The sequence below is a fragment of the Ornithodoros turicata genome, chromosome 1 (assembly GCF_037126465.1).
Source record: "Ornithodoros turicata isolate Travis chromosome 1, ASM3712646v1, whole genome shotgun sequence".
Classification (NCBI taxonomy): domain Eukaryota; kingdom Metazoa; phylum Arthropoda; class Arachnida; order Ixodida; family Argasidae; genus Ornithodoros; species Ornithodoros turicata.
The window spans coordinates 184,975,350-185,119,528 of NC_088201.1; the positions used below are offsets into that span (position 1 = coordinate 184,975,350).

The following is a 144,179-nucleotide window of genomic DNA, read 5'->3' on the forward strand; positions in this document are numbered from 1 at the left end:
TTTCTAGATGGGATACAATATTTCTGCTGCCCCAGGTGCCAGTGGAGAACATTCAGCCTGTTATATCTACTTCGACACTTCCATACTTCCCATGCACATGAAGGCAACGAGATTTGTGGATTGAACTGCATGAAATCCTTCTCCCGGTACTATGCATATCGAAGCCACGTTGCACAGGAACACCGTAGCCTACTTGAGGAGGAGACAACAGCAACTGAGCCGTGTTCCCCAACGGACTTTCCAGCCACAACGAGTGCTTCCACACCAGAAATCAGCAGTTTTGAAGAACCTCAGCACGACGCTGAAGCTCTGAGTCCAGACAATGTGAAACAGCTGGCTCTCCTGCTCAAGTGGAAAGAGGGAATACGTGGGCCTAACTCAGCACTCAATGAGATTGCAAATGACATTACCTTGTACATCCAAGGTTTAGCTGAACAGGGACCAGCTGAAGATTTGCACGAGAGATTGACATCTCTTGTGGAAGGAGGCCTAGAACAACTTAAGACAAGACATGGCCGTGAATCTTACTGGAGATTGTTTCTCCCATTCATTGAACCTCAAGCTGTTGCCCTTGGGCTAAATGAACAGGAGAAGACAGTTGAGTTCCACTATGTCCCTGTATGTGATGTCCTGAAGCATGTGTTGCAGGAATATGTGAAAGCTTGCACCAATCAACTGCGCAAAGTGGTTACCTTTCATCAGTCTTTGATGGGGTGGCATTTCATGAGCACCCATACTTTTCTGGTGACATATCGAAAATATGCACTTAACTCTACAGTGACGAGTTTGAAGTCTGCGACCCTCTAGGAAGCAAGACGGGAAAACATAAATTGATGGCAGTCTACTTTCCATTTTTACGGTGCCACAAAAAACACGGTCATGTCTCTCAAATATTCATCTGGCCATCCTTGCCAAAGACAAGCATTTAGCAATTTATGGAAATTTATGGAAATACTTGCTCCATTTCTGAAAGACATTAAACGCCTTCAAACAGAAGGAATTGATGTTGACAAGCAAATGGTCAAAGGAAGTGTGTTTATTGTTACTGGACACAATTTGTCGTCGCATCGGACTGGAGAATTCAAGTGTAGCTTCACTTATGGCCGAATATGCAGGTACTGTTTGGTCATTCGTAGGGAAATTGACTTGAATTGATTGAAGCACAATGAACGAGAGTTCGTCCTCCGAACACCTAGTGGTCACCAACATCACTTAGCTATGTTAAGTGCTGGCGTCTCCACAGAGTCCCTTTACGGTGTAAAGGAGCCATGTGCTTTCACATTTGCAGGATTTGATCCAACTCAGCATCTGCCCCGAGATATCATGCATGATATTCATGAAGGTGTCGTTCCATAAACAGTGAGGCACATAGTCGCAAGTCTTGTATCCTCGAGGTTTTTCTCACTTGATGACCTGAACAGTGAAATTGTTCACTTTGTTTATTCCCCCCTTGATCAAAGAAATAAGCCTGAACAGCTTTCTCGAGAGTTTGTTTACAAGAAAGCAAACATGAAAGGCAATGCAAGCCAAGTGTTTTGCTTCTTTCGACATTTCAGTTTGTATGTGGGGAATCGTGTGCCTTCTGACAGTGCTATTTGGAAGTTGTACACATTGCTCAGAGAGGTCGTCGACCTTATTATGATGAGGAACATACCTGTAACCCATGTACAATACCTTCAGCGCCTTATTAATATGTTCCTTGAGGAGTTCCATGACCTTTTCCCATCTGCAGCGGTTCCATGCAAGATGCATTATCTAGTCCACTACGCGGTATACATGTACAAGTTCGGTCCTCTCATTAATCTCTGGGCCATGCGGTTTGAAGCTAAACACCAATATTTCAAAGACATTTCACGGAAGATCAGAAAGTTCAAAAGCATCACCCTAAGTCTGGCTACAAGACACCAGTATTTGCAGATGTTCACATTCTCACAGGGCTACACTGAAAGACACCTCACCACAGCAGGCAGCAACCCATGCCTCTTTGAGTACCTTCCAGATGTTTTACAGTCCGCCCCCGGGTGGGCCGTGTCTTTGACTGGTACGGCCTATAAAAAGGTCGACGGTACAGTACTGCTTGCGGTGCTGTTTCGGGAAAGAAGTTTTCTTTTACAGTCCTACATCATTGCTGAGAACATTGTGAAAACAGTGCCGTGTTGAAATCGGTAACTGTTGATGGCACTCTATACTCATCGGGCTGCGTGCTTGTGCTTGAGGTCAGTGGGGATGAGCATCCTGTGTTTTTACAGCTAAGTGACATTTATGCTGTGAACCGAGTCATCCTTGGGGTTGCACAAGTACTAACCACAGTGGAATGTTTGACAGTCATTTTCATTTTTTTGTGGTTAATTTTACTTCACAATATAGACTTGTCAGCAATCTTCAGGATCTCCCAAATGAGCCGCTCTTTATTCAAAGGCAGGGAAACCGACATGTTATTAATCCACGTCATGCAATATGATAATGGGAAGCATCAATATGCTTTATTTGTGTGAACTGTGCAATTTTGGTACTTGCACAACTATGCCATTTGCATGATGGTGTAAAATTCATAATGTGTAACTCTCTTCATAATCCTACATGTTAGGTGGCTTTGTGATGCACTCTACATAGTGATGTAATTGTGTGATCTCTCACACTGTTCTTTCAAACTTTGTACTTTATTTCTTCTTTCCTCTATAATTGTTGAATATTCTTTATACCACTTTTTTTTATCATTGTTGACTATGTGCATGTGATATAAAGACTTGCACGCTTACATTCTTACATTGTTAGTCCCATTTTTATTTCACGGCACCACCATATACAACTTTTACATCAAACAGCATCTTTGAACTGTACATAATTGAAGTGAACAGTCTGGTTACTTAACCTCATCTAGAATTTTGTGTCATGTAGAGATGATAAAATATCGGGTATACTCCTAAACCACAATTAGTGCACATGGAATGGTGGCAATACTACAAGGAAGAGGTAGAAATGGTAATAAATGTGGGCATATGTCGCGAGGCGGCTCAAATCAGAGCGAAATAAAGTTATGTGGGGTACATGTCTATTTGTTGGTCCCCTTATTTGGGACAGGGGCCGCTGAGATCTCTTCATCCTCGCATGCCAAACAGTTTCTTTTTTCTTACATATTTTTTTTTCAACTTTTCAGGTTGTTTTCATATAGCACACATACATGAATCTGGTCATCCTATTTCATGATGTAACCTTCCTCACAAATCCCTGCACTTCAGGTCGGTTAGAGGGACCACCATATCAACACATTTCCTGTCCAATATAGGGCAACAAAGATATTCAAATATATGTTTTTTAAATGTTGGGCTTTATTATTTGTTTTAGGATACTGCTCAATCGGTCATAATTTCTATATGAAATGCTAATCAACAATGTACAACTAACCTGCATATCGTTTAAGGTTAAAAACACAATTTATGATCTCAGTTCATAGGAATGAGTATACCTGGGTATAATGGCAGTGTCAAGTGAGAGTATTTGCATTATACACCCCCTTACACCAACACGGGAGCTCAAGTGTTTGACATAGGGGGTAATGTGAGTGTGACCTGGGTGTGAACGTCTCTTACACCCACTGAACACTGATATAGGTGGTTCGTTCTTTAGCACAGGGTGTAATACAAGTCTGAACTGGGTGTAGTTTTACAACACACCCTATTTACACCCTACTGGTGTAAAAAAAATAGTCTGTATCGAGTCGCGACCCCCGCTTTTCGACTGTAGACCATACATAGTAATACAAAAGACCGGCGCTGAAATTTAATTTTACAGTTAATATCGTCGCAGGTAGTAAGTGGGTATGGACACTATCGGCAGACAGAAAAATGTGTGAGCTTTACTGAGAGTGTCGACCTTGTATAATCAGCTACCACTAGGTTGATTGGATCGCAGAACAGTGGGCAGATCATGTGTCCTTTATAGTTTCTCAGCCTATTCCCGACCCCCCGCTTTATCTGCCACGACCTCCCTCAGGGTCGCGACCCACAGTTTGGGAAGCACTGGTCTAAGCTGATGGACTGGCTAAGTGTGTCTTCTCCCCAAATGTGATATCGGGCACCAAATGAAACGTTCCGATATTGGAGAAAATCGTGTCGAAAGTAATTGGAAAAGTAAGTCTTCTACGAGTACAAGGTATTCGAAAAAGTAATTAGACATTGACACGTGTCTGCCTCAGTCAGACATAAAGATTACCTCTCTGTAGTGTGAAACGTGGGAACTTAAGTTAAATACGTCAAAGTGTAAACATATGCGGATGGCACGCGCAGCATGGTGTACTCCTCATTATAATCTTGATGGTGTCGTTCTCGAATCTTTTGAGTCATACAAGTACCCACATCGTTTACATTGTCAAAAACGCAAACCAGATGTTGGGATACCTGAAACGTAATTTCCATTCTTCCCCGTCGAACATAAAACTTATCCGTTACAAAACGCTCCTTCGCCCACAATTAAGGTATGCTTCGGCAATGTGGGATCCTGGCACTGACGTTATTACTAAAGGCCCGTTCCGACATACAGCGCTTTGCTCCAGAGCACTGAAAAACAGCGCTGTTTTTCCCTCCTCTCCCGGCTGCGACTCGATGGAAAACAGCGCTTGGCGAAGTTCAGCTTCGGTGAACTTTCCCATCGCTGTCTCCCAGCGATAGGCTCCCTGAACCAATGAGAACGCGCGCGCCGTGTTCACGTGACGGTACGATCACGTACGATCACGTGAGATCACAAAGTACAGCGCTGGGACAAGCGCTGCAAGTGCGAACCCCGCAGTGGAAATAGAGCGCTGTTTTGCAGTGTTGTGGTACAGCGCTGTGGAGCAAAGCGCTGTATGTCGGAATGGGCCTTAACCAGCTTGAAATAGCGCAGAGGAAGACAGCACGTTTCATAACCTCCGATTACATGACGTGTGTCAACCATGAAACATAACCCGGACTCAGTGGAGGACCTAGGGGCGGAAGGGGGCAATGTTGGGCGGTTGTCCCCCAAACCGTCAGTTTACACATTGGGTTCCCATTCTCTCTTCCCTACCTCACTACACTCTAAAAAATATATTAGAAGAAAAAACAGAGAGATTACACCAAATGTTGGTGTGACGGAAGTGAGCACGAAAGACGTATATTGGCGGTTATGGCTGCCTGTTGTGATCTTTGGACGAGGGCTGTTCCAGTGTAAAGAACTGTAAGTACGCCTCTCACCCTCTGCAAAGTCATTTGAGTAGTCACGTAGTGCATTGCAGCTTATGTAGAGCGCTTCGCTGTGTGTACATAATGCGTGAGACGCTCATCGAGCGGCATTTCTGTTTGTGTGCAATGTCGGTTTTTGTCGTTGTAGCTAAGCCTAACGTTTGCTACCGGGTAAGTTCGTGCGTATTTCTAACGTTTGTTTCCGCCAGATTTGTGCAATTCCATTAGATCAGGTTAGGCCAGATTTCAATTTTTGCACGTCGCTGGTTCTGTTTCGTCGGGTCAGTGCATAAGTCATCAGTGCAAGTATTAAACTATATTCCAAACATTTTCTTGGCAATATCGGACTTCGACAATCATATCGCAAGTACTTACTAACGTCATGCTCATCGCAGAGTCTTTATTGGACAGAGTTTGCGCTGCTTATATGTTCGCTCCTCCAATAAAGAGTGGTCCCGGCTTCTATGCAGATACAACACATTAACGTTAGTATCTTATTATGCTCAAGTGCCAACAATTTTTCCTCCATTTAATGCTTCTGAATTGCGTTGGGTGGGGAGGAATTATCTTTTTAATTTCGTGAAACTGATTCTCGGTCACGTTACGACGTTTCGTTTTTTCTTTATCATGATCCGCTGTTGCCTGAAAAAGGAGTAACGGTCATCGCATGTAACCTAGTGCTATTTAGTTCACTTTTTGAGTTGCTGAATGCTTCCTGAACGTCATCGATTTCTCATTGTTCGATGGTCTGAGTCTGTGGATCTGCCTTCTGTCTTCACATGCACGATGTACCAGTGTCATCAATGTGCAGCATCAATGGCTTCACGAATGAGTTACGTGCGGCATCAAAAGCAACACCTTAACATCAGCAACTATCGTTTCCCGTGCTTCTCCACCAAATGCAATGCAACATTTTCGTCATATGCAGCCTTTTCCTATCACTGCAAACAGTAGCATGCTGGGGGGACATCACAGCCATTTGTGGACTGTGGACCACACCTCTGGGCCACAGGACACTGTGTCTTATTAAGTGCAGGCACCGTTCTGTGGCAACTCTTGTGGTCTGCGCGAGATTTTTAATCATCTACGAGATCATGTATGACGTGGGCAATCTGCTTCTTGTCCCTACGCGGAGTGCAGCAAGCGAAGTGTCATGAAGACGAAAAATGCTGTTTCAGTACACGCTTCAAGGTTCCATCGCCAACTCGAGGTCTCATGTCCGGTGGAAATCAGAAGTGCTGTGGATGAAAATAACCTACCAGGAGTTTCCTGTGATACTGTGTTGACGTGCGGCGATCATGACGAAGCAAGTGACACAGGAGAAGATAGTGATTGTGGTGAAATTGATGAGGATGAAGTAATTGCACGGCTTCTTTTAAAGGCAACGTCCAAGTTGCATGTTCCTTTAAGCACAATGACGGCTATTCTCGGTGACCTTGCTGCAATTGTTGACATCCAACTGGCTCAGTGCACAAAAAAATATCAGCTCAATTTGATCAACTGCAGCCTGCATCAAACAAGGTTGACCTGACAGGCTTGAAGGAAGATGTCATTTCCGGTGTGTTCAACTGCAAGCCATTTCGTTCATGTGCTGAGGGTTGAATCTTGTCATCACAATACCTCCAAATGAGTTTTTTTAAAGAAAGATTTGGCTTTTTGGAACCCACTGCAATTCGCCTGGGTGGTGTTGGAAGTGTTGACTGTGGGACATTTCATTACATCTCAGTAACAGCTGCACTTCAGCGCTTGCTACGAGATCCCTCTGTCGTGCTGCAGTTAAACGAATTTGACTCGAGGGTATCTGCCGACAGTTTCTATGGGGACTTTACTGATCGAAGCTTTTTCAAAAGCTTCAATGCACCGACAACTCAGAATGTTCTTCATCTCATTTTTTACCAAGACTCATTTTAGGTTGTTAACCCTCTGGTCTCTTGAAAGCAGAAGCATAAGATGTTGGGTGTGTATTTCACGTTGGGAAACCTCAAACAATACTGTCGTTCCAAAGTGGACCAGCTACAGCTCTCACTATTTTGCACAGAAAAATCGTTAAAAAGTTCGAACAAGATCAGGTGTTTGGGAAGTCGGTCTCAGAGATTAATGAGCTGGTGACAACTGGAATTGTTGTTGGTGGCAAAGTTTATACAGTGAAGTTGGCCTGCACTCTTGGTGATAATCTAGTTCACACCAAATCGGAGGCTTGCTCGAATCATTTACTGCTGGGTCATTCCACGCCAAATGATCCAAAGGTCCTGCTTGACCCCCCGCACTTCTCGACCAAAAAATTATCGTGGATACCCTATGGTATTAATAGACATTTCCCAAAGTTTTACTGGTGAATATTGAGCCCATGACATTTTACGCGGGGTCCAAGTTTTCGGTAAGCACGAAAACGATAGTATGCTTGAAATAATTGGGCGAGTGCATCGCTCGCGTTATACGCATAATTATGGTGCTGAAACAGACGACTGGGTTCGAAAAATGTGCTGAAGGAGAAATTTTGGGGAAATATCAACTTTGAGCACCCTAAAACGCCTCGGCTATCGGCGCTTTTTCTGGCGACTTTGCGAGTTTTTAAATATACTTTACGTAACAGCTGGAATCCTTGAAAACATTGCGGCCGTTCACGAGGACCCATTCTACAAGCCAGCTGGTTTTCAAAGCCGTCAATGCAGTAGTTTTCGCCACAGCACACCTTAAACCTGGCGATTTTCACAGAGTTTGACGTTTTTACGGCCAATTTTGAAAAGGAAGCGGTAGTCATACAACAGTCATTTGGTATACATTTGGTAACGGAAATCCTCAGCCAAAACATACAAAAAAACTAAAGAGGTACTTTTTGATAAGCGCGAGAAAATATTTTTTTCCCTGAACGTACTATGCGGAGGCGCACGCACTCTCCGGTGGAGGGAGAGCGTTGGTGAGCATCGCGGGCCAGGCGCGCTGCAACGCGACAGCTCAGATACGCCGCTGCTTATCGTACGATGCCAAAAACGATAATTTTGACTTGTGGGCACCGGTCTAGTGCATGCACAACCTACTGCCAATGTCGCGACAGGTAAGGAAACTGCCTCCACCAGTATATAGCAACGCGAGTCGATATTTTGCATTACAAACCCGGTCGAAATATATAGCCTCATGAAAGGACTTTTACTTACACCTTCCTCTTATCATTTTCATACGTGTTGTACAAAAGCAAAACGTCTGCAATAAAAATAAATGGTCCCGCTCAGTACTCCAGTATGCACAAGGAACCCAAGATGAGGTCCCAGAGTTGCGTGCATCATATATGTAGTCTACAAAGTTGAAAATTTATCAATGGAAAAGGGTTATTATCCTGGTCCTCCATTGACAGTTGCCTGCTTTTGGAGACAGTAGCCTGCGGTGCAGGTGGAAGCATGCCACAGGCTCTACACGTTAGTCAGCTTTGCATATGCCGCCAGTTTATTGCGCTTGTGAAAAGCAAAGATATAGTAAGATGGGAACCTTTTGGAGATAGCGTTTCTAGAGAAGATACAAATCTCCTCTCTGGGATGCAAATCCCAACATACGTGTAATACGCTTTAATGCTGTCCTCTGTGGCTGACAGAAAAGTCCCTGTTCGGACGACTTTGTCGATCACTTGACGCATAAATTGGAATCACTTAAATACCACCACTGGCGCGGCAAAGCAACAATCAGAGTTCCTTCGGAATCTATAAGATTCGCTCCCTCCTGAAGAAGGTGTCATCCTAATAGATTTTTCTAAAAACTACAGCTTTATCCTACAGTACACTCCGCAATCTTTCTATTGGGATCAAGGACAGGCCACCATTCATTCGATGGTATTTTACAACCGCTTCCCTGGTGATATGAACTTGCGTCACCGTACATTCGTTGTGATATCAGATTGCTTACGGCACGATAATGCCGTGGTCTGTACCTTTCAGACAGAGCTCACACGCAGAATAAGGGCAGACTATCCCCATGTCAATAAACTTCACTACTACACGGACGGCGCAGGTTCGCAATGCAAAAACAAAAAATGTTTCGTCAACCTCTGTCACCACTACTCGGATTTCAGCATAAGTGCATCATGGCACTTCTATGCGACCTCACGTGGGAAAGGGCCTTGCGATGAAGCTGGGACTCTGAAGAGGCTTGCTGCTAAAGCCAGCATTCAGAGGCCCTTAGAAGGTCACATACTGACATCCGTGGATCTGTACAGCTGGGCAGAGGGAAATCTCGACGCCATTACATCCATCTGGGTGCTGGAGGAACAGGTAATGCGGCAGCAAGGGGCGTTGAAGAACCGCTCCGACAGCGCAAGGGCCGTGCCTGAAACAAAGGAGGTATCGCTGCTTCGAACCCGTTAGCCGCACTGAAATCACCGTGAAGACAACATCCATTGCCAACAGCATCTGGTATTCCGGGTGCTCAAAAACATGCTAGAAACGCGGAGCCGCCTTCTACTGCATCTACTACTGGACATAATCTTGAGCGCATTCACTCTGCTAGTGTGCTGAGCACAACCATTCATTTGTGTTACAGACGTTTGTTTTTGTACAACTCGTATGAAAACGATAAGAGGAAGGTGTAAGTAAAAGTGATTTTACGTGGCTATACGTTTCGGTCGGGTTTGTAATGCAAATTATCCACTCGCGTTGCTATACTGGTGGAGACAGTTTCCTTACCTGTCGCGACATTGGCAGTACGTTGTGCATGCACTAGACCGGTGCCCACAAGTCCAAATTATTGTTTTTGGCAGCGTGTGACAAGCAGCAGCGTATCTGAGCTGTCGCGTTGCAGCGCGCCTGGTCCGCGATGCTCACCAACGCTCTCCCTCCACCGGAGAGTGCGTGCGCCTCCGCGTAGTACGTTCAGCGAAAAAAAAATTTTCTCGCGCTTATCAAAAAGTACCTCTTTAGTTTTTTTATGTGTTTTGGCTGAGGATTTCCGTTACCAAATGTATATCAAATGACTGTTCTATGACGACTCCTTCCTTTTCAAAATTGGCCGTAAAAACGTCAAAGTTTGCGAAAATCGCCAGGTTTAAGGTGTACTATGGCAAAAACTACTGCATTGACGGCTTTGAAAACCAGCAGGCTTGTTGAATGGGTCCTCGTGGACGGCCACAAAGTTTTCAAGAATTCCAGCTGTTTTGTAAAGTATATTTTAAAAAACGCAAAGTCGCAAGAAAAAGCGCAGATAGCCGGGGAGTTTTAGGGCACTAAAAGTTGAAATTTCCCAAAAATTTCTCCTTCAGCACATTTTCCGAACCCAGACGTCTGTTTCAGCACCATAATTATGCGTGTAACGCGAGCGATGAACCCGTCCGATTATTTCACGCATACTATGGTTCTTGTGCTTACCGAAAACTTTGACCCCTCGTAAAATCACAGGGGCTCAATATTTCCATGTAAAACTTTGGGAAATGTCTATTAATACCATAGGGTATCTACGATATTTTTTTGGTCCAGAAGTGCGGGGGGTCGAGCAGGACCTTTGGATCATTTGGCGTGGAATGACCCACTGAATACTTCTGCCGCTTCTGTTTGATAACAAGGCAGCCATTCCACAACTGTGCGACAGCTTTTGGTGACATGCGAACAGTAGTTAACTACAGTGAGTGCGTCAAAGAACTGAATGACACGAGCGTCTCCCATCACAAAGGCATGAAATGCGACTCTGTGTTTAACCAGGTTCCTGGATTTCACGTTTGTACATGGCTGCCACCATGTGTGGGTCATGACGTTCTGGAAGGAGTTATTAATTATGATGTGCCACTTTTTTTTGCCTTACTTCCAGAAGGAAGGTTGATTTTCGTTACAACTGCTCAGCTTCAGCTTAAAAAAGCTGTGTTTGCAAGGTCATGATGCTGCAGACAAGCTACCAGAGCTCAAGGAAGGGCTGAAATACCTAGGGGTCATGCTGCGCAAAACTGGCTTCTCCTAGGTTCGTGCCAGTTCTCGCAGATGTGGCTGTGCCACGCAATGCTGTATGGCAGCTTCTCCTTCTGCGGAACATTGTGGAGTTTGTCTGTGCCCGTAAAATTTCACTCGCACAGGTGGCATATCTTAAAGGGTCTCTGACCAGAACCTGGTCAATGTCTTTGTTTGTATGGATAACGAACCTACATGGTGCCTCCAAGTTACAACTGAAACGTTTCGTCTCTGCGGAGCCGCCAACTATTCCAAACAAGGAGCCGAAAAGCGGTTTCGATTTCTGCCCTCAACTCGTGCGATCAGCGCAAAACTCTAGCTATTATGCAGTGGTTTTCCCATGTGTATGACGTCAAACGCCCGCGACGTTTATTGGTGGAAAGTCCACACCGGAAGTTCGGGGGGTTTCCGCAACTTCCGTATTGCTGGGTGCTTTTTCAATATGGACGCGGAAGCACAGTGGAGTCGACAAGCCAGCTTTTCAGCTACCTTTCAGCAGCTGAGAGGCACCAGTTACGTGCAGCAGAGTTTGGAGGCCTTACTTTTGAAATGTTGAGCGGCGAATCGACTTCAGCATGAAGAAAAAGTTCCAACGACAGACTGTTAGATGAGCTTTGAGCATCCATCACGATGAAGCACATGAACAGTTTGTGTAAATTTCTTGTTTGACGGAGCCGTGTAAGGGGGCCGGAGTGGTTCATTGCATAATAATGCCGAAAGAAGTCGAGTGCTTATGTTGGAAGGAGCTGCTCTTAAAGTAGCATATATAGAACTTCGAGGGCCGCACGAACCTAGCGCTCATATTCACAAGTAAGAAGCGTACGTGTCTCATGCACAATCATGCTGGTTGGTTTCAATACAAAATAGTTTTTCTGAACTTTTCGTTATTGTTCGTCACTTATTCAGAAAGAGTGCAGCTGAATTAATACTCGGCGTCCTACTAGCTTTAGCTTTGTTCAAAGTTTGCGTGTCTCATACAGGAAATAGATACGTACACTACATACCAACAGTTCCTGAGATGGATGTTGCACAAACTTGAAAAAAAACAACAAGAGAATCGTTATACCAGTCTGCGCGGTGAACAGGATACGGAAAGCCTTTCCCATAGTAACTACTACATGCTTTAAATACCCAAGATACTAGGTGGAAGTACCCCCTACAGGGGGTGCCCTTGCATCATTAGTCTACAGCTGAAATTGCAACTATTATAATTACCCATTCAGTCAATGTCGTAAGTGTTGTTCGAACTCTTACTGTCTGATAGCACGCAAATAGTATTTGTTAAGCACCTCAAGTATTTTAATGATCGTTATGTGGAAGTAAGTCAGACTGTTATGCAGGTTACCCTGTGTGTGACCTCGGTTCCTGCTCTCAGTCCTCCAGAAGTGCTCACTACACAAGTTGACTATCGAAAACCTCAATCTTCCATGCATGATGTAAAACACCAGTTCGCTTGCTACCTAGCCATTTTTTCATTCTCAATCTTCCTTTTGTGTGCAAAGGGCACACCCAGTTCGAGCAGGATGTAGACCTTGAGGAACCAAGCTTTGTATCTTGGGCTGCTCGAATACTCAAATAGGCATGTTTTAGTCAAAGATGATGTAACATGAAATGTGGTTCATATAGTTTATTGTGGCACTCAGATAATATCTTCATAATATGTCTGCAGAGATTGCTCCAAAATAGCATATGTGATGTAGCGTTATACATTATTGGGCTTCTGGGGGAAAATCATGATTCACCCGATACAGACGGCAGCCTTTGTAACGGTGTCTGACACATTGTTAGTAGCCACTGTTTTAAAATATGCATTAAAAATGCTCCAATTATGAAAGTATCACGAAGTTCTTCATTTCATTTGTTTACTTAAAGACCCTTGTGAAGGGATTTACATAAATGCGGGAGGTTTTTATCCAAAAAAGACAAATACCAAAATGATGTACACAAAATTCGTTCACTCAACACAAAGAAATTCATTCGATCTGAAAACGACCATAGCACTTGGAAATAAATGACGATACATTTTGTTCTGATGCTATGTGGGCAGGAAGGTCATTCCAGTTTGACACCATCAGCTGGTGCGGAGAGTAGAGGAATTTTTTTGTTTGTGTAGGTGGAGCAAGTACTTTGTGCGAGTCGTCAAGTCTTGGAAGTAACTTGTGAGAGGATTGACAGTAAGTGGGGTGGGGAGGAGTGTGACTGTAATATAACTTATGAAAGAATGCCAGGCCTGATACCTTTCATCTGGTAATCAAAGGAGTAAGAAAGAGTTTGGCTTTAATGGCTGGGAATCATAAGTGATTCACTGTATGGCAGCACAAGTCCGTCTCTCAAATAGATATAGTGTCACGCGCGAAAATGTCACTGACCTTTTATAGCATACACCCTGTATTCTGCATGTGTTTAAGGAGCTGAGGGGCTGGATGGATGCATTGTAGTGGCACCCCTGGTGGGCCTCTTTGCAATGAGGGTCCAGCACATTGCACCCGTAGAAATGGTTGTCGTACACCAGGCTTTCTTTCTTTTTTTTTTTTTTTTGTGCACTGAAATTTTCTCGTAGTTCCCCTCTGTCGTGTTTCCCCAGGTTAGACAACAATAGTACAGCATTGGGTAAACTAAGGATTTCAACTGCGTTGGTTTAGAATCCAGAACCCTTCTTTACTATGTGCAGTATGCTGCATATTATAAGGAAAACAAATAGAAGAAAACTTGTACCTGATCCCTGCCTTGTATTTCCAACAATTGGTTCCACATCTTGTCCAAGGAAGTCATGAACTACATTGGTGCACTCTGCTGTGACAATTATAATGTTACATCTAGATGCGGAATACACAGCTTCATTTTACGTACTGTGAATGTTGCTTACTGCATGGCTGCATACTGCTATACTGCATGAATGTTGCAATTGGCATGGCTGCATTCAACAACACTCGGAATTGTACAGTAATCTTTTGATTTAGTGCGTAAACTTCAATTTTCTTTAATCCGTATTTTGCTTTGTTGCGTAAATGGTCTCATAACATCTGCATGCCACAACGTAATTCTCACAAGGAGAGTAATCACTGTATAAATTATACAGAAGACACTAACCTCGTCACGTCCAGATGCAACAGTCTTGGAAGACAGATTCAGACTGCTGATGCGGACTGCTGTAGGCGGAGGTTCTTTGTACTCAAACTGAGGGGTCCGTCTCATAGTCTGCATTCTTCAAATACGATTGGCAAAATCCGCTGCAGACCATACCTGCCGCTGCGGTTGAACGCGCAGTATCGTACGGAACTGAATGCCCGCCGAATAATCTCGCTTTGAAGACAAACCGAGGCACGTCAAATGAAGTAAGGGCTGTACCTCGATAAATTGATCGTTGTTCCAAAAGATATAACTAAAGAAAACTTGGAAATACACACACTACGCTAACGCAGTGAAATAGCGCGCTGGATCCCGAAAGTCGTCGTAGCTCGCAGCCTCGTGGCTCATCTTTCCACGGAAGTCGCTAATTGAATTATCGCAGTCGTAGATTTCGAAGTATATACATACTTTTTATTTCCAGACATTGTGACAACAGTATATCGGCGTAAAAATGTTGGTTCTTGCTGAAAGCTGTTGTAGTGCTCGATCACGTGACGGCATTCTGCGCGCTGATTGCATGGGCGATTGACGTCATCCCAGTGGGATGACCAGATGAGTTTTCTATATATGCGTACGTTTTCTTGGTTTGACACTAGGTGTGCCAGCGTCGAGTTTACGAAAACTACGAGGTGTTGAGGCATGAATTTTCGTATATGAAGTTGCTTTTGTGTATTCTATCGGTAGCCACTGCGGAAAAGGCTCTCCAGCTTCTGGTCAGAGACCCTTTAAAGAGCTCATTGAACTATACCTGGAACAGATTAAGGACCTCTTCCCAGAGCCTTTGCTGAAGCCGAAGCACCACTTCCTACAGCATTACCCTGGACCTAATAATGAAGTACGGGCCTCTCGTGTGGCTGTGGACGCTATGCTTTGAGTCAAAGCACTCTTATTCGAAGCAAGCAGCCAGGGTGTCCAACAATTTCAAGAATCTGACATATACGCTGGCTGTGAAGCATGAACTTCTACAGTGTTATTTGTCTACGGGATCTGTGTTTGCAAGTGATGTAGTGGCAGCATCAACTAATGTGTTGAAAAATGGCGATCTTCCCTCTGAGCTACTCACACTCTGTGAGAATGAATTGCGGTGTTTCCAACTGTTCAGCAGTGTTGAGGTCCGGGAGACAAAGTACAGCCGAGGTCTCCATGTTGCATGGTGGCGAGAGGAAGGCACTGTGATATTTGGCAGATCAAATGCAGTTGCAATATCAGGTGACCAAGATGTGTTTCTCCTTCTCACAGCAATGCACGCGGAGTTTCTCCAAGACTTGGGTGTTTATCCTGTTTCTGATTTTCCTGACGCAGCAACGTCTTGTGTTAGGATTACTGACCTGCTCGACTACTACCCATTACCCGAATACAGACTGGGCTCAAATGTGATAGTGCTCAAGCATAGTATATTTGATGATTTGGTGTGCTCGTCATAACTTTGACCGGAACTATTTTGCGCAAAAGTACAGATATCTCAACCATATTTCAGACAATGTGTGATCTCCCAGAAGCGGTTGTGAGAACAGTCAGTGAAGTACTTCTGGACCTCACGGTCAAGGAAACGTCGTAACTCCATCTGTGCCTTTGAGACCTAGGGGTGCGTGCGGTCTCCGACCTAGGGTATGTGCAGGCCACGAAACTGGCTGGAGTGCTGAACCCCATTAGAAGTCGGAAGCTTTTACATCTATGGAAGGAATGTAAGTACCGTTCGTACTGTCCTCTTACCTGCGTAGTACCCAATGTGTGCAAATGCTTCTAAGGCTACTCCTAAAAATGCGAAGGTAATGTCATTACTTTGCATCGTTTTCTCACTGCCATGTCATTACAAGAAAATAGCATGTAGTAGCATGTTCCCCATGATTTGTCAGAAAACTCTGCAATTTTTTCTGATACAAATGCATCGCACCCTGAAGGAGATCCACCGTCCTGTTCAACCTCCTCCGCAACAGCCTCAGGCAGCGAGCATTCAAGTATGCCACACCAGTGACTCAGACATGATTGGATTGAAAAATTTGCATACCGTTTGATCGTGCACATGAAACCTATCAAGATGACTTGCAAAATGAAAGTGTTCGAAGAAAGAAGCATCTTTTGGAATTTGGGCGCCGAGTTGCAAACGATATCCACAAAGTTTGTCAAAGACCTGGACGTGCAGTGCTTGCGCAGACTGCAAAAAGAATTGTGGATGCATATCCGAAGTCTTTGTCAGATTCCCTTGGAGGAGTCGTGATTGGGACAGGATATGATTCACTGCGGGTGAAACTAGAAAATCGAATTGACAATTTAAACCGAGATGCAACTACATCTGCGTGACCTTGTGCAACGCAGAAAAGAATTTCACCGAAAGAAAGGGACACCTATGGGTGCGTGGAATGGCGCTGTAGTCTTCGAGCAGGTGAAACTGGAGACAGCCAGGAAGAGAAGAGAATTCATCTTGCTGAACTGTCTCACCAACAGGATGTGAACCAAAATGACGTCAGAGCACTGATGCAGCAAACTTATTTTTTGCAACGAGAACATATCAACGAAGGACTTTCAATGATGGAGATCGAAGACAAGTGGCCTTGGCTACTAACTATGGAGTACGTGCTCAATCACTTTGAGAGACTGACTGGAGTAAGTGGAGGGCTATTCTGCAGTATTTTTCAACTAGCTCCAAAGAAAAGGTTCAAGTCATCGTTGAGCGTTGCCAGGGAAGCTTCCGTTCCCCTGGGACGAGGTACGGGGATCCTGTCGCACTTGTGCTTGGGACGATTGCAACCATGCAAGAAGAAGAAGCATTTCTCATTGTGGAGCTGAAGGTATGTTGTAGGTAGTTCAGCAGTGCATGCTCTATTTCTGGTTTTGCACTGACTGACCTGAGAAGCCAGGTGAATTTAACAAACTTTGGAACTCGGGGGTGACAGAATGTATAGTATTTAATAAAGCAGAATAAAATACTTCGGGAACCAAAAGCACCAAGTGAACAAATATTTACCAAACAAAAACGCTGCAAAAGGGCAGACAGCTGCATGCAATTTAACTTCTTACTTGATGTGATTTTGTTTAACGAAGTAAAAATTACGAAAATGAGAACAGTAAGAAAAATATTAAAATTAATTCAAGGAACTTATTAGTTTTTATTACTCTTTAGATGTACAGTATCATCCAAGATGTACCTCTCCCCTCGACACCTGTGATACTATCTTCTGGTAAGCCTTTGGAGGACTTAGAGGAGAATGAACACTATCACAACAGTTTTATTTGTGCGCCTCAGGGGCCGTTCCTCTGTAAGTCTTTCATGATTGCAGCGGACCAGCAAGTTATCATAGAAGGAGTTCCAGATATGTCTGCTGCACTCAGCTGCCTCATGGCAGTGTAGTTCGTTTTTAACGTAGCCTATCCTCAACAAGTGGAAGCCACACTCGAGTTTTTTCAGCGGTAAGAGTGCATCACATGATTTCCAGAATATGTTACTTTTGCAAAGCAGTGTTCACGGATGTGCTTGCTTACGTTCACCTTTTCTTTGCTCATTATAACGATTCTATGTTTTATTAGTGCCCAAGAACAGCAACATTGGCATTAGTATTGGTGCACTCCTCGCTATATACAATGCTGCATATACCTCGACATATACGGTGTGTCATCGTCACGTCACACACACAAAGTATACGTTAACAAAGTGCCCTCTATATATGCTTAAAAAATGAGGAATGAAGCCATATTACCTCATGCTACTATCGTTTAATTTGTCTTCTTTTTATAAGGAATGAGTACCATCTCAGTAAATTGCTTCCCTCTGCATTTACAGGTGCTTACTGCAGATAAACCCACCCTCTGGAACAAAGTCCAAACGTAAAAGGCATGGTCCTGGTACAGTCTCTGAAAAAGTACTCTCATTTGTGGATGCAGTGAAACGTTACCAGGCACGCACCTGGTAAATTGCATAGTCCTTTGGTACAACGGACAGTGATTTTGTGCAACTCTTCCATGTGTAGTGACATCTTTTTACTTCAGCCTTTCAAACAGTGATTAGGAAATCCTGTATTTTTGTGTAAAGAGCACACGCATTCCAAACTTCCCAGATAATTTTGATGCCATTAGAGTTTTAACTAACGGCTTTAACACTGCAGTTGATACAGCGCAGCTGCCACAGGAATCGTAGGTTGTGGCACACAGAGGATGAGTGGTACCTGGAGACAGTTGTTTTCCAGTGGATTTATATTTCCAGAGTTGTTTTTCACTGGGGTAATGTCTGTTTGTTTAGTAATAACACAGCAGAGAGTCTCGATACACAGTAACCTGTAGCATTAACAGTGGAACCTGTCGCTACAGAGGAAGTGCCGTAAACCGCATCAAACGCGTTGTATTAACCGTCAAACCGGTTATAAAAACCGGGCCCCGTAATCCGATGAAAACGGATACCCGTATATTTTCAACAGGTTTTCCGCATTATTTTTTTCCCACTACTTTCCTGTTAAAACAACGGAGAAATTTCTTAGAGTGTACGCGCTTCGGCAGCTGAACCCCGCTACCCCCCAAACCCAGGGTCTGGATACACACATGCCGAGCCCTAATATCTCTTGAATCGCGCCGCCCAATTGCTCGCTTATGTCCGTTCTACAAGATCTTTCACCTCGGAACGTGGCATGATCAACTCATCATTCCACCACCTTACGTATCATAACGGTTGCACAACATACATAAAGTTGGCAGAGTTAGATTCAAAACCAAAACCTTCGCAGATTCCTTTGTACCACGAACATCCAAGAAATAGAACGACCTTCCCTCTTCTCTCGCCAAAGGTTATTTGTTTGTCACCACAATTTAACTTTGGGGTGAAGGAAAAGCGGGTCTCCGAAGATGCGCAATGAACAAAAGAAAGAAAAAGAAAACGTGTCCCTTCACGATTTTTTTGCGGACGATCTACCGAACGCATTTTTGGTCTGAAAGCGGCTACGATATCAGGTCACTGAAGGGAACAGATTGGGACAACTTCATAGCTTTTATAACTAAAAAGTTAATTAACGATTTTCAGGCAATTATTCATTTGACGGTCGAGCAACATATGGCCAAGAACGTCTGCCGGCCCAGAGATGATAGAAATGAAAACAGCATGTCTCTAGCCCTTAGTTTTTTTTATGAAAAATCTGTATCGAGAAAGCCAAACACCCTGTATGTCTCCTGTCCATGAACAGCACAAGAATCTGTAACGGTCACCTTAGAATGCTACATGAGTCTGGTGCGCACACCAGGTATCCGCATGTTCTTCATCAGCCAGCATCCCTTATTCTCTTCGCTTCAGCTCTAACCCACGCTCACAGCCTGCAATGCATTTCATGAAACTGAGAGGATATAGAAACGGGCACGACGGAGACAATCTCGCCACAGCCAACGCCCCCTATAGCCATGTTGAAGCTGAGACCGGCGCCTCGATCTTGGGTGTTTTAGCAGAACCTTATCGTATGCTTACTTGTCGATCGTAAGGATGACTCGGTAAATTATACAATGACACAAAATGTCCTCAACTGGAATATGGAATCATCTCTGTGAAACTCGCCCAAGAAGTACTCTGAACGTAAAATATAAGCTGGCGAGGCCACGTAGGCCAGACCAGACCAGAGCTGATGGTACATTGCGTCATAATAAATCTTATCGGTTCAACACGATTTCACACCGGCTGTTGAAGCATTACGGCTAAGCATGGAAGGTAACATGGTTCGCGAAAACCGTCCAGACTATCTATAATCACAAGATAAAGATACAGCTCGTCGCTTCCCAGCAGTCACCATCAACTAAACGTCATCTAACCATAGTCATTTAGGAACAGCTTTCTGCCATTCTCTCTGTCAGTGTTAAGTAGAGACGCAGCACACTGTTTTTAGGCTGTGCCAATACCGCGGACTCAAGTTATGTACAGGAAGCATTTGGAGACCACTTACCCGGACTTGTATGCGTAAGTCGATGGACGTAGACACACGCAGCACAACGCAGCACCACGCACACACAACACCACACATGTTCTCATGTCCTAAGAGCACTTGTACCACGTATATTCAACCTATAGAATCCTTGTTCTCATCCGGAAGATGTGCTATTGAGACTTTTCTTGCCAGGGCTCTGAAAAACACAGAGGTAATACATGTTAAACCGCAGTTCTGCCGAACAAATATGAAAAGCATGCTAAGATAGGGAAGACTAACATATACTATGTGGCCCAGAGGCTCTTCACTTAACACGTAATTACGGCTTTGCAGAATCTCGTACCTTTCGTATGTATGATAATATACTACGACAAGCGCCAAACATGAACTTCCATGAAAATAGGGTAATAGTAACAAACGAGTACGTCGGAAAGGGGGACAAAAAAAAAAGAAACACTGTCAAGGAGCCCGTGAAGAGGGAATCACACACGTAACATGAAAAATGGTTTTTCATGTTACGTGTGTAACAAACGAGTACGAAGATGTAGCGGTGTGGGTTAAAAGATAAGGGCATTGTCAGTGTTCGTCTGCCTCAATGACAATTGTTGCTTATCAGTACTATCATCTTGCCTATGAATTCACTTCAATTAGCGAGGAAATTAAAATAACTACAGTTGATGACAAGACAAAGTGACAAACAAAAACGCTACTCAGTACATTATACTGCTGACATATGGCAATGAAGTAGCGAGACGACTACCAATACCACAACCCAAGCAGCACAATGTGCTGAAAGTCGAGTGCAATAGGGGTGGGCGGGTAGGTGAAAGGCCTTGAACAGACTCGTGAAACTAAAGAACATTGATAAGACACATACCGTCCACCCCTATTGCACTCAACTTTCGGTACATTCTGCTGCTTGGGAATCTTCAAATACCGATGACTCAGGGATGAGTCATCTAGTAGTCACGATAAAGCTCCAAGGTACTCCCAGCTCTAACTGACATCATCACCAGATATGGCTCAGCAATTGTCAAACGCTAACAATGAAATCACATTCAGGGTCCTTAATGTGGACTGTCGACCTGCGGTTTACAAACTGGCAGTTCTTTTAAGACGGTACAGGGTCGGACACACATAAGCGTATCGCGGGAGCGCATGACCTGCAAGTATGCCAGCGCCGCGCAACGGATGCTCCTGGGTTTGAGACCTCGTGCCTAGCGAACATTCGCCACCTCTCGGTTGGGTCCGTCATTGCTCTCGTGGCGCCGGCGGGCGGGGAGACCCACCTGCTGTTGCTATTCAATCTCTGCTGACGATGTTTTGATGAGTGCGTGGCGCGGTGTAATATTTTACGACATCAGCGTCTTATCGGGATCAAGAAGGAAAGTGAAACAGACGGACGTGATGACATACGATGCATCCTTCGCAAACGAACAGATAACTATACATTACAATAAATGCAAGTATGCAACGACATGCGCCTGTTTCACTTTTCTTCTCAATTCCGATAAGACAAAGATTACGTCGCGCCACGCACTGATCAAAACATCGTCAGCAGAGATTGAATAGCAACAGCAAGTGGGTCGGCGCCCGCCGGCGTCACAAGAGCAATGACGGACCCAACCGAGAGGTGGCGAATGTTCGCTAGGCGCGAGGTCTCAAACCCAGGAGGATCCGTTGCGCGGCGCTGGCATACTTGCAGGTCATGCGCTCCCGCGATACGCTTATGTGTGTCCGACCCTGTACGAGCCAGGCTTCGAAAACCCGAGCTTGCGAGACAAGGATAAGGACAAGACACAGATACGAGCACACATGTGGCTCCATAATAAAGTTTCCTTGCTTTGGTGCTGGTCATTTCTGTTTTGTGTTTCTGTGGTGGCAAATGTCAGAAAATGCCAATCGCGAAAAAACACAAACAGACGCGCATTACCATCGCAATGCGAGATGCAGAGACATTTCAAGTGGAGACATAAGCTGGTGACTAGCTAGCGGTGGTGGTCGATGAAGGCAAGTAAAGCTATCGGAATGTCACAAGGGCTACCAAACCCCCGCGAGACTGGTGCAGTCTCAACAGTCCATTCGTAACATAAAACTCGAAAACTAAGCTTAATTCCATTTCGGTATGTTATTAAACAATAATCAAGAACACGTCAAGCGCTTCCAACTAAAACATGCAATGAAGTCGGCAATACACGGGAAATCATGTTCACAATTGCGTACCTGTAATAATGCATAGACGATGGTCATCCGCGCTGCACGTAACCCATAGACAAAAGGAGGTTTTCGCGCCAACGCCACGACACTTTATAGCCACGCCCACTCCCTCTAGCGGTGAAGTTTTGCAATCTATAGAAGGAAATTTTCAAAAATGTACGTAGCTATTGCTAATTGCAGTTCCTAATAAATATATCACCAATAATTAAATGAATAAAAAATGAATATATTTATCTTAATTATTTTTGTCTTATATCATATTATTCTACTGTTTGTTCAAATCCCTCCTTGAAATGTGAGGATGACTCACGGAATCCATCAGTGGAGAGGAGGACGTGAATAAACAAATATAACAGTGGTAATTGTACCGATTTTGAAGTAAGTACGATGACAGGAAAATTTACTTAATTTTATACACTTTATTTTGTACATATCCGAAAATATCGAGATCTGCCCTGAGCAGACGTGGCGATATCGCTTTGCATGCTTGTGTGTGTGCATCCGACAAAAGTAAGATGGACGTCATCGCGAACCCACGGCATATGTACTCCTAAGTGAAACGACGTAGGACCACACAAACAGTGGAGATGTCACACTTTCAACCACTGTTTAATGCGTACCTGAAATATGACAAGATAATAATAAACTCCCAACGTTAGTGACGTTGTGGAAGTTTTTGTCTGGCGTGTAGTTTGGTCGCTCGCTCACCAACCCGACCTAGCTGCCTCCTCTTCCCTCGGCAAGCAACGTGCCTTTATATACAGTGGCGCGCACGTTTGCCTCGAACAGCGGAGCGCGTGTCATCGGGCGCTGATAGACAGCTGGAAACGAGATGGAGATGATCCACTATCCCGTTGAAGGGGTGTTTGTACGGACAATGGACGCGTCAGCTAAACCCCAAGCAGCACAATGTACTGAAAGTCGAGTGCAATAGGGGTGGAGGGGTAGGCGGAAGACCTTGAACGAACTGGTGAAACTAAAGAACATGATAAGACACATACCGTCCACCCCTATTGCACTCGACTTTCGGTACATTGTGCTGCTTGGGACAGTGCGGTGCGGCGAACGCATGCGTTGTGCGTACCAAGCCTCCCTTCAAGAGAATAGTGGATCATCCCAATCTCGTTTCCAGCTGTCTATCAGCGCCCGATGACACGCGCTCCCCTGTTCGAGGCAAATCTGCGCTCCACTGTAGTAAGTTTTCTTCTTCTTCTTTTTTTTTTTTTTTGTCAACAACACTAAACCAGTAATGTAGAATTGATGCTGGGAACTGTACTCGAACGATACCGTTACGTGCTATTTAAAATTGCAACGGTTTTTGGAAATCCCTTTATGAAATCAATATCCCGGTTTCATTCCTAAGCCTTGAAGGTTTATGGGCATCCTACTGACTACATTGCAAGAGAGAATACCATACATCGGTACAGCGTACATAAACAAAAAATTTTAAGGTCTATTATGATCGATTAGCTTCCTGTAACTCAATGATCTAACAAAAAATGTGAAGTTGCAATATCCGCACCTACCTCTTCGCTCATGCATATCCGACTCACAAGCACAGGCTACAAGAACGAGCTGCTTGCCAGCCACACTAGTCAACTAGTGTCTTGCATCGGATTGGCGTTGCCCGCAGCTTGCTCATACAGCACATATCAGATACCCCATGGAGACAACAGCTCCCGTGGCTCAGTGGTTTGCGTGCTGGCCATGTCACGTCGAGACTGGGAGGTACCCGGGTTCGAATCCCGGTGCCGGCTGTGCTGTCTGGGGTTTTTCCTGGGTTTTCCTCAGACGCTTTCAGACATATGTCGGCACAGTTCCCTTAGAAGTCGGCCCAGGACGCACATTCCCCCAGGGCGTGAGTCGTGACGTTGCCCACATACGTGAGGCCGACAACGGCAAGCCCTATCACCACCACCACCACAGGTCTTATCAACCAGAAATTGTGCAGGTGATACCAAACATGAACTGCAGTTCTGGTAGGGACAACGTGCCACAAGCCGCTAATTGAAAGACGGCAGTACAACAAAAGAGGGAAACAGGAAATGAAATATTGGGCCATTTTCTGGTGTAGTTCGTTTTTCTTTGAAGGACGGCACGTAAGAGGCACACGGCAATGCCGCCTGTGGAAGCTCAGGACATGAGACTTGGTACGAATACGATAATGTGAACAGCTCACGATTACAAAAAGTGAATGCGAAAAGGTGTAAGTGGCTCTCCACAGATTTGACGCGAGCATGTACAGGTCCCGACAAAAGTTTACGGAACACGCGAGCGGTGTATTTTCTCCTCGGTACGAAACCCTAGCGGCAAGCGGAAGCTGGCGAAATCAGGCCAGTTCACTGCCTCAGAGGGGTGGACGACTGCGCTTTTAGCGACACACAGCGGTAGTTTCGCTATGATTACTGTTGTATGTACCCTCCAAGTGAGTTGGATTTAATTGTTGTGCTCGTCAACAACTTGTGACTCGCGTCAGTTGTTTATCAATCAATCAATTATCAATGTCAGCGTCAATTGTTTATCAGCTCGTCACGCGTCGTCCATAATAAAGCAGCTGTTTACAAGATACCTTTCTTTCTCTTGTCTACGTGTCATGGCTTTCCAATTAAAGCGATGATAGCGGCGAGCTCCCTGTCTCAACAATCGTTGAATCACGTGTTGTTGGCGAGCACAAAAGTGAAATACAACTCACTTTGCGGGCACATACAACAGTAGTCATACCGAAACTACCGCTGTGTGTCGCTAAGAGCGCAGTCGTCCACCCCTCTGAGATAGTGAACTGGCCTGATTTCGCCAGCTTCCGCTTGCCGCTAGGGTGTCGTACCGAGGAGAAAATACACCGCTCGCGTGTTCCGTAAACTTTGTCGGGACCTGTACCACTCAAGGGTTTACGTCGCCAGACAACTGAGGTCAAGGTAAGTGTTGGGGCAACTGATTCCAAGCAACTCGTTACGACAGCTAGTTTTTCGGGTTTTTTTTTGTGTGTTTTTGTTTGTGGTGATTTGATACTTTACCCTATACTTCGTAGTCGTCCCACTTTTAAGCGACTTCCAAGCCCGGGGTATGTTGAAAGATTCTTATATCCTTTCATCAGGGAGACGAGACGACAGTCATCTGCACGGTGCATCATTGTACTCTTCGAGATGTCTTTTTTTTCTCCCTCTGCTTGCTTTATATTTTGAACTATTAGAAAACGTGTTACAGCCCCCCTCCCCCCTCCCACACACGGTGATGTAATGATCTAAACCGAATCTCCCAAATTCATGTCCTGAATATAGTAACCAATGGGGCAGAAATAAATATCACCAGTCCCAGTATTTGTTAAGTTTTGTGGTTCACGTGTCATGCCATCGGCGCACTACCCGGCGTGTTGGACCATGTAGCTACAGCTAGTATGAAGTTATTCTTTCGCTTTTATTCATTTCATTTTATTCAGTTTACTTATTTATCTTTGTTGTTGTTGTTTATAGGATCACTTCGTCCGAATGGAACAGCCTCCCCTCTCACTCTGTATCCGTTAATAATTGCGATACAAAACTATTGCCACGTCGCACTTTACTCACGGGACACTTGTTTTATTATTCTGTATCCTTAAACATTGTTGTTTACTTCAACTACTGCATAGGAAACATTTTCATTGTTTTTCTTTCTTCACCCTTGGTGCACTTGTAGTATTCAGGACGATGTGACCCCACTCGCTTCCGTGACTGGCCCTCCTGAAGAGCCGTGAAAGTTTGCTTTATAAGTAGGTAATAAATAAATGTTGCGTTGAAGCAACTGGAATATAAGCGGTTACTTTTCAGAAATAAGCTTGGACGTTGAAGCTCACTTATGTTACTGGCAACTTCGACATGGATCTATGAACTCGATCTATGTGCATGGTCTTCACGGCGAGGAAACGTATGCCGACAAAATGCTATCGAACCAGAAGAAAATAACAACACTAGATGTTGCGACATTTGTTTGTGTACTGTTAGTTTCAGTAGCTAGTTTATGAAGTTTTTATAATTATTTTAGATCGTGACGTCACAATGTCACTCATTTACCCTACTGGATTGATGTCAACGCGGCGGGCAACACAAAGCATAGTCCTAGAATTCAGAGAGGAGAGTAACCTCCAAGGTATTCTCTAACAGCAAAGAAGAAATAGGCAACGCTGTGAACTGAGTAACCCACAACCTGCGATCAACTGTGAACAACAAACCTGTAACCAACAGATATGTGACCTGCTGTAACAAATGTGACCAACTGAAAGCTATTATGAACTGTATGGTGTGAACCGAAGGTGACCACCAGACGGCACAGCCACCCAACTTTGCACTGAACGTCGTATCATCGCTATATGTCGTGTGCCTAAATGCTGTGTCCCATTTTTTCGTGCCTCCCTTTCTTTCTTGTATGTTTTCTCTCTCTCTCTCTGTGACAACTTGCCGCCCGTCTCGGCAGGCCAGACCGCCCTCTCGTTCTTTTTTTTTTCTTTCGATAAACGATGCCCACCCCCGCATTCTTCCTTTCAGATAGGTGACTTTTTTCGCCCCTTTATCAGCTCAGGGAGAGCAGCTGCCCCCCTCCGCCCTGCACTCCCATAGACGCCGGCCATGCTGCGTCTCATGAAGTGTGTTATCACCCAGTCTCGATCCACTTCTTCCTGAGTGAAAACAACATCGAATGATTTGTGACATATCGAGCGCATGAGTAACGACACATGTCGAACAACAGGAGACCGTACTGGTGCGTACACATCCTTAAGGGGGACCTGCGCATGGACGAGCAGGTTGAGACGACTCGCTTCTTTAGTGGTAGCCAATGTCCTGCTGAGGACTGGGTGGTGGTGGGTTTGAATCCTCCCATAGGCTGTGCTGTCTTAGATTTGCCGTGAGTGTTTCGGACGGATGTTGGCACAGTTCCCCCGGAAGTCGGCACAAGACGCATACTAACCCCCCCCCCCCACTTCCCTGTTCCCCACTCCTCCCTGCTGTCCTCTCTCCATTTGTACGCCGCTCATAGCAACAGTTGTTTCGAGGCGCTAACACTTAATCAAAAAATGTTGAGATGAACGATTGAACATGATGCACATGTTTACTACTCAAAACGAATGGTCCTGCAACATCTGGGGATATAGGATGGAATAAACAACGGGGCGCTAATTTGAGAGAACCGTGTGGCGAGCAGTACTTCTGCGCGTTATTCGTTTGACGGGCCTTGTTTTCTACGATGTGCTGCAATTCATTTTCATTCTTTGTACTGGCAGTCCTTTTTATCACTTCTTTCTGCCTGTGACGACGGGAGCACACAGCGCAGGCATTTCGTTCAACTGTTCACATTATCGTATTCTTACCAAGTCTCAAGACCTGAGCTTACACAGGCGGCACTGCACGTGTGCCTTGAGCATGCCGCCCTTCAAAGAAAAACAAAATACACAGAAAATGGCCTCACATTTTATTTTTTGTTTTGTTATGCTGCCGTCTTTCAAATAGTAGCATCTTGCACGTTCTCCCTGCAAGAATTGCAGTTCATGTTTGCTATCACCTGAAAACGTTGTGGTTGATGTGAACCGTTGTTTGAATGTGTCCATGCGATATCTTATCTGCTGTATGAGCAAGCTGCGCGCGACGCCATTCGGATGCAAGACACGAGGTGACTGGTGTGGATGGTACCAGCTCGTTCTTGTAACGTGCGTTTGTGAGTCGGACATGGGCACGCTTGCACAAAACCTTCCGAAGTGTAACACTTAACAAGTGTTGCACTAACGCGTTAGTGCACTAAGTTTAGGGTTGCAGTTAATTGTTTTGCACGAACAGTTCGAGGAACGCCCTAAGTTAAGGCTGTGTTCCAATACCTCGCGCCCGTGAAGTCGCCTGTCTAGGCAGCTGAGTAGACCCGGCCCTTTGCTTGTCACTATTGGAACAGGCTTGCCTAGCCGAGGCGCCTGTGGCGCCATCTCGTTGCTCACGCAAGCAATGCGTAAGGCGCAAGCTCAGCAGGTAGCGTTTCCCGCTGTCAGCCATCCCGGCTGTCAGATGGTCAGGCGTATAACTAGACTGCGTCGATGCGCACTAGGCGGTAGCCGACTGAATAGCGGACTTGGCGAGATTTGGAACGAGACTTAACACTGTCTAACCGGCACTTCCGGTTAGACCGCTAGGCAGTCGACTAACCGGGGTATTGGAACGCAGCCTAAGTGTTCTAAAGTGGATCGTGGCTACGAGCAGTAGCAGTTTTCGGAGGCTCTCATTGGTAGACAGATAACTTCTGGAGTTCATCCCAGGAAGTCGTGCATCACTGCATGTTTGGATTGTGGGAAGTCTTCTGCTTCTGCCGTCGCACGTAAGCAATTGGTAGAACCAAAATAAGGTATTGTGATATCATTGTAGCTGCAAGAACGCATTAGGTCACTTGTTGCGTACTTTCGTTAAACACAATACCTCGCCCAAGTATGCCCAAAGTGGCCCAAAGTATGCCTGGAATTGCTTGATGATGGAGATATTATTTCCGCCGGCAGTGTCTGTGAGAGGCATCTCGCGCGACGATCATTTTGAGAGATGTTGCTAACGAAAATCACAGAACGGAACGGCACCCACAGCATAAAAAAATGACATGTTGTTAGTATTGCGAGGAAAATGCGTACTGTATTGCGAGATACAGTTTGTGCCGACGACGAATCCCCAATATACGGTTCATAGCGGCTTACTTCTTAGTCCTAAGCTTTAGTGCTGTAGTTTAGGGTGCTCCTAGGACCCTTGGGCAGCGTCCTAGGTTGCGCGAAGCTAGCGCCACCACTTTAGTGTTGTAAAAGTTTCGTGCAATCCACTTACGGCTCCGGCACTACACTAAGTGGGGAACTCGTTAAGTATTACACTAAGTTTGTTTTGTGCAAGCGGGCATGTTCTTCAGCAAAGAGGTAGGTGCCGATATTGCAACCTCACATTTTGTGTTAGCTGATTGGGTTACCAGAAACTATAATCGATGATTAATTTGGTCATCAACTGACATATCTGAAAAAGGTCTTTCGTGTACGGTGTACAGACGTATGACGTTCTCTCTCGTATTCAGGTGTTCAGTAGGATGCCAATAAACCTTTAAGGCTTAGGAATGAAACTGATATATTAATTCCATCAAGTGATTTCCAGAAGCGTTGCCATTTTAAATGACACGTAACGGGATGGTACAGTTCCCAAAATCAATTCGACATGAGTGGTTTAGTGTCGTTGACAAAAAGAAAATCTACTAGATAAAGGCACGTTGCCTGCTGGGGGAGAGGAGGTAACTAAGTCAGGTTGATGAAGAGCGGCCCAACTACACGCCAGACAAAAGCACCCACAACGGTGCTAACGTTGGGAGTTAATTATTCTATTGTTACATTTCAAGCATTGTGTGTGTCTACGTCGCTTCACTTACGAGTACTGTATGCGACACGGTTGTCTGAAATCTGCGAGCGCGTGTCAGGCTGGTGTAGCGAACCGAGGTCGTCAGTTAGTACCGCCATCGCCTCGCTTCCGTGACTAGTAGGACACCCTAGCGGTGACTACGCTATGACAACGCCACCAGACGGAAGAGATGGTCTGATAATGTCGCGTCGTCTACAAGCTTTTCCTCGTGCGACATTATCAGACCATCTCTCCCGTCGGCTGGCGTTGTCACAGCGTAGTCAACGCTAGGGTTCCCTACTAGTCACGGAAGTGAGGCGAAGGCGGTAGTAACTGACGACCTCGGTTCGCTACACCAGCCTAACACGCGCTCGCAGATTTCAGACAACCGTGTCGCATACTGTACATATGCACTGGGTTCATGATGGCGTCCAGCTTACTTTCGTGGGATACACACACAAAATCATGAAGGACAAAAGCGATATCGACACGTGTGCCCACGGCCGATTTCGATATTTTCGGATAAGCACAAGACATGGTGTATCAAAATAATTAGCCTTCCCTGTCATCGTCCTTTGACATTGTTATAGTTATCCTTGTTATATTTCTTTCGTTTCGTCTTCTCCACTAACGGACTTCATGAGTCATCCTCAGATTGTACATGCGACTTTCCAAAAACAAGACAGTAATAGTATATAAGACAAAGGTAATTTAGGTAAATGTATCTAATTGTTTGTTTATTTATTATATGTTTATCGGTAACTGCTATTAGCAATAGCTACATTTCTGAATATTTCTTTCTAGATTGCAAAGCTTTACCGCTAGAGGGGGTGGGCGTGGCCACAAAGTGCCGTGGCGTTGGTGCAAAAACCTCTTTTTGTCTTTGGATTACGTGGGGTGCGGATGAGCATCGTCTGCGCCTCATTTCAGGTAAACAATTGCATTTCGTTTCCAGTGTATTGTCGGCTTTATTGCACGTTTTTTTTTTTAAATGTTTGTCGTGCTACGGATTATTCTTTAATTATATACTGAAATTAAATTATACTTAGTTGTCGAGTTCTATGTTATGAATGCATTGTTGAGGCTTCATCAGTTTCGTCGGTCAGTTTTGGCAGTCTTGGTGTCATTCCGCGAGCTTTACTTGACTTGCCTTCCTTGATAATTGTTTTACTACTCACCAGCTCATGTCTCGGACTAATTAAGCTAGTAATTATGTAGTAACGTCCGTTGGAGTTTCGTCTCGCTCTGCGTTTTCTGAGATTTGCGGCAACGGACAACATAGAACAGAAAGCCTACCACCAAAGAAAGGAAACTTTATAGCAGAGCAACTGGTGTGGTCGTCTCTGTACTTTGTCGTCCGTGTCTCGCAAGGTCCAGAATTCAAGGCATGGCTCATACCGTCCTGAAGAACTGTCTGTTTGTGAACTGGGGCTCCAGTGCGGACGTTGTGGATATCAATTTTGTTTTATTTGTTTGCGCTCAAATTCCTAAGCCATTTCTGACCATGACGTCAGTTAGAGCTGCGACAATTTCGCAGGCTTTCTCTTGACTACTACATGACTCATATGCTGAGTAATCGGTATTTGGCGGTTGTGGTTTGGTTGTCCTCTTTCATTACTTCGGTGCAATATGTTAGCAGTTCACTGTAATTAGTTCTATTTGTCATCCTGATTTTTCTTGCACTATAGTTATTTTTATTTCTTGGCTAATTTAAAGCGGATTGATAGACACAATGCTAGTACTGATAAGGGACAAGTGTCATTGAGGGTCACGAACACTGACAATGCCCTTTTCTTTTAAGTGATACATGCTACCTCTTCGTACTCCTTTATTACTAACTCACCACTTTTATGGGAGTCCATGTTTCGCGCTTGTCGTGGCGTGTTATACGATGGCGAAAGGTACGAGACCCTGCTAACCTGTAATTAGATGTTAAGTGAAGAGCCTCCGGGCCATACAGTACATGATAGTCTTGCTCGTTTTATTATTATTTTAGCATCATTTTCATATATGTTCGGTATTACTCAGGTATAACATACATTGTTACCTTGTGTTTTTCGGAGCCCTGTCAAGAGGAGTCTCAACAGCACATCTTACGGACGACAACAATGCTTCTATATCTTAAATCGACGTGCACTTAGGATATGAGAACATCTCTGGTGTTGTGTGTGCGTGGTGCTGTGTTGTGCTGCGTATGTCTACGTCGGTCGAGCTACGCATAGAAGTTCGGCTAAGTGGTCTACAAATGCTTCCTCTATAGAACTTGAGTCCGAGGTACTGGCACAGCCAAAAGCGGTTTAGTTGATGCTGACTGCTGCGAATCGACAACCTGTAACTATATCTTGTGAATGCAGAGAATCTGGACGGTTTTTGCAAGCGATGTTGCCGTCCATTCTTAGCCTTAATGCTTTGGCAGCCGTTGTGAAATCTTATTGAACCGGTAAGATTTATAATGACAGAAGGTGCCGTCATTTCTGGTCTAGGCTAGTAGGTGAGGAAGCATAATAAGCAAAATGCATAAACAGACAAAAACACAAGACAGAGAATCAAAAGGTTATATCTCTTGCGTTGCCTCTTTGTGCACTTTTCTTATTAGTATTAGGGCAATATTCTTACAAGGGGGAACTTACAGTGGCACGCGGACTTGTCTTAACCAGCAAAGCGCGTTTCATCGTTCACTGATAGACAGCTGGACACGTGATTGGGATGATCCACTATCCTGGTGGTACATTTGATTACTTGTTTTTGCATGTTTCCAACGTTGCTCTGAATGAGATGGCGTGATAACAGTGATAAATCACACATGGACAGATAGAAGATGCAGCACATCTCAGTCTACCAAGATTCGGATGCCACTCGCAGAACGTCAGGCTCCTGAAAACGTCCGCGCGCCAATCTCTCACTATCACGAAGTCCAACCAAGCCATGTACAGGTACGTTATGCAAAGCTTAAGTCTAAGTCATTTTCCCCGCCCAGTAAACCAGAAATATCCTAGGTACGTCCCACAAAGGTCGCACACATCGCACATATCCGCCACGTCTATGCGACGTTACCTGTACGTCCACAATGTGACTTTGAAAAGTGCCTTACTTTGTATATCCCTGGGACATCTGGTAGACGTAAAAAGAAGGGAGCAATCGCGCGTTATTTTTCGGAGTCATCTACGACACGTGACCGTTAGTGGCATGACGTAAGCAAACGGGGAAAATTTTGGGGTTTACTACGTTATTTACCAAGCAATCACACTATAGGCGGTAGCTTGAGTTAAAAACAAGATAGCTGCTAGGATGGGGTGTCAGGAACGTTCGCAGGTATAAGCTGACGTGGTTCGCAGACTCACAAATTAACTGTAAAGACGTTGTCACCGTTGCAAATGTGATACGCCACGCTACACATGACGAACGTACTCCGACAATTTGTATTTCAGTATATGCTCGCTCTGGTATCTCTTCAAATCCGCGTACGCGGTGGAGGGGCCAAAAAGGGAGCTTGCGTCTGATATGGTGAAAGGCGGGAGCACATTTATTAACCTGTGGTCTGCATTGGTCTTGGATTAGGGCCGAAAGGTCGCTCTGCACCCCTCCACAAGCGGGGTGTGCTGCCACAAGTAGATGCCTTTTTGTTTAAGTACTGTCAGAATTTATTTGTTACAGCAATGAATAGCTACCAATTTCAAATTGATTCAACGCAAAAATAGCATGAATTTTGAAATATCCCCGGAACATCCAAATATCCAAAATAGACATCTATGCGACGGTTCTGTGATGTGAAAACAGTAGGAATCTGGCAGTCGCATGGATGTACTTTCTACGTAAACGGGCTCTCTGTGAAGCTCCCATGGATGTCCTAACATCCAATTTGCGATATCGCCAGGATGTACCTGGGATATATATGGTTTACTGGGCTATTATGTGAACATCTAGCATCGCAGTATCAGAGCCCTGCGCACAGTGTGCAGCACTACGTGAACCAGTTCACGCCACACTATGAAGTGGATCAGGACGTGGACCTATCTGCAGCTGAGTGCAGTGAGTTCCTTATATGGGCAGATCAAGAAAGGGGGGGGGGGGGGGGTCCGCCAGCGAAGCACGTGTCATCGGGTGGTGATAGACAGCTGCAAAACGAGATTGAGATGTCTATCACCACCCGATGACACGTGCTTCGCTGGTTATGGTAAGTCTGCAGGCCACTGAATGTAACATGACTTCTTACCAGATCTTTCATGGCACTCGTGTGTTTCTGTGGTTTGGACAAGTCTTTCGTTGGAGTGGGGTCCAACCTGCCCCTGTTCGTACATGTTTGCTGTGGTTCCCGCGCTCATCTGCTTCTCATATTCGTTATACGTGTCTGTATGATGGAGTGCTGCATGAGAATTGCTTTACACACCTCCCTATACTGCAGACTAGCAATATACCTAGCTATGCCATAAAATGCATACCGAGCTCTCCTTGGCAGCCGTGTCTGTAGCATTCTTGATCCGATGTCGGCGAGAGATGCTTGATGGTACCATCCTCACCTCCAGACCGCCCTAGTGTTTGCTGTACTGCATCATCAATTCCTGCAGGTCAATTAAACACAATGTGAAGTCAGAAATCGTGGAGGGGGTCAGGATATCCTGACCTCCCCACCTTTCTTGATCTGCCCATGTAGGGAACTCACTGCACTCAGCTGCAGATAGGTCCACATCCTGATCCACTTGATAGTGTGGCGTGAACTGGTTCACGTAGTACTTCCCACCGTGCGCGGGGCTCTGATACTGCGATGCTAGATGCTCACATAATAGCGAAAATGACTTAGACTTAAGCTTTGCATTAATTACCTGTACATGGCGAGGATATTTCTGTTCCCGGACATTCGCATGTAAGTTGAACTTCGTGATAGTTATAGATTGGCGCGCGGACGTTTTCAGGAGCCTGACGTTCTGCGAGTGGCATCCGAATCTTGGTAGGCTGAGATGTGCTGCATCTTCTATCTGTCCATGTGTGATATATCACTGTTATCACGCCATCTCACTCAGAGCAATGTTGGAAACATGCAAAAACAAGAAATCAAATGTACCACGGCTGCTGTCATGCAGTTGCTCTTTGATGGCGCCACGAAGGTGAAGTATCGGTACAGCACTAGGTTTCAAGCGTTTCCGTTGTCCTTGATGCACGATGGCGTCCGGAGTGAAGCGGCGGCAGCAGACAGCTTGCGTATCCGTCGTCCGCCAGTATCAACGGTTAATTGCCTTTTCCCATCGTCGACGCAGTCTTGCCTCTTTCGGGAATGTGAAAAGCGATACTCCGTCCAAATGTGAACAAGTGATCCCGTAAACACAGCACGTATTCACCGTATTCGAGCGAACAAGACCCAAAAGACGCAGCCAAATGCATGGGGTATTCCGCACTGTTTACCCTTCTAAGCTGCGCAGGTGGTGCAGTCGGCTCCCCAACTAATAGGAGCACGCCATGCATGCGTCCACGTCATTGTACTCTCTCGCCCTCTTCTCATGCGCAGAGACCAACATGCGTATACAACGTATTTGATTGTGCATTAAATGCTAACATTTATCGAAACACTTCCAGGAGAAGGCTTGCAAAGTTGAGACTACCACACATTAGTAAGTGTTTAATTAAAATTTGAACAGGTGTTGCAATTTACGAACATAGTTGTAGAGAGTGTAATTTTCACAATACGCAAGCTTTAGCTCGCTGACTTGGTAAACAAAGGTTTTCAGAAGTCTTTCGCGATGACAGAGAATCTAATCTAATCGAAGAGTTTGATACTTTTTATTGTTATGATATCGATATGACTTTCGATGTCGATCGCAAGGCTTCAAGGGGCGTCACACAGTATGCCGAAGAAGGGCATTTGACTTCAGGAAGCCCATCATCTCCAATCAACTCATCTGGGCTAGCAGCGAGAAAGCTACGCGTTCTGTCCACAAAAAGACCGCCTCGCTTCACTGACATCCCTTCGTATTTTTCTAGGTGAGCAATGGCAAGAGTCTCGTAGGTTCTTCCATGTCGCAGTGAAGGGGCATCTACGGCTTTGTACAGTATGCCCTTGACAACTCCAGCACGGCTTGTAGACGGAAGCATCCTGCACACCCGGCCGAAGAACGACGCAGTGAGCCTTTTGCGTCTCTCTTGTTGCCACCGGACGCTCAGCGACTGCTGTACAGTCCCTTACAAAAGTTGGCTTCTCCTTTCTATAGAATTCCTAACCTCATTTTATACACTGTATCTATATCCACTGCTACTTTCTATCCCCTTGATCTACAGAAGCTGTATAGAAGTCATTTTAACAAGCTATGATTTTTCTAACCAGTGCTGGTTTCTACTTTCTATACTCGAGTTGTATAAACATTCTACACACTTTCTACAGACACATGTATATACACAGCTTTTTGATACGTTCTGTATATACACATGTCTGTAAGAAGTGTATAGAAATACACAATGTCTATACATGGATCGTTATTGCGAGTAAGACAGGAAAACCCGTGATCGCGTGGCACTGCGTATGCTTTATTTTCTATGGACCTAGTGAGTGCTTCAAACCAAAGAAACACAGACGTTATGTTAATGGTGAATTAATATTCTAAGCTACTCCATACTTCACCGTTGTTTCTTTCTGTAATTGAGATAATCTCAGACACGTCACCCTTTGATTTGACTAAAAAGGCGAACAAGGCTCTCGGATTCGCGGAAGCTTTCAAAATAAGCACTATATGTATAGTATCTGTTCTTACTTAGGGATAAAGCGCCACTTCCTTTCTAGGTGCGCTTTTTCAACTTCGGAGCCCTAGTACCTTCCCTTCCTTTCTTTTTTTTTGTTTTAAATATATTATCCGTTATTGGAAGTCAGGGAAACCAACGAAGAAAAGTGGCGGGAGAAAATGAAATGTGTGGTGGCAGAGGTTGACAAAGAAAGAAAAAGGTATGTCAGAAGGAAAAATTCTGGTTTCTACTGGAAAACCCGTGGTTTTGGGAGTAATTCTTTTGCAAGTAGTTAGGATCTCTATCACATTCTATAGAAATTGTATAGACAGTGGATAAGTCTTTTTTGTCAGAAATCATTGCGATTTTTAATACAGGCTGCGTGCCTACTATGTATAGAGAGCCTAAAATATGCGTGTATAGACTGTCCATTCGTGAAATAAATAGACGTTCTATAGAATGTGGTGTGCCAATTATCAGTTCAGCGTCTATTCAAATGTGTTAACAACGTGTATAGGATCTCTATAGACAGACTAAAAATTCGTAGGTGTCTTGTTTATAGAATGACTCTAGACGGTAGAAAACTTTTTGTAAGGGCGTGTCCTACTGGAGCTGCACTCAATCTTTTCGATATACATCCCAGGATACGGAGAGGCAGAGAGCAGGGCACTGTGCATGCTAGAGTCTCTGTCAACAATCACACAGTTGTACTTGACGCCATACATCGAAACGCTGCAGCAGAAGCCTTCCACAACAGCTGCTCTTTACATGCTGTGAGAGCTGTACGACCTGTTCTTGTAACGCATGTGCTTGCTTGGTGGCTTACAAAGATTTTCTGCCCGAGTGCAGTTGTCACACAACTTGTTCTTGACAGCGAGGTACAGAACATTCTTTGTCCTGAAGCTCACGTTGACAGCCTACAGGAGACAACGGAGGAACCGCTGCATAAAGGAAACAGAAGCGCACAGAAGAACTTACCACGCCCGAAAGCGAATCGTATTTTCTTTCATAGGATCGCATGGCTCATGCCCCGCCCGCAACGACAGGGATAAGTGGGTACCCGTCCTCGTCAGCGTCGCCTTGCTGCCGTGCAATCTCTGCTTCTTCCTTCGCAGCCTGTTCCATCATCATCCACGCTGCCTGTTGAATGTCATTTGCCAGCTGGTTTTGATACTTGGCAAACGTTCCGCCGCACAAAGCTTAGTAAGGGCCGCATACCCAGCCCCAATGAATAGCACCCCGGAAAAAGCTGCTGTGTTTACGTCCATACGATCGCACGTACTATCTGGTGAGCACTCAGTATCTACAATGACCTTCAGCAAGCACATTTTGCATTGCAGCGTAATTTCGCTCGAGAATCATTTGTGCTCTCTGATGTTATCTCCATGTCTGCAAGTGTGCAGTTGAAACGACCGTGGATTGCTATTGATTGAAATCTGTTGAACAGGTACACAAAGTCCACAATTCCTCGCCCTTCAACAATACAGGGTCCGTTTCTGGACGTTCCTGCACACACGTCTTCTTTACTGTCGCTTGAGCTGGCTCTCGATGAAAGAGATTGGTGAGTCAGGTACCGCTGAGAGATTATCCAGATGGCTTCACTTGTAGACGTTCAGGGCTTGTTCTTTCCGTCTCTTCCGTTTTACGCAGACAGGTTTGTTCCTACCGATTTCGAAAAACCGTGGCTGTCGAGGTAAAGCACAACCACGGAAAGAAGGGTTCCGAGATAACGAGCGGCAGGCGCGTCCACCCTGCGTTTATTATCACATGCCGAAAGGCAGATTGTGACAAATTATCCGGTTTTTCTATCTTGCGCAAATTTCTGTGGCATGCAGACAAGTGGCACCACCGCGCACAGCCAAAATACTAGCGGGTCAGCATCGGCTAACCACTGCTCACAAGAATCCGTATAGCAACCCTGTGCCTCGACGTAAACAAAATCAGGGCATATCGATTTTAGACACATCTTTCTAGTACTTGATGGGATTAAAATGCTCACCCCAGGTCTGTTTATATTGTGTTGCCGCATTATGGCCTTCGTCGCTTATGCGCCAGGAAAACCTGAATCATCCCCATCAACCAGGTCTGTTTATTTTGTGACCGGCACACAAAATACGAGGAAACGCGAAACGCAATTTCTGACATCTGCGGAAAAAAAATCCAAAATTTCCAAAATAAGAGATACATTCCTGGCACCATTAAGTACTAGAACCCGTTGAGATATTCCATTCAAGACTTATTTTACGGAGTTATACGGCTTGAAAAATGCAAGATGAATGCCATTGCAGCAGAATGGTGTTGCACGCCTTTAAAATTCTACTTCTGGGTGTCACTGGCGCTGGTCATCGACAAAACTTTGGTGTGACTTGCGGGCACTTGATCGATTTTCAGTGTCGAGAAATATTCTGAAAAGAAATCTGAAATGTGCCAAGTCAGCGCTACTTTTTTTTTTTTTTCATTCGTTTGTTGTTGTCTTTCGTTGCGCTTTTCTTGTCCGAAACGGAAAGGGCATTTCGCTTTCTCAACCAATTTCAACAGAAGACACATTACCCTACTGCAATAAAAATTGCTGGGGAAAATTTTCTTTGCGCAAAATCTCGACCGCGTCAAAAACTCCTTCACTGTTGAATACTGTGGAAAGAAACAACGAGTATCCCCTACAGTTCCCTCTTCCATGCTTCTGCTGATAGTGGCAGCAAGGTCGAAACGACGCAGATATCTGAAGCCAGTGGGGAGGTTACAAGAAAAGCCGTGTCACCGGGTGCTTTGTCTTTTCGACTTTTTTGCTTTTCTTTTTGCGTTTGCATAACTTGACGGAGGACTGCCCGGCCCTTCACTTCTTCTGTTAATCGTACAAAGATTTCCCGGTTTCCTTTTACCATTACCCCGTATCGCGGGTGTTTTGTGATGCCATGGGATCAGGCCTCGAGTCATGCTGTTTCTCTATGTATTCAGTTTGGAAGAAATATCGATTCGATTCAAAACTAAATATATATTTCCGTATTCGATTCGGAACACAGTTATGCACCGCGAGATCCGAAATATTCTAATATTCACGCAGCCAAAATATATTTGACAATGTATGATTTGACCGTAAGTCCTTCAAGGATGTATAGCTCTGCATTTCACTCTTCACCGGAGCGGATAGAAGCGGTGGTGCACTTTCTCGTTCTTCATTCTAATACGCTCGTGCCAGTGGGCGGGTCGCGCACACACTGATTTTGATCGGGACTGACCTAGACCCAACTTCAGTTGCCGGGAAAGGGAAACACTTGTCTTGAAATTCGGAAGTTGAAAACTCCTCCCCGCGCGATGTCATCATTTGAACGTGGTACTGCTTTGACGAGTCTAGCACCCCTGGCTAACAAATCTAACCTACAGACGTTTTCACGAGAAAAAAAAAACGCACCAGCTTGTTGAAAGTGTGATTGTCTCGATGTGTCCTGCGCTACTCTGTCACGTTGTTGCTTTATTACGTTTATTATGTTTAGGTAGCTTTCACGCTTGTCTGTTCACTCGCTGTTTCACGAAGATCCCCAGCTTTATACTTCGCAAACGGCTAACGCTATATCGAAAGCGTTCTTTTTGGTTTAATATCCCTGAGACATGGGTGAAAACCTGAGTAGTGAGGACCTGACGTGCATATAAAAAAAATACATTGACACTTGGTCTTTCATTCTTTTTTTTTTTCAGTGACTATTTATTCTTGGTTTTCGTATTTTATGTGCGGAGGAGCGGAGTACTACAATCTATCGCTCAGCTGTCCGCTCTCAATTGCGTGATCATCAACTTGCGTCACACATGGGGCAGACGGAAGATAAGAAGCACCCGCAAGAGGTATATCTTATTCATCCTCCCTCTCTACTTGACTCGGCACTACTCGTGGTGCATTCCATATCATCCCACCATCTGACCTACTTAATGACAGCACCGGGAGTGCTGTGTACCAGACTGAAAGAGTGGGAGAAGAAATACCCGAGCGTTACTGTTACTGTGCCCCGTAACCTGTTACCTCCCCTGTATGGACAAAGCAGATGACCACTAACTGAGAGCAAGGTAGCTGTGTGGAAAATGGGTTTAACGTGCCTCAAAAGAAGTAGCTGGCGTATCAATAGTAAGACGCTTGACACGGCGATACCACAAGGACTGGAAGGAATATTGCTGAAATAGCTGAAGAGAACTCAGATATAAACTCTACTGCGTAATAATTTGCACACTGATAACTAAAAAACTGCAGTACATTTCTCCGAGGCATTTGAAACAGGAAAGGGAACAGAGCGCGCTTGCTACAGGTTCCCGACATGTATAGCTACGTAACGAACATCTGCAACACAATTTGTGTTGAGTGACACGATGCGCGGTGATGTATTGTGCAAACTGACAGCGATAATCTAACCCGAATTAAACGGAGACACGTTCGGCTGTTGCACGTCCGGCATCTTCTAAAAGCTGCGCCACTGTATTATTACCGAAAGGTTATATCGGATCTGGCAAAAGCCATGTTGAATGCATCCTGTCTAGGGGAGAGTATTTTGTGTACTGAGCGTGAAGCTGCGGACCGTAGAAGTGCACATTAATCCAGAAAATGATGGTGGTCGTTATTATGCTTTGCTTGCTCTGGGGTGCTGCAGTTGCAAAGGGGAACGGGAGTAAGTACGTCATTTTTTTTTTACCTTTACCAAATAGAATCGTTGAAACGAATTTTGCTTAGTTATACAATATGTGAGCCCAGTTTCCGTGATGGTGGTAGCTGCAATATTCTAGTACTCAGCGATTTGTCTCTCCATTGCATGCTACCATCTCCATGGCAGCATGTATCTTGAGCGAATCGTGCAACTTTAGAAGGTCTGAGGAGAATCCAGGGCAAACAGCCGATTCAAAATTGGGTACATTCCTGGTAAACTCGTTTGATACAAAAGCCGGCATGGTTGGGATAACCGGTTCCGACCTTGCAGGTCTTTGAACCAGATTTCTTTGTATTTCTTTGAGCTTTCGTCCCTCGAGTAAAACTGTTGAAAGTGCGATTCTCTCTGTGTATCGAATACGATGCGCTGCCCTAGCGAATCGAAGCGCTTGCATTAGCGCATACAATGCCACAACTCAATTGTCGCATTCATCTAAGCGCGGCTTACGATGCACATTGTCCGCATAACATGAGAGGACAGCTTTGATACAAGCGGGTCATCTACGCCATTAGTTCTAGCCTTTGCTTTCGCACTTTTGCAGTTAGAACCACGGTAAACCTTCCTGACGAGATTGCATTTCAAGTTTACGTCGCCTTCGACAACGTCCTGCACACCGCTTTCAGCAACGAAAGAGAGGCACAGAAGTACGCCGTCGTGTTCTTCAATGCGGTAAGCTACGGATTTCCATCCACAGTTCCGTTTTATATTTGGCGGAGAAGAGCCCCTTAAAGGTGTTGTGACACCAAGGTAACCGCGGTCGGTTTCGCAGTGCACGCATTGTTGTGTACGTAAGAGTATTGACGCAAAATTTACTTTTCTACATATCGTTGATCGCGAGATACAATCATCTGAGGAAAGTTCGGCTTCAAGCTCTGACGTTAGAGGAGCCAGCGCCTCATATATTCTTATTGGATCACGTAAGCACGTGACCACTCCCGCGACCGCCTCATTGCTGTGATGCACGACGTGATGTCATATCGGAATTAATTTTGGTATTCGCGACTTTTCTACATGTATCCTTGCGCTGTATTGCAAAATTTGATCGCAGGCTCAGAACGTTTGTAATGAGCGTATTCTGCATTCCCGGTGTAACATGTGTTCGTGTGTTACAACCTGTTTTAGTGGGAACGCATCGAACGCTTTCCCGACAACTTCGCTACCTTCACACACGCGGCCTTTGGGCCACCTCAAAAAACTAAAAATAAAACAATAAAAATTAATATTACTCAGTGCGCGCCAAAGGTTTCTCGCGATGTTTCCACTGCAAATATTCACACGTGTCTCAGAACTGCCCTATTCTGCGAAGGCGACAGCAGAGAAGTTCGGTGGAAGCCGCGCATGTAATAAGGATGCATGTGATTGATTTCTGCAATATTATAAACGAATGAAGAACACAAAGCGTAGAAGATACGGGCATCGGGACATGCTGTAACATGTAATAGTTGCGTAAATACGGGTGGAGGAACAGAGCGAAATTGGTGCTCGTCGTTCCCATCGCCTTTATGGCAGACGTATGGCATACGTTTGGTCTCCCCGCTGGCAAGGTCAAATATCCACATGAAGGAGCATCTTCAACACCGATGAGACAGGGACAAGAACACGCACAACAAGCAGATCTGCTTTACTAGCAACGAAGTAACAGATTACAACACAGGCATTTCTTTTATACTTGTAGAACATTTAAGAACATACGTGCGCATGATCAGCGCCTTCTTCTGGAAAACTGTCAACTTAGAGTTAACTTTTCCAGAAGAGTTTTTTTTTTTCTTTCCTTTTAACTTTTCCAGAGAAGAGAGACGATGATTGTAAGGTTGAACCCTATCGTTTTCATATGTCCGTTTTCTTTCACGTGACCTTGTTTCTTCTTCAAGTGTCATTCTTAGTGAAAAATTATGCACGTGTGTGTCAGAATGATTGAATTCTTGTGATTGTGTCGTCATTGAGTTATCTCCTCTCCCCTCCACAATGCCACTTAGGTGGAGCAGAAGGGTATTGTATATAAATAAAATAAAAATAAATAAGAGTCTTGTTGTTCGTGTTATCGTCCTTGTCTCCTGCTACTTGAAGATGCTCGCTCAGTAGCAACTACCGCACTTCGCAAGTGTGGTCAGTTTCATTCGCATGAGGGGTGATGTCTTGCAAACACCTCGAACGCGCTGTAGAGCTTTTCCATTAACATCTTGGCTATATAATGACGATAGAACTTTCAAGGTTATCTATTTATTAGACATACATACAATACGAAAATACCTTTCACTAGGGTACACAGCCGCCAATATGAGTAAGTTGGCTTCCTCTATGTAGATCACACCTTTTGTAGTACTGATGCACATTAGCGGGGACAACCTACATAAGCACTATACGTATCTGCGATTGAGATTTAACCGCAAAACCTTTATGGAAAGTGATCATCGGGCAGAGTGCGGTCCACAACACCATCCGCGCTGACAACCCGTTTTCTTTTCTTTTTTTCAATCACTCCATCACTCCCGTCGAATCCCCTCCCCCACACCGGACAGCTTACTCCGACCCAACACCCTTTTCTGTGATCGCGCGATTAGTTCCCCATGCAAAGAATACCCAGATGTACCTTTAAACTATTTGTGTTTACATAATTCAATCAACTCAGCATATCAAATTAAACGCTTTCAATACACATAAACAAGATACACGCTATAACAACATTCCCCTAACCCCAAACCAACCGCCGACTCGCTTACATCAGACACTTGCAACCCCAAGCAGCACACAATACCTATATTGGCTGGGCATCGGCGATACGGGTCCAATATGGGACCCCTCTTGCCAGGATTTCCCCATATTGGCTCAAACTTGGCAGTATGGGCCCCATATTGCCAAGTTTAAAGCAATATGGGGAAAATGTGTTCTTGAAAGGTTATTTCACTCGAGATGCAGTTGTAGACACACATGTTGGAACAATGTTCACTGCACTGCACTGCAATGCGTTACCCAGTAAGAACAACTAACCCCGCAACCGCCCAAGGTCCTCGTACAACTTCAAAAACCTAACCTAAACAACACAGTCGAATGATATCTATTACAAAATTGTCTCCAGACAATAAAATACAACATCGCACTGAAAGCTGGATTGAAAAACGAAAGATGTGCTATTAACGTAAGCACCACATCAACTTACCGCCACTGCAGACAGACGCAACGGTAGCATGCAAAAAGCTGCATGTTATAGGGCCAATTAATCCTGAGGAGTTTTGCCCGCGCAGTTACACGTATTCGCCTCCAGGTACAGTGCTGCAACGGAATCAAACGGACCTCTACTTCTGAGGGCGTATGAGTGCACCGGTACAGCATCAGACATAGCATTGTCACTGCTCGGTGGCAGCGGGAATAACTGACTTTCCTCGCATGACGGTGCTGAAGCCTCGGCGAGCGTCGCGTCCATCGTCGTCATTTCGGTCAGCGTGTTCGGCACCTCGACCTCGGCTGCATCGTTTGCATGGCCGTCAACTTCCTTTCCAGATCGCATTCGAGTTCTCGAATTTACGCTGGAGCTAAATTCGACCGATCCTTGGGCCAGCTTCAGCTTGACGATATGAACAATCTCGTCATCTCTCAATCTGATTCCTTTCAATCTTAGAGCGACATCCGATAAAATTTCGACAACTTCAAACGGACCCCTCCACTTCGGCGACAGTTTCTTAGCCAGACCCGTTCGCGCTGCAAATGTTCTAAGGTATACGGCATCCCCTATTTTGCATGGCCTCTCGCGGGTCTGTACTCCCTGACGCTCTCGTCGTGCGTGAGCAGCCGAGCTCAGCGCCTTCCGTGCTATTTCATGTGCCATCGCCAGGCGCTGTTCCAGCTCTACTCTGTAGTTTTCCAGAGTTCCGTAGTTCATTGTTGGCGAGAATACAGCGACGCTTGGGATGGTTGGGCTGCGGCCGTAGAGAAGGTAGAACGGAGTTTCCTTAGTTCCCTCGTGTACCGCCGTATTGTACGCGAACGATGCGTACGGAAGCCATTGATCCCAGTCCCGCTGATCATGAGCCACATAGTGAGATATTATGGTGCCGATGGTATGGTTTAGCCTTTCTACTGCACCGTTGCACTGGGGATGGTAAGCCATCGTCTGTAGCTTTTTGACACACAAAAGACTATATATCTCTCGCATCAACTCTGACGTCAAATTCGCTCCGCGATCAGTAAGCAGTTGTTGCGGTACGCCGTGACGAAGGACTATATCTTCCACGAATGCCCCAGCCACCGTTTCCGCTTTTTGATTCGGCATGGCAATCGCCTCAGCATAGGGTGATAAGTGGTCAATAAACATAAGGATATAGCGGTTGCCGCCACCACTCGTGGGTAACGGTCCCATTATATCCATGGCGGTGCGTTCGAAAGGGGTCCCCACCTCCTGGAATACCTGAAGCGGCGCCCGCTCCACATTCTTAGGGATTTTCATGAGGCAGCACGACACACACTTCGCGCAATACCCTTTGATGTCCCTTATCATTCCTTTCCAGAAATACAAGGCCCTTATCCGTGCCCTTGTTTTGCGAGCCCCCAAGTGCCCTGCATACGGCGCATCATGGAATGATTTAATAACGCTGGACACCAGCGCTCGCGGAACGACAACGCGCGTTAGCATGCCCTCCGGGTGGGACTTTGTACTCGACCTATGTTTAAAGGTCAGCTACGCCGATTTCCCGATGTGTTGAAACGGTTGTGATATTCAGAACGAGCACATCCAACTGCCCCCGAAACGCACCTTCGTTTCTCAATTTTGTCTTCCTATTACGAAAATTAATTCATCAAAGAAACCAAAACAAGCCATGGGCGCAGCCATTTTTGTGACGTAGATGGGATAAACCTGCTCCATCTACGTAGATAGAGAATCGTGCGTCTGATTGGATGAAAGCTGAGGCTTTCTCTGACTTCCCTGGCGTCTTCTCCCGTTTGCGAGGAAATCCAGTTATGGCCGCCGGCTACGATGAGTGTTTCGTCCGAGGTAATCCCGAGAACTATTGAACGATGGAAACAACAACCGCGAACTCATCTCAACATCATTTTCGGCGTGAAATTGTGATTATGTGCTCGAGAACTTCGCAGTTCAACCGTTCAGCTGCCATTCACGTCAACCCGTTTGCTGCTTTTACTACAAGTGCAGGAATGGGAGCGATTGACCAACAACGTGAGACTTGGTGATCGTTTGAGCATATACCGGCAGAGGACTGGTCTTCAAAGAAAGAAGGCCGTATTTCTGCCCATGCACATCGTGCGATTGCCAGGCTTGTTACACGAGATACATATATTGTGCAGCATCATAGCGCGACTGCAATGAACGACGTAGGAATGTATCGTGACCACTCGAACTGCATTCGTTGAACCATTCGTCGGTTATATGAAAGTGCTCATTAGAGTTGCCCCGAACAAAAAGTGTGAGATGTAGTTTTGTAGTGTGTTGTTGATCTCGTAGAGCGCATCGCGGCATGTAGGTCGAGAGGCCTTATACGTATTTTTTGCATGTTTACTTGAGTGTGCGCATTGTTCTATACCACACAGGCCATATTTCATTCATAATAGTTTCGCAAATAAACACGTACGGGTCGATCTCATATTGCTTTTGAGTTGGGCATAGTGTCTTCAGATCAGGGTATGTGCACCCTGTTTGCTGGGCCCAACAGATGTTATTAAGGGTAGTGCAACATTTCCCACTTGAACCATGCTAACATTGCCAGAATAAGGAACATTACACTGTGCTGTGTATTCCACACTCAGTTGTCTCGCGACGTATACCCCCAATTATTATACTGGGTACTCCACATGTTCAACCAGTCAGCACTTCCCATATCCTATTTTTTTTAAACATGTGCTTAAAATTGCACAACTGCCACTCAAGTAACTTTGCCACCAAATTAGTCAGTGACAAAAGGTATATGTACTTTATCACAAATTTAATAACCTTAGTGGAAATGGTTGATGGTGTCCTCTGCCTCGTACGGTGCACTTCATAGCAAAATACACAATAGTCCAAATGTTTTCCTTGTCCACAAATGCCCTGTCAAAGCTGAAAGACTCTTATCAAAATGGGGAAGCGGGCTTGCTTGTCCGGAGAAACAAATATGAAACTGCAGTGCTCAGTGTAAATAACTGCATGCTCAGCAACTAAGGCTGGTGATGCCGAAGACCTAATATTTCTAGGTTAAAAGGAACAAAGGAGAAAAGACCACTGCGGCATATTAATGTTGTTTCAAAAGTATAACACCACAAAATTTGTGAGAGTCAGTTGGTGGATTTAGTTACGTTGGTCACCTCCTGCACCAATTTTTAATAAGATTCAAATGCGTTGCTACCAACCAGGACCTAAGCCTGACCTATGATCTAATAATAATAATAGTATCTATCTATGACCTATATGGACCTTCACCACTAGTTCGGTCTAGGTTTCACACGTGGCTTCTAGTGAAATTCGAAGCTGCTCTGTAGAGCTGACAGGAGACTTGCAGAGTAGAGAATTTTTTTATTTATACTTTCCAAAGAACATGTAAAAAAACAATGTGCTGTACCAACTGTATTCAAAGAAATACAAATATACATTGTTTTAGCTATGTGCATATGACTGATGACACACAATGGGTGTCAAGGGTGAGAACACAAGAATACTACCACTGCAGGCACTGTCCTGAAATTCTAAGTCACCATTTGTCAGAAAGCAATGACCACGCACAGCCTAAGGATCATATTGAGCTTCTTCCATTATTCTTTTTATTGACAGCATGTTGGCTGCCATCCAGTCCATGAAAGTGACCCTTATCGTTGAAAGAACGGTTCAACAGCAAGCGAGCTGGTGATAGTGTCCATGATGGCGAGATCTGAAGAGGAGATACAAGAAGGGACATAAACACGCTATGTTGAGACATTGTGTATGTCCCTTCCTATCCCTCGTCTCAGGGTTTTTCGCTATGGACCTTCATGATGTTTCCTTTGGCAAACTTTACATATTTTTATGTAGAATTGTGGAGGTACAGCCAGGTGCTGTTAGCAAATCACACAGTACTTTTCTTGAATCAAGAATCCATAGAAGGTACACAGTCATCTTCAGCATTGCACACATCTATGGGACATGTTAATCACTTTGGAATGTCACAGACATGTCATGGAGGCCGGCACATGGTTAGTGGTGCTGAAGAGACAACTATTTGTCATAGTTTAAGCATAAAAAACAGTTTTGTCACCTGCATGTTGAGACAGATGTATCTCTACATACTTTGCCATGACACAAATATATGAAGCAACAAATGTACCCTCTACTTTATTGTGGTTATTAGTCAACACTGCCAAGAATGTGGGAACACCGTCTTGTACCACCTACACCCTTCAAAATGACCTTCACACACGACACACTGTAGGTCAACGAGACTCCAGAATGATGTCCTCTCCCTCCCCATTGGCTGAAAACATTTTTCTACTACTTTGCATAAGGGGAAGTTAGTACAAGAAACGCACATATTCCTTTTTTGAGCAAATAAGTATTCAGACCGTTACCATACTGTGGTAGGCCTGCAGTGCATTACATGGTACAGCACACACTGCAAAAAATTTCACCGTAGAACATGTCCCTCATTCTAATGACAGTCTTCTCCAGTTTTTCAAACTGCCGTTTCCCATAGTGCTTTATGGTATGACACAGTATTTCTAAATCTTTACTGTAGTTTACTGGTTGTAGCAGAAAAAAGAGACCACTGTTTCCGATCACAGGAAGCAAGCCATAAGTGCTATACGGAAACAGTACATGCTGCTCTCTAGCAGTTGTTAGTGTTTGGACATGGTATGGTGCATGCAGGGTAAATTCCATGGTTAAAATATCCAAACGTGAACAACTGTTAGATTACATGATGTAGAATGCTGTATAGTACAGTAAAGTCGGACACCTCCCTACCTCGGACAACTCCCCATGATTTCATTGCACGGGCAGGCCCCCACTGAAACTACATGGGGACGAAATTCTCTATGTCGGACACCTCCCTATCTTGGAAGTAGGATAGGGTTTTCCCTGCAAAGTCGGACAAAGCCCTGGCCAAATTACCTCAATATCGGCTTATCTTTGCACCAAAAGGACCCAAAATGAGCCAGTGGCCTTGACTTTTGCCCCTTTTTTCCCCTATACTGGTCTCAGCATTTTGTTGCTTTAGTTTTTAGAGTCCAAAAACAAGTGCTGTCAGTCTACATTGTAATTCTTTATGTGAGCACTTGTCTTCAGTTTGTCTAGAGCCTTTGAACGAGCACTGCACCAAAGCTATGAGAAGTAAGCTGACGCTTCAGAGACAAGTCCTTGCTGCTCGAAAAGCTCCAGAGGTAATGCCATTGAGTAGAATCTGAACGGAATTGAATATACTAAAATCAGTAATAATTATCAGTGAAGAGTGGGTAGAGGTACCACTACCAGGCACCACTACCAGGCACCACTACCAGGCACCACTACCAGGCACCACTACCAGGCACCACTACCAGGCACCACTACCAGGCACCACTACCAGGCACCACTACCAGGCACCACTACCAGGCACCACTACCAGGCACCACTACCAGGCACCACTACCAGGCACCACTACCAGGCACCACTACCAGGCACCACTACCAGGCACCACTACCAGGCACCACTACCAGGCACCACTACCAGGCACCACTACCAGGCACCACTACCAGGCACCACTACCAGGCACCACTACCAGGCACCACTACCAGGCACCACTACCAGGCACCACCACCAGGTACCACTAAGGACCTTAAATTGAAGAAGGGGGACATTTCTCACAGCTGTGATCTCTTCCATTTTTTGTTCCCGTCATATTCTGTAACTCGGACACCTCTATAAGTAGGAGACGCTTCGGCTGCACCGCGGGTGTCCAACATAGGAAGGTTTCACTGTATTTATGTTCCGTGTCATGTGACCACAAACAATATATGCTTTTGCTCATGCTGCACAGCACAGGCGAATTGAGCTGCATGTGAGGATAATAACATGAAACCCGAGGCACGGAGGAAAAGGCATGACTTTACGGTCTCTGTGTCAGTTGTTTCATGTTATAATTGCGTACCAGCTGGCCTGTACCTGAGAATAGGTTTGATGCATTGTACACACACCATAGACATGCAGTATGTGGTGTGTTGTGATAGTAATGCCACTGCCAATTGAAGAATAATACTCCAGGTGGATTGTTTCGGTACAATCTTGAACTATGCATACCAAGGGGTAGGGCATCTGCGTGACAGGTTTACCTGGAAGTAAGAATGTAAATGTTAGCTGAAGTCATTGAATAATTAACATTATCAATATACTGCTGCAGATCATACCAACAATAGCACACAAGATGCTCCGATATGTTATGCAGGAATGTCTCTGTACTCACAATATTAGTACAGCAGCTACAGAAAGGCATAAAACAAGTTTTTGTATACATAATACCACTTGAATGCAACACAAGCTTCTGCTGCACTGCCAGAACACCACGGCGGACAGATTTACCTTACTTCACCTGAGAAAAAGTATGTACTGTTGCACACATGATGCCGTTTTAATGCCTCGAAAAACATAATTTATGACCGGAAGACATCAACTGGAAGATTTCGATTTACCTTAGTCAAAACTGAGAAAAACTATGTGCTGTTGCACACATGAAACTGCTTGAACTGCCCTTGAGCACTCTGGAAGAACACCTTATTTGTGACCAAAATACAACAGCTGAGCCACCATTGAATTTATACTTTACTCAAAATACACAAGATGTGCTGCCGTGCATATGATACTGCTTAAATGTACTCTGAAAGCGCTGGCACCTCAGGCATGGTTGCTCTAAGCTAGCGAGCAACAGCAAGGGTATACGAACACAAGAAGTCGAGCACAAGTGATAGAATGCACTTGATTAATCAGAAAATGAAATGTCTCAGTACCAGGTGTCACTGTTCCGTCAAGAAAAACAGATGAACTTTGAAGGGGCGTCTGGTTGGCACTGGTGACAGCCTTCAGCTTGAAACCCAGACGGTGATAGTTGAGACGTGGAGTGCAAGCTTTTCGGTGGTGCCAGAATGCCTGCGAAATCATTTAACAAATAAGGAAATTCCAAATCTGTACTGAGAATACACCCGCTGGGGCGTAATCTCTAAAGGATGAAGCAGTAACTGACAGATAGCGTATTTTTCTCTTCTACGCATGAGTGACTTGTCTAACATTACGTGTCTTACCTTTATCTGCTGCCTAGTCCTGCCCCTGCAATCTCCTGCTGCAGATAAGGTTGGCACAGCATCCCGGACGAGACATCTTCGGCTTCTTGTGAAACAAGTTGCGCATTGCTTCCGTAACATTCGTATGAGCCAGATGAACAGATCAAATCACTGCTTTCGAAGGTGGCACCCAGTCGGAGTTGTAACCGATTGTTGCAGTCGATCGATTTCTCTTTCGCCTTTCGGAAAATTGTGGTTTGAAACATTGGATCTGCATGCTGAAGTGTTCTTGCAGACGGGAGCAAAACGCTCACGCATTCTCGGCACGCAGCACAGAACACGAATCACACCAGGAAGTCTGTACTGGCCTAGCAAATGCTTTGCAGTCGAAGGAAGCAAAACTCACGTTCCTCATGGGTTTAGTGAAGTCCAGAAATATACTGGCTCCCTAATAGCGAACTGTTTATCACTTCCCCAATGTGAATCTGCGCAGCAGACGGCTCGGCAGAAGAAACTGGCCGGCTTGGCGGAAGAAACCAAGCCAAAAGTCATGCCAAGCCGGAGCGCGGGCAGACCTCGAATGTGTCGTCGACACAGGGTTTGCGGGACACAAGACGGGATGTCAGTGAAACTAAAAATTCACTTTTTCAGAAAACCGCGAGGAGTTTGGGATAACTATTTTGCATACATAATCAGTGTTCCATTATGAACACATCGTGTGAGTACCATTCCATTCTGTAACACTCGAAAATCGGCGTAGCTGAGCTTTAAGGAGTCCATCAGAGTCTAGAAAGAACTGCCCGTTTTTCTGTTCAGCGGTCGCTTCGCACCCCGCCATAACCTTCTTTAGCTTATCGTCTTCTCTTTGCATTCGGTGGATTTCAGAGTCCTCTATGACTGGGAGGAAATGCACCGATCTCACAGCTGTTCGACTGAGCGCATCAGCGTTCTGATTCACCTTCCCTGCCTTATGTGTGATTTCCATGTCGTACTCCTGTAAGAGCAAGTTCCACCGAGCTAGACGCGAGCTGGGGTCTCGGGTATTCATGAGCCACTTGAGCGATCTGCAGTCAGTTATTACCTGGAAGCGCCTGCCGTACAAGTAACACCTGAAATGACGTATACCCCACACTACTCCCAAACAACTCCTGCTCAGTGGCGCCGTAGTTTCGTTCTGCCTTATTAAGCTGCCTACTTGCGTACGCTACCGGGTGTTTTTGGCCATCAAATGTCTGAGACAGTATCGCGCCTACAGCGTGCTTCAATGCGTCGGTCGTGAGCGTGAAGGGGCGGGTGAAATCTGGGAATCTCAAAACCGGGGCCGTGACAAGCTTCTCTTTGGACACGTGAATGCGTCTTCGGCCACACCGTCCCAGCAAAATCGAACTGTCTTGGGCGTAAGGCGTGTGAGGGGTCTAGCTAGCTTTGCGAAATCGGGAACGTGGCGACGATAATAACCGACCAACCCTAAGAATTGGCGAACCTCCTTAACGTTGCTTGGGCTAGGGAACTCTTTGACACATTGCACTTTTCCCGGATCTGGCCTGACTCCATCCTTTGAAATTATATGTCCAAGAAATTTGGCTTCCGGTTTCAGAAATTGACATTTGGATGGCTTCAATTTGAGCCCCGCTTCCCTCAATCTAACCAGAACTTTCTCTATGTGCTCGATGTGGTCCTCAAAACTGTTACTGAAAATAATTATATCATCCAGGTAAACGTGGCATGACTTCCCAAGCAGTCCAGCCAAAACAACATCGGCTGTTCTCTGCCACACGGCAGCACTATTTGCAAGTCCCATCGGCATTCTTGTCCATTGATAATGTCCTGTCGGAGTGTTAAACGCCGTCTTCTCCTTGTCCCGTTCGTCTAGCTGAATCTGCCAATAACCCGAAGCTATGTCCACGACCGAAAAATACTGCGAACCCCCTAAAAGTGACAGTGTTTCTTGAACGTTCGGAAGAGGATATGGATCAACTCTGGTGACCTTGTTGAGGTCCCGATAGTCGACAACGAAACGAAACGATCCATCTGGTTTTTCTACCAACAATGCCGGAGCGCCCCATGGTGACGTGGAATGTTCTATGATTCCTTTGTCCATCAGCTCGCTGACCTGACGATCCATCTCTTCTCTTTTCGAATATGGTATCCTGTACGCCCTACGGTACACTGGCGCAGCGTCCTGTGTCGGAACACGGTGCTTAATAACACCACAGCATCCTAAGTCCAGATTGTCAAGCGCGAACGCGTCACTGTGATTAAGGCGGTAAGGCTGTCTCGTTTAACACTTTCGATGTGGCCTAACTGGAACATTTTCTCGACATCTATAACTTCGATCCCTCGCACAGGAACTTCGCCTGAATCAGGTAACGGTTCGGAAACTTCAGCATGAACTAGTGAAGCGACAACCTTATTCTTAGGAAGGGTTATTTCTTGTAACGTCAAATTCGCGATTCGAACTGGTACGTTACGGCTTTCGTGCACGCGTATTAGGGTACTCGCCCCGGTCAATCCGTTCACCTCTAACATGTCCACCTCAAGTACGGCTAATCCACCCTCCTGTATGCTCTCCGGCAGGACACCCACGCAGATACTTTCTGAAAGTGAGGGGAGTTTGTAGCAGTCCGCCAACCTAACCAGCGTGCGATCCTCGGTAGGCCGGTCACAACCGCACTTCGGTAACGTTCCTTGCCAGTTTATAAGGGGTACTTCCTTGTCTTGTATCGTTAGAACGCCTCGACTAGTGATAAGATCGATCGCCGCAGCCCTCAATGTGTCTTGCCCGATTATGCCGTCAGTGGGAAATAATGCGCCATCCCGACAAATGTAACGGGGGCGTTCGAACTGCGTGGAACCTAGCACGAAGGGGACATTGTAGCAGCCGCTATACTCAAGTGGATTTCCCGTTATACCCACCAACCTCACGCTTGACCCATTCTTTATGTACAAATCTCGCCATCCAGGCATCACTGTGTTTAGAAAACCCTCTTTTGTCAAACTGACCTTAGAACCTGTGTCGATGAGGAATCGCGCAGGACAACCGGCAATCGTGCACTCTACCATCGGGCACCACTCTCCCCCAGCTCGAAAGACGCAGACCTCTGTACCCCCCTCGTCGTGGTCGTCGACGGGAGGTATATCTAGTTATTCCCTGGTTCACTGATTGCGTGCTGCACGGGGTGCGCTGTTCTGCCCTACGTTCAGAGTTTATGCGGGGCTCTTCATACCTATTCTGACGCGTGATCGGCAGATTCTCGCGATATGGCCCGGTCTACCACAGTTGTAACAAGTCAGTTGTCTGCTCTCGCGACGTCCACTGGGAGGATACTGACTACGTTCCTCCTGCAGGGAAAGCGTCCTGGCCAAGAAGGTCTCTAAGCGTTCAAGCCGCGTTATCATGTCGGACTTTTCATCCCGTTTCGAGCAAACCCCTCGCACAACCTGCTGTTCTCCGAAAAGTCTCTCATTGCTCTCTTCTCTAACGGCCACCTCCACAGCCTCCTCAAACGTTTTGGGATCATGAGATAAAGCGAATCGCCGTACAGGGTCCCGCAGACCATTGAGGAACTGTGTCCGAAGCTGTTGCTTGACGATCTCATTAGCTACGTCTCTCCTTTCGTCGGCGCGCTCGCCCTCAAATGTGCCCAACGTATCGTTTCCTAATTTCCGAATCCGCGAAGAGAATGCGCGCACATCCCCATTAGGCTCTTGTCGCGCACTGTAAAATCTTTCCATCTTCACGTGCTGGGGTTCTGTGTCGAAACGAGCTAGACTCAATTCCTTGAAACGTTCGTATGTAGTAGCGTTCTGCACATCCTCGTCATGCGACGCAAAACTATACGCGGCCCCCACCATCTTGCATCGTGCAATGTCGATCAGATGCTCGTCCTTCCAGGCACCCATTTTGCCCACTTGCTCCAACACAATAAAGAAGTCCTTAATGCTGACTCCGTTGCCATCACCCCTAAATGAAGGAACCATTCCTCCCAATGCTAACACACCCGGTCCTACTGAGTTTGCCATTGCGCCTGCCTGCGTTGCCATGTTGGTCTCCCGCGCTGACCCCTCTCCCGTTCGAGGGCAAGATAGGTCTCGAGCAGTAACCTCTGCGGACTCACAAGAGCGATCCCACCGTTGCCACCAATTGTGACGCCTCCCGGTTTTGGAGCAGACGGAGCACAAAGGGATGGGAAACGCTAACGTGGGCACCCGCAGAGGCAGAGAGACTCAGCACAAGAGAAACAACAAACATTTAATGTGGCAAATGCGATACACGATGTAGACGATGGAAATGCTCAGACAGATCTACTATTGCGTTCCCTAACCCAAAGAGGACCCCGGCATGGTGACAAAGTCAGTGCTCTCACGGAGTGTGTCGTCTCTCGTCACACAGCGATGAATCCTTGACTCGGTGCAAGATTCCCGTCCGAAGCGTAGGGGCCGATGACTGGCTGAAGCGAGGGTCCCGGCGTCGACAAAAGATGGCATGCTTCCCCAATAATTCTCAGTCCTGGGTTGTGACGTCTTTCGAATTATAAGGCGGTGGCCGATGCAGGAGAAAACAACAGCAACTTACTGGCCGCTGAACCTCGGTTCTGGCGATCAGTCGCAGCGCTTTCTATGCTGCCTTTCTGTGTCCGAATCAACCGCCCACTGCCTCTTCGCTTCGTTCTCGCGGGCTTTTCTTTTTGCTCCTTATTTTTAGACCCTCTTCGTGGACGCTGTGTTGAAACCGGACACCGGGAACACCCGAAAACTTGTGGCCGAACGTCTGGCGGACGAGTCCTCATGGACTTGGCACTGCAGTCCCTTGGCACTGCAACTTCGCGCAAGGCGGGTCGTATCGAGTTATAGTTGCCTCCCTCGGGAAAGCCACTTCACTTCTCCCAGAAGCGAATCCTCCAACCGTCACACTGCAATGCTAGGTGCTCTCAAGTTACTGCAGGCAGTATGAGTTGCAGAAGCGTATGTACGAGGGTGGTTCCATAACTTTCCGTCCCGAGGTAGAAAATGCGCGCGAATTTGAAAATGCTATTAAGGACGCGTGGCGCCATCTGTTGGACGGCCGAAGCACCACCCTTAACCCTCTCCACGCTTTTGTCGGTCGGAGAGCAGCATTTCAAACAGCCACGGTGCACCCTTCAGTTAAAATGGAAAAAAATCGAGTACCGCGCTCTGATAAAATTCTTGACAAAAGAGGGACTTTCGCCTATTGAAATTAAAGCGCTACTGGACAACGTGTACAGGGAAGCCTCTCCGTCGTACATAACGGCAAAAGACTGGGCTAAGCAGTTTCGACTGGGGCGGGAGTCCATTGACGATGGCCCAAGCGATGGTCGTCCAGTGGAAGTGTTGACACAAGAAAATTGGAGAACATGAAGAACAAGAAGAACATGGCAACAATATTTTGGGATTGTCGCTGGATCCTCCTCATCGACTTCAAAGAGAGGAACACCACAGTGAATGCGACTTATTATGGTTCATTCCTGTACCGACTGCGAGATGCCATCAAGGAAAAGAAGCGCGGTAGGTTGAGTCGAGGTGTCCGGTTGCTCCAGGACAATGCCCCTGTCCACACGGCTTCTGTTGCCAAGGCTGCACTGAAGGAGTGCGGCTTCGAAGAAATCCACCACCCACCCTACAGTCCAGACTTGGCACCGAGTGACTACTTCCTGTTCTGAACCCTCAAGAGGGATATCAGACGACGGAGATTTCAAAACGATAGTGAGGTGCAAGAGGCAGTTTTCCAGCATTTTGCGGACAGAACTTCGGACTGTTTTTTCAAGGGTATAAGAATGCTGGTTGAAAGGTGTCAAAAGTGCATCGAAGTTAAGGGTGACTATGTCGAAAAGTAATACACTTGTTTCGTCTCTATGAGTATGAAAAGTTTGTTGGGCCGGAAACTTATGGAACAACCCTCGTATGACACCGTCGCGAAAGTGCGTCGCGCCTTTGTATTCTAGAAGCGTGTTGGAAATTTTTGCTTCATGCGCTGTTGCGATGCCAACTGAAGCTTCTGAGGGGCTACCTGTTTCGTGGGGCTACCTGACTCTTTCAGCAAGATGGACACACCACCTGCTCCCTGTTTTGAAAGCGATGCATTGTTGTATTTGTAACGCGATCCAACGTGGATCAAAAAGGTCTCCAGAAATAAAAAGGAAAAGAAGAGGGAACTAATATCAGCATGGATGTTATACCGGATAATGCTTTATTATTACGCGGACTCACTGATGGCATTATTGAGTAAATATTGGCTCAATATGGGCAAAATGGACTTGACAATATAGGGGGACAATATATTGGCACAATATGCAGCCTGGTTGAACTTGGTCATATTGGTCCCATATTAGCAGCTCATATTGGACCAGTACTTGCGTGCTGGGGCAATACAGCTTATTCATAAGTGCTGCCATCTCGCGCCGCCTCCTGTCTCGGGCGCAATGTTTGAGTATTGACTCCGCTGTTCTAGGTTTGCTCTGTGCTGTTGATACTACGGTTTCCGTCTCTCCTGTATTAGAAAAACTTCACGTCTTGAAAGTGTAGGTTGCACAGGTTCTCTACGATGTCAGACCAGCAAGAAGAATGGACAACGGAGCTGATAAGGTTGCCGTACTTTGACGACAACTTTGTGAATGTGTTCTACTCTGGACAGACAACTTCGGAAAAGCACAGTCGACGAAGTTACAACTTTATGACTCAGTCTTTCGTCGAACTACGTACTATGAAAACGCGATAGTTTCTCGACCAGTGAGTATCAATCATTTGCCTACATTTTGCAGCAGAGCGTCATGTATTGATATAAATTTTGGAGTCCCGTGCTCGCCCGTCGTACCGCAGCGCTCGCCGGCGCTAAAAATCAAGACGTTTTTGACAACTTTCACTGATATATAGTACCCATAGTCGAACGGAGTGTCAACATGCGTGGAACGCTGCTAACATGGCATCTGCGGCATTTGGTTATGACTACTGAGTGGCGCACATACAACATTATGCTCTTTGTTTTGATGGCGAGCAAGTAAACAACGATAATGTTCTAAATGCAGATAGGATAGGATAAATGGTTGTGAGCCCCCTTCTTGTGTATTTGTTTTGTATCTGCCCAAACTCAGGCTTCTTCGATCATGAAGTTCTAAACGCAGGTCGGGGAGGAGGCTTCATCACATTACGGCTGGATGCTTCAGGAGCCAAAAGAAGACTGGCACTCCATAGAAAGTTACCGTGAGCTTGTCCGAGGCACCATGGGTGGAGAGCTCTGCATGCGCTTGCACAGCAGGTTCTTCTGGGCACTGTTGTCACACTGTCGCAGTGTTGAAGACAGTGGCAGACTTCTATCTCTTGGCTACAAGCATATCCCGGATGAGCTTGCTTGTACTGAGCTCCCTCAGCAGTGGGGACGACCAAGAGCCTTACTTGCACCTGAGAATGTCATGCAGGTGAACTGGAGGAGGCTTGGAGAAGACCGTCCTGAAGAACTTCTCCACTGCAAGGTGAGGGACGTCCGAAAGAAGGAAGAGACGGTAGACGAGAAAGAAATTCCGTACTCCAATTTGCTGAGAGCGTAAAGGGCATGGTAGGAGGTACAGTGCTGCACATTCTACGTATGTGGACACCAAATATGGCCCAGCTCTTGAGAACTCCGTGATGGCTGTGCAGCTCAGCTGTCTACCTTTTGAGTTCAAAAGTTTTGTCGCTCTGAGTCAAGGCCAGGACATATCCACCTGCAGAGCTCAGGGATTCACCCTGTTTCAAGATTGTCCGGAATGGTCCTTGCCAGAGAACAGCAATTCTTCTGTGCTCATGGTAGGTTTATTTGTCTTTTCCGCAAAGCCTTGTGCAACCTCTATAATAAAACCGAAGCTCTCTGTTTTGAATTTTTCAGCAGGTGTTTCAAAGCAGGCTTGTACAAACATCCCATGCAATTATTGCTGTGCCCGACAACTTGAACAGGACACCAGAAAACAAGCCAGGAGCACACTGTGGGAGAAGGAAAGGAGGAATCGTCTGTCATCTTCCAGATTTGGCCACGTGTGCCAGCGCCAGAAGCCATGGACAGAGGTGGCATTGCGAAACCTACTTCGCCCAAAGCAGTTCAGTGCAGCGTCTGTGCGTTATGGTACCTCATGAGCATAATGCTGTCCTGAGGTACATCGAAGTACTTCGTCACATCCGCCACCACGTCCACGTCTTTGCATGTGGTTTCATGGTCCGACCGGACTTTCCCTGGCTGGGCTCAACGCCTGATCGGATTGTGTACGATCCCGAGCAGACCCCAGCTCACGGTGTGTTGGAGGTGAAGTGCACATGGTCAAAAAGGGCAACATCATTAGAAGATGCACTTCAAGATAAGGACTTTTGCATTCAAGTGAGGGATGGCAAGCCATATATAAAAGAGCACCATGAATACATACTATTATCAAATGATGGGCCAGATGTTTTGCTCAGGAGCTAGGTGGGGCCACTGTGTGGTGTATTCACCATCGTGGATCATTGTTGCTAAAGTTGACTTCTGCCCCTCATTTTGTGATGAGATGATAAAGGTACTGACTAGGTTTTATTTTGACAGTGCTCTGCCTTATCTTGAAGCATCACCATAACCTTGTCAAAATGCGACTGTACTTTCATTGTATAAGTGAGAATCAGGATTCTGAACAACTTTTATCTATCGCTGTCAGATACGCCCCTTTCAGTGTCACTTGCATAAAATGGAAACGACACTTTAACAATGCAGAGTCTGATTTATTATTGTAAATATGCTACAGATTATACATTGCACTGCCCACTCATCTTTTTTTTTCAACTTTCCCACCTTCTTATGTACAACACTTCAACTACATTACAACAAAAATATCACAGCAACAGTAAGGAACATTCAGGTACCTATGACAGTCGTCACTGTCAATGGAAAATACCACAGTAAACACAAAGGAACGTTCACAGACGGAACTCCCCTGGCTACCACTAGTCGTAAGTTTTCATAATGGGACTTTGGTAGTTGCTTAATAATACACATACAGTCCACATTTGATTCACAAGGGGACAAAGCCTGATGGGCACTCCACTGTCAAATATATGATAAGTCTTTATTCGCGGGATCCTGCGTTCCACGTGTATCCTCAAGGAAGCGATTTTCTGCGTCTCCAGGACCTCTTCCTTTGTTAGCTTGCCCTGCGTTGTGAATGGTGGAATGTTGAGTCCAGTTTTCAGGGGATTGAGGAGATTCTGTATTCTAAACCCCTTATCAGCCATGATGGAATCTCCTTCTTCAAATTTCAGTGATTAACGTCCACTTTTCTTCACTAGTTCCTTGTCGGAGATGCTTCCGGTGTAGAGGGAAGACACAAATGTCAGGTAGCCAACCGGTGACACTCCAATAACAGACTTCAAGGTGTTTGACGACTTGTACGTCGAGTGTCTCTGATTGTAACACAAATGAGCTGGGCAATTGGTATTTTATTTCTGTTGCATATATTATCACCCTTGTGCTTGGGAACTCTTCTTTGAAGGCCACTGGCATGTTTTTCTGAATGATTTCGCGAGATGGCCACTGTGGGAGTGCAGTGAGCTTTAGGTACAGATGATTGATCCATGCTGAAAGTATCCTGCTTATCGTTGCTTGGGTGACACTAAACCTGTGTGCTAGGTCCTGCTGGAACAAGCCAACCCGTAGTCTGACTAGGGTCAGGAACAGCTCATTGTCCATCGAAAGTGCATGAGGCCTTCCAAGAGATGAAATGCTGTCGCTAGACGTTCCATATTAGATGTTGCAACCACGCTCACCCGGGTCAAGATATGTGAGAAAGTTTTTGAACATTACATAGGAAGGGAGGCCAGTATAAAATTCGATATCGTCGTCGGAGCCCTTGAAACGTTCAACAGAAAATGGAAGATGTTTCTGCTCCAGCTTCCTGTGTTTTTCCTTCAGTAGCAGGAGCTCCCTTTCTAGTCGGGCTATTTCTGCATTTGCAACTTGCAAGGATTTCTGGAGACTCTCTATCAATTCATATTTTTTCTGCATCCTCATCTCTTCTTCTGTTTTGGAAGGTGACTGTGTTTCGGGCACGGCTATTAGTATCGTATCATTTTCACTAGTCTCACAAGCTCTTCACTTGTGGCAAAATCATGGCATTCGGCTGGACGTCTGTCTTGAATGGTCTGAGCATTTCGCCAAGCAGACTTCGGCGTGAGTGTCCTTCGCTCTTTGGGGGCTTTTCGTTCTTTTGTCACTTTTTTTAATTTGAAAATACTTGGCACAGCCTTGCTGTGAAGCATTCTTGCAACATTGCTACATTGCAACTTCACTTGCAACATTCTTCACAAAGTCACTTTCCTTGAAATGCAAAGAGCAGACTTTAGCTGTCACAGTATTGTAGGGAGGCTTCCTCTTTATAGCGACGACCCACTTGTCTTGCAGTGATTCCACCGTTGGGAAACTGTGGAAGGATACGTAAGACAGAACAGGACAAAAGGGGCTGACAACGGATCCATGCAAACTTAATACCATCAACAACGTACCTGCTCCTTTCTCTCGTGTATTTGTGTACCTATTAAATTTTTCTTTGTCAGGGAAGAGCACTCTGGCAAAGCACGATGAAGAGACAGACAGTTTGTTGCAAAAATGTAAAGCACTGTCCGAACTTGTAGCTGATAGACGCATTGACTTTTTGTGCACCACACTAGTGCGCTGAAACAACATCGCAGCAGGCGGCGACTGACAAGCTGACAGGTCATGCCACTGATTAACATGATTCTGAAATGATTCTGCGGCGGAAAGTGAATGGCACCACGTCGCGTGCGGTTCAAAGTGTATGTATACCGAAGAGCAGTAGAAGAAGAATCTCGGCTGTTGAATCACAACACTCGCGCGCGATCACGCATATGTGTCTTTACTGAAGCAAAATATAAGCAAATCCTAACCTTACCTTCTCGTTGTCATGGCTAATGCTTCTTTTTTGTGTACACAGTGGCACAGCACAGTAATGAGGCATTGTCGTGCACCCTCTGCACAGAGACTGCAGACGCCGAGGAGAAAACCGAAACTGACGACAGCTATACTCAGACATGGCGCGCAAACGTTAGTACTCACTTGCGTACACAGATGGCGCGCACTTATGTATAAGCTGTATTACACCGCGACGAAGAATGTTGTTCTCCGCATGCAATAAAAAACACAGCAGGGGTTTAAACACATTTCTACTAACCTTATACATTCAAATCAGGTTCTTTATGCGGAAGCAACTTTTCATTTATTACGGATATTTTTTGTTATAAGCCCCTAATAATCTACTAGTATCAACAAATGCACACAGTTGAGGGGGCACACGCCAGTTGGGGCCTTAAGGTCACACGGGGATGCATCGAAACAGGAACAATGTTCAGCATAAAATGATATACAGGCGAGCTGCTTGAAAGGGGCTGTCGCATTCGTTCCAGTCGATTTCGAAACTATACTGGCGCAGCGTCATTCTTATTCCACGGAATACATGACAACAGCAGACGCAAGATGTTGAGAGTATCCCGGAATTCCCTGTTTAGAAAGGCCAAAATGCGCCACTCTCTAAGAACCAATGAGGGCGCGACCTTGAGACCTTGCCGCGACCATGCGGGCATATCACAGAGTTACGGGACGTCTGAACGGTGTCTTTCCCCTCTGAATGCCTCTCTCTCGCTCGCCTGGTTAAGGAGCGACGTCACGCCGCCGCAGCCTCCACAGCTGCGGTAGCAGCACTAGTCTATATATATGTTTTGTTCTTGTTGTTGTTGTTCTTAATTCCGGCAACAATTCGAGAACGAAATAAGTTTGGCCCTTCGAGGCTAATTCGAGTTTCATCATCAAAACAACGTACCACAAGCTGCAGGTCCCTTTTTATGTATCAAGGGTGCGTTGCATTCCGGTAGGGGGCCCGGATGCGTATTGATGGCCGCTGTAGTTATTTTTATTAGCGAATTCGGGTGGTCATTTCGTAGCAAAACGGCCGAGCGCTCGGAAATTGCTAGGTCGGCGACCGAGCTGGATCACGTGACCGTTGCCACCCGAACATGATTGCTAGGAATCTAGCGGTTTTAGGTACTTGGATCACGCTAGGGGCGTCGTGGTCGCAAGTCTTCGAGTTCTGTCGTCTGCTAAACCACGTGATCTCAACATGCGGGCCAATGAGGGCACTCGCCACCGTTGCAGTGCGGATGTGACGACACCGGATACAGTTGAGCAATCTGCTGCTCGATCGTTTTGAGACCGGGCAAAAAAAGTGCTAGCTAGCAAATTCCGAGCGCTCGGAAAGCGCCACGCGAACATGCGAGATTTGCTTCATTTTGACCAAACGAACATGACTGCTCGAGATCTCGCAAAAACAGTTGCTCCGAAATGACCACCCGAATTCGCCATATGTGTGGCAGTGACTGAGCATGAGTAACTGAGAAAATGAGCAAACCAGACTCTGGATTATGAGTGAACAAACCACAGCTGAGCTTGAGTGAGCTTGGGTAACCTCACGCACCGTGAACTGAGCACTCTGATGCCACCCCCAGTGCGCCTTGCGCCCCCAACCGCACTTGCGATTCCAGGTAAACCAGGGACTTACATTTTACATCATAACCTATTCATTTTTACTTGTCTTTACCTCGTCCTGCTCTCTAAACCTCGTATCACCCTCAGGTAATCCCGTATCGCATTAGCTCAACTCTCTTCATATCATGTCCGTCACGCTCGAGAGAACCTAGATATTTGTAGAGAGCCCTCAGCTAGAGACGCGAAGCCGAGCCTAGGACGAGCGTGAATGAGCAAACGGGGCGAGTGAGTGAGCACGAAAGAGCGAACGGAAAACTGAGCAGCAAGTGAGTGAGCATGAGTGCCGACATCTGCTCGTTAAAAGAGAGGTTCCTCTTTGTACCCTGTCTAGCAAATTGTAATATACGTTATTCGCATTCGTTTCAGATAAATCTAATCTTTCAAAACATGACGAATCCGAAAATCAAGTTCGAAGTCGTTATGTTCCACGGTCAGGTAAGAACTGGTGATAATTATGATGATTGATCCGTACAAGTACCCTCTTTCTTTGCATTCAAACTTATTGTTCCTTTATTAGCTTGTGGGGAGGTCAGTAAGGACCATAGATTGAGAAGTTACCCGTCAAAAAGAACCCGTAAAAAGTTAAGTTACCGTGTGAAAAATGTAACTAAGTTAATAACGAAGTTCTTCAGCGTGAAATGTAACTCGCAGTTATTGAGTTACATAAGAAAAGAACGAGTTACTTCCAAGTTACTTCGGACACAAAATAGCATTACGCAGGTACAGCGCGCGTGAGCAGTTGGGATAGACCTTGAGTTGCCTGCGGAGGAGTGCAACACGATCGTTTTCGTTTAGATCGTTTTCGTTTATGTCCAACAATAGACTTCTCCCTGTTTGTAAACAAATGACGTCATAGTGTTCGACAGCGCCACAAATTTGGTAGAATTGAACTACGCTCGAAGCTAGAGGTGAACAAGGTCGCGCCCGAAAGTCACGGTCTTGAGGGGATTACGATATGGTCCCTTAAAGGGACGCGACGCTCGGTCCTGCTTTTCTTTCGATGGGAGGCAGCGAACAAGTGCCCGTTCGTGGAACCCAGCCCTCTCCTTCCGATTTGTTTCTGTTTCAGTCTGTCTACCAATGTCATGATGACGTCTCTCTGCGGTAGAGGCCTATCCAACGCTTTGCATCTTACTCCCTGCGGGTGCACAATTGTTCAGCTTTATTTCAATGGCAGTGGTTCTTACTTCCTGAATAAAATACTGTCATTGAATGAATATCACTTTTTTGGCAAAAAATGCCAAGAAGGAACCGGAGAGAAAACAAGAAAATATGTAGACGTGAGTGAAAACCGAGTTAAAAGTAACTTCGAATTTAACTTAAGTTACTTTGGCAAAGTTAGCCGAAAAAGGAACGAGTTCCTCTGAAAGTTACCAGGGCGCAAAAGTAGAGAGTTAAGTTACAAGTTACCAAAAAAACGAACTTATAGTTACAGTAACGAGTTACTTGTAACGAGTTACCTCGAACTCTCGTAAGGACAATCGGGCTTGCTACTCCTTCTTTGATAAATATGTGGTTAAGCGGCGGCAGTAGCGTATGACAAACGGAAATGTAGCCGGTGTAGTCGCCTGGCATGAAAGTGAGGGATTGCAGGACTTCATTTGTGGCGGGAAAATGCTAAATTTAAGATTTCCTCGCGAAAAGCGCATATTCTGCGTTTCAAAATCACTGTTATCATTTTTTTTGTGGTGAAACCACATTTCACCTTGCTGACAAAACATTCTGAGCAGGTCACAGTGAATCCTATGCCCAAATTATTCAACGTGACTTTCCACTGCTGCTTTCGTTGCTTTAGTTGAGTGAAGGACTCACGAAACTACCTTCGTTAGAAGGTCGCATTTGTTAGCTAGTAAGTGTGACAGTTTTAAACGTGGCCTGAGCTCTGTTAACGAAAGGTCCTACCAGCAGCGTGTCGATGGTGCGAATAGAAAGTGACCACACAAAGCCATATCCTAAAAGACAAGCTACTGCTCTACGTTTTGCCCATAGACTTGAAAACAATTGGTACATGTCCTCCAGAACGGACGTCTGAATAAACGTTCCACGAATTCGCAGTAATGTTGTGTGCGCGTTTGACCCTGAACATTTATTGAGATCACAAAGAGATGGAATGGTACTGTTCAAATAATGTATCATGCGGCTCTCTTCCCATTTTCGCGTGCTTGCAGAATGGAAACGGGAGCGGACAACAACGACGCGAATGTTATCAATAGTGTGGCCGCGACTCGAGAAATGCTTAGAAACCAATGTTATCTGGTGGTTGGTGATACCTTCAGAAATTTGTAAACGTAGGGGCCGACGATGCGAACACTACCCATCCAACGGACCTAAACAAAAGACTCGTTTTAGGCTTCTAATGAACTGTCGACAGTTGTTACACATGCTGTCCTAGTTAATACGTTCACGTGCTGCCCCTGCCGGGCTGGGCAGTATGTTTAACATCCTCCGACACTAGCTTTCTGTTTCTCACTTTTACTGATGAAGAGCGTCCGCTCGAAACATCACGCATCCTAAGTATCGTCCTCCCGCTTATTTCCCCTTTTGTGTACACTAGTCCTGATTTTCGTTTTTTGGTTTTCTCTGAAAATACCGACCCTTTTTCCCCCAAATTGCAATTTTTGGTCGACCAATGTTCCGTTCGACACATATTCCCGTTCATTCGTTGCTTTACTTTGAACGAGTATTTCGGATTTATCCGATTTGACGGTATCATGATATATGTCCTTAGAACATAAGGTTCCAATGGTTGCTCGTGATTTTTGAAATTTTTGTCCTTTATCCGGTGCTTTTATCGATTTTAAGACGAATCATCTGTGTCTGCAGTTCCTAAACTTTACGGGGCCTGCGCTTACTTTGGAGTCAAACGAAGTAGACGCCCACAAGAGCCTCACTTCAATCGATAAGTTCATCACGGGCAAAGCGCAGTTTGATCCGTCAGACATCCTGTTCGTCTTTTCCGGGTAAGAATATTTTGCATCACTTTACGGTCCTCCCTTCATCAATACTATTCACTCCTTATCGCAGGCGGAAGGTATTCACAAGAGGACCGAACAACAACAAAGAATATTTGCCTCAAGGTGCGAGAAGGAATCTACATTGGTGTGTAACAAGGGTGTAATAAGGATGTAATGGTTTAAGGATGTTTTGCCTTGTTCTAAAATGATTAACATTGCACACGAAATCGCTTTACAACCTTTTTGGTGTCAATTGGGTGCGTCATATCGCACACCCTTTTCAGTGTAGTAGCTACACCCAAAATATTGGGTGTAATGAAATGCACCTTAACCATGGAATGTAATGAGTAAACAATGTGGTGGAAGATAACTGGCGTGTACACTGAGTTTTAATTTTCCTTCATACCAAAACCAATAAAAAACACAAACAGTATCTTAAATAGCGAGCTGATACACCACGCAGTTCTTCGCTTCAGATATTTGTGTGCATATAATCATGGTAAATTTAAACACCTCACCCTTCGTTTTGTCTGGAAGGCGAGCAGGGCTATTGAATTTGCAGACGCTTGCAAGGCAGGCAATGTATATAGTACCTGTTTTCTCTTAGAAAGGAAATGCCTGTCTAAGTGAGCTTTTGCTTCGCCATCCCATTTATGTAATGTTTCAAATTCATCTCTAAATTGAAGCGCGTAAATATCCTTATCCGTATATCAGACTGTATATTGGTCCAGTATGGCACCAGTTCAGATTTGCTGTATTCGGAGAGCACAATACATTACAGGTTGATGTTTTTCATTTACCTTGCCTGATATGCATGATACGCTCACCGCGGAAACAATGGAAGCTGCACACCTCATTCCATTGCTTAAGGGTGTTTATTTACACCAAAAATTCAATCAGGGTATCGTCCAATTACCAGTGTAGACCATCAAGACTCACATCCACTAAGTAGGCGTTACACCGTTCCAGAGGTCATGTGTGCGTACCATAACTCAAACACTTTTAAGTGTAAAAGTTTCAAGGTGTTGTGAAATACACCTTGAGAGGTAGGTGTATTTCATTACACCTACAAACTTTTACACACAAAGGGGTGTCAGTCATGGTACACCCACGTCACCCTCGAAAGGGTGCCAAAAAGTTCAGTGTGTAGTTTGCGCATTACACCCCATGGTTAAGGTGTATTTCATTCCACCCATTATGTTGGGTGTAGCTGCTGCACTCAAAAGGGTGTGCGATATCACGCACCCAAATGACACCAAAAAGTGTGTAAGAAGATTTCGTGTGTAATCAATATCTCAAGGTGAGATGCGACATACCACAACTACTCCAGGTCTAGGTAACGGATCAGCGACTTCGTTATATTCACAAGAGTTGTCACAGATGTATACTGGCTGAACAATCGAGGTGCGGTATCTCACGTGGAATTCAAGATGCACAGCCGGTATCAATGGTGAAGATTCCGGGTTTATGGTCCATCTACACTGTGAAAGCTCTTCTCCTGAGGAAAGGTCGAAAACTGTTTCATTGACAGATAGACCCTGATCCCGTAGATACGATAGCGAGTTTCACTGGCCATGGGCTTGCGAAGCAAGATTGTCAGTGGCTTAGATTGTCCAGTATCGTCTCGCTGATGCGAAGCTGCAATTGGTAGGCGACTTATCTACGACACTGCACTGAGAACCACACCATGCTACTGCTGCCTTTCGGAAAAATACACACATGTGCAACTTAAGCTACTCTGGTTAACTGTTGGTAATCAGGGTACAGGGTTGGAAAAAAAGTTCACAGAACGCGCTCCAAATTAATCCACAGACCCGACCACTCATGATCGCAGTTGTCTCGCGACATAACTCCCCGAATTATTCGGATTATTCATACGGAACACGCTCCGGCGCATTCCTCCCTCAGAGTGACACGCTAGCAGCGAATGGACTGTAGCGGCTGGACATATGGACTGTAGCAGCGAATGGACGGGGACTGTACAGACTTGCAAACAGGTGACTGTCCTTTTTCCGGTTTCGCTGCATCGAGGGAACATGTCTATACGTGCGTACGGTCCCGTTCGCTGAAAAATATCAATGTGAGGAAAGAATGCGCCGAAACGTGTTCCGTAAATTTTTGTCCAGCACTGTAACGTCCATATAGATCAAGAAGATGGGCAAATCAAAACCTTGGTTGATGCCATTGGTTGATGGCGTTGAACGCTTTGCATGGGTTAAAATGCTTGCAGACAACCTCAAAAAGAGAACAGGAACTCCTCGGACCTCGATCTTGAACTTTCAATTAGCGATCGTTATCGTCATATTTAAAGTTCACGCGCTCCAAAGCCGCTTTGGTAGGCTGGTGCAAGCTCTCATGGCGAATCACGGGCCGAAGGGCTGTCTGAGGTTTTTCCTGGGTTTTCCTCAGAGGCTTTCAGGCATATGTCGGCACAGTTCCCTTAGAAGTCGGCACAGGACGTACATTCCCCCATGGCGTCAGTCGTGACGTTGCCCACCTCTGCGAGGCCGACAACGCCGAGCCCTTGCACCACCACCACGGGCCGAGGTGGTGCATTTAAAGCGCGTTATGGGATAGCGAAAAGTTGAAGAACGGGGCTCCTGATGTACTGACACTTCTCGAAGATGCGTCGTGAAGCGCTGAATGTGCGGGAAACCGTCGGGTATCGTTATGACGTTGACGGTCGTATAGCCACCGCACATCCGTCATTGTCCAAAATCGTCCTGAAGGACCATGTGCTGTGTCGAGGCCCATGGCTGCTGGCGAAACCATACGACACCCTCATAAAATCCTTGACTGCTGTAACCAAGCAGACCCCACCGGCCGGACATGAACTAGCACACCTTTTGTAAGGGTATGGTCGGTGACAGAGTGATGCGCTGGCGCATCTGGAGAAGTATTCTGGTTTTGCGTCAGGAAAAGCAGGGATAGTGGTGATGTGGCGAAATGTTTAAGGATACACGAATGCTGGGTTAAAGGGTATTTTCGCGGCCACATTGGAGACGTGAGTGAGGAAGCAACAATGCCAGTGCTTGATTAGGCATGTGATCACGTATCCTTACGCCGTGTCTTCTCGTGTATTCGCTGCTTCTGAGGTAAAGCTGTGCTCTCGTCGCAGAATATGTTGTCCTCCGCTGCTTGCTTGTTTCATCTTCCAGTGTCGCTTTGAGTAGATTCCTTGGCTTTTTTTTACCAGTCTTCTGTAATTTCTTCCCGCATCGTCGGCGTACTGGCATTGGCGTTGGCATACTGCCACGATGTTTTTTTTTTACCCATGCTTCCCACGCCCCTCTGCTCCGCCTTCATCTCGCCCGTTGACGCCAGTCTTGCGGTAGTGACTTGGCAACAGCTTCACGGACTTCGGTTACAAATTAACTGCAGTATAGCGTGGCAGCAGCCTTCCTTTTTTATACTGTTGTGCAACACAAAGTGGAATCGTGGCGCGCGTGGTAACCCTTGTGTAGTCAGCTATTATCAGCTGTCTCGTGCACTACACAGTTATTTTACTGATATTTTTGTTTCCTGCAATACATAGCAGTCTGCGTTCTTCTTTCAGGTCTGACATGGGAGCGAGGAATATGCAACAGGAGCAGAAAGATAGTCATAGTGAGTGACATAGGCAAGCACTTCCAAGCCTTACCGAATGCTGGGTTCCAGCTCGCGCGCCTGTAAGTAAACTACACTACAGTGGTCAGTAACACAGCATATCTTCAGAGAAATGCTTCCGCTTCATGCCTGTCACTTCCGGTAAGGGTATGCAAACGCCATGTTATGTCTTTCCCATTGAACGTTTAATGATACCGGCTCAATCGTAGTGCAGCGATCAGTTTCATGGTTGGTTCTATGCCGCTACTATGTCAGTCTTGAAAGTGGTTCTGGTTCGCCAGCGTACTATTAGTAGTGTCATATTTCGTCCAAAGATACGTAGAGAAGGTGTTGTTCCTCTACATGAGTCCCGACCAGCGATGATGGAATGTCTCAGCGGGCAGATGTACGTGGCCTCATGCAAGGACGATGCAGGTAGAACTGGCTGGCAGGTGCAGTGGCACGTCTTCACCGTCGTCGTCGGGCTGCCACATCACTCCCCCTTCAGACGCGGAGGTTGTAATGCTAGTGGTTGAGGTCCGCGTCGATACGGGATGAGGAGAAAGACGGGCGACACGTGGAATAGGGACGGCTGGACTTGCGTCTTGTGCTGAATGGGCAGAAGTAGCGGGATGCATGGTGCGCAAAAAGGATGCGTCGCGGACAAGGGCGGGCCGGGAGGGTTCCAGGGGCGGGCCGAAGCGAAGAGCAGGCAGGTAGGCGGAACAGTATGCAGGAGCAGTGAGCTAATGCTGTCGCCAAGGAGAGTGCCGTGGAGGACCATCGCAAAGCACGGAGAGAGCTGGAGTAGACCTCATTGTGGCTTCCGTGTGTTTTCCCCATGGAACATTGGCCCCGGGGCCTTTTGACCGCATCTGGATGAGCTGCCAGAATCTTGTACGGAAGCCTGGTGGGAAGGCGAGGCGGGCAGCGTTCTTGGACATCTAGCATAGCAGATGCGGTGAAGCGGTCGACAGCGGCGTACGGTGACTGGTACGGGAGCGTGATGCTCGGGAACGTGCCGCTGGTGAACGCCCGAGGAGGACCGTCGTGAAGCGCGAGGCGGCGTGACGCAGTAAGACTGACCACAGCGTGTTGAGAGTGGTGCGGTGTGGGAGCGGCGTCGTGATATGCCATGTCGTCGAATGCCGAGGGAAGGGCGTCACCGCCTAGCGAGTCCTTGGAGGAACTAGGCACCGTGCCTTCAATGATGACTTCCGGAGTGATTCGCTGGTCGTTGGAAAATTTGTGATGCAAATTAATGTAATTAATGTAATGTAATGTGAATTACACTGAACGCGGTGTTCTGTGTCCGGGTCACCAAATGTGGAGGGGGTGTTGTTCCTCTACATGAGTCCTGACCGTCGATGATGGAATGTCCCAGCGTGCAGATGGACGTGGCCTCACGCTAGGACGGTGCCGGTAGAACTGGCTGGCAGGCACAGTGGCTCCCTCCAGCAGAGGCACGTCTTCATCGTCGTCCACGGGCTGCCACAGACAGTTCACGACCCCCCCCCCCCAGGAAAAAAGAAACACACTGAATTGTACCAGCCCTTTGAGCTATTCACTTCAGTATTTCTTCGTTATCCTTACACCTACTAATCTCTGATCTCCCACTGATACCCACTGTAGCTGTGGCTATCGTCCCTGCCACCTTCAGTACTGCATAATGGCTCATTTTGAAGCAAACAAAGAGTTGGCACCGTGCGAAAAGTACATGCCTCATGTAGGAGTTGTGCGAACGTACCATATCATGCAGCGTGTTCGCCTTCAAGTTCCTAGGTGCATGGCTGGAACTCGATACTTCAAAATTAGTGGGAGTAACAAACAGTACGAAAGCGCCAGTGAAATATGCTGCAAGCAAGCTGTAAGTCCAATCCGCCGCGATAGCATGTGCTCGTGGTTGCTGTGCTGTCCGTGATGTTGCTTTTAAATAAAGAACTGTCTGCAGAATTCAAAACTAGTGCACGCGTGAAAGTTACCTAGTGCTGTGCAGCGTTATTCTCCACGAAGGTTTCTACACCAGCAAGCTTTTAAATATTTAATTTATTTACATAATTCTACTTTGTTCAATATTTCAGGTTGGGTGCACCAACTGCGTGCACACCTAACTTTTACAAACTGGGACAAGACCTTTTTCGTCTCTCAGAATGTGCTATGAAGAACATTACAAAAAATATCGAGTAAGTATCACACGGTGTGCGTATGTTTTGCCTTTGAATATAATCTCTGTTAGAAATCGTAATGTCATGGAAGTTCGAATACAGTCAGGGATCCACTGCTGCATATCACGTATACGTACGGGGAATTTCAAAGAATAATACAGGTTATTCTGAATTCCATTTAGTGGGCCGCATAGACCGTGGATCACACCAGAGAAACCCCAGGAAAAAACACAAAAACAAAAACAAAACGGCGATATACAGGGTGGGTGCTTTAACAGGTCAGTCACATTCTCGTGCAAAACGTTATACCTCCTTGACGCACAGACTTCATTTGTGTCAGAGTAAATAATTTATGCCAGAGAAAACTAGGAAATAATTGTGGTTACTAAGCATTGTGTGACAAAATAGATAAGGTCGCGCAAACTTCCGCCTCCATCCATCAATATACCGCATAGGAAATACATGAAGACGAAAGTTTCGTCGCCGTATTTATTCTGTTACGCTGTAGCGGGTAACCACGATTTTGTCGTAGGTTTCTCTAGCATAAATTACTCACCGTGTAACTGCAGAAGCCTGTGTGTCAAGTAGGTATAGCCTCACGCGCCTAAACGTGACTGTCATTTTATAGCAACCTCCCCGTCTATCATGAACTAGGATAATGCACAAAATGTGTACAAATAATAGGAGTACTCTCTATAGCCACATGGAGTACATACAATTCTATGTTGAAAACCGCCATTCGACACACAAAGAGAAATAAATAAGCAGCCTTTCCAAATGGGGCGCAGGGACATTACAATTATCTCCTACTTACACTGTGTTGCTGCTCCTGTTTACAGTTCCGGTTTGGACATGGACGTGGAAAAATCAGGGTAGAAAGAGCAAGCTGACATGTTAATACAGGATAGTTTAGGGATTGTTATTTTGTATTATTCCTACAAATTAGCACACAATGAGCTATGTACATAACAGCCTCCACTCCAGTTTCTGGAATTTCTTTTCTACCCCGTTACTTCTCTACCCTCTTTATTTATTTCTAATTTCCCGCAGAGACTTCGGCTTCAACAGCTTGTAAATTTAGTGCGAATATTACGCTAATGTTATCTTATTAGTTGCAGTGTGGCTTACCAAGGTGTATGAGAAAATTAAGTTGCTTCGACCGCAAATTATTGTGGCAGTTCATGAGCCAGCTCAAGTGTTCTCATACGCGCAACCATGTGCTGCTACCTAATATTGGAAAGGACACGGGGTTCGAGATCATTTGGAGTGTAACTTCAGCAAGGAAGACGGGGCCGCAGGGCTGACAAGAGAAAACCTCCCGAATATTGACAGGGGGGCACACGCCAGGCCAAGGGTAAAATGAATGCCTGAACAACACTATTTTGAGATGATGAATGCAGAGTTTCATCGCCAATGCCTCACCCCTGGCTTTACACCCCTGGAAGATATCATTTCATCCCTATTTTTTCATTGTTGTTTTGACAGGGCAGCTTCCTTTAGATATGCGGCCACGGGGTGGCCAAGGCTTTGGTGGCCCCCAGGACACAAAATAGCTGAGCGTGGGTCGCCTAGTTGGGGGCCCTGCTTCAGGCTCTCCATAGTATATCCGGTAGCTGTCGCGTACTAGGTGGCACGGATACCGGTAGCTCTCAAAACATTTCCTCCTACATTACTCTAATCTCTTTATCTTACGAGGGGTGTTCAAGTCAGACAGGGGCTTTTCAATTTTTTGCAAAAGTAAAATGAACTTGCAGACGAGAAATTAGTTTTATTTTTTAAACTTAAGCTCCAACTGCACTAATGCACCTGTCCCAGCGTTTCACGTGGGCTTGGATGCCAGCAGCGTACAAATCCTTACCGGCGCGTAGCAGCACGATCGGACCCCATCCTTGACCTCGTCGGTGCAGCTGAAGTGGCGGCCCCCAAGGAACGCCTTGAGTAAAACGAAGAGATAGAAATCGCTGGGGGCGAGGTCTGAACTGTAAGGTGGATGTGGCAGCAACTCTCAGCAAAATTCCCGTAAGGTGCGTGTTGTGAGATGCTCGGTATGCAGGCGTGCATTGTCCTGTAAGAAGCAGACTCCTTTGGTGATCAGGCCCGGCCGCTTTTGCTTCAGCGCCTTATGCACATCCCTGAGAACCTGGCAGCAATATGCACTATCGATGGTGGTGCCACTGGGCAGAAAATCAACATAAAAAACGTCAGCCTTGTCCCAGAAAACCGTGGTCATGGCCTTACCCGCAGACGGGGTGCTCCTGAACTTCTTGGGAGCTGTCGAGCCCGGATGCTTCTACCTTTTGATGCGCTAACTAGACTCATGGGTGAAATGGTGCACACACCTTTCATCGCACGTAATGATCCGATAAAAGAACGGCTCCCCTCTTCAGTGTCGAAATGGTACCTTACCTCTTGGGAGATTACCAGTCTTCTCAGCTGCCCCGGGACCCAGCCGGCACTACCTTTCCGAAACTGGAGGTGTTCATTATTGACAGTGTTCAACCTTAACACAGAAAGGTCCATCTTTCGAGACTGTTCGAGACATGTTATCCGTCGATCCTTGAGGATCAGGCGCTCCACAAGTTGTATGTTGTCAGGAACTCTGACGCAGGGCTCTGAGCCGCCCCGGCCGGGATCGTCCTGCACTGATGTACGGCCATCTGGGAACCGTTTGCGGCAATCCAACGTTTTGCTGCGGCTAAGTGTATCGTGGCCATTCCGAGCCTGATGTCTTCTGTGAATTTCAGATGACTTCACGCCTTCATTCACGAGTATCTTCATGACAATTCGCTCTTCGGTGTGGGCGCTCACCTCGTTGTCGGCCATCTTGTCCAGCACGTGTCTTCTGTTTTGCACAAACTTTGGACCACTACGTGGTGAACGCGGAGGCCTGTCGCGTGTCAAGATGACGAAAACGAAGTAGCGCGTGCCATTTGTACACTCAGGAGAAAGAAAGTCCCGGTTTGACTTCAACATCCCTCGTATATCGACCTCTGTGCTTTTATCACCTGCCTTTGCCGTACTAGGGTTTTGCACAGCTAGTAGGAAAAATAGTGGGCCATTGAGTGATAACATTCGTGATAATTTTTGTAGGTCGCGATCATCATTACCTTCGTGCTACGCCAAGAGTATTGTGTCATATCATGGACAAAGTTTCTGTTCCTCTTCGTAACATTGGTTCCCAGTTATCCTGCGATTTGTGTGATAGAAATGAAGTTGGAGTCCCAATGCAAGGCCACAGAAGACAAACATGTTTTTGTGTAAGGAAGTCTGATATCCAAATGTGTTGTACTATTCAGCCAATAGAGCATACAAGCGGGTGGCAGGTGCATTGCACTTGTAAGGCTGATTCACCTTCCCGAGGGGTACACAGGTTGGTATTCGACAATCATGGTTGAACGCAAATATGATGGATCGTGTAATGTGTAAATTAGCCACAACTCCATGCTTGAAACAAGGCGATGTATCCAGTCATTGTCAAACTTCAGTAATAACATGGGAATCACTGGCGCACAATTATAGCAATGGATATGGAAAATTCGGTCAACGCTTATGATCTTGCAGTTATGTGTTCTAAAGAGAGTTTGTGTAAGGCCAGTGTCACCTACCTATCACGGGCTTCTGCTAACGCGGAAGTCTACATGCTACACACAGCACAATAACACGCGGCGTCGTTACCTAACACACCCCTCACGCCCAGAGAGAGTAAAACCGAAAACACCACCTTCGACCCTCACGCTGCTCCAATTCACCTTGCGGGCCTACGCATAGACCCCTGCGAGCTAAAATTTGTCCGATGCAAACCATAGACAGAGGTACAACTGAAAATATTCTTATTGACCGCATTCAAAGAACTGAGCACCTTCCATCACAGAACAGGGGCGGATTTAAGGGTCCGTCATGGGGGGGAGGAAATTTCGTGCTTTGCGGCGCAGCATCGTCCAGGAGACAGGGTTTTTACATAGGGAACACGACCGTATGGGTCACTGTCGGCGGGCGGTCCCCCACGCCCCCCTTAAATCCGCCACTGTCACAGAAACACAACAAACTGCTCGTATAGCCTAACTAGCACTATAGCTAACATATTAAAACAGTGACACTCACTATAGATTTCACGCTACGGTTATATCAATCGAAATCTGCAGGTATGAACCGAGACGAGCAATACATATTGTACATGATATATCTCCTTACAGCTACCACGCGCTTACAGTGTTCTTGGTATCACAACAAATTTTACACTACATCTGAGGAACGGAGCCAAAGCGAACACTAGCAAATATTCAGGTGGTAGAGGAAAAGATTCAAAGCGAGCAATATCAAATCATAAGAGGAGCAGTGAAACAGAATCTAATGGTATCATAATCGTACATAATCGTTTCTTCAAGCCAGCATTAACTTGAATGTTAAAATGGAACACCCACCACACGTTTTACATTATCTTCGTCTCAATCACAACTTGAGCAACAGACAGATAGAGAGACAGAACCGAAGCGAGCGGTGATTATTCGTGGGATAGACGTATCGCAATCGTATCTTAGCTCACCGAACATTTTACAGCATACACACAATACTGGTATTGGTGAAGTCCGACGTTTTACAGTGATGCAAGTGCATCAGAAACACGTCTGCAGCAGTCATTAATGAAGGCCTCAAGGGACAAACCATGAGAATGCTACATGTAGCATGCACCAAGCATGAACAGCAAAAAGCAAGGCATGCACTGAGTCGAAACGAACGATCACATGATACTTTCCGGTATGTAATCGAATTCGAATGCATGTGGTCAGCCTGGTTCAGAGATAATGAGCAAAATGTTATCAATAGGAATGAGTCGCAGCAGTTAGGGGATAGAGGAATAATAATTGAAGATATCCCATTCCCATACTAGGCCCAAGATATGGTAACACATCACAGTTTTCTTTGTTACAAATCTATGTGAAGTGCTACTCGAAACGATCTCGAACGTTTCGGGAGCATGCACCTCGAGCGCAATCCCTCTGGGAGCCGCGTCGTCAACGCGATAGAAATCGTGCCATCGTTGGACCAGAACGCGTCCCATGAGGTGCATGCCTCGAAGTCGCTTTCATCGTTCGAGATATCGCGGCTTAATGAAAAGACACCTCTTCAAGTTTAAATGAGCTAAGTTTTTGCGGCACACTTGACTAAACTTCTCAGTCTCTGCTTGCATGCTCGTGCTATTGAACAGGTTTATTCCTTTACTATTCCACTTTCCTCTCAAATACCTGACATTGAAATGATCAATGATCGAATGATTGAATGCGGGGACTGCGACAAAACCTATGTCGGTGAGACAGACAGGAAGCGAGTGACATCTTTTAAAGAACATAAGCCGCGGTTAGAAGAATGCGACAGAAGTGTCGTGTTATCACACCTCTCACCTATCCCGGCAGGTGGATTAGTTGACGATAAGTCGATACGATATGCTTTTGTCGCATTCATGTAACCGCAGTTATAGAAGGGACTTTGAAGAGGCCATGAATGCCACACGAATTGAGACCTGATTGGTTAATCACTGTTGTGCTAGAGGACCCATGTTTGACCATGCACTCTAAAAATGGAGCTCCACCGCATAGCACGTCGTGCGCCAACCATTGCCACGAATGATGGGGTTGTCGCTTCTAACTCGAAGACAGAGGGGAGCGTAGCCTTTTTGTGTCAATGTACCGTATTTCCACGCGTATTAGCCGCGGCTTATGCGCGATTTTTTATTTCCCGGACGCTCTGCGGCTTGTCCGCGTCTCTGTTGATTTTGTATGTGCATCACTGGTTTAGCGCACAAAGCAGTCGCGTCGTATTACCCGCGGCTTATCTGCGAGTGCGGCTTATCTGCAAAAACATTTTCAAAGTGTATCTAAAAACGAGTCCTGCGGCTTATCTACGGTGCGGCTAATGCGCGTGAAAATACTGTATATATATTATAATTGGCATAACAACAACAACAACAACTTTATTTTTGACCTTGGACCTAGCATAATTGGCCATAAAAGGGGCGTACGTCCACCTCTATCTTGGAATCAGAAGCGACAACGCTATCGTTCGTGGCAATGGTTGGGGAACATCGTGCTATGCATTGAAGTTCTCGTTATAAAGTATGGCACGGGAGGCACGATGGGGCCCAAGGAAGTTGTTAGAGTCCTGGTTTATGAGACGTGATGTGATAGCGTGTAACTCAAACTGATGCCCCCTACCGGAAGTACAGCGGCCTCCTGGATAAATAGTTTGATGTGTCCCCTTGTTTGGCCATTTGTACTGATCATGCCGGCTGCATAGGTTGCGATACGTCTACTGTTTTGTTTTATATTGTTATGTAAGCCGGAGTAGTAAAGGATTTTACATTATGTCTTCGTCTTCCGGCTTTTGGAGTATATTTTCGCCGAAATGATTGGGCGCTGTGCGTACTGATTCAAAATTTACCGCTTTTTCTTTATACAGGGTGTTTCACCTGAGGTGATAAAAATTCCAACTGGGGACGCACTCGCCGGAGGATTGTGGGAATTTCAGCAACTACTCCCTGGAATCTTTTGCCGCAAATAAGGAATGCTTTTGACGATTTTTAATTGCGGGAAATTAATGTTTTTCAATTGAACTTTGAAAATTGCAAAGAATCCTCAGTTTTTTAGTGAAATACGAAATCCTTCACGAATAACTGCAGATCCAACAAAAACTATGCACAGTATCGCAACAGAAACGGTCGAAAAAAAATGGCGAAAATTCCGCTATAGCCTTATTTGTCTTTTGTCAATCGCAGCCGTCACTCACTCAGCCTGCATAAGTAAGCATATTCACAAAAATGGAACATTTGACTTTTGTTTGCATCACTTTAATTATGCAGCTTATGATACGTGGTTTCAACAATGGTAATCTTTTAGGAGAACTCTTACTCAGTGCAGAGTCTTCAATCTATCGTTTCTTTCAAAGACCGTGCCGAAAGACTTTCCCGAAATAATTTTTTAGTGATATGCCGGTTTAGCAGTGATATTGCACAAACTATCTTGTTTACTCAGTGTGGGGTTTTTGATACAACGTTGTTGCTTTCGAAGGCTGTTTGACACATGTTCCTCTTGGACTTTGTTTTACATGCTGCAAAAGCTTTAGCAGAGATTGTGTTTTTGCGTGCCATGTTTTCGCGTGAGGTGCAGTGATATGTTTACTAGCGGCATGGCAGAACGGGTTAAGGCGTCCTGCTCGTTGGTGGTAGCCAAGGTGATGCTCGACACTCGGAGGTGGTGGGTTCGAATCCTACCGCCGGCTGTGCTGTCTGAGGTTTTCCCTGGATTTTCCCTGGGTTTTCCGAAGTCTTTCCAGACGAATGTCCGCACAGTTGCTCCTAAAGTCGGCCCAGGACGCATACTAACCCTCTCTGTCCCCCACTCCTTCCTGCTGTCCTCCCTCCATCTGTCCACATCTGTAGGCCGCTCGCAGTCACAGTTGATCCACTGCGCTAGCACGTAATAACAACACATTTTTGCTTATTGGAAATGTAGAAACCTTTTGTGGAAGAAAACCAGTTCACGTATGTAGAAATGTCAGCTTTCATGACCACATGCGGGAAAAGGTGAGTAACTTCGAGCATAAGCTTTGCACATACTTTGCTGAAAGCTTTTGCATACCGGAGGTGTTACACGCAGGAAAAGTACAGGGACAGAGAGAGTAGAGACCAGCCAGAGAGAGAGAGAGAGCTGCGTTGTGCTGTCTCGAGGCTAGTGGAGAAGGGGAAAATATTCTGTTACTTCGCGTATAGCCCCTACTGGTTGTCAGTTGTTCATGCACAAAAGATTGTTCTCAACCGCCTGCATACCATGACGACCACATTCGAATTCGATGGTACAGGGGAAGGTTTCATAAGTTTGTTGATTTCACTACATGCTTCGCTTTTCGCTATATGCTATTGCTGCATTCAACGTGAACAAATTTCTGATGATCTGTCGCTTGAACCCTACAGTAGCCAGTGCTGGAGATATATTCTCGCCGCACTTGTGTCGCTGTAGAAGTTATTTCCCATGAGTGTACCTTGACGAAGGACTATTGTAGATGAGGTAATCCCACACAACCATGACCGATTCCGCGGACGTCGGCGACACGTGCGACAAGGAGATAGCAAAGCTCTCCAGTATGTCAGTCAAGTGCCACGCGCCGTGAAGGGGACACGATGACGACGAACGAAATGAAGCCAAAAATACGTATTTTGTTCACCGCGTCCGCCAACGGTTGCCCCCCTAGTGGAAGGGACGTCTCTTTAAGTGGTGTGTTTCTTTATCTTTCTTTCCTGCCAGGGAAGCGTCCATGCTCTTCGGGGCCGGTTTGCAGGTGCGTTTATCTCTATTGCTCATGCGTTTCGGTCTTAACTCCGTGGTTAAATGAGGTGGGTATGTGCTTGTCTTGCAACGGTTGGATGGCAGAGGGTTTCCGTGGCAGTCACTTCACGACGCCTGTCATGGGAAAACCTGCGATCTGCTACCACTGCCAGTCATAAACAGATCCATCTCGTTTCATCACGGTATGCAGGCCGAAATGTATCCCGCTGTGAAATTCTGCTTCTCACACGCAGTCAGTGAATCAAGAGGAGAACGTAAAATGTTTATTTGTATACCAACAGCATACTAGACACGCTGGTCCAATAAGGAATACGTTTGAAAATGAGAAGACAAGCTGTCATGGATAGGGGCACTGGCGTAGGGAAGAAACTTGAAAAATAACAACAAACCACCACCAACAACTTTATTGCGAGGTGCTGAATGATTTTATTACAAATAGTTACTTACATCCCCATACCTACCCATCTGATAGATGACTCCATGACGATTTTTTTAGATCGGACTGTCATGCACACCGTACGCATCTGGCAGAGACTGTTGTTACAGAAACTGCTTCGGATATTATTGTCAGGGTGAATGTCAAATGTATATGCTGTGTCTTTGTCGTCTTAATTTATTTTAGTTCAGCTAGCATTGAGCGTTTTACTCGGTTTCAAAGCAAAATGATATGTTCAAGAAGCATATCCATGACAACAGCAATCAAATCACCTTAATGAGAGCACTAATGTTCTGAATGCGAGCACGAAACTTGCGCGTCCTACAAGAAGCTGATACACACACAAAAGTTAAGGAACAGCGATATATGTTTCGTTGTCTTGTGTGGTGAACCGTCCTTATGACTAGGGGTTTCTCCCTCACGGGTGACGTGGCAGGTACCCATGTGAAAGGGCAAGTGTGCCTACTCAGGCATACTGGAGACTGAAAACAACAACAACAAAGAAAGTCTATATAGCTTAAGATTGTTGGGAATACGGAAGAAAAACAAAGCTAAGCGGTTCTTCATGCCAAAAGCGCTCAGTCGAAGTTAGTGAAGCGACCTAAACTTAAATTCTGGTAGTCTGACTCAGTGCCCAGACCTCAAGATGATTTACACTGAAACAAAAAAAAAAAAGAAAAAAAAAGACCGGAAGACCACTGCATGCTGCGCTAATGACAGCGCAAAAGTTACGTGATGCATGAGGTCCGATATCATGCGATTTGTACCTCGTATTGCGTTGGCGGTAGAACGCACGGCACAATTGAGCCGCTGTATGCAATAAGGGGATTAGTCCAAAAATCACAAATCGAGAAAACTGCATGCGAATATTTGGTAAAGTAATTGCTGATGAGTTTCCCCGAATAAGCCAAATGCAAAATGTGTAACTTATATGCGTGTGGAGTAGACACATGCATATAAGTCCCTTTAGCATCGTTTCTGGGAGTGTGTTCTAGCAGAAATTGAACAAAACACAGCGGCATGACATATCCCCTTCTTCCGTATAACACCGCGCGCACAGGGTTTTCGTGCAGACAAAAAAAAAAAAGACAGTTTTCACGAGTAGGACTTCCATGGTGACGCCAGGACGAGCGGAGTTATCTTTCTGCAGTGGAGCAGGCTAGATCGTGCTTGTCATGCTGCTAAACCAGCACAATCTTGAAAATAATTTTCTGTATGGCCAGCAAAATATGACTGATTAGCATAGTGCACACGTTTTTCTTTCTTCTTAAGATTACAACGCTCAGCACCACTGCTGACACGGTCACGTGAGGTGGGAACAACATGGTTTTCGAGTGGAAGACGAACTTCATTTCCGCACCATAGCAAAATATAAGCTACACCATTCCCAAGTAGCACAACATCTTTGCCCAACAGTGGACCAATATTGGCAATACTGCTCCAATCTTGGTCCAGTATTGGGCCGATATTGCCAATATTGGTCCAATATTAGGTCAGGATAGTGTGTGCTTGGGTTTGTGTGCGTGTGTAAAAAATGGGCATAATTCGGCTGTGCATCACATTGACACACATGCATTTCCGGTTCCTTCCTATAGAGGGTCAATAAATTGCAATGTGGTCCTAAATTTTTTTTCGACAGGTACATACTGGTACGTAGATGTCATCGCAACAAAAATAATAAAAGGGCATAATTCGACTTATCCCCTTATTGCCCCCTTATTTTCATTATCCCCTTACTATCAAACTACAACGCAGACCTCAGACGAGTACAAGAGCAAATTGATGATCAGACCATCTTGAAAACGACGCAAGTCGCTGGCGCGCATGTGCACACTACAAAGATCACGTGATTCCAAAGATTTCTGCGAGCGCTACCTACTCAGCAGCGCGATGCCGCTCGCCGTGCATCCTGTGTACGTTCACGGGGGCCTCTGCCGTACTTTTGAGACAGCGCGAACCGCGCCCATCCCCTGTGCGTTAACGGTGGATCTTTGCAGTACTTTTGAGACAGCGCGAAGCAGGATTCAACAGGGATACACAATCAAGGGTCAACAGGGATGTTCACAGCTGATCCTAGAACGGCGAAGACGTTAGGCTCAAGTATGCACGTTCGTGGTTCCATTGTGGTTGTGTGGGATACTTATCACTCGCTTTGGTTTGTATCCCTCATATTTGAATTGACTTCAACCTAGTGTGAAGTATGTAGTGAGTGTTATGGCTGGGATATATCACGTAGAATAATTATGGCAACCTTGACGTGTTTGAACATGTCTGTCATACATCTGCGATAAAAGACGCTGGGCTGATCGAATTTGGTCAATAAAAGTATTTTGAGGTGTACATTTCTCTATTCTCTGCGCGGGAAAAGCAATAGCCCGTGGGGCGTCGATGCGTCTGCAACTCTGCATGCAGGGTGAGTTGTAGCAGTGCGTGTGTTCCACAGGGGTGACACAAACCTGCCATTGTTGTAACTATCCTCAAGCTGGTGCTTTTGGCAAAACTGCCATTTTGTCCTGGTCGCACTTCATAGAAAACGTCATTTTGAGGTCATGTGACTTTGTTTACATGTCGTTGTGCCGCTATCGACACATTTCCGTCGTCATTACGACAAGAGATGGACGTATTTTGGCAGCGTAAACCATGTGGTGCTTCATTCGCAACATGGTAGCCCATTTCTCCTTAGTTTAAGTAGATCGCATCGGCTCAGTGAGTCTTAACGCGCGGTCGTCATCACGTCTTTGGAAGTCGCCAAGAATGCGAGGCTTTATGTGCAAAACTGCGCATTTTACTGCGAGATTATCGGATCAAAATAATTGCCGTGCTCGATCACGGGCACGCGGCATCATCATGCCGCCGATCACGGGCGCCGCCATCTTTAAAGTCACGTGCGCCTTGACTGTTTGCTGTGACGTGCGACCAGGACCTGTCCAGGTTGCATTGCGTTCGCCCAGCACGCTTTCGTCTACTGAGCAATACAATGGATGCCACCCCTGCGGTGTGGTCGCTAGTGACCGACGGTGGTGACATGTGGTGCTATGATGGGGTATGTAGAGTCTTATGTTACGAAGGATATGAAATATATCTGTTTCTCTTTCAACTGAAGAAAGCTGCAACGAGACCATCGTGATCTTGCTGGGGAATGCTTCAGACGACGGTACCAACGACCACTGAGCTTCCACTACCTCGATCTTCCATACACAATGGTTGATGAGGACGACTTCTGCGTGGCAGTACTAGGAAAACCGGGATTGACGCAACACGCTGGCACCTGCAATGTGAGTTAACCACGACATGATCCAACCGAATTTTAATGTAGAGCGCAGATGTTAGGGCCCTCTATCCATATGCGATACACAAGTCCGCGGATTGTCGCTGAGCGTCCAGAAAGAGTGCTTTCCGCCCAACAGACCCTATTGCCTGCGATTTCTGCTGCTCTCAATATATGGACGTTAACGACGCTGTCAACCCTCTGCAGACTGCGTGGGTAGGCGGAAGAAAGCAAGAGTGTGACGCAATCTACCTTGAACATGTGATTGGACGAAGATGCGAAAAAAATCGTGCATTGCGCAGTAGACAAAAAAGCGGAAGCGGCAAGAATTTTCCGCTCCGCAAACGCGTTGACGCGTATTTTTGCCGCATGTGGGCACGCAGCCTTAGGCGCCTATTCTCGCGTTGAGCGGCGTCGGCGTTGTATCCGGCAGGGCGAATCAGGGGCGACACGAAGGATGAGAATATGGGAGAGCGTGAGGATGAGAGGAGCGGGGAAGCGTACAGCGTGATTGGAGAGGGCGCGAGAAGGAGGAGGGCGAAGAAGGAGGGCTCGTTTGGGAAGCCGTAACGCATCTGGCTACAGTTCGGCGAGCTTGGCTCCAAACTTGCGACCGGAACCGCGGCGGCCGCAAAGCCGCGGAAGTTACTTCACGAACTAGGATTGGAGAGCTAGATGAAGAAAGTACCATGTCTGAGAATAAAAACAGTCGTGTATAACTCAGCCTCAACAACTGTACTCAGGCTTCCCATTACCGACTGTCGCAATCGTCCAGCGAATATTTCTATTGTTGCAATTGTCCAGTAAAGTGCAAAGCGTTGACGGGTTTGTGACGTTTCGCACAAAGTTTTACCGGAGGAGAAGAAAGGGCGATTATTTGCAGCGATGCGAACCTGCAAAGGGGTTAACAGCCGCATAGAAAATTTGTTCCGCGAATACGTAACTCAACCGGCTCTCAAGTCCACGGCAGCTTCCTCCACAAATGACACGCCTCCGGAAAGATCACGAGCTCTCGAAATGTAATAGGAATAGGCGAGACACTTGTCCCTCTTACATGTGAGCGTGACGTGATTCTACGCAGAATGAACACGAAGTCTGTGTTCGGTAGCGAGTATGTGGTTTATATCCGGTATGAGGTTCACTTCTTTTTATTCTTGCGAAGTCTGCCTTTAAGCCTGTGTATGTCGTCAACTGCGACACCTGGAAAAAACCTCGTGCAGAAGATATTTAGCTTTATTCGAATATTTACTCGAAATGTTTACGTTTCCTCAATCCTCATGCGATAGTATAAACAGCCCCTTAGGGCATCTGCGCTATTTCTGAAGAATAATCCCAAAACCCAAAACAGGGTTAGGTTATGTTCAAACGGTATATGACGACAGCCAAAGTGATTGAGGCCCAAGAGCAGTAGGGTACCCTAAAGAAAACTACCTAATTAATACTACACTCACACCATAACGTACATAAGGTGGCGTTTTCTTCGTCACGTTGACGGTTTTACTCAGCTTCAAGTCATTTGTTGTCGATCGAGCCGTTACAAAACACGAGGAGCCGATTCGGACAACTCAGGAAGCTGCGGATGTTCATGGACCCACCATTGCGGTTGACCGGCCTCAGTGGATACTGAAAATGAGGTGGTGGTTTCCAAACAAGCCGAGGAGCTTGACAGCGTGGTACAAGTTTCTTAGACACACTGTAATTCCTGGGAGATCTTAAATCGCGTGACCATGTGCCAAAAAATGCCACATCATATTGACGGAAGCTGAAATTAATCCGTGGACAAGCGGCGCAGCGTGCGTTCCTAGCGCCCGGGGCGAAACGAGCATCGCCCCCTTCTCCCCAAACAAGACACGTCGCAGGAATACAACAGAATTATCCACACCTCCCCCCATCCAATAGAAAGCGATATGCTCTTCGGTTGCTTCAGTTTGAGAATATGCGCTGCTTTCTCCAGCACACAGTCTACTGGATCCCGCGCTAATGAATCAGGATGATGTAACTGGCAGTTTCGCTTTGAGAATGAATAAACACCCGTGTGCGAGCCTCTCTCCATAGTTAGACCAAGCAGGGAACGACACAGGAGTGAGCACTTTGCGTAGCTTTAATGCGCCTTTTATATGCAGGTGTAGGAGCCAGTGTCCTTCGCGAAGCTCTACGAGAGCTTTTTGTCCCTGATACCCCCACTATGTGGCAATAAATAAACGGACAAATAAAAGTAAATATACACACGAACTTTCTCACGCGCAGCACGTGTTGTGACGTCACAACTGGACACTGAGGCGTGTGAAGTGCTGTGCTGAATACGTGGTTAAATGCAACAGCGTACCGCGGATATAGGTCGTCTGCAATAGCAAACATCGGAGAGTCTCAGGGTCAGTTCTCACTTGGCGACGCGGCGTCGTGAGCGGGCGGCGGAAGTAGAGGCGGATTTCCGCCCCGTCAGCGTGCACGATTTTGATGTTTACAGTGGCATTCCGTCGTCTAACATAGACGAAAAATCAGGAGCCATGGCCTCTCTGTGTCACATAATTGGTCGCCAGCTGTCGTTCTCGGCAGCTCTCACCTAAAGGGCTTTACTCTCGCCGACGTCGTGAAAGAAGGTCGGCATGGCATTTTTTTTGGCTCGCGTCTCTCCTCTCCCAACTCCGGAAATGCGCGTCTATTTCCGCTGTCTGCTCACGACGCCGCGTCCGGCGTCGCCAAGTGAGAGCTGGCCATCACTGCAATTGTGCCTCTGCAAATAACCACCATCGTGCTTCGCGATGTCAATTGGTCTTCTTCGCCGAATACAACGAAACCACTGAGCGCGAGTAGATCGTTCGTACGAAACCGCGCTACCCACGCATCGCTCACCGTTTCGTAATGCGCATGCGCGGCACTCCAATCTGTCGTCTTGTTCAAGCGAAAACTACTCAACGATTCGATACAACTCCCTATTATTCGCTAAGACCGGCTGCAAGCTGTAGCAGATATACGGTTAATCCACGCATGCCGAACTTCTTACGACGTAGCGCCTACTTTTTGTGTGGCACCTTATCTCGTGCTTTTCCCGGTTTAGGTGTGCATGGTCGAAACTAATTGAATACAGTGGAACCTCGTTAATATGGCACTCCGACATCTGACTTCCTCCCGTTACGACAATTTTGCTGGTCAACCGTTCACACAGCACCTAAGCCATCCACGTTTTCATCAGAATTCGTTTGTCTGGCAGTGTGCAGATTTTCATGAACATTTATGGGGGCGAAAACCATGCACCCTACCGTAAATTTCCTGCTTTTAATCCGACCTTCTCTCGCCCCCATTTATTTATTTATTTGCCAACAGATATTGCCACCTTGTTGTCGTAAATGTAGCGCTTAGGGCTATCGTAACAACAACAACAATATCGCAAAATTCCCCTCCGAGCTGTCTTCCAAGGAGAACACAACCCAAGCAGCACAATGTACTGAAAGTCGAGTGCAATAGGGGTGGACGGTATGTGTCTTATCAATGTTCTTTAGTTTCGGGAGTCTGTTCAAGTCCTTCCACATACCCGTCCACCCCTATTGCACTCGACTTTCAGTACATTGTGCTGCTTGGGAATGTTCCATTCCGGGAGGTATTACAGTTTGCACTTTCAATGTGGTCCTGCATGTCGATGCTATCTACAACCCACTGATAGCTTTAACGCTGTACTACACATATCAGTCAAATTTCTTCTTCGGTGATATCAAATCACCCTTCAGTGAGAAAAAGTAATGTATTGTGTACTGAACATGGCCTAAGCCATATGCTTCAGTTGTAATATCAGTAAATGATTATTTTTAGCTTGGGTGAACCGGTTTGATCCCGTATATCTCTGCTCTAGACGGGAACCTGAACCGACCCAAGCAGCACAATGTACAGAAAGTCGAGTGCAATAGGGGTGGACGGTATATGTCTTATCAATGTTCTCTAGTTTCATCAGTCTGTTCAAGGCCTTCCACCTACCCGTCCACCCCATTGCACTCGACTTTCAGTTCATTTTGCTGCTTGGGGAACTTGATGACAATACACGCCAAAGACTACGGGACGACTACAACAAAACAACACAAAATATTACAAAGGACTAATAATAATAAAGAATAAATAAATAAAAAATTAAAAAATAAACTAATACGACGAAACGACACAAAAGACTACCGTAAAAGAGTACGGCGAGAGCAGTCGCGTGATGTGGACGGGCATTGCGCTTCTCCCCTCCTACAGTTTGCAGCACAAACTACGCGTTCTTATAAACGCATTGACTGAGCAAGTGTTGTGGAAAGTGCACTGCCGTGACGTTACACAGAATCGTCAGTGGGTATCAACCAGGTTCATAGTGAACACTGCCATGTAATCCTTCAAAGGGCGCTTAAATCACGTTGTCCTTTCTTTTTTGCTAGAGATCGGGACAGTTTTGTGCAACAATTGCAATGGCATTGACTCGTACAAATGAAAGATAAGGTAACGGTTCGAATCTTTCGTGTATTTACGTTCAAAGATACATTCGCTTCACTTCGAAATCCAGATCGGGGTCACAATTATCTGCATCAGTGTTCGAAAAGTCAGAACATTCATACATCCGTTTAATATCAAAATAGAACGTGTTTATTTTATGTTGTGTCTTTGTGAGTTCATGAATTGTAGAAAACACAACCTAATTGCCTCATATATGTTTCGTTACAGCGACACGGCATGCAGGAGTACTTCAACGAAATATATGACACAGCTCACGAACGAAATATGGCCACATCTAAAAACACCCAATGCGTCTTCGACTGCTGCATGCTTGACATTCTCACGACGGAGTATAAGTTCCATAGCTATTATGCTTTTGATGGGAAGCCTTGTGGCGAATTATTCGTAAGTAATACATGTTTTGTACAGCAAGATCCTTTATTAAAAAAAAAAGAACAACGCGAATGTTACCTCAAAAATATTTTATTTTCTTCTCTTCATTCCGTGTTAGGAACTGTAAAGCGAAATATAACCACAATGCTTCAAGGTACAGTCATGTAGAACTTTGCTGCGTCATCACACACACACACACGTCATTACCTCTCAGTTCTTCACCCTCAACTTTCGCAAAGAACAAAGTTGAAGTCGTCACAGGGTTGACGGACAGATATCACGTGATATTGAAGTACAGGGTATGTGCTATAAAAGTAGAGTTACATTTTCGCTCGTTACGCGATAACTATTTGACTGACAGAGAAACATCCGCTGCCACACAGTGAAGAATTTGTGCCACGGAAACCTACGAAGAATATTTTTCACTGTGTGGCAGCGGACGTCTGTCCGTCAAGTAGTTGTCGCGTGACGACCGAAAATCTGACTTACCTTTTATAGCGCACACGCTGTACAAATAACGCATTTGAGACAGGTTACTAATTACCATTATACTTTTTTTTTAAACAGGAACAGCATTTTTTGAGAATTTCGATTAAAACTGTTAACTGTTTACTGCCTATTTAAACTGCCTGTGAGGTGATCCGCGCCGTATGTTGTCATTTCTCCCTCGCCGCGTCTCTGTGTCGTCCGCTCGCTGCATCGCTTCTGTTTGCAAAGACTCGCGTACAAGTGATTGAAGCGAATGTGTGGTTCGCGTTCTTGTGTTGCAGTATACATAAACCGTGCAACTTTGCAATGAAATGCTTATTGCACTCGCGAGAAACGCACTATCGTCTAGTTGCTTTCGTTCTCAATAGATGACGCGCGATTCGCCTCAGGGTTGGGGCGCTTCTGGACTCCGCTAGCTTACTTTGCGTAGCAATCTTTGAAATGCGATTGCTGAAAAAATGTTTCATGTACAGCAGAACTATTATGCATCTGAAACGTCGAAGTTGAAAGCTTTCAGAAAACGATGCGGTTTGTACAGGTTTGTGTTTCACTTTACAGTTCCTTTAAAGGCGACAAGTACGTGTAGCTATCATGGTACGAACACGCGTGGACAACTGGCGAAAGGATAGCAGGAAAGATGGGAAGCAGGAATGTTAGTGCACATCCTGCTACGAGTTCAGGGGGAATCCTGCCAACATGTCAGTAGAAGGCTCACAAAAATACATAAAAAACGAATAACGAAAGCAAAAATGACTTTAGGACGGCTTGTCGACACGTTTAAATGTGGCAGCTCAGGTCATCGTTAGCTGTGAAGATTTGGTGAAACCGCTTTGGCAACGCTAACATTATTGTTATTATTTTTGACGAGACCCCTTGAATGGTAGGAGAAGTCGCTTCTTCTATTGCTACTATGGTGGTCGCACAGTTTCGCTTTGGTGACAGTGCTACCTGACAGGCCACGGGGCTGAATATAGCTGTTATGTAGGACCTACGATGGTGTTGACATTGGTGGGCCTTGTAAAGTTATTGCTTTAACAAATCAGACTCCCAATGCATAAGTAACAAAATTAACAAAGCGAAGAACGTACAACATATCTGTGGTCCGTAGCAAACATGTCCCCGATTGGTATTCAGCGAGTTGCGCCGGTGCTTTATTTTACATTCACTGAAATCATTATGCACATGTCTAGAACCATAAGGTGTTAACAACAACCACTATTACTATACGGGATCAGATTATTTGTTTCAAGTATCTAACATGAGACTGTTGATCATGAATTTGGCAGCTTCGTTTAACTGGACAAGTAATGCATATATGAAGCAGAACATATTAGCAATACTCAATGCAAAGCATCTATACCACCTCTCAAAATGCCACCAACTTTCAGAACAACCGGAATAGAAGGAACTGTGTCCTTGGCGCATGTGTGGCCCAGAACTACACTTTGCCTTTCTGACAGAGACCCGGATCGACAACAAGGTCGTGGAGTGCGCACCTTCCAGTTCCATGTGGAAACGGCCTGTTGAGGTGTGAATGCATGAAAACACTGCTGCACTATGCACTATTTTCCTAATAAAAGCAACAAATGGAATGGGAGCTCCACAGTGTCATCAGTTGAGCTCCTAGATACAGTGCGGGTACGTACGTCAGCGGCAGCGATACGTGCATCAAGGCAGGAGTGAATGTGCACCGATCCTTGGTAAGATATTACGGGGCAGACGAAAGTCATCTTGGATCAGACTTGCTGCGGACATCCGACGTCCTTAACATCACTTACTTGAGACGTTTTTCGGGCATATTTTCCAGGCATCCTTTCGATCTCAGACCTCCACTGTATCACTGTATCAGGTCATAGTATTTCAAGTTCAAGTTATCATTTCAGGGCTGCCATTGCCTCCACAGTGCCCGGATTACACTTGACTGCAACCTGAGTCCGTCTACATTAACAATTTTCACAACTCTCCCGTGTTAAACTCATTTCTGATTGTTCCTGTGTCGCAGCTAGTTCTTGATCGTGTCAATCTAGTAGTTTATCCAAACGTTCAGTGGTGGTCGCTTTAACCGACCAACCTACACAATAACATCACATCACATAGGCCCATATGGCAGATATTGAAGATGATGAGAACACGGATCCTGCTAATAACCAAGAGGAACGACAGGGAGCAGCGAGCACGAACCAGAAGTGGCAATAGTATGCTGCTGACCACTCGTGCAAAAACCATATGGACGTCAACGCAATTAACAAGAAATGAGGTCAAACAATACCGCTCAAGGTGGGTACCTTTTCAGACAAAAAATCAGGAGGTTTCAATCTGAGCTCCGTGGACTCCATGCCAAGCGCACATCAGCTGTGAGGCAAACAAAAAGACCAAAGAGCTTTTGGAACACAAGATTTCCGTCTCGCTCTTGCTAAGGAGATTAGGGACTATGGAAGGGGGGGGGGGGGGGGCTGGAGCCTGCGTGGCATTTTTGAATCACTTGTGGTATTGCCTTTGGTTCCGAGAATATAGCAAGACATGGTAACCCAAACGTAATGGTCCTTAAAGACGTTGCGGCAGGTCGTGCCAGGCTATCTCGGATAACCGTAAGAGGCGGTGCTTAGTACCGCTCAGAACCTGCATTGAAAGTTTCACAGGGAACAAGAGGGTAATAGAAACGGAGAAAATGGGCACCGCGGATACCGAAACTCATGGGGCTCTGACATCACAGACCTCACCGCCGCCAGTGGGGCAGCGCACGAGCAGTCACGTGCTTACGGCTGTCAATGACAATTGACGCAACTGTGAGGTCTGTGACGTTTGCGCTTTGCTCGAGGGGTGGTATCTCGCTAAGTACGACACATAGGAGAATAATTCTTTTTAGCTCTGTATTCTAGCTTGCAATGCAATGCGTGATAGGCAAGCCTGAGCGATGGGCAAGAACACGTAAACAAACGCAAACACGAAGGCTCAAAACCAGCAAGACGTCTTGCTGGTTTTGAGCCTTCGTGTTTGTGTTTGTTTACGTGTTCTTGCCCATCGCTCAGGCTTGCCTATCATGAAATTTATCCACCAGCTAGCCTGCATTTACGCCATTCTGTCAATGCAATGCGTTCATGATGTAATGAACCACATCTATGAAAGTGTATCAACCCCTTTAAAGAGTAGCATGAGCACATAAATTACAGGACACCCCGACGCAAGGAAGCAACAAAACGTAGTGTGTTGCAAACTCTCCCTGTGCTAATGCTTTCTAAATGCTAATACTGATGCTAATGCTGTGCTCTCGCTGTGCATTCAAGCTTACAAAAAGATCGAGACCCGTCGCCGGCACCCTGACATTTTGTCAACTGCAGTATGCGAGGTATTTTCTTGGTCGTTCGTCAGGGTTGAAAGTTGTGTTGTCCTAACTGTTGCTCGTTCAGGCTCTACAATTTACGTTGCGATCGAAACTTCTCGAGTGACCTAGCGTTCCCGCGCTAAACGGATACCTGTGCCGTGAGGCTGCAGCGGTATACAGTTGCGACTTCTCTAATTGAATAGAGTCTAAAAGACGGACCCGCACAAGTGAATTGTAGGCAGATATTGTGCAGCATTCTTCTCATTCGCATTGTTCTTTTTTTTTTCAAGGCACGTGTTGGGTCACGTATATTGGATGAGACGTTCATTTCTCGTCCTGGAACAAACCGACAGACGGATGAAGTCCATGTGCTCGTCCTTTTTGACGCATCTGGAGGAGCAGACAGTTGCGAAAGCGGTGTTTCTATCAACTTCCTTTGCTTCATTTTTCGAATAGCGGTTCAGTATTTGTGTAACAAAGCTTTTACATGAACACAACCGTATACTGTTGAAATGATAGTTCTACGCAGTGTAGACAAAGCAGGGTTTAAGACGTTGGACACCGCCCAGCGTCTTAAATCGTGCATTTGACGTTGATGAAATGCCGTCTGTTTAGGGTGGTCTTTGATGAAAGTGTGCTGACGTCCAGTTTTCGGTGTACACAGCGAAGGTCCAGTCAAGGGAAGGTCCAGTCACAAGGTCCAGTCACAAGGAAGGTCCAGTAAATAATTGCGGAATCCATCTGCCAGAGGCGAGCTGCGTCTTCAGCGTGTCGTAAGGATTGGTATCGGGAGGTTTAACGACAATGCCGCGTACTTCATCTATGATGGGGGCAGTAAGGGATATCAGGACATGGTGGTACCTTGACTGCTGGCTGGTAATGTGCCGTTTGGCGAATTCGGCTTCTACGAGGATGAACCAGAGTGCGGGATCATTTGCCCAGGAACTCAGCAGCTTCAGTTCTGTGACATTGACCTAGGGAGGAAGGCCGCTGGGAAGGAAGCTGTTGAGAAGCTGTTGGAGTTGGGGATTGAGCCATGGCTGACCAGTGATGTGAGAAGGCGCGGGCGTTCGGCCGGGTCACCAATTGTGGGAGCTAAGGTAGGAGCGACCACACGAGACTAGGATCAGGCGAGAAGTGAAGATGGTCTTAATGGAACCGGGTAAGGCCAGCGGCCGGGGTGCGCGAAATGCTGTTTTCTTTCTTGAGCCAGGCACGGATGGCGCTACCAGCCGCCACAGTCTCCATATCATGGAATTCTCAAATTTTCATGTAGCAATCAAACGAGGACGTATAGTAAGTATACTCTCAGCGTCTTTTTTAACACATTGAAGCCCAGTTGTCCATGTGAGCGCGGTGGAGTCTGCTCTTCAGAGAGCAGGGGAATCACGGACGAACAAAGCAGGGATGGAGTAGGCAAGTTGTGTAGCACTACAGGTAAAAATATGTCATTAATAAGCAGACGCACAACATTTCTCTTTATACGTGGGCAGTAAAAATCAAGCAACTTCGAAATATGAGAAGCGGAGAAGAAGCGTATACGCAGAACGGCTCCTGTTTGATTGCTCGTGGTTTGAAAAGTTTTTTTTTTCATTTCATGTTAGCGCCGCGAAGCAACTGTGGCTATCAGCGGCGTGCAGACATGACAGATGGAGTGAGGATAGCAGGTAGGAGTGGGGGACAGGGGGTTAGTATGCGTCCTGAGCCGAGTTCAGGGGAACTGTGCCGACATTCGTCTGGAAAGTCTTCAGAAAATCCAGGGAAAACCTCAGACAGCACAACCGCTGAGAGGATTAGAACCTGTGTCACCTCCCAGTCTTGGCGTGGAAAGGAATCACCTTAACCACTAGGCCATGGGAGCTGGTTGATAAAGTAAATGCAGTTTTGCTTACCGGTAGTACAATTGTGTCGTGACGCATTGCCTTTGTGTTGTGGAGGATTAATTTGTATACTGCTGTGAGTTCTGACGAATGAAGGCTGACAGTCTTATTTTCGACATGCTTCAGTACGGTTTCAGATCGATTCACGCTGCAGTGCGCCGGAAAATACAGTCGTCTATGTAAAATGCTGTCCATCTTACTAAGCTTTCTTTAAGTGTATCTTGGTGGAACTGTGCGTGTGAAAAAAAAAGCTTTGGCCAGGGTGTCGAACCGATACGTTCTTCGTTCCGGTTTTCGTTCCAGTTCTATCATAAACGGTTCGGTACCGGTTCTGCTCCGGAGCAAAAAAAAAAAAAATAACGGTTCATGCGGGTTTGAACTGGTTCCGCTTCTGGTGGTCATATTCATTCCCAGAAAAAAAAATCAGTGTTGGTAAATGTAAACCCGTTTATTCCGCATACATGGTATTTAATATTAATACGCAGCGGTGAAATTGGTAGCTCCTGGTTCCTGTAGATGTCTGTCTGTTCAATAGGCTTTCTCCTTTCTTGAAGCGCATGATACAGACGGACTTGTTTCTCGTGATGTCATACGTAAAGTACTTTCTTGCTGGATTGGTGCGACCGCGTCCCATCGAATGTCTGTTTCTGCTGCCTAGCCAACAAGCACCACCGCATGAGTATGACCTAAATCGAGGAACATTTTCACTCACAAACGCCCTCGACGGCACAGTTTTCTTCGTGTCCCGTCCACAAAAGAGGCGCCACTTCGCACGCGCTTGCCCTCGCGGGCACCTAAATAGTATATTCAACTTCGCTGCTCTCAGAAAGTGACGCGTTGCGCGACATTACCGATAGAGAAGCCGTTACGCAGCCCCCTTGGGTCGTTGTTTGGTTGAAGAGAGTTTGGGCAGATGAAATTAAAACGAACACTACGACACATTGGTAGAGAGTCACAACCGGTCACCGTTCTATGTGCGCAAGCGATAAAACGTTACAAAGGGAGCCTAAGGGCCATAGTATAGCGACATACATTCCACCGTAACCGTAACCCTCATATATAGAGGTGAGTGCGGGTAAGCAAACTTGGACCCGCACCCGCACAGTACCCGTGCGTGTTTTACCCGCACCCGTACCCGCAAGAATTTAATCTGGGCGACCGGCACCCGCAGTGCTGTCTGTATACCCGCGCATCCCTGCATTAGAACCTGCAGGGGTAAGTGTTCCTCGTCCACTTTACCGCTGTTTCTTTTTTAAAACAATGAAAATTCTGATGTTGGCTACGTGTCTCGGATGGCTTCAATCGTATGCCAATAAAACTGCAATTCAACCAAGAGCCATATATGTCTGCATTAATAATCGAACTCGCCCGCCAGCACTTGCCTGCTGCAGTCTGGCACATGGAGTTATACGGCGAACGACATAGGGCACTGCTGAGCTCGCGTGTGACAGAGAGGGATCACTTAGTTGGCTATGGAGTGCGGGTAATGCGGGCATACCCGCATTACTCGGGGTCGCATTGCGGGTACACTCCCATTTTACCCGCTACCCGCAGCGACCGCGTATTCCTACCCGCAAATCGTGACGATGTGCGGGTATCTGCGAGTACCCGCGGGTATACCCGCGGGTACTCAGATGTACTCAGATGTACTCATAAAGTCTCTATGACATGACTTCAGAACACACGACGTCAGTTTAATTCGCCTATTCGTAGTCCAAACCGACGAAGTTTTTTTCTTGGACCGCAAATCGTTAAATAAATTTTTCGGTTTCCCTCCTGAGCGAAAAAAACGTACACGGTTTCGATTCCGTTCCGGTTCGCACCAAAATAGCGTTTTTTTTTTTTTTTTGTTCTGGTTTTCGGTTCGCTCCGACACCCTGGTTTTGGTGGACAGAAAGTAGCAGGGCTACACCGCTTCATCAGCGTGGACGCTATTTGGAAGTGTTCATCCATTCTCCTTTCTCTCGCTAAAGGGAGAACCTGACCACTAAAAACGTCAATGTAGACAACAGCAGTAACCTATTAGCCACCCTTTCCCCATGAAAGCAGCTTTATGGGAGATATAAAATGGAAGCGTTGAACCGGTTCCCGAACCTGTTCGGGGCTGCGAACCGGTTCGTGAACCGGTTAAATTTTCGCCGTGGCCGAACCAGAACTGAACCGGAAGGAAATCCGAGCAACGTGAACCCGAACCGAACCCATATCTTTTGCGGTTCGACACCCTGGTTCTGGTAACCATGTAAAATGTGTTCGAAGGAAAGCGCACTGCATTAACTGCATTTACACGTGGCGTACTTTTGCCACTTACAGTGCTGGACAAAGGTTTACGGAACACGCTCTGGCGCATTCTTTCCTCCGATTGACACGCTATAGCAGCGAGTGGGACAGTACAGACTTGAAAGCAAATGAATGGGTTACCTAAGCACATGTCTCTAAGTCCGAACGGTCGCATTCGCTGTTAACGGCCATTCTGAGGAAGGAATGCGGCATATGTCGGCACAGTTCCCAAAGAAGTCGGCCCAGGATGCACAATTCCCAGGGTGTCAGTCGTGACGTTGCCCACCTCTGTGAGGCCGACAGCAGCGAGCCGATTCACCACCACCACCACCACGACCACAGAATGCGGCAGAGCGTGTTCAGTAAACTTTTGTCCAGCACTGTACTGCAAGTAATCTTATCAAATTTTAATTGAAATAAACTTAATTTCACTCAAATTTTCCAAGTCAACTTCAGTTTTTTGCTACAAACAAAAAGCCCATGTCATGTGTACCGCGTTCCACACTCTAAGAAAAAAAAGGAGTAATTTTACTCCTAAATGAGTAAATGAGTGTCACAGAGTCGAGACTTCATTTCATGCTCTGTTTTAAGAGTTTCAGGTACATAATTCGTGTGCATGCATAAGAATACTTTGAAATAAACCGTCAACCGTGATATATCGAGTGATATAAAATCTTGCGACATTCATAGGGCACAATTTGCGAAGAAAGAAGCCCTTACTGTCTCTTACACTGTGTGGGTGGATAATTTTTAAGTTGACTGAGTTATAGAGCCTCATGCTATCAAATTCACGAATAGCACATATTTACCTAGACTGTTGCATTCGCAAGTCAATTCGCGAAGTTCAGTGACAATTTGCAGTCCTGGGGAGTAAATGTCGGGGTTAGGGGACTAAACTGGAGAGTAATTGCAGTCCAGGGGAGTAAAAGCTGTAACTGCTCCTTAGTTTACTCCCTTTTTTCTTATAGTGCAGTATAAAATAAACCCTATATACAGTGTTGATAGCTGATAAAATAACGCGAAAACTTTCTTTCCACAGTGTTATTCGAAAAGGTGTTCTAATGTAGTGAAAAAGGTAGATTTCCCATTTATACTTTTTTCACCGTCAGATTTACTCAGGTAGGTACTCAGATGTTATATTTTCTGTTGTTTCTATTCGTTTCTATTTCTTTATCAAAGAAATCAACGTTGCGTGAGCGAACACAGCAAATATTTAAAGTAAATTGAAAGGTAAATATTATTCAAAGCAATGCGTACTTACCACACGTTGCACTGAAACTGCCTTATCATAATAATTAAACTAGAGTTGCTTTTACCAGGCGAATGCTAAAGGCTGTACATGATTGGGCAACCGATACATGACTTGCGCGAATCATACGAAACCGTCATTCGCCAGAACAGTGTTTTAAACTGCGAACTTTATTCCACACAGATGCATTCATTTAAAGCGGTGCTTCATAAAGCGCAGGGGTAATTTCACTTCTTTTCTACTCGAGAAAATCATAATTGCCGCATCCCATGTCCGGATCCTTCTCGCACAGTTGCTTCCACGTCACCTTGCCTTCCTCATCCTTGGCGGGTATTTCCTTGCCAGGGTACCATTTCTTCGTAAATGCAGCGTAGAAATTTGGAGGATCGAGGGATTGCCACTTGTTTCTTTGTCCTTTTCTTTAACCTCACACTTTCTCGTGGATGACCACCATGCAGAGCTTCACATGAAAAGAAAAAAAGACACGAGGAGACTCTCAGGTTAAATCTCTGATCATTTCAAATATACGGTAACCAATATTAATTTGAAGGAAAAGTCTTCGTGGAGAAGCAAGATGAATACACGTGACGGTACTCCGAGCCATACCCAGTATCCCATTACAATGCAACAACTTGCGATTTTAGTGTAAACCACGGATAATATCGGTATATGAGGCAATAGCCCTACAATACTGTAATATGGAGAGACAGTCCCACAATATTGCATTACAGTGCAAATTCTCGCATTTTTAACGAAAACCATGGCTAATACCCACAGACATGGGAATAGCCATACAATATATTATTCCAGATAGACAGTCCCACAGTGTCGCATTACAGTTTCAAAAACAGCATTTCTAATGAAAACAATGGGTACTGCATGTAGACATTGGAATAGCCCCACAACATTGTAATGAAGATAGAGAGCCCAACAGTATCCCACTACAGTGCAAATACATGTACTTTAATGAAGAGCATGGGTTATACCAGTAGCCATGGGAATAGTCCCACAATATCGTAACACAGACAGACAGTCCCACAGTATCCCATTACAGAGCATAACCCATATTTTAAATGAAAGCCATGGGTAACACTCGTAGATATGGCAATAAACACACAACGTCATAATCGAGATAGACAGCCCCATTGTATCTCATTATAGTGCTTAATTGTTATGTCATGTCATTATAGATTATCAATGATTAATTGTCGTGGTACAAGGATTCATGGTTATTGCACAAAGATTACTAACTCCAAAACCGTTAGAACTGCATGGTAGACAAACGGGAAAGCAACCACAGGGACACAACATTACCTAAGCCAACCCAACCCAACCTAACCTAACCTAATGGCTAGAAAAAGTGTTAGTAATATACACGCATGATGCATGGAAGTGCAGAAAACGGGGCAGCCTAGCCTGACCCAACCCAACCCAAACTAGCTGAGGGGCGCGAAGAGTGTGTTAGTTATAAACTTGCATATAATACCGAAATGAAACACATAACCTAACTTAACCAAACCAAATCCAACTTGACGTATCGTAACATACGGGCATCGTCCAGAACGGCATGCCAGTTGTAGACTTCCCTGGTAGGAAAAAGTGAAAGAAAACAAAAGAATAGAACCTAACTCAATCCAAGCCAAGGAGCTAAAAGAGTGTATGACAGTTCCATGATACAAAACATAAAAAAAAACGTAACCTAACCCAAGTAAACCCAACCTAAACTGACAAATCCTAACAGCTAGAACAGCGTGCAGGTTATGGTGGTTATGCAGGTTTCCCTGTTTACAGTTTGAAATATACTTGTTGTGACTATGACAATACTACATGCACTACAAGGGGACATTGCGAGACTGCCTGCAGATTTATGACCTGTTACTCCTTTTTCTTTGTATACAGATACAAATAGACGTTTTGTGACCATGACAACTCTAAGCACTACAAAGGGATAACATGAGACTATCTATGACTGGTCTAATACTAACACTGTCTTCTGACTCTCGGGGGATGTTGGGTTCGGTTTCATTGGGTAAGGTTAGGTTGTGTCTCTCTGTTTCATTCGTTTCGTCTATCATGCGAGATTGGAAGCAACACGGTCTTCTAAACACGCCGTTTGTGTACGCAAGTAGTACAAAAATACGAAGGGCTGCCACGGGCATTAACACTGACACAGAAGATAAAAGGACTGTTGTGTCAATGGGACGAAGGGATGACGGTTAGCTGAGGTTGGGTAGGGTTAGGTTCCGACCCTGTGTTTCCTTTTGCATGCCTATCATGCATGTCACCAACTGATTTTCTATAACAATATGATAGAGATGCGGCAAGCGAGCTGGTGGTATAGATCCATATCTAAAACACACGAGACTGGGGGCAAAAAACGGCAACACAGACAATGTCTCAGACACAGCTGAAAAGTGTTTAAGTGGGTGAGACAGAAGGGTGAGGAGGACGTCAGAACATTCCTGAAACCAAGGGGAAGGTCAGGAAAGGCTTGCTGACACAGTTCCCAGAAGAGATAATGGACAGCGTTTTCTTCATAAGCCTTTTGTTAAGGTCACTTTCACTGAACACTACAAATATTTCATGCCATCTTTGCGTACAACCTCTACAAACTTCTAGGTGGTTTACCAATTCGGAAGAACGATCGTTCTTTTTTACTTTGACAGCATGCTCTCAAAGTAAGGCTCAATTTTCCATTGCCCCCATATGCCGGACTAACGTCTCGTGTTGCCGAGCAAACTTCTTGACATGGTGAGGCAACCTGTGCGTATAATGTATAACTACGACCATCCGCGGACAAGTTTTTCCACTATCCTTAGGAGTTTGCTGTGAAACACGATGTTATTGTAGTATTTGGTGGCAAAACAGAATTAAGTGGTTTTCTATGGGTTATAATTGCAATGACCGTAGAGAAGCTTGCCCCAAGAACCGTGCGACCACCACTGTTGATCACAAGATGGTGTAGTGTATGATTTATCATTACCTCAAGGGCAAGGCACATGCAGATTAGACGTTGCATTACCATCTGCCTCAAAGAGCCCAACCCTAGTCACACAGACAGTCTTTACTGTAAAAAAAAAGAAACTGCTGCGGATATAGGAACCGGCTATCATTAAGACACCGGGTTTTCCGCGGTTCTTCGAAATTTGCGGAATCCGGAATTCATCCTGCGTTTGGCACTGTATTTCGCGAAATCCCATATTTTTTTAGGTGTGCGGATATTCGAGTTCTCGAATTCAAATCAATTATTAATCACTCGAAGCATTCAATTCGCTAATCGAATGCACAATATTCGGGTTTTAGAATATCCAATTCGCCGAATATGAACGACATCTTTCGAAAGTGTGCTTCATCTGACGCTTCTCTGTTCTCTGCATGAGGTGAAGCGTTCTTTATAAAATTGGAGCCTGCTTCAACACAGACAGATTGTAGTTTAGCCTAAGATAACGTTAGCCCAAGTTTGTTGTGCCTACTTCGCCTGAGGAAGGCGCAGAGTCCCTCCCTTGTGCAGTTTAGCGGTGGTACTGGGAGATTTTGATTTGATGTCTGGTTGCCTTTAAAATGTTAAGCTCTCAAATAATGCCTACAGCCCAGGAACAAAAAGGGTGCCCTAAACATGTTACTTCCTCAGGTGAGACAAACACACTTCAGCAAAGAAGCTAAAATGTGTTAACGACAAAGCTGAGGCAGGACGCAACTTTGTTTGTTTCACAAGGGATCTATGGATGTTCAGAAACAATTGCAGCCTATCTCTGTAACGTGCCACTGCCTGATATCAAATTTTGAAATCAAGATAATCCCAGTAAGATTAAATAAGATTATCCCAGTATGTACATACTTGACAAACAGGAAACACTCTGTAACATTAAAGGTAGAAGCCCACAGAAGAATTGCACGTGTCTCTTGTGAGAGTTAATGCCAGACAAATTACGCTAAGGCCATGGAAGATACGAAGACAGACCAAAAGGCGATGTCAAGTTGCCCGTTCTGAGTAAATCAAAGAGTGATATTAAAGGGTAGGAGCAACTTATTTATTTACACGTGGTAAACAATGACTTTCGTGTTCAGTTTACTTCTTCAGGTTACAAAAATATAAGCATGATACAGGCACATATATACCATGTTTATATTTTTGTAACCTGAAGAAGTACAGTCTCGTTCACGAAAGTCTTGTTTACCATGTGTAAATAAATAAGTTGCTCCTACCGTTTAATATCACTCTAAGGCCATGGGCTAGAAATTCTAAACTTTTAATGGGAAAAGGATGTATTGTGTACTCCTTCCTATAAACTTCCAATAAAATTCCTATAAATTCTGCAGATGCTGAAATATCTTATAAAATGATTGCAGCTGACAGACGACATTCTTTGTCAGAGGAGAACAGAAGATACCATGTATGTAATCCTGAGCCACAACAGTGCTTTGAATCTAATTTTATAAAATATTTTTTGTTTCTCATTCCAAGCAGCCATTTATTTCTTGCCGCGGGATGTCGCGGAATTTACAAGTCGGTGCTGCATAATTTGGAATTTGCCGCAGGATAAAACCAGGGGCCTTAGCTATCATAAGCAAGTCGTGACTGAAATGTGGGAAGCATTTTTAATCAAGCATAGGGAAAACAATTGAATCAGCACGCATTCTGTGTCCCTTGACAAAGAGGGACCTGAAGTACCTGTCGGCCTAGTCTTAAAGGAGCATGGAAATCATCGGAATAAATATGACGGGAGAAGTAGAAATTACGATTCTGAGCCCTGTGACACATATTCGCACAAAAAGTTTGAGAGTAGCGCGCGATCCCGGCGCTGGAGGGAGCTTTGAATCTAGCGGCAGAAATGCCCCCTCACTCGGCTGCCAGCCGCTGACGTCATGTGGCCGCGCCGCCTTTTTCTTTCTTTTTCTGCGATTTCTCTGGCGTCCCGGCGCCAGCAAGCCGACCGAGCAGGAAGCGTTTTCGTTAATCGAACGTCGCGCGAAGGACAGCTGGTGAACTGAACACTCTTTAGGAGACACGTCTGCTCTTCTTGACGAAACGTTTTATCGAGTTGGCGCCTAAGGTCCGCCAGCTTCGATTACGCCACACGAATGTACCGGAGGCTGGTAAGTGATGCTACTAAGTGTGAACGAACACTCGGATTGAAATATAGTGCTTCTTCTTGGTTACAAATGCATAGTCATGAAGACGCGGCGCGGTGACCAGTGTTTTCATTTGAAGGGGTTGTCGACCATCATGACTTCTCCGTGTTTTGGTCAACACTATGGGTTCTGAACCGCATGGACACTGGCATCTGCGAGGCGAAAGAGCGGGCCGATGAATACAGAGCTGTGTAACATCGCGCTTACCACATCTTACTGATACCAGGAGCACAACAACATGGGTACCAAAACAAAGTCAGTAGAGTTCACCCGCTAGTGATCTGTGGGAAACCCCAAAACACATGGCCAAATAAGCGTTTTCCTTTTTTGAATGGTCATACGCAATATACAACAATGGCACATGGAATAAATCTCCAACTGACAAGAATGTATTTAGTCGTATCATATATGTGCTGCACACACAGGCACAATAGTGTTCACTAATTAATGACACCTAAGCACAATCGGAACAGAAATCACAACCGCGTACGATCCACCTCGACCCGGGCCGTCACGGCAACAGAGATGCCTAGCCACACCTTTTACACTGCCCGCAGCCTTGTTTTATGCAAAACGTACGAGACAAATCATGTAAGAACGCAAGGAAATGTCAAACGCAAAATAGCAACAACCTCTCAGTCGGTAAGTCGCCAGAATTCCGGAGCTAGCAGACGATTCTAGCGCGTAGCGGACGCTTCCGGCAGCCAATGAAGTGCTCGGCCGCCTGACTAGGCAGCCGAGTAGACCCCTTTGCTTGTCACTATTGGAACAGGCTTGCCTAGCCGAGGCGCCTGTGGCGCCATCTCGTTGCTCACGCAAGAAATGCGTACGGCGCAAGCGCAGCAGGACTCTAATGCGCTAAGTTTGTAGGACATCGTGCATAAACTGTCACCTTCACAACTAAACATGCGTTGCAACTCTCTACGCAGTTTTGAAAAACATACCACTATGTGCAACTTTACATTTAAAGCCAGCAGAAACAGCGGGCACGCTGGTACCGTCAACGCGCGTCTCCATCCGTCATTGTCTCCGCGCGTCTCCATCCGTCATCCGTCGCTGTGAGATGGTCAGGCGTATAACTAGACTGCATCGATGCGCACTAGGCGGTAGCCGACTGAATAGCGGACTTGGCGAGATTTGGACGAGACTTAACATAGCAGCACTTCCGGTTAGACCGCTAGGCAGTCGACTAACCGGGGTATTGGAAGGCAGCCTAGGCTTGGGGGAGACTGTCGCCGCGGAGCACATTCTTGCAAACTAATTTTCTCAGGAAATTCGCGCTTTTCGAAGGAAATGTTTCGCGTGACAGTTTATGAAGGTAGTATGCTCATATCAAGCGGTGAAAAATATATGTTCCAAATGATTTCCATGCTCCTTCAAACAGTGCGTTGAACCAACATCAATAAACGTGCTCAAAGAGACTGTTTGGTGCCTGTCTTCGTTTCTTGTTGTTGTTTTTGCTTTAAAAATGAATCACGTAGACTATCAACTGGAACAAAATACTCTTTAAATGAACGCTGATAAATGTCAACCAGAACCCTTACTTTATGACAGAATACCAAAGACGATCGAGTCAATTTGGAAACGGCGTTTTAAACTTTTCTCCGATCAACTCATATGATCGATGGCCAGCTGTTGGCAGTTGACCAGGATGTTCCTGCTAGAGATTCCTTGGGGTGAGCTTAACCCTCTTAACCCTCTTATGTAGGGCAAAGGAATTAAATGGACAGGTTCTTTCTCGTCATTTGCATACACAGAAGTTTCAGAATTATGTTTCTGCCATGAACTGCAGTATTTCTGCCATTTTTCCAAGGAGTCGTTTCCTGGAGGGAACAGCTTTGTTGGAATTAAATAATACTAGGGGTGTTCAAGCCAAACCAGGACTTTCTATCTCCTGAGAGTACAAATGGCTCGCGCTACTTCTTTTTGTCATTTTCACACGCGACAGGCCTCCGCGTTCACCGCGTGGTGGTCCAAAGTTTCTGCAAAACAGAAGACACGTGCTGGACAAGATGGTCGACAACGAGGAGGATGATCGCACATCGAACAGCGAATTGTCATGAAGTTTCTCGTGAATGAAGGCGTAAAGTCATCTGAAATTCATAGAATACTTTAGGCTCAGTTTGGCCACGATACACTTACCCGCAGCAAACCACTTGAGTGGTGCAAACGGTTCCGAGACGGCCGAGATGAAGGCGTTCCTTAGAGGCCGCCACTTCAGCTGCGACGACGAGGTCAAGAATGCGGTGCGATCATGGCTGCTACGCGCCGGCAAGGATTTCTACGCTGCTGGCATCCAAGCCTTCGTGAAACGCTGGAACAAGTGCATAAGTGCAGCTGGGAATTACGTTGAAAAATAACACTAATTTCTCGCGTGTAAGTTCATTTTAATTTTGCGAAAAATAAAATGTCCCGGTTTGACTTGAACGCCCCTCGTACATAGAGGGCTGTCGAAATACGGGTTCTGCATCCTGTGGTTGTATATTGCTATGATGATGAGCAACACCAACAACAGCAGCAGAGACACGCACCAGAAACTCCCTACAAGGGACACAGATTGCTTCACTTGTATGGTTGGTGATGACTGCACGACGACCGCAGTAGAGCCTCATATAATACCAATGGCAGCGTAATTCGTTATGTGATCGTAGTTGCAAGTTTTTAACGCTTACTTGCGGAAGAATTAAAATATACATAGTGGACATGATCTCTCTGATGCAGTTGAACCCACGCTCTACTGCGCAGCTGGACCAATAGCAGGAGGTTGTTGTACCAAATAAAAGTTGAAATCAACAATTGTCGTGTCTTGTCTGAAGCTGCTGCCCAACGGCCGGGGTGGAGCCTACGCCAGACCGGCTTAGGTGCGACAAATGCAGGCTAGCCAATCACTGTTCAGTAGGCTTAGCGTCAACCAGTCAGCTTGAAGAGGCCAGTGATCGGCAGGCTTAGAATAGATCAATCAGTGTGAAGGGCCAATTTGTAGAGTTGGCATGGACCTGCTTAGAAGTCTCGAAAATGTGGAGAGTGTTCAGTAGGCTTAGAATGGACCAATCAGCGTGAAATAGGTAGAGCTAGTAACGAGCTAAGTTTGGAAATCTGAGATAGATCCGCCTAACTGGGTTGGAACCATCTGAAGCCAGTGCCGAGCGACCCGTGCACCGTCTGGTGCGCGCTAGTGAAGGCTATGTTCAGTACGCTTAGAATGGAGGCGGCCAAACAACGGTCTTGGAATCAGGAGTGCCAGCGAATCAGTGGGCTTAGAACGAGCCTATCAATGTGAAGGGCCAATCGGTAGACTTAGATTGGGGACGGAGCTGGGTTCGACCAATCATAGGGCTTGGAGGTCTGGAAAATGTGGGCAGAGTGCAGTAGGCTTAGAATGCACCAATCAACGTGTAGTGGGCGGGGCCAAGTAATTAGCAAAAAAGGTCTGAGCTACGGTCAACCAATGAATGCTCAGTAAGCTTAATTTGCAATCAGCTTTAAATTTGCATTAATTTGCGATCAGTAAGCTTAATTAAAACAATCAGCGGGAAGTGGGCGGAGCTAAGGGCGACCAACCCGGTGACTTAGAATTGGGTTGTGTTGGATGAGAACTGGATTTTTGCTTGGAAATGGATTAGAATTGGATTAGAATAGACTTCTCTTGGATTAGAAAAACTATTGGCCCTAGTGAAAGAACCCCTCAGGTCTAATGTCTTATGGGACTGAGATGTCTTCTCAGCCTGAGAGGACCTCTCAGATTGACAGGACCTCTCAGGACCTCTCAGAAGCTAATGCCCAGATCTGACATCGGAACATCAATGTTCAATTTCGCCGTCTACGCTGCACCTGTCGTCGGAGCGGTACAATCATACAGCGCTATGATATACCAGAGATAGATACAGACAAGTACATGTCACAAAACTCCACATATATTGAGTTCCTTCGATTGTACAGATACACTCAAGGCATGCACACTGCTATCAGATTATCTAACAGTTCTTTCAAATGCCTTGCAGAATTATGAATATCTAATATGAAGGATCGCTCGCAAGAAACTCTACGAAACGGTAAATAGCAGCAACAGAAACTAGATTTAGCACTTACATGTCTACGAAAGCATACAGTCATCATCAACACATACTGTCGTATTCCACAAAGCGTGCACTCATGGGACACATATTCGCAATGGACTAAGAACTAACTGGCGTACAGCGGCGATGAAAAATATTCTTCATGAACTCTGCTTCTCGGTGATCAAGTTCGTCTGTTTTACGTATACTTGGGGACTCGCGATGCACCGTCTAGTTTCCCTTGCTTGCGTAAGACGCCAACTAACTGGCGAGATTGGATTCTCACCACCTGTCGCTTCGTACGAGATTCATCTGTAAGAAATACAATTTCAAAATGTCAGTGTAAGTCAGTGTGTAGGCATCGAAATATATAACCTACCGTTTGGCACAAAGTGCCGTTGGTAACCTAACGTGGTTGGTAATCTTCCTATCGGCGCACATAATGCGTGTCTGCAAACAGTGGTAAAAGCGTAAAGTGGAAAGTAAAAAAGGAATGCCTGTCACTCACAATAGCATATTTGACACATCGTCCACATACCTCAAAAACCGTTAGAATCCCGAAGACAAAGCGCAAATTACTTGAGATCCGCGGCCGACATCCTCACACTTCAACGTTTCAAAACAGACCGATTGATCCGCTGGCGACTGGCCGAAACGTTTCCACTTACGTGCAGTGCAATAATGCACGGATTGTAAGAACAATAGCTTCAAGGGGGAACGACAATACAAGGTTATCACGGCACGTGTTCCTTGGAGGAATAATGCACAAGCATGTGAAGTCTGGCGAACTATTTTCCAAAGCGGACGAGGTAGCATGTCCCGCGGTGCGGAAAACATGTAGCAACTTGCTCTGAGAGGTGTTGCACGACGCACTGTCGCAAAGCTGTCTGAGAGGTCCCCCCAAACCCCTCAGGGCTACGTGAATGATTCTACAACCTCTTCCATATTTTCTATAAAAGGTCCTCTCAGACCCCTAAGTGCTGCCTGAAAGGTCCTGCCAGACCTTTCAGGAAATTTTGAGAGGTTTCTTAGACACATTTTCGATAGGGCGGGGATCCCGCCCACTGCCCGGAGCGAGCCTTGGTGGGGTGGGGTGGCGATAGCGTTTTACGGTTGTACTGAAAGCGTGAATGCAAATACCGGCGAGGATTGGCGAGTGGCGTGGCAGCTGGTATGCCGCTGCCCTCCTAGTTTGCGGGTTGTTGCGCAACGCGCTGATCGACTGCTGATATCGTTACACTAGAAAAGGCATGGCAGGTCTTGGCCTTGGCATCCGGTGGCTTTATGGCATCAACTTCCTTTGAGCTGCACAACTGCTCATAGAGCTGGCATGTTTCCGTCTTCTGCTGCGTATGTGGAAGGTGGCGGTTGTGTGGAGGGAGGCGAGAGGGGTGACGAAACTGCTGGTCGGTGTTCGGTAGTCGGTTACGCTGCACCGCGGAACGACAGGGATCCCATGATGGGAATGATGCATGTGCCAATAGCAGGGGAGAATAGTGACTTCGCCCCTGTTTTTCTGCGAGCATTGATATTTGCTCTTCTTTTCTTTTCCCAGTCCAAAGGTTTCGATGTGATGCTGCTTGAACTGGGGGTGCATTGCAAATAGCTTTTAGCAGTGAAACTGCGGATTCTTAGGCAAATGCATAATTTGTTATGTCGCTCTCTGTCTCGCGACATAGTGTCGCATCTCTACTAATGAATCACTTTTGTTCATGGTTTGGGGCCGATTAGTGGATTCTATAGTGCACATAAATGAATGTTTCGTACGTTATGGCATGTTCGGAAAATACTCGCACAGTGCGTAATTTGGGACATTTCCTTCTGCTCCAACTGCCTCTGTGTGTGCGCCCTCGTGTGTGTGTGTGTGCGTGTGCCTGTGTGTATGTCTTGCTGTATTTCCAGATGCACTGGTGTAAGCAGCATGGCGTCTGAGTGTAGTGGGCAGTACTCAGCTTCTTCGCTTTCTGTATACAGTTAGGAAAATTACCGCGTTCGCATTCCAATCTGCACTGCCGGTCTCAATTGCTCTGTTGGCAACGTGTTCACTTGCTGAGCTCATGATCCCTGGTTCGATCCTGGCCGAGAATGGTAGCAATGTGGGAGCGATAAACATTGCTTCCAGCACCGGTTTGTTAAAGGTTTCTTTGGCACGTCTAAATTACCCCGGGTGGTCGAAATTATCAGTAGCCCTACCCTGCTGTACGTGCAGCATCTCTTCACACAAATGGGCTAACTTACGATGCGCGTAAATTTACTCCCAATTATATTATTATTCAACGTGCACTGTGGTACGGTGCAAGAAGCAGACGATGTCTGTGGTGCATGCCTTCTTTGCTGCATACCTTCACACCATAAACGACGACAAACAATACTTACATTAACAATTTTAATGCATATTTTGAGTGCATAGTTGCATGCATACTTCTGCGGAGTCTTTAGTGCATATTTATGAGCACTCCTTTATTGATTAGCGATGGGTCATTGTTGGTGTATCACTGAACCTCCCAGCTGAATATGTCAACACGGTGGCGTCCTTTTAAAACAGGTAATGGAGTAGGCCTTCTTTTATGGATTTTCGCTGCTGTGTGTACACTGGCGAACTACCTGAAGGAAACACGTGCTGAAATAATCTTTTAAACTATTCAGTGCAACTATTCAGTGCATAAGTCGTAATGATTATTTTCAGATGTCATAATAAGAACCTCCGAGTACCCGCACAGTCCGCAACGTCCGCCTCCAGAAAAAGAGGTGGTAGACGATAGCACGCTTGCCTCCCCTGGCACTTTCCCTCCTCCCCCTGAAAAGAAATCCTGGGAACGCCCATGGGTAGCCGTAATTGCTGAAACGGCGGACACGTCCGCTTCCCATCCACGCAGCACTGCACTGTGTTCTGCATTCAATCGCTCACAGTCGGCTTCAACCAGCGCGAACCCTCTTTGGTGGCATGTTTCGTGCATCCGCTAGTTCGGTGGCACGCAGGCCTGCTTTCCCTTTGAGCACTGATACCTTAAAAGGGCTTTCTGGACTTGAAGCATCGATGGTTTGGTTTGATAACGTCTATACGACGTGGGTGGAACAACGTGAATATCACGTGAGTCACGCTCTATGCTAAGCCTGGAAGAAATGCGCGCACCCATGCGCATTTCCTTTGGGATCGCTGTAGTGATCTGTGATCCTATTTCAGAACCGGCGTGTGTCAAAAACTTGACGGCGCTCGAAATGTCAGCTCGGACAACGGTTTCGGTAGTCCAGTGTGTCTATGTAACAACTCCATTTCCACAAAGTGTTTAAATGTCCAGGCGTGAGAGCACACTGTACATGAGGCCGCATCGTTCTACAGTTATTTTCTTTTAGGTGAGTCGTCTCACTTGCAGTGACTTCCTTGACATGCCGAATACAGTTCACCGACCATACCTCCCGACCATCACAGTCGTCACCTTGTTTCCTATTCTGTACTAAACCTGTTAGGCTGCTACTGACAGTAAACAATTCTGAACGTCGTGCTCAGAAACAAAAGGCAAATTCTGATAAGGAAACAACAAGAACAAAATTGAATGCAATGAAAAATTGTGGCTGCGTCTCGAAGCTGCTTAGCATAATATACTGGGTTGTCGGCTGTACGTGTGCAGAGCACGCGTGATTATAAACCAAAATTATGCAACTGAGTTTCATGCCACATTCCCCTGGACAATTTTAATTTGTGCTTGCATTCTGCTTTTGCAAAAAAAAAAAAAGTAGCGAAAGGACCATAAGGCGGAAGTGTGGTATGCTCTAGTTGCCCAAAACGACGTCGGGCAAATGATGCCGTCATTTTGTTCACGTGACAGTGACTTTCCCCGAGTTCATACTGCACAATACTCGTCCCATTTTTCCATGTACTCGCTCATTCGCACAGACACCAGGAATGTTTCTTTGCCAGCAGCCATAAGAAGAATAGGAAGGAGTGCCAGGAGACTGATTTGCATAACTGATATATAAGCCCGAACGCGCCGCTTCTTTATGCTCTGGAGCCAATCTCCACAACGCACCTGCTCTGAAGCGATGCAAACCAAACAACGCGAGAATGCCAAGGTCAACTCTCATTTTCTGTCCCTTACGGATGCCATCCAAGTGCAGCACCACGGAGTCCCCATCTCTAAACACAATGCTGAACGGCAAGCTCTTCCCCTCCCACACATGATACATCCGATATAACATCCCGCCACTCCTTAATGCTGGAGCCATCCCCACAACACCACACAGGCTCTGAGGCAGCACAAAACTAATAGCGCGAGCGCGCCAAGGTCAGCCCACCTCCCCTGCTTCTTGTCATTCATCCAAGAGCAGCTCCGCCCAAACGATCGAGACCCCTACTCCAAAGCCTGAACATAACGGTGAACTGCAAACTCCCCTCTCCCTACCACCCACCAGAAGCAAGGTCGCGCATACAACTGAAGCCTTCCCGCCACTACCTTTAAGCTCAGATTATCACAGGGCACGAGAACAGGTACGCTGGAAATGGGGTACCATATTCATGCCTAGTCATGCATACTTGCAATGCATAATTCTACGGGCAGTTGTATGCACCTACCCGCACACGACTAATGCAACCCCGCACCCTAAATCGCAGATTTCAACTTGAAAAACACATCGCAGGGTCTTCAAATTCAACATTTCATCTTCGCACATAAGTAGCATCAAACTCAGCATCGAATCATTGCCCGCCACTCAACATTACTGTCACCATCACATCATTGCCCATAATTCAGCATAAAATTCAAATTCACATTACGTCATTACCCATCATTCAACATCAAACTCAACATCACATCATATCATTGCCCAGTATTCAACATCACATCACATCATTGCCCATCATTCAACATCAAACTCAACATCACATAACATCACTGCCCATCATTCAGCTTCACCCAACATCACATAACATCATCTCCCATCACTCAACATCACATCATTCTGAGTGATGTGATGGTGAATGATGTTGGTGACGAACATCATGAGTGTTCCCTAGTCTCGGGGTTTTTACATTATGCATCATGAGTGAATTCGCCGGCCTATGCTCGGTACCAGTCGACGCGACTCATGCTTTGTTAGTTTAAGAGCGCGTGCACAAGGGTAAATCAGCATGTAAATACTGTAGATTTTGAAGTTGCTAAAGGAACGCCTACAGTAAATTATGAATATAATTTTAAACACGCCAGTCTAAAAGCATTAGTAAGTCAATCAATTAACAATGGATCTGATATCAGTTTAGCGTGTGATTCTAGAAATGCATACTTTATTGAAATGAAAAGTACTTTAATTCAAAAAAGGATCTAGACGTAAAATTCAGTCTCTAGACTATGATCAACTAGATTATTATATGAAATTGGAAAAATCTGCTTGTGGATTCATTGGCTGGTATAATCGTCTTAAGCCATATGCACCACATTCACTTAATATTGGTGTGAAACCCATACCTGTCATTCTTCCATCTGCACCAAACACCAAGTTCTCCAGCATCGTCTGCTACTGCAACATGGACGCTGAACTTGATGCAGCATTTAATGCACTTGATGGCAACAATACTTATCTGCAAAACTCGTGCTGCACAATACTTTACTAGGAGAAGCCTCGAGAAGAGCTTTTTGAAGGAGTATAAGACAACACACCAAAAGAAGATTTCAAATATAAAGAAATGGAAGACTCCGAGATGGAAAAGCGTACTTCGATATAGGCACTTTTACTTACAAGTAAGTAAACCGCTATTTCATTATTTCATCCGAATGATATGGAACATACTTCATAAACAATGTCTTGATAGCCAAGGGATGAGGTTTCTCATTTGATTTCTTGAAGCCAAGTTTAACTTGTCCACTCGTAAAAGGAGACTCGATCAGTCCATACTTTACCACACGGTAACACTCTCTTGTTAGATAGGACAAACACTGGTATTCTGTACAAAATATGCACATCCGGATATTTGATATTTATAGACGCAAGGTCACCTCCAAAACTTCGTCTTTAAACTTCGTAAGCTGAAGGCCCCATGTTAAGTTCGTTGAACATTATTGCTCTACGCATTCTGTAGTCCTGAAAAGGAAACTGGACTGGCATAGTTTCCTAGATAGCCCACATTCAAATAAAAACAACACACACAGTCGTGGAGGAAGTTCTTTCCCGCTGAAGAGGAAGATCTTAGGATAGGACATTTCACATACAGCAACTAAGTATCTGCGAAATTGTAAGGCATAGTCTCCATATTGATCAAATACCAGTTTTTCTAGAACGTCAAAGGACTCGTCAACAGACAGGTATTCTACATGAGGAGTAAATTTTGGAACTTGTGCTGTTGTCTCATAATACTCAACGAAATAAGCAAAAGTCCATCCTTTTGTCATAGCATAAAAACTTTGGACGTCAACGGCGTAGGAGGATCTATTACCGAATACATTTCACAAGGAGATTGGCTCCACTCCCATGTATCACACGAAGCGATCGGCGGGGATACAAGAAGTTTCTAGAACAATTACATACATTAGTACTTCATGGTAACATGGATTTTACACAATACAACCTTGATTGTTTACCGTGATTGTTTATACGACAATCGTGGCACGTTCGTGCGCAAGAGGGTGTCTTCTACGTGGTCTTGTATCTTTTCCACTAGGTGCAGCACTTACATCAACGGTTTCGGTTGGTTTCAGTTTCGGTTTCGGTTGGTTTCAGTTTCGGTTTCGGTCGGTTTCACATCTATCGGGACAATACATGTCGTGTGCGCTAGCTTCCACCTTTGGTTATTTGCTGCGTGCATGTGTGTTTTGTAGTTTCAAATTTTTATCTGACATGTAGCCGAACCCGGTGGTGTATCCCCCATTTTGACAACAAAGCGGTCTTGATGGATATCGCGTGAGATACTCCACGGTGTTTCTGAATTGGTCCTCTGTTGTCATCGCTGCCAGGGCCTTCTTTTTCAGTGCCATTTTCGGAGATATCTTTATAGGCCGCAATGCATTTCATGCTTTACCTACTTCAATATATGCTGTGTACTGGTCATACACTGTGCTGTTTTATTCGTATCTGTACCATACAGAACAATGCACCTGAAGTGTTTTGACGTTTGCTTATCACTCAGGTCGATAACCATGCTCTCTCCGTTCTGATAACAGTGCTCTATTGTGAATGTTAAGTATATTCGTTGCTTTTTTAGCTCCACATACGTTTCGATTACGAAGCAACCCCACTATCGTACCACATTTTACATACTGCGTACTTGTGCGACCTTCGCCCCACCATCACGTACAGCAACCACTCCTTGCCCACACCACGCTTCTGCCCTGAGTTGCATTACAAGTAGCTCGTTGCTGTAGCTATGTTACTTTCTATACTGAATAGCAAAACAACTCGATACTTTTTAGTTTGAGTAATTACTTGGTATGTACTCAGATATGTAGCGTCACGAAATAAATGGTTAACTTTGTATAAAGGGGTATGTTCAAGGAACGTTGCTTTTTCAATGAGACAACGATCGTCTCTGCGGCGATTGCAAGTGCACCCCACCCCTTCGTCTTGTTCGTCATGTCATATTGGGAGTTCTGTACGCTATTGATAGAGGCCTGTTATTTGTCGACCGATCGAGGTATCTCAGACCACTCGCTGGCTGGAGGCTTCGCTGACCTCATGTTAGGCTCTTTACTGAATTTAATTCTCGTACGGATTTCTTTCGTTTTTTCCGCCCCCCCCCTCCCTCCCTCGTACTATTGGCGAGTTGAACCAGTTACCAACGTCTGTGATAAGTTTTTCAAGTGTCGATGCCTTCATGTCAGCTTCAGACTGTTTTTTTTTCAGTAGATGTCTTTCTTCTTGTGTGTATTTACAGGTATCCCAATTGATGGGGCTACACAATCTACAATGAGCACAGAATCTCGATATCGGCATCATTCGACAGTTGTGCATCAGTAACACGCCAGCTGGTTCCTTAGCACGACCATCCAGGGATGAAACACCTGAGGGATAACTAATCTGACCACTTGTAGACGCTGAGGGCTTCTAGAGCAGCTTCATGACGATTGCCATGCAGTGAAATAAGAAGCAAGTGGGGTGGATTGGGGTGTGTGGTGCCACAGAAGACAGAAACGGACGTGTTGATTATAAGGGCAATTATCGAACTTGCCCATTTCTGCATCCAATTATACATTAGTAATAATGTGCCGGGCGAGCATTTTAGCATATGGTGAAGAGAGTTTGTGTATCTTAATCGCAAACTCTTCTCCAAACAGGGAAAAGGGAAGTCATTTTAGGTTCTGTGTATCACATGAGATTGACTGCCTCGTCAACTGTTGATGTATTCATATGAATCTCTTTAAGCCTTGCAATGGCAAGATTCTTTTTCGACGTTCAACATTCCTGGGGAGATTGGCGTTGATTTTGATAACCTGTTCCGGGTCACTATCTTGCTTTATCGAATTATCGAACTTGTCCATTTCTGCCTATAATGGTACATTATCAATAATGTTCTGGCCCATCATCTTAGCATATAATGGAGAGAGTTTTCGCAATTCAATAGCAACTTGTTCTCCAAATTCATCTTTTTCAGCCTTTATAGGTTGAGGATGTCGCAAGACATTCGCTGCCTCGTCAACTGTTGTTGTATTTGTATGAATGTTTTTACGTCTTGATAAACGGGAGTTTTTTTTCTTTTCTTTTTTTTTTTTTTTTTTTTAGGCTCAAACCTTTTGGGGCGATTGGCATTGATTTTGATGACCTGTTCCGGGTAACCGGGTTGCTAACGCGTGACCTCGTAGCCTAAAAAAATATTATATTTCATTACTACCGCCGTATTCTGTACTTCTAAGTTTTATATCCATTTGGTTTACTAATTTACATGTATGCAATATTTTTCGCTGAAGGTCCTCTTCGGTAAAATCGAGATTACGAAAGCGATCATTGAAAAGTTTTTTTTTTAATTTGATTAATGAACGTATGCTAATTGCTATGCTCAGTGTACAGTTCTTGACCGATGTCTCAGGAATGCCGAGTAAAAAGAAATATTTTAAATATTCAGATATCGCCGCTTGTTTACGAATTCCTTAGCCGAGGGCCTTTATAAACCACTCTGTATAAGAGTGAGGTAAATGCCGGGACACGTATGACACGATTCATTCAGATATATGTTCAAGACACCGACATAGCTGCGACCAGGTTGGAGAAGAAGACCCAGCAGCTAGCTCATTTTCTTGTTAGCTTACTGTCGCGAGTGGTTATTCTCACCCGTGCTGCAAGACCACCGCATGTTTCTTATCTCCGGATATGTATTGTTTCTTGCTTTTTCCTACAATGACGAAAAAATCACAGAAAGCAAAAGGAATACACAATGGTAAATCAGCGCAATCTCGTTTACAGGAGATAAGAAGAACGACGCTTTGGCAGCTGTGCCAAGTGATAATGTACGAAAACGAAACATTCTGCCTGAAAATAAGCGATCTGTTACTCATTGACGAACAGCAAGTTTGCAATAGCAATGTTCATGTATCTATTAGTTTCCACTAAATGTTACGCTAAAGCCATTGCTCCTTTTGCATCACGAAATTGTTCCCAAAAAGACCAATCTATCTACAAACTGACCACTATGGCGTCGCTCATGATCCTAGTCGGCGCCACCAATTATTAATATTAAGATCGTGCCTTTCGCACGCGGACAAATCATTTCGCTTCACGAGCTTCTATAGCGCGAATTTTGATTACGCAACGACATTAAATCAAGACAAAATACTTGATGCATGTTTCCATTCCTAAGCTAGCGTAGCATTTTTTTTTATTACCTGAGCACGAGCCCTTACGCCTGCCCCGCGTGCCTTCTGTGCTGTTGCCGTGCGGATAGAAAAGTTATCTTCCTTATCTCTGCTCCTTGTCCTTCCCCGAATTTCACCTCCTCATATATCATCGTGCAAATCTGTCAAGTTGGACATCATTCATCTGCTTATCTGGTTATCTGCTCTCCTGCGAACCCGGCTTGCTTGCCATGTTCCCGAATTCTGGTCACATCGTTCAGGGCTATGCTCTGGGCATCCGAAAACCTCGATGTTCGACTATTTTTTCGACAGGATAGTCCCTCCATACCCGTGTTAACTATTAGGAAATTGAGCAAATTTGATACGAGCTTCACGTTCGTGGGGTAAAAAATCGAGCTTTACATGCAAAATTTTCCAGTTCACTTCGTAATAATTATAGTTCAACTTCAGTTAGATGATATCCACATCAGTAGGTGTAAAAAACTTGGTAAGAACAAATGCCGTTGACCGCGTGATTCTGTGAGGCATAGTTTTTTATTATAATATGACGTGTTTTCTGGGACATCCTGTATGCTCACGTTGGGTGTCAGTTGGAAGGTGTTAATGAAACACATTTGAAATAATGTCTTGAAGAAAGCAACCAGGTTGCAGAAAATGGTGCAGCGACGTTGCCTGAATGTTTCCAATGTGAGGGCAACGTTTCCAGCAAAAAAGAAAAAGAAAAGAAAAACGTTATTGCAACGTTCTCTTGGATACGTTACATTTTCAACAGGAAAGAGACATGCAGAGATACGTTGATTTCGAAATGTTAAGTTTTCAACATAATGAAACAACGCCGCTACGTTTCTTTAGAAACGTTGTCTAAATATCCCCTCAGAACATACCTCTTACATTTCACATTGCAACATTTTAAAATGGAGGAATTGGCATAAAGTGTATCAGTGAGAATGAACTTTCCAATCGATTTAATGATATCCAATATGTTGCATAGCTGCCAATACAATAAGTGAGAAGCCATGCAGTTGCTGATGGCGATGGATCAACATTCTCAAATTAAGTAATGATATGATTAGCAAGAACGCCGTACGTCCGTGTAGCAAATTAACTAATCCGTTCAATTCGAACAAATGAAATTCCCGAATGCGCATTGTGTCGAAAAATATTGCAAGTGACGACTGAATGAAAATATTCAATGAAAATTTATTCTCAACTGAGCAGACCGTTGGCCGATGTCGCCAAAGGCTGGCCGCGGCCGCTGGCCATGTCGGGACAGGGCGCGTTGTAACACGTCTTCGTGCCGCACCACACACTAATTTTTTACACCTATGTTAGTGTAAGAGGGCTGTATTTTGCAATATTCACGCAGATCACACTCATATTACAACCCTACGACGCTTATCCTCTCATAGATGGGCGTGAATTGCGTGCACATCTACATTGGTGTGTTAAGGGTATAGTAAGGGTGTAATAAGGGTGAAATGGTTTAAGGGTGTTTTGCCTTAATGCAAAATCTTTAAGATTGTCGTGGAATATGAATGGCGTGTGCACTGAGTCTTAATGTTCCCTTATACCAAAACGAGTAAGAAACACAAACGTTATCTTGATGGTGAGTTGATACACCAAGCAATTCCTCACTTCAGTGTTTTTTGTGTGTATATAATCAAATTAAACTTACGGACAGCTCACCCTTCGTTTTGACTGGAATGCGAGCAGGGCTATCGAATTTGCAGACGCTCGAAAGACAGGCAATGTATACAGTATATTTTTCCTCTTAGAAAGGAAATGCCTTTCTAAGTGAGCTTTTGCTTCGCCATCCATTTATGTGATGTTTCAAATTTATCTCTCCATTAAAGCGCGTATATCTGTATATCTTTTGTATATCTTTATCCGTATGGCAGACCGCGTATATTGGTCCAATATGGCACCAGTTCGTAATTGCTATATTGGGAAAACACAATGCATTACATGTTCATGTTATGCATTTACTTTGGCTGATATGCATGATACACTCACTATGGAAACAGAGCTGCACACGTTACGCCATTGGTTAAGGGTGTAGATTTACACCACAAATTATACCAGTCAGAGTATCGTCCAATTACCAGTGTAGACCAACAAGCCGCACACCAGCTAAGTACATGTTACACCCTTTATTTATTTATTTATTTATTTCAGAATACCTCAAAGGTCCCTTGGGGACATTACATGGGGGAGTGGGTTACAATAATAAACAGCATCAGGAGTATATGTAAATCACATTTAGTACAGAAAAATAGTGAAAATACAACGCAACGGTAATGTGAGATATTAATATGATATACAACGAAGTTTATGCATGAAGAAACAACAACATCATAAGCTACAATGAAAAATGGATCATGTGGTATACGTTAATAGTATGTTAAGAGGTACTGTACGCAAGCAAAAGACGTAGAACGGTAACCGAATAATAACTATGAGAACAGAACAGACATGGCATTACAAAATTCTTGAGTTTGTGTTATTGTAGCGATGTTGCTCGGAAGGTCATTTCATTCTAGGACGGTGCGACAAAAGAATGATTTTGAAAAAACATTAGAATGACATAAAAAGCGGTCGTGAGGTAATATGGGTGTACTACTCATATTAGGGCTTAGATCTGACCAGTCCAACTACCAACCAGTATCCATACTGTGCACGTGTAGTAAAATTTGGAGTAAATAATGTTCAAGCACTTAACTTCGCACTTTAACCTCATTAATTTATTCTACCCGAGTCAGCATTGGTTTTGAAAGTGTTGTCAACGGTTCCCAGCTGGTGAATACAGTACATAACCTGACTTCCATCATAAATAAAAAAGACATTATGTGTTTTGAAATCACATCACTCATTTTGAGGTCGTGTGATTGGATTTAAAAGCAAATTAGAGTGTAGCCCATTTTGAGTTTAAATGCAACATCCAGATGTCCCCATAGACGATGATGTGCAAATCATCGGAACTCAGTTATGAGGTTTTATACAGTGTATCTTTGCGCTCGTGGTCTCTGACAGGGGCCGTCGCCCACAAAAAAAACCCTTAAATTGCATGTTGACGTCGGCAGGTCTTGGATTTCGAAGTTGGTGCCGAGTGATGGGCTTTCGAGTCGCGTGATCTGAGTGATCAGAGTCGCGTGACTGGCCATCGCAGCTCCGCTATGTAGGTTACATCGAACCACTTCTTGCTCTTCGCACAGCTGTTTCTATGGATGCCACAAGCGATACCTGCGAATCCCCATTGCACAAAACACAGCGGAGACGTTACTTCTTTAACGGGTTTCAGCGAAATCATCGGCTGAGCTGTACTACGTCAAGAACGGTAGATTCACCGTAGCGTACCACCAACTTTGGACTTGTTTTCTGTTCGCTGCTGTGATAAAAGTGCGGGCTTTCTTAAGCCGGCAGTGAGTCTGCTTATTTGCTAACAAAAGTAGTAAGAGCTAACGTGCCCTCTTGCTGTGTATTTTACGCTGCATGAAATCTGCAATGTCCTGTACAAACTTTATTACGAGTTGTGTAACCTGTATGACTGTGTAGACCGTCTGCTCTTGCTCTCCGGTAACGTGAAACTGGAGGATAAGCTTGCTCTTTTGCTTACGAGTGACTCATTCGAACGTGTACACAGAATAGGTGTCTTCAGGTTCTCTAAAGTATGACCTATAGTGACTAAATTTTCCACATTCGAGACACGTGAGCGGGTTTTTAAAGCCAAGTTGAAGTGAAAGGCCTAGCGACTTCTCTGCTTCTTAACGTTTTTGCCAGTCTACGGGAATTGCAAGGAAAAAAACTACTAGAATACGGCAAGACAACAGGTGCACCTTTTAAGCTGAGGTACAACTAGCTGTTTGAGAACAACACTTGGTTTTGCCACAGCAGTCATGAAAACTGTGTCTGTGAGTTAAACTCAGCTAATGAGAGCTATGTCAACAACACAAATGAGTCTTGTCCAACTGCTCCTTCATCTGATGTAAATATGGAACAGCTGAGTCAGCGTTCCCAAGGCTTCCAGTCTAGCGATGTGGGTTTGCCAAAAAAATCATGGCAGACACGCAAGTGTTTAGTGTCACCTGAGTCAAATATCTCTATCATGTATACTAACATTAGGTCATCCCAGAAACATCGTGACGAGTTCTATTCGTTTATAGATCCATGCGAAGCTCATATTGTTTTCCTGAGTGAAACATGGCTACCAGCCAAAGTGACTAACCATGAACTGTTTCATTGTCACAAGACAAAATATGTATCGTGCTGACAGAGGTCAAAGAATGGGTGGGGGCGTAATAATCGCAGTATCTGATCACATTCAGTCATCAATAATAAGTGTTCCTACCGAGCTGGAAATGTTGTGGGTGTGAGCTACTTGTACTCTCAGACGAATTGTACTTGGGGGCGGGGCGATTGACTGATATAAAAAGAGGAAAAGAACAGATAAGAGGGAACGGTCAGCCACGTAGCACGCCGGCTTGCTATCCTCTAACCAAAAAATAAGTAACACATCAATAAAAAGAAAACTACACAAATAAATAAAGAAAAACAAAAACAAACCCTGCTCACAGGCAGCTCACGAGGCCCGTATCACGGAGAAAGCGGAGCACCGCCTTTGTGACCCTCCACACCGGCTAGCTCGTTGCACGGGGCCTAGAAATGTTGTGAGGGAAACGACCGTGAACCCAAGCTCTGAGAGGCGTTGCAAGAGCACGGCACGATGACGATGACGCTGAAGATGACGCTGTCCGTGGATGAGCTGATGGGAGATCTCGTCCTCTACGGCGCAGCAGCGGCAAGTGGGAGATGGGACGCGGCTCATTTTGAAAAGGAATGAACGGGTGAAGGCAAGGTTCAGCCGAAGACGATGTAGAAGGGACTTTTCTTCGCGGTATAGCGGTAGTCGAGACAAACTCCAGTGAGGGGTCGATGGACTGCAGGAATGCATGAGGTCGGATAGTGTCTAATTGTACTTGGGGTCTGTTACCGGCCACCAGCTTCTTGTTCGACTTTTGTTACTGCTCTACACGACGAAATGAACATTATAGTAAACAGGTTTCCTTCATGTCCTGTATTCCTGCTAGGTAATTTAACTACGCTTACATCAAGTGGCTGGGACAGCAGTATGAACACGGCTCACTATCTACAGAATGTAATCTCCTCTTAAATATGTGCAATGACTTTAACCTTCATCAACTAATAGACCGTCCAACCAGAACAACATCACTAACGTGTTCGTGTAGTGTACTTGGTACATATCAGATACAAAAGAACACAGCTAAAGACAATAGACGAACACTTGACGCTACAACTGCCCCGAGAACGTTTGCGATCCTCAGAGTGTCCTCAAAGTGTCATCGCGTCCTCGTCCGTGATGGGATGTCCTGAGGAGATCCAGAGAGCGCCATCATGGGATCTTCCAGTGATAGTCGTTAGAGTACGTCCTGCGACCTCAACAGGATGACATATATAGGAGAAGTAAATTAGTTTAATACTGCGTTGTGTATTTCAATGCCTGCACCCATTCATTAGTGTTGAGGTTTGCTTGTCACAACCAATGTCAACCTAACCAGCAGTGATTACGTATAAACTACAGAAATACTGCAAAGAGAAAATACAAAAATACTGGTGTATAAATGCAGATTGAATGATTTCAACGGATGCTCCATGCAATGTGTGAAAAAATATAGCTTGCTAGATCTTTTAATTACGGTCTTGTTGCCATGAACATCCGAGCAATGTCTCTCACGGGATGCTACACGGATCATCTATCGTGGAAGATACAGAAAAGTGATAGCATATTACAGCGCGTCCTTGACTTTCGATGGATGTTTTAAATCAACTAAGTAGCAAACACGGACGTTACCTTGGTTGTAACCTAATACTGCAAGGAATTCGCCTCTGCAGTGTTACTTATATACATGAAATTGAATTAAACTTAGGTATCTCGCCCTTCATTTTGACTGAGATGCTAGGAGGACTCTCGCGCATGCAGGAGTTCGCAAGACGCGCAATATATAGTGTATGTTTTATCTGCGAAAAGAAATTCCACTGCTAGATACTTCTTTCACAGTGGGCTGCCTTAGACTTAGTGGCAGAGGGCCTTTTTCGCTTTTTATACCGCGGCACTCATTCTTCGTCAATCAAAACAATCGAAGAGGAGTAACAGAAAATGACCAGCAGGACTACTGACACCTGACAGAAATTTTAATGCTAAGAGGCAGAAAAACACACAGACACAAGGGGAGGTGGCAGGAAAAACTGGCTCCTTAAGTTCTTAGGGCGGTCTAACAGAGCGTGTCGCACACAACTGACTCTTGTGGCGATAAGTCGATTGAAGGTTGGCTCACGCAGACGTCCTTCCCAAGAATTGATATTATGGCGGCCTCGACTATCTCACGCGTACTTTGTTTCACAAACATTGCTTCTATAGCTGTGCTCTGAAACATGGGAGAGCACACACAAGTTTTACACTGTATTGCCAACTGTCCAGCGGGCAGTGTTCTTCACTAAGCGAGCGTGTTCGGGAAGGCGGCCGTTTACGCATCTAACCCTAATTGTACTCTCCAAAAGGGAGTGATATATATGTGGCAAGGAAAAGGAGTTAAACTACACACTTTTTTACGAGTGTAGTATTTAGCTCGTAATAACGCTTGGTATCAAGTTGATGTCAAGTTGACGATGTCATCATTTAATTGCGTAGTCTGTGTATCGTCCACGGACCATAGCTGTTTCCCTTGCTGCGCCCTGAGAAGTCTCGTTTTGTCAATTTGTCGTCCAGAAGAAAATCACAGGAGTTAAATTATGTCGTAGCCAAACTGCCAATTTCATCCTCCAATCTGCCGGCAGCTGGAAAATCTCATGCACATTTCCACAGTTACACATCACTTCTTCTTTCGCTTCCGCGCAAGTTCCTGGGCGGGTTATCAGTCTTGTTATCATGGTCACGCTGCAAGATGGGAATTGTTCTCCTCAGGTATGTCCCCTCTCCCTGCCCAAGTATTTTCCTCGTCACTTGACTAACTTCCCTGCGCAGTTTTCTGCTATCCGGCCAAGCCTGTTTTCAGAGGGGGTGTCCTGCGGTTCTGCTCACAAATGCTCTGTACTTATTTCAAAGCCCCTGAAGAGGATGACTTCCAGTAAGGGCAACGCGACGCTCTTGTGAATCCCAACAGGATGGTGTTGCGCAAACCGAGGTCCAGGCTCTAGCAATATACTCCGAAACCTGTAACTTAGCCATCCCGATGCACTAAGTCACACACAAGGTATTCTTAATATCCAGCTGGTCTTTTGGTAATGCGACCCTCAGCTTTCACACTACGACGCACAGAAGCAACAGCAGTAGTTTTGTTTTGATTGGGGTAATTGCGGTGTTTTCTCGTCACAGGCAATAGTCCACCCCATATCTCGCGGTAATTTCCTTGATGAGTCTCGCACTGAGGACCGAAGTCCTGCATTGTCCAGGAAGGCTGGCAATGCTCTAGGCATGCACAGTGCACACATCATGGCCTTCTATAGCAAATATGTTCGAATGCAATATTTCTAATTTTAAACGAAACTGGATTGGATGAAGTATTGCGTTAACCTCTGATGGGTAACTGTTGCAGCATTGCCAGCCTTCTTGCAGCATTACTTTAAAGGGTCTCTGACCAGAACCTGGTCAATGTCTTTGTTTGTATGGATAACGAACCTACATGGTGCCTCCAAGTTACAACTGAAACGTTTCGTCTCTGCGGAGCCGCCAACTATTCCAAACAAGGAGCCGAAAAGCGGTTTCGATTTCTGCCCTCAACTCGTGCGATCAGCGCAAAACTCTAGCTATTATGCAGTGGTTTTCCCGTGTGTATGACGTCAAACGCCCGCGACGTTTATTGGTGGAAAGTCCACACCGGAAGTTCGGGTGGTTTCTGCAACTTCCGTTTTGCTGGGTGCTTTTTCAATATGGACGCGGAAGCATAGAGGGGTCGACAAGTCAGCTTTTCAGCTACCTTTCAGCAGCTGAGAGGCACCTGCTACGTTCAGAAGAGTTTGGAGGCCTTGCTTTTGAAATGTTGAGCCGCGAATCGACTTCAGCATGAAGAGGAAGTTCCAACGACAGACTGTTAGATGTGCTTTCAGCATCCATCACGATGAAGCAAAGGAACAGTTTGTGTAAATTTCATGTTTGACGGCGCCGTTTAAAGGGGCCGGAGTGGTTCATTACATAATAATGCCGAAACAAGTCGAGTGCTTATGTCGCAAGGAGCTGCTCTTAAAGTAGCATATTTAGAACTTCGAGGGCAGCACGAACCTAGCGCTATTCAAAAGTAAGAAGCGTACGTGTCTCATGCACAATCATGCTGGTTGGTTTGAATACAAAATAGTTTTTCTGAACTTTTCGTTATTGTTCGTCACTTATTCAGAAAGAGTGCAGCTGAATTAATACTCGGCGGCCTACTAGCTTTAGCTTTGTTCAAAGCTTGCGTGTCTCATACAGGAAATAGATACGTACACTACATACCAACAGTTCGTGAGATGGATGTTGCACAAACTTGAAAAAAAAAAACAAGAGAATCGTTATACCAGTCTGCGCGGTGAACAGGATACGCAAAGCCTTTCCCATAGTAACTACTACATGCTTTAAATACCCAATATACTAGGTGGAAGTACCCCCTACAGGGGGTGCCCTTGCAATTTCAGCTGTAGACTAGTGATGCAACTATAATAATGACCCCCCCTCCCCCCAAACTTTTTTCAACACTCCTCCATGCTTGGGATCCTGGATAAACCACTGTGCTGACCCCTGACACAAAGCACCATCTCATCAGCCTGCTCCGCCCGGTAAGAATTACATTGGGCTCGCAATTCCACCACAGACACAAATCCAATCCTGTTCTGACGCATCCTTTTGTCCACCCATTCAGTCAATGTCGTAAGTGTTGTTCGAACTCTTACTGTCTGATAGCACCCAAATAGCATTGTTTAGGCACCTGTCAGACATTTGTTTAGCATTGTTTAGTATTTTAATGATTGTTATGTGGAAGTAAATCAGACTGTTATGCAGGTTACCTTGTGTGTGACCTCGGTTCCTGCTCTCAGTCCTCCAGAAGTGCTCACTACACAAGTTGACTATCGAAAACCTCAATCTTCCATGCATGATGTAAAACCCCAGTTCGCTTGCTTCCTAGCCATTTTTTCATTCTCAATGTTCCTTTTGTGTGCAAAGTGCACACCCAGTTCGAGTAGGATGTAGACCTTGAGGAACCAAGCTTTGTATCTTGGGCTGCTCGAATACTCAAATAGGCATGTTTTAGTCAAAGATGATGTAACATGAAATGTGGTTCATATAGTTTATTGTGGCACTCAGATAATATCTTCATAATATGTCTGCAGAGATTGCTCCAAAATAGCATATGTGATGCAGCGTCATACATTATTGGGCTTCTGGGAAAAATCATGATTCACCTGATACAGACGGCAGCCTTTGTAACGGTGTCTGACAATTTTTAGCAGCCACTGTTTTAAAATATGCATTAAAAATGCTCCAATTATGAAAGTTTTTTTTTGAAAGAAAGGATTTTTTTTTTGTGCAGGTGGAGCAAGTACTTTGTGCGGGTCATCAAGTCTTGGAAGTAACTTGTAAGGGGATTGACAGTAAGTGGGGTGGGGAGGAGGGTGACCATAATATAACTTATGAAAGAATGCCGGGCTTGATATCTTGCATCTAGTAATCGAAGGAGTAAGAAAGAGTTGGGCTTTAATGGCTGAGACGCTGAAAAAAGGATGATAATCACGAGCAACAAACCGTGTTCTGTACAAATTCTACTTTGTCGATTAAGAGATGTTGGGATGGGTTCCAGATTGCAGAGGCATATTCCAGTTCTTTTGAACATGGCAGTTGATGTTCTGAGACCCTTACCAATTGAGCTATGCGAACACGCCTCTCCAGTGACTTCCAAGGGTGCAGATGTACCCTAGGAATAGGTTTATGGGCAGTAGAACATTAGTCACTGTTATTATACAGGCATAGCTCTCTGTCCAGTATGATCACCGCAGAGCACATTTACAGGAACTCACAGGCACAAAACTTGCATAATAAATATGTAATAACCTCAAACAGCTATTATATATAATAACTGGGACATGGAACTCCAATAGCAGATGGTCTGGCAGTACGACACAGGTAATCTTGCCATCACTATATTTTTCCCAAAATGCTGAAAATAAATCGATAGAATTACTGCAGTGAACTGCTCAATTTTTCACCTCAGATATATTTTTAGCACTGTGTCTTTCATGTTTCAAAATATACATGCATCGAACCTGCAGAAGCTTGTGTGTGTAAGTAGAGTCACACATCTCATGTGCAATAGGCAGGTCTAAGTTGTACTGAGATATGTCAAGTCCTTACGCGTGCTCACCACCTGTAGATTCCCTTAAAGGGAACAAAAAAAAACTTTTTGTTAGTAACAACTTCACTCTATATGCCACGTTTATAAAAGAAATTGGTCTCATACCTGACGGACAACTGTCATGACCATTGCCAGATGTCTTCCTCTCCTGTTATTTCCACTTCCATGAAGTCATCACCCTAACGTTGTTAAAAAAAGCCATATAAATGCGATAACTGAGATATTACCACTACGAGCATATAGCAACATAATATACCAGCCACATCAATAAAATACACAATTGCACCGAGCTGTCCACATTTTCACACACACACACACACACAAATGCATAACAGAGTTGACTGTCTCTAATAACACGTCAACAAGTTTGTGTAACTCTGTTTTGAAACTGGACACCGGAAGGCCATTTCCAATCAGCTGAAAAAAATTGTTCGGAAGAGGAACAGTTTCTGCTGATTTCTGGTAGTTGGTCCGTAGCAGTGGAACCTTGTAAGGTGGTACAGTGATAGATTTAATACCGTAATGGCTAGTGTTTGGGATGGCGCTAAAAGATCCTGAATTTGCAAGGCAATTTTGTGTAAATGTCTGATTTCCAAGTGAACGCTTTGTCTACTGTATTTTGCATGTGTTGAAGGAGCTGAGGGGCTGGCTGGATGGATTGTAGTGGCACCCCTGGTGGGCCTCTTTGCAACGAGGGTCCAGCACATTGCACCTGTAGACAACCTGTAGACATGGTTGTCGTATACCAGGCTTTCTTTCTTTCTTTTTTTGTGCACTGCAATTTTATCGTAGTTGCCCTTTGTGGTGCTTCCCCAGATTAGACAACAATAGTACAGCTTGGGGTAAACTAAGGATTTCAACTGCGTTGGTTTAGAATCCAGAACCCTTCTTTACTATGTGCAGTATGCTGCATATTATAAGGAAAACAAATAGAAGAAAACTTGTACCTGATCCCTGCCTTCTATTTCCAACATTTGGTTCCACATCTTGTCCAACGGAGTCATGAACTACATTGGTGCACACTGCTGTGACAATTATAATGCTACATCTAGATACGGAATACACAGCTTCATTTTACGTACTGTGAATGTTGCTTACTGCATGGCTGCATACTGCTATACTGCATGAATGTTGCAATTGGCATGGCTGCATTCAACAACACTCGGAATTGTACAGTAATCTTTTGATTTAGTGCGTAAACTTCAAGTTTCTTTAATCCGTATTTTGCTTTGTTGCGTAAATGGTCTCCTAACATATGCATGCCACAACGTAATTCTCACAAGGAGAGTAATCACTATAAATTATACAGAAGACACTAACCTCGTCACGTCCAGATGCAACAGTCTTGGAAGATAGATTCAAGGAAAGCACTGCGGACTGCTGTAGGCGGAGGTCCTTTGTACTCAAACTGAGGGGTCCGACTCATAGTCTGCATTCTCCAAATACGATTGGCAAAATCCGCTGCCAACCATACCTGCCGCTGCGGTTGAACGCGCAGTATCGTACGGAACTGAATGCCCGCCGAATAATCTCGCTTTGACGACACAACCGAGGCATGTCAAATCAAGTAAGGGCTGTACCTCGATAAATTGGTCGTTGTTCCAAAAGATATAACTAAAGAAAACTTGGAAATACACACACTACGCTAACGCAGTGAAATAGCGCGCTGGATCCCGAAAGTCGTCGTAGCTCGTAGCCTCGTAGCTCCTCTTTCCACGGAAGTCGCTAATTGGATTATCGCAGTTATAAAACAGGTCGTAGATTTCGAAGTATATACATACCGTTTATTTCCAGATATTGTGACAACAGTATATCGGCGTAAAAATGTTGGTTCTTGCTGAAAGTTGTTGTTGTAGTGCTCGATCACGTGACGGCATTCTGCGCGCTGATTGCATGGGGCTAGTTCCATCTCAAATCGAACAATCCGGTACACTTGATGTCTCGAATGAACGGGAAAAAAATATATGTTGAAGCCATCCGTGAGTTAGGAGAAATAAACGCTTTCCGAATTCTCTGCGGTGCGCGGTTCGGGAAATAGGAGAGGAGGAAAAAACTGCTTCTCATAAGGCGACGTCGTCGCGAGCGGGTTTGAGCGTTCGCTACAAGGCCATTTCTTCTCGCATTATAGTAATTTCTTGGTCTGGCTTTAGACCGCTTAGGGCACAATAGGATCCTGCGTTGGCAGTGCTGTGTCCGGTTTTGTTTGTCTACAAAAAAATATCAAAGTTGACTCAAAGTGCCGAAAAGCACCATATTCACTGCAACTTTGCGGACGATGTACAAAACCGATAAGACTGAGCTTGATGCCGTTTAATTTGTCATTGATAGGGCTATCGAATGATGTATAATTTGTTGCTCTACTCTGTAAGGAACGTAAGCGATACCTCTTTTAGTAGCACCATACCACCGAAAAATGACGAATTTCGGAAGCCATTATCTAAAAAACCCCACCAAAAACTTGCCTCGAAAATTTTATATGTTGTAGGTAGTTCCTTAGACTATGCACAGAAGAAAAATCAAAAGTCGGACTTTATCGGTAGGCGCACTGTGAATTTTTTGCCAGCCCTATACGCGGAGCGCATTCAAGCCGTGGCACCGTGTCCCGCGTGTTGCAAAATTGAATTTTCCAAAGGGACTTTCAACTTCTGTCTTCATATAAAAAGTAATTGCTCTCATTTGAAACCATTCTGAGGTTTCAAGGTTTCCTTTTCAAGGTTCTGAGCGTTTGCGTTCATAACAATGGTGTAATCGCTGAATCTAGATTGTGGAGCAACCAGATGTGCTCGCATTTTTTGCGGGATGTCACACATGCATTGCAAGTGCTGGGAGCCCGGGAAGAACAGAATGATTTTACATCTTTGTAAGAGGCATATCTGTTCAGGGTTATTCTAAACAAGCATATTTACTGTACGCATTATGGCAGCAGGGACGCAGTGACTTCCAGTATTCTTTGAAACATTTCCTTTCCTACGGCCACATTACCTCGGACGGAGGAGATTGCACTGAGGAAAATATTGTTGTGTAGTGCCATACGCACACACTCAAAGCTAATTCATGGTGCCTTTTGTGAACCTTGCCGAAACAGCCCGACTGGCGCCGCTGTCCAATATGTTATTCGGTTCGACATGCTGCGACCTTGGGAAGGTCCTGATCGCATTTACTCCCTGACGACACCTTGCGCAAAGTTTCGGCTACACACAGAAGACGGTTCACTCACTTCTCGACTACAGAAGTGCAGGGAGTGCCCTTATACAGAGTGTGCGAAGACATCTGCATTACTGTAGTGTGTCGTCCTGCTTTCACACCTACCTCAATGGCCTCTTCGTTGTACAGTGCTGATCGTGTGGATTTCGCTGACTACCGCCTCATACACAAGAAAAAAGTGCTATAGACAAAGGATTTTCGCTTTGCTTCGGAGATCGGCGTAGCTGCCATAAAGACTGTGTTTCCAGCAGATCAAGCAGAAGGCGTAACAGAAATGGGCCAGCTATGCAGAAGCTGCTTCAAGTGCTTCACAGCAAAGGTGGCTGAATCACAACGCGCAGCAATGTTGCCCACGTTTGAAAGAAAATCTGACAAGAACCTGCCATCAAAAGTAACATTAAGGAAAGCGGCTTCCACAACGGCCTAAAGCAGTTCATGACCCGAGCACACTCATCCACCCGGAATGCTCTGCATAACTTACGTTACCTTCTTACCTTCGTCACCTTGTCTTCTTCGCTGTCAAGTTCTTGTTATTCTGTGTACTGTAAATATGCTTCGATATGATCACCGTGGACAAATATACCTCTTATAAAGACGCAAAAGTATTCTAAAGCATTCTGTTCTTCACGGGCTACAGCACTTGCAATGCATGTGTGTCATCCCGCAAAAAATGTGAGCACATATGGTTGCTCCACAATCTACATTCAGCGATTACAACACTATTATGAACGCAAGCGCTCAGAACGGTTTCAAATGATAGCAATTACTTTTTATGTGAAGCCAGAAGTTGAAAGTCCCTTTGGAAAATTCAATTTTGCAACACGCGGGACACGGTGCCACGGCTTGAATGCGCTCCGCGTATAGGGCTGGCAAAAAATTCACAGTGCCCCTACCGATAAAGTCCGACTTTTGATTTTTCTTCTGTGCATAGTCTAAGGAACTACCTACAACATATAAAATTTTCGAGGCAAGTTTTTGGTGGGGTTTTTTAGATAATGGCTTCCGAAATTCGTCATTTTTCGGTGGTATGGTGCTACTAAAAGAGGTATCGCTTACGTTCCTTACAGAGTAGAGCAACAAATTATACATCATTCGATAGCCCTATAAATGACAAATTAAGCGGCATAAAGCTCAGTCTTATCCGTTTTGTACATCGTCCGCAAAGTTGCAGTGAATATGGTGCTTTTCGGCACTTTGAGTCAACTTTGATATTTTTTTGTAGACAAACAAAAACGGACACAGCACTGCCAACGCAGGATCGTATTGTGCCCTAAGTGGTCTAAAGCCAGATCAAGAAATTACTATAATGCGAGAAGAAATGGCCTTGTAGCGAACGCTCAAACCCGCTCGCGACGACGTCGCCTTATGAGAAGCAGTTTTTTCCTCCTGTCCTATTTCCCGAACCGCGCACCGCAGAGAATTCGTAAAGCGTTTATTTCTCCTAACTCACCGATGGCTTCAACATATATTTTTTTCCCGTTCATTCGAGACATCAAGTGTACCGGATTGTTCGATTTGAGATGGAACTAGCCATGGGCGATTGACGTCATCCCGGTGGGATGACCAAATGAGTTTTCTATATATGCGTACGTTTTCTTGGTTTGACGCTAGGTGTGCGAGCGTCGGCGTGAACCGCGATGTTCAAAATTCGAGTTTACGAAAACTACGAGGTGTTGAGGCGTGAATTTTCGTATGTGAAGTTGGTTTTGTGTATTCTATCGGTAACCACTGCGGAAAAGGCTCTCCAGCTTCTGGTCAGAGACCCTTTAAGACACGTGTACGCTTTTTTTTTTAGCTACCAAAAGGTAACAAGGGTACAATTTCGCTACCAAAAGGTAGCGAAATACCGAGTAATAGCGTCGGTAGCTATCATGTTATCATTTTTCGGTAGCGGGTACAGCACTGGGTTATTCTAAAGTTTTGGACATCAATTGGAGATCATCACCTGTATTTCCATTAGAGTCAACTTACAGAATAGGTTGAGAACACAAAACCATAAGAAGAAGGAAACGATAGAATTATCTAGAACCGCAACGGAATGTTCTTAAAAGAGAGTTTTACTGAATCGTTTTCACTGGGGACGGTTGGCGAACGGTTTGTCGCTGGCCAACCAGAGTCCTGACTCACTCATATTTCCTGTTTATTATCTGCTATACGGTTCACGAATGGCTTAAGCAAACACGATTCACTGAAACTCGTGACGTGAATAACGCTCCAGTTACGACGGGGAAGTCAATTCCCTACCAATAAGCTTCACATGATAACGCATTCAAGTCCCAATCCAAGGACGCTAATCATCGGTTTCGCTCCAATTCTGAGGCCTCTCCCCAAGAGCTTCACTTCCACTCCGTCCACACCTGCGGCTACCCCAGTTTCCACTCCGAGGCTTAGCTTCGCAGTAACGGGACCTGCAGCGGCAGAAACGCTTCCAACACTCGCTCCAGCCATTGCACGTACTCCTGTCGCATCGGCTCCTGCAGCAGCTGAGGCGCTGGGACCTCTGGCTTCTGCTTCAAAAACGCTGTACTCAGCTCTGACCAAGCGTACACCGGCTTCTGCAAAGGCACCTGCCCTGGGCAGCCTGTTTCCTGGTTGGTTTTTACCCTCTTGGGCGTATGTTCCAGACGTGGCATATGAATCTTCTGTGTAAGCATTGGCTCCTCTGTCCGCTGTCTCAATCATGTATCCAATGGTGCCTGGCCGCGCAGATGCCATTGAAACTGCTGCTCCCTGTAACGAGATATGTACATTAAGTAATTTGATGGCGTGATAACACAAAAACTGTAGTTGAACGGCATCCCGCTGTTTTTGCTCTGCGCCAATACGCTATGCAAGTAGGTCAATCTTTCGGGCAACCCCACAGCTTTTCTGATTCCCCCCGTGCACGTAAAGCGGTCTCATTGGATTGCCTTTAAGAGGGCATACCTAGAGTACGCGTATGTTTGCATATAAGGCCTCGTACTGTTGACGACTTCCAAAGATGTAATGACGACCGCGCGTTGAGACTCACTGAGCCGATGCGATGTAGTTAAGCTAGGGAGAAATGGGCTGCCATGTTGGGGAAGAAGCACCGCATAGTTTACGCTGGCAAAATGCGTTCATCTCTTGGCTTTACGACGACGGAAATATGTCGGTCAGCGGCAGGACGACATGTAAACAAAGTCACATGACATCAAAATGACGTTTTCTATGACGTGCGACCAGGACAAGGTTGCGGTTTACAAAAATCATCCACTTGAGGGTAGTTACAATGACGGCGGATTTATATCGCCCCTGTGCCTCCAGCGCTCATCGCTGAAGCGTAACTTATTTAGTGACCCTAGGCATACCAGCTCTCCGTACCAATGTATTTCACATGCAACATATTTTACGCTTTTTCTCGGTAACCACTGTGCTGATTTCAACGGGGGTGGTTTCATTGTAAAGCGAGAACCCAGATGAATTAAATAAGGCAGAAATAATTGTTCTGAAACGTGTCGTAAGTATTCAACAGCGACGACCCGAAAGTGAAAAAATACACATTTTTTCTCGTCCGTCTTTGGACAGGAGTTTATTAAATTTCTATAGCACTGTGAAAATATTTGTCCGTCTTATATTGTTGAAATATTTCAGGAGTCGATCGACACCAAATTTATATGTCTACCGCTTTCCGTTTTTATATAAAAAACATGAAATATGAATACATATACACACAAACTGAAAGCCCATTGAACCATGTGACTCTGTGCCGTCACCTGCAGTCGCACAGGAAAAACCGCGCTGAACGTTTTGACGGTATCCATCTGCCGAGCAAGAGAAGAGGTTGGACGTAGCTGGTTCTTGCGTTTTCTCTCTCTTTACTTTAATGGCCAAACTCACTTACGGCATGGCCTTGGAGACCAGTACAAGAGGTTGCTTAGGTCCTCGTAAGGGGATTATCCTCTGAGCCTATCTAGTCGCGACCCGTGTAACGTAAAGAAAAAGCACACTGAGACCAACAACCCTCTTCTTTTTTTCTCCCTCGCTGCGCACGGTGCGCGTGAAGAGAAGTGAGACCAATTTACGAGCTTCACATGAAATGTCAATTTGCCCGATTATCAACTGTTTGAACTGTCACATAGGGCTAACGAGAACCTCTCGTATTTCCGGTTTGTGCAAGCCGGGCATTACAGCCATTCCAGTAACGTTCAACAGGACGGTCCATTAACATTCGTAATTCTGAAACAACACTTAGAAATTTTACCGTGGCCTTCCATAATAATTCGCCGTTCCATTTCCTTTTCGCTAAGAGTGCACGCCTAAGTCCGTTCCGAACTTTTGAGGTTTTCGGGAGGACATCGATATTCCCCGTTACGAAATCTCCTATCTCGAAATTCACGGGGTGTAGAAAAGAAATGGTCCCGGAAAAAAATGGTCCCTGGTTGTGTGGGCGAAAAAAAAAAAGGTCCCACAAGCTCCCGCGCGGCAAAAAAATACAGTTGTGTAGTTGCAAATAGTCGATGAACCACATCACAGCCGACCGAGAGTTATCGTTCGCTCTCCTGAATTGAAATTCCATTCAATGAGCAACATCAAACCCATATAATTTGCAGCACTAGTTCGCTATCTTTGATACCGCTGATATCGTTGTCTGGGTGCTAGTATTTTTCTGCTGTTGGTCAGACACGGGTTTCACAGTTGTCCCCTGCATCTTTTCTGTGTCCTTGCTTATGGATAATAAAAGCTGTACACCCATTTATTCATTGTTTTATTGCCCGTACAACTCCTCTTCTGTTGAAGATGTGGTCCATCGGCATAGAAAGTATGAGAGAACAACTGCAAAGTCTGTGTCTGATCAACAATAGGAAAATACAATGTAGCAGATACGATATGCGATATAGGAGCACAATGCAGTGAGCATATGCGTTCCATTTCATTGGTACGAATACAGATGCGTCTGTTTGCTTTCCTTTTATAAAAAGCGCAGCTACCATTTTCCCAACATATCTGCAGGGAATACGTAGAAGGTAGCAGGGGTGTCCGCCACTTTGGTCCAACTCTGCTTGATCGAAGGCGTTTCATCGAAAGCCGCTTGGTCGAAACCCCTTTGATCGACATGTCCCGCGTTCGATCAAACGGCATTCGACCAAACGACGTTCGATCAAATGTCCTGGAACAGGTAGCAGGTCCTTGGGGAATCACCCGTGGTGAATCACACCGTGTCATAGTCAATAGTTATTTGTTGTTCCTAATATTGCCGCGTTGCCTGTAATCAGCAAAATAAAATAGAGGGAGACAGGATGATTGAGTGTAAGTATTTTGCACTAACGTCGTGGTTCCACAAATACACTTACGTATTTTTTTCAAAAACGCTATTTTGGTATGAATAAAGGAGGTAATATATACGCAAGTTGCTGCCTAATTGTGGCTGCATTCCAGGCTTTGGGGTGTAAACGGATGCAGGACAAACATACTTTACCAGATTTTTTTTCGGAGTCCAGTGTAAGATAGTGTAAGCGCGGGGTCCAGGTATTCTCTAGAGCCTATTATACAGCTGCTAATACAACGAGGTGGGCTGTAGGAAAAAATGACCCCAAATAAAATGATCCCGCAAGCACCGCGCTGCCTAAAATACTCGGGCGTTGTTGAAGACAACCAATGACGCACATCAGAGCCGACCGAGTGTTATCCTTCGATCTGCCGATTTGTTGATATTCGGAGACGTAGGTTTTGTTTTATTCTTCATGTGTTAATGCATAATTAAATCTACATTCCATTCAATGAGGAACATAAAATCAATATAATTCGCTGTATTAGTTCACTAGCCACACGGTTGGCTGTATGCCAGTATTCCTCTACTGTTGGTCAGGGACAGGTTTTACAGTCTTCATCCTTTCTGGGTCGATGTTTATGGATTACAGAAGCTGTACACCCACCTATTCCGTTGTTTCATTGCCCTTACAACTCCGCTTCTGCTTAAGGTACGGTTCGTCGACATAAAAAGTATGAGAGAACGACTGCAAAATATTTGTGTCACCAAAAACAGCAAAAAAGCATTATAGGAAAATACTAGAATCCAGGTTGAGTTGTGAAATACATCCGACGACACCCACCCACGTACAGAAATCGTGAAGTCAGAGCCTCAGAATACTGAACATACGCGTTTCTTTGCATTGGCATGAATACAGAACGTAATCATGCGCCATTGTGCTCACTATTCTGTAGTGCTTCCTTTTATAAAAGAACGCGGCTGCCATTTTTCCACCATATCTGCCAGAAATACGTAGAAGGCAGTAGGACATTGCAGAATCACGAGTGGTGGACCACGCCGTGTCGTAGTCATGATTTATTTGTAGGTGGTGAATCGCTTCCTAATCTTGCCGCGTTGTCTGTACTCAGCAAAACAAAATAGAGAGAGAAAGGAACAGAAATAAGAGATGTAATCCACACACTGCAAGCGGTGCAGCGGGTGCAACCGCATTTATGTTCCTCGTTAAACGGTTTTACGGAAAATTAACATGAATGTTAATTTTCAAAAAATCCTGTCTCCCAATTTAAACGAAAACATTGTTAATAATGTCGCTAAGCAAATAATGTGGGGTATGATCCGTTTCATCAGCTGTTCACAGCGGCGCTCCTGTAATTTTCGGCGCGCGGGACCATTTTTCCGGGACCAAATTTTCCCGGACATTTTTTTTTTCCGGAACACAGCGAGGTGGCAGCTTCCGAAAAGCCAGCCTCTCGATTGGGCTCTCATTATATGAAATAACTTTTGCGTGATCATTCCTTAGGTTCGCAATTGACTAGCGCTCAGATTAGTCCACGCAAACCCTCATTTTGCAATTCCATCTGTGTCTGTGTTGCCCTAGAAGAATAGTTCAGCTTTTTCCACGGCCGAATTACATGTTTTCAAATCTGGATTGAATTAACACAGACCTCAATGTCCAACACGACGAAATCTGGAAGAAAATAATTTCGCTTCACGAGTTTTTTTGCAAAAAAAAAAAAAACATACATTTTCTTGTTCCATATGAAATATAAGGAGGTCGAACTGCACTTTTTTCTATACTGAAACAAGAACCTGTTACGTTGTCAAGTGACCGTTATTATTATTATTTTGTTTACTCTATGTCCTTTTATCATTTGTCGCATCGTTCTTCTTGTCGTTCAGGGAAAAAAAGGAAACAGCCTCTGTTGGAAATATCACGACTTCCGCTGGGAGACCCTACTGTTCGACATTTCCATGTCTTCCTTGGCTGGTTTAGTTGACCCAAATCCTCTATGCCCCTCCCCCCATCCCCCTTCTTCTGTACGGCTTAGTAAACGAGGGCATGCCAAATGGAAGGTCCGTGTCACTGGGGGTTCTCCACTGACGTCATTTTTCTTAGCTGGTGTAATGTGAAAGAAAAAGAAGGGAAAACAGGGAGAAATGACTCCCTAAAATATGTTACTGAAGTTTCAGGGTAATAATAAGCAGCAAAGTATTTCGCACCAACGCCTTGAAAATGAATTCAGATGTGCGGTAATACTTACTTACCAGAAGTATATATCCCAAAATATCATTTTTGCAATAATAGTAGAGGTGTTCAAAGGTAAATTGCGTGTAAGCCAGTGCGGGAATAAAATACCGTTTCGAGCTCTAGATTTTGCAGATCGGCATGGTAAGCGCAGTGTGCAGGCAATGTTTATAGCCTAACATACAGCCGCTAGTACATCCACTTGAGAGTCTCCGAGATACCGACATCTTGGGCGAGCTTTGATAGCCTATGAAGTAACTTTTCCATGGTCATTTCCTGATTTCTTCAATTGGCAGTCGACTAGTGCTCAGGGTCAGTACTGGCAACCTTCGTCTATAATACCTTCTGTGTGTGTATTGCCTATATTACCATCGATACTATCCGATCACATTTGTACAACGGCATATAGCAAGTATGCACTAGTACAACAACACGAAGAGCAACTAAAAATTCTATAATCAGTCAGCACAGAGGCCAGTGACTTGTGAACACAATAAATATAGTATAAGTATATGACAACAAAATAAGAATTGGTGGGAACTCATGAAAAGTGATTTCGCCACCCTTTCCCCACGGGGTTGTGTACCTGAAGGATGCACGGCTTTGCGGCATGCCCACTTTGCATGAAGACGGTCACTTTAATCACTCCAGTTGATTGCTGTTTTGCCCACACCAAGCAGACGATCTACTGACTGCAGCGCCACCTGGGCTGACTACACCAAAAACAGCAAAAAGGCGGCTAGCTAGTGTGTGATGTCATGCGCGTAAACTGGTCTATAACGGTTTCCTTTCTTCCATACACGTTTCACCCAGCACGTTGACATAATAACATTAGGAACTGTTCAAGGTTCGTGTTTTTGAATTGTCGCTGCCGGTAGTATGCTTCGAGGACATCACCTGCTCCTCTTCTCTTCACTTTGTTTGGCGTTGCGTTGCGTTACAAGCAGCTGAGACACGAAAGGTTTACCGTAGGAGATACCAGAGCGAACGAACAGCCCGGTCTGACCGCCCTGCATACCATATGGATGCGTGAACATAACAGGGTAGCACAGGCCCTATTTTGCCTAAATCCCGATTGGGTGTGTTCCAGGCAGACTGGGCAAGACTCATGCAGGGACCAAGAATGCTGCTCGTGCACTGCTCTACCAGTGGCCAGTAATCTGGGCGTGCGGGTTCCAGACCCATAGCTCGTCGTGCCTTTTGATCAACTGACATTATGTATTCAGTTGTACTTGGCTGTGCGATGTTCGACAAAGTCGGTCAAAAACGTTTGGTGGAGGTAAAGTGTCCATGCCCCCAAAAAGGTCAGGAAAATACCTGCCAGAGACGCTCAACTGTACATGGCACCAAGAGCGACATTAGTGAACTCCGGATACAACGCTGCCCGCGACGCGGAAGTGCGTTGGCCGTCGTATGTCTACGTATGACTACAACATCTAAACCGTCTACTCCTCCACGAGAGCCACCGAACCTTTAACCCTAGGGGGGGCTCGAGTCGTCCCACCGTGTATGCTGTCTGGTGTCCAAAGTGTTTCCTAGGCGGGACAGATTCCCTCTATGTTCTATTCATGAGGCAGGCTACGATCACATTGTCTACCGACGTATAACCCCTAATTATAAATAATAATTAATGATGTATGCGAACCCCCTGTCTTTTTCCTGTTGTCTTCTCTCAATCTGATCACCTCTATGCAGCTCATAGCCTGAGGTGCATTACGGTGCAAACACCAAACAAAAATGATAACGGAGCTTCAGGAATAGCGCGGCTCCCACTAGCATCTACGACGCTGCACTTACATTTTTAAAATCGCAAAGCGCTGCAAGAAATTATCAATGTGCATGAGACATGTTTTGAGGTGAGACATGTTTTGAGCTGTATTTATAAATGATGTCTCGTGCTTAAGTGGGTTAGATTTCCGGTCCGGTTAAGAATCTGTCTGTGTTAGGACATGACGAAAACTATAATTTCACACTGTTTCACCTTTGGATCACGCACAAAAGAAAGAAACCTCCGAACGAGAATTCTAATCCCACACGGAACCTGAAAACTCGATATCTACATCGGCACAGATTTCTTCAATGTTGAGACGTCTACCTCTACACGATTGTTTTTTTTTTTTTTCAATATATCGTTAGCCGACCCTCCTCCCCCGCGTGTCGGTTTTGAGGTAGGTTTAGCGTAAGGGCAGGGGGGACGCTTAGTGAAGGTGCAGTAATCCTGTTCAAGAGTGTCGTTTCGGTGCATAGGAAGGAAATGAAAGGGAATAGGGAAAGACGGAGATATAGGGCAAAGACGATGGTCGTAGAGGGAGGGGAGGGCAGTGCAGTCCTTTTTGCTGTGGAATTCGGGTAGCCTCGCAAAACTGCCCACCACAGAAAGCATCCCTCTGTAGCCTTCACTGGGATGCTCCGTAACCGTCACGGTAACCGCCAAGATTATTAACAGAGTTACGCCATGCCATGATTCTAGGTCATATGTTTAGAGCAGGGTAGTGCGGTAGTACTAGAAGGCTCCTCAGGGGATGCTAATTGGCAGAACGTTCAGACATATTCAGAGCTGGCTCTGTGCAGTTCGAGTTGCTGCACTACCTATCGAGTTTCCTGTCTGCGCTGCCAGCCCAGTGCGGTTGGACAAACACGTATGCTACACGCCCCCTGGTCCACATTGACGTTGCTGCAACTCAGCACTCAAAACTTATATATCAAAACTGGCTTATATATTCAAGCAGCAATTGCACGACGTTGCCTACTTTTATTGGCATGACAAGTTCGGCGTCACGTAGTTCGCGCAGAGCATAAGTGTTGACGGAGACTCTCGAGGACTTTAGATAAGAAGATCAGTTACTGCGTACCACCGGATACTACAACGTTACGACCGCACAAGTTGCACCGCACATCGCAATTTTGGACTGGCGTCCGACGTTGACGTTCCACAATCTGAAGACGAAAGAAATATTATCGATCTTCTGTATCTAGGGCGTGTTTATTCGTTTTTTTTTTTTTTTTTTTTCAATTCAACCCGAGCATCCCGCGAGCTGAGTGTAACGTAGCGTCACGTGACCGTGGAGTAGCCACCTTTCTTCCGGAATTTTCGAACGCCTGGAGTTACTCTGCGCTGCAAGGCGGTAGACGTTGAAGTTTCCATTTGTATCGAATTGTAACCTACCAAATTGTAACGTGTATTGAGGAGGAGGAATGGGGACAACACCATGTTTCTGTTTTCTCTGGAACTCGGGATGAAATTGGGTGCTATGAGCACTTAGGTGTTCTCTGCGTTTGTCGTCTGTTTGTTACTTGCCGTGCAGATGCAGTCCTCAGTAAAAGTGGCATGTACCTGGTGGTCAAGCCTGCACTCGTGAAGAATTCCTCGAGGGTACAGTTCGTTATCGGGACCACTGGTATTGAAAAGTTAGTGAACCGTTTGAAAGGTAAATACCGCACATGCGAATGAAAGAGGGTCATATGCGGAAACAAAAACTCATCTGTTCGTCCTGTGTTTTCCCTCAAAGTCAAGGCAATGTTAACATCAAGTCAACACCAGCTGGCTTGCCTGCCCCTGCTATGTTCACTGAAAAGAATAATAAAACTGTGTGGTATAGAACCTTTCCTATGTACGTTTGAATAACACAACGAAAATGACTTCTACAGCAGGAGAGTCGCTACCTTGCTGAGCATAACGGATTTGGAGTTTGTCGTCTTGTTAAATGTAGGAAGTGTCAAGTTAGGCTAGGTTAGTGCACCTTGGTGAGGATAGTCCAGGTTAGGTCAGTACACTTTTTCTTTTTTCCTTGGGGGCGGGGGCGCCGAGACAGTCTCAAGACTACCGTCGAAGTGCCTTCTCCTCTTAAGGTCATGTGCGGACCACGCTTAAGAAATCGGCGATACAACTTAATTTTTATGTGTTTCACAACCATATGGCGTTCATTTTGTAACCAACTGTAACAATTCTGCACTAAGTCTATAGCTGATTACCTGGTCATTTTCATTCCTTAGAAGACGTGTCTGTTTGACATCTACTAGGAAATGAACTACTGGACTTTTTTTTTTTTTCTGTGGTCCTCCGATTGACAATACGCCGCCGAAAATACCATCATCGCAGGGAAATTGCCAACAGCGAACTCAGACTAACCTGGATTGCAAACACCCAACCAACTTAACTTAAGAACTTAAACGTATCTGATAATAAACTAACCTACATGCTGTGCCGGCGCGTACTCACTGCAAAGCATAACAGTCGTTATAATGCGGCTTTCATTCGCTAAAACGACTTCGACAGATATCGATGTCTCTTGAAGCAAAGAGGTTAATCAGCAATATCCGCTTTTTTAACAAGAAATGTCATCGTGTGAAGAAATCGAGCATTATCTTTGTTTCGAGGCTGTGAAGTTCTGTGAGATTAGGAATTTCGCAACCGGGAATATCGAGACCCGCCCAAATAATCATAGCCTATATGAATAAGAACCGCGTATTGTATAACCTAGCCTAAAGTAGTTCAAAAGACTTGCTATTCCAGTTGAATAGAAAAACACGTACTATGTAATGCAGACGGGGCTACGCTGTGCATCCTCTGAAGGAGCACTAGATTTATGATGAAATCTTCTATGTCCGTAGTAATCTTTCAGTACAGGCCACAGAGATAACACTGGAACATTTTTCCTGAACTAGCTCTAGAAGAAAAGTTTTCAAAACTCGGTTATGACAAAGCTAAATAGGGTCAACTGTTGTGTGTAGTAGAGGACAAGGCCACACGAGCATTTGTGAGACGTCATAACCCTAGCCTTCCCTGCTTTGGAGCAGAGTGGAGAAGAGCTGTTGCCAGGGTTAGCTCTGCTATTTTTCGTCTCAGAGTTATGAACTCATTTTTCGCTACCCTGGGCTACTCTGGCTATTTTGCTCCCGCTTAAAATAACACGGAATTGTCAGAGTTAAATAAGAAAACGCGCTGGAGTTTACAGATCCTGACGCTCCCAGAGAAAGCCACAGCGTTTACATGAGCACTTGAAAATGTTCTCAACTTGCCGCTCCCATGGACGATAACGGAACACAATGATGCTATAGCTACCGTGCAACTCAAACTGGTATCTTCGGCAGTACGTTGCGCGTTCGATATGTTATCGGCTTCAACGTTCCTTCCTTTGACAATGGATAGTTGAAAACACTTGAAATACCTGTCGTCTCATGCCTACCTATGCTGTGTATGCTGTTCCCATGGACATTAATAGATCTTGCTTCTCTCTCACTGCGGCGTGATAAGAGTGTCACTACTGTGGTATGTTCTCTAGCATGACGAACTAGCACTGGGACTACACCAACACGCCCGGTTTTTCACCTTGATGTATGTTCTCTAGTCCGCGAACTATGGGATGCGACGTCCTTTATTTTAATGGGGCTCTACAGGGGTGGAGCTTGTGGATCCCATAGGCTGCTGGAAGCAGGAGTATTCTGTACTCAATGCTCATAATTT

The 144,179-nt window shown here is 45.3% G+C and overlaps 1 protein-coding gene and 1 long non-coding RNA gene across 6 annotated transcripts; one reads left to right on the top strand and one right to left on the bottom strand.

The window, feature by feature from the left end:
• The first annotated feature begins 40,923 nt into the window (after positions 1–40,923).
• LOC135378868 (uncharacterized) lies at positions 40,924–91,556 on the top strand. 5 transcript variants are annotated; one of them, XM_064612018.1, is made up of 10 exons: positions 40,927–41,074; positions 41,652–41,779; positions 64,242–64,310; positions 66,699–66,835; positions 66,900–66,952; positions 70,386–70,497; positions 72,496–72,597; positions 84,455–84,626; positions 89,306–89,482; positions 91,348–91,556. In XM_064612018.1, the coding sequence occupies exons 1-10, from the start codon at positions 41,011–41,013 to the stop codon at positions 91,414–91,416; spliced, it is 1,083 nt and encodes a 360-aa protein (XP_064468088.1). In that variant the 5' UTR covers positions 40,927–41,010; the 3' UTR covers positions 91,417–91,556. The 5 variants fall into 5 exon arrangements, with proteins under 5 accessions (XP_064468090.1, XP_064468092.1, XP_064468089.1 ...); XM_064612021.1 differs by having other exon boundaries at positions 40,973–41,078; XM_064612020.1 differs by lacking the exon at positions 84,455–84,626 and having other exon boundaries at positions 40,924–41,074.
• LOC135373932 (uncharacterized) lies at positions 49,851–51,886 on the bottom strand. Its single transcript, XR_010416671.1, has 3 exons — positions 51,332–51,886; positions 51,041–51,179; positions 49,851–50,368 (listed from the first exon to the last, which is right to left on the bottom strand). It is a non-coding gene; the product is annotated as an uncharacterized LOC135373932 (long non-coding RNA).
• Positions 91,557–144,179: the final 52,623 nt, after the last annotated feature.

Bases quoted from the DNA above. Each gene is read 5' to 3' on its own strand.
- LOC135378868 (XM_064612018.1), top strand. From the start codon at position 41,011: ATGATGGTGGTCGTTATTATGCTTTGCTTGCTCTGGGGTGCTGCAGTT. The intron at 41,075-41,651 runs GTAAGTACGTCA...GCACTTTTGCAG, and splicing joins AGTTGCAAAGGGGAACGGGA to TTAGAACCACGGTAAACCTT. The intron at 89,483-91,347 runs GTAAGTAATACA...ACCAACTTTCAG, and splicing joins AGCCTTGTGGCGAATTATTC to AACAACCGGAATAGAAGGAA.